General features: G+C 33.5%; 3 protein-coding genes and 1 long non-coding RNA gene across 5 annotated transcripts; 1 reads left to right on the plus strand and 3 right to left on the minus strand.

Moving 5' to 3' along the window:
- Window positions 1-11,271: 11,271 nt before the first annotated feature.
- LOC124447772 (intraflagellar transport protein 56-like) lies at window positions 11,272-93,471 on the minus strand. The gene is made up of 21 exons (XM_046998771.1): window positions 93,317-93,471; window positions 93,062-93,199; window positions 91,511-91,603; window positions 72,029-72,143; window positions 71,539-71,588; window positions 70,097-70,159; window positions 69,898-69,980; window positions 68,934-69,041; window positions 57,735-57,798; window positions 57,594-57,668; window positions 56,881-56,961; window positions 53,796-53,817; window positions 53,383-53,438; window positions 48,077-48,130; window positions 47,541-47,604; window positions 45,759-45,847; window positions 40,805-40,888; window positions 40,668-40,737; window positions 12,548-12,654; window positions 12,104-12,237; window positions 11,272-11,680 (listed from the first exon to the last, which is right to left on the minus strand). Exons 1-21 carry the CDS (start codon window positions 93,317-93,319, stop codon window positions 11,566-11,568), a joined length of 1,668 nt encoding a protein of 555 aa, XP_046854727.1. The 5' UTR covers window positions 93,320-93,471; the 3' UTR covers window positions 11,272-11,565.
- LOC124447773 lies at window positions 77,841-79,661 on the plus strand. The gene is made up of 5 exons (XM_046998772.1): window positions 77,841-78,221; window positions 78,387-78,558; window positions 78,671-78,816; window positions 78,945-79,016; window positions 79,221-79,661. Exons 2-5 carry the CDS (start codon window positions 78,407-78,409, stop codon window positions 79,349-79,351), a joined length of 501 nt encoding a protein of 166 aa, XP_046854728.1. The 5' UTR covers window positions 77,841-78,221; window positions 78,387-78,406; the 3' UTR covers window positions 79,352-79,661.
- Window positions 79,187-80,651, minus strand: LOC124447774. Of its 2 annotated transcripts, XR_006948820.1 has the most exons (3): window positions 80,198-80,651; window positions 79,878-80,132; window positions 79,187-79,756 (listed from the first exon to the last, which is right to left on the minus strand). XR_006948820.1 is itself a non-coding variant. In XM_046998773.1 (2 exons), exons 1-2 carry the CDS (start codon window positions 80,473-80,475, stop codon window positions 79,940-79,942), a joined length of 471 nt encoding a protein of 156 aa, XP_046854729.1. In that variant the 5' UTR covers window positions 80,476-80,651; the 3' UTR covers window positions 79,829-79,939. The 2 variants fall into 2 exon arrangements, 1 of the variants encoding a protein (XP_046854729.1); XM_046998773.1 differs by lacking the exon at window positions 79,187-79,756 and having other exon boundaries at window positions 79,829-80,132.
- On the minus strand, window positions 82,118-84,021 carry LOC124447775. The gene is made up of 3 exons (XR_006948821.1): window positions 83,833-84,021; window positions 83,323-83,448; window positions 82,118-82,586 (listed from the first exon to the last, which is right to left on the minus strand). It is a non-coding gene; the product is annotated as an uncharacterized LOC124447775 (long non-coding RNA).
- Window positions 93,472-109,783: the final 16,312 nt, after the last annotated feature.

Raw genomic sequence — 109,783 nt, forward strand, 5'->3', positions numbered from 1 at the left:
CAGCAAAAAGGTTAAAAACATGGCTAAGATCATTAATGACTCAAACACGCTTCAACAGCCTTGCTTTTCTTAATATACACGAAGAGAGAGCGGATTGTCTTAATCTTGTAAAAGTTTGCAATGAATTCCTTGAACAAAACGACATCAGAAGATGCGTTTTGTTCAAGAAGATGCATAAAAATAAAGATGCTTAATGTTTAATATTATTTCTTTTAAACTTTTCACTTATGTTTCACTTTCATTTTTAATCGACGTTAGATTGATATATAACAAACTTCACAAGCGAAATCAAACAAATTTGGTATATTGAATGATTACTTATGAAATATTTAAAAACAAATTTGCAATATTGCATGGGAACAGTATCGGATTCCGCAACCTCTTTTTGCCCCCTCACTTTTCAAAACCCTCCGCGGCCCCTGTAAAAACAAAACAACAATTCATGATACAACTGACGTGATCTACATGATACCATGTAAAGACTGCTCAAAACAATACATAGGACAAACATCAAAGAAAATCAAAACAAGACTAAGAGAACACAAAAACGTCTTAAAACGACGAGATGCAAACTCACTAATGGCAAACCACACATTCGACTGGACAGAAACACATACACAAAATGCTTCAGTTTTCATGATATGTATTACTTGAACTTTTATGTTGTGTTTAATTGTAATGAATAACTCTCCTGAAATTCTCTTTTTGTAATTTTGATACCTACAAGCAGACCTTACCACTTTCTTTCTCCAACCAGACTTTTTCCCGAACTGTGTGCCGAACTTTATTTCTCATTTTGCAATTGTCTTTAACCTTCCTGCATTCTATCATAAGCATCAATTATCTCATATCTTTAGGATCTTGTAACTCTTGGTGCTTGGATCTAAAAGCTGGTCGAGTTTCTTTGAAGTTGCATCACCCTGTTTAATGCATGTGTTGTGCAATATCATGCATGCCAAGATTACTACAGTAACTCTCTATCACTCTAATTTTTCAGAAAAAGAGCCTGTCATCTTGCTTTAAGCTGTCCTATGCCACTTTAGTTACTATGCGTGCTCTGCTTAACCAATATTTGAAGTATTTCTACTGTGATGACAGTGTTGTATCTGTATAAGGCTTAATAAAACAACTATGTAGAGCAAAAGCAGAATCAGCCACTATCAAGGGTGTACCATTACGTCACAATCCATTTTCCCAATATCTAGAATGCAACTGTCATTTATCTCTTGCCACAAATTTGAATTTGTGGTACTCCTTTAAAGATTCCTGTCTACCTGCTGGGCATTTAATTGGAATGTGACATCGGTCTAGTGCTCCCCAGCACCAAGGAAATTGCCAATGTGCTTCCATCTCTAAAATCTTTTCTTCAAATTCCCCTTCAGATTTCGGCATATGTCTAGACATAGGACATGCCCAAAGTTTTCAACCAGTGCTTTGCCGACTTCTTGTATGATTGTACATACAGTTGAAACCCCATCCTAGCCATTTCAGCAATCGTGTAGTAATAGTCCCTTCTACCCAGTCTGTAAAGGCAGAAGGCAAATCGCATTTCGAGCGGTATGGGGTCTTCTGGTTTGTTTACCTTTCATGGTTTTCACGTATTCAACCTGGCTTAAGATTACGTTCTCCATACTGTTGTCCACCATCCCGAGTTTTGCCCAAGACGATGGCATGTACGAGGTCCTCGCAAGGGCCGCGGAAGTATCTCAAAAGCGGGAGGGCACTGACCGAAAAGGGCATGTGAGTTTGCAGCTTACTGTTTTAGTATATTACACATATGCATTGTTTCATGAATCATGATTAAGTTTCAAAGTCTGCAAAATATTGGTTGACACTCTTAGAATGCTATGCGTATTCTCTACTGCTCGGCGTGCGTGCTAACATATTGAACTAAGATGACTACATGAACAATTTTATTAAGTAATGCGATCTCATTAAAATTTCCCAAAAAATCTAACCCTACGTTCGTTTTTCAGAACAAAGTGCTTAGCTATTAAACGTAAGTCCAGTTCGTCAGTTCTGGCCTTGTTTACATGCATAACAATACGATTTTTGTAGCGTGCTGCCGTCATTGTGCTCCTGAGATGTGTCTTGACAAGCCGCTGGCATGAAAAAGATCGTTTTCCAGAGGCTGCGCTCATTGGAGCAAGAAGGTAAATCTGCAAGAGTCGGCATTGAGTAGGCATTGCCATGACAATCGGGGATGAGTTATTTTCTTCGGTTGAGAATATTGATGCTATGGTGTCAATTGATGTCACCTTCTTTACTTCTGGAAGTCGCTGAGAGATAATTCCTTCAAGAAGCTTTAACTCCGCCTTCAGCTGGTCAAAGTCGATGTCATTTTCGTAAAGGTGTTCAACCTCATCATTCAACTCAAACTTACACCCATTTGCTGCATTAATAAGCACGGTTTCAATGTTCATCAATGCAGAATATGTTTTTTGATCGAAGCGCTCCTGTAGTGAAGCCAAGCACGCATCAATTGCTTCAACATACTGGGCACGGTGGGCGTCTATCACAGTTTGGAAATGATGTTGCTCGCCATCTCCGTGTTGAAGTTGGTTGTGTTGGATCGCCTGCAAAGTTGATAGCCTTGCTTGAAGCAACTACTTGGTCGTAAAACAAAAAGAAGTTGCCTCGTTGACGCTGCAAGTTTGTCTTCAAGGCATTTATGCAAGTACCAGCTGTTTATGCCGTTATTGAAGGCTTCTGCAAGGTAGTTGCTACTTGTTCACACACGCTGAAGATATTCTGCGCAAACTTAAACCAAAGTACGAGGAAAACTTCTTCAATTGGCTAGCCATACTTGATGCTGTGTCACGAACGGTGGACTTGCAAGATTCTTTGGCAATGCTAAGTAATGCAGAGTAGAGGGTCTCGTAATTGTGCAAGACAGCCGAGATGGCTTTGGTTCTTACTGTCCATCGAGTTGGACACAGCAAATGCGGATTCTCAACTTGCGTGCCGCTGTCTTGAATGTCTTTGGCAATATGCTGGTATTGCGTCATTCGTGTTGGTGAAGATCGAATAAACACGGCCAACTCTTGCACCTCCTTCAACGTATCGCTGATAATCCAGTTCTCCTTTACACAACCACGCAAAGCCAAGCCAAGACTGTGGTTACCGCAATGAATGTACAGGGCGTGAGGATTCTCAGAAGATATTCGGGCAGCAACCCCACTTCTGCCTCCAGCCATATTTGCTGCTCCATCATATGTTTGCCATCGACAGTCGTCTAACTTCAAACCGCATCGCAACAAAATGTCCTTCAGCGAAGTGGTGATTGTTTCAGCATCGGTTTTCTCTAGCACGTACATTCTGAGGAAATCGTCGTGGACGGACAAGTCGGTTCTAGATATCCAGCGCAAAACACATGTTAGTTGTTCCTTGTTGCTTATGTCTCTAGACTCGTCTGCAATTAGGCTAAAAAATTGTGATTACTTACGGATGTCTGCCACTATAGATCTCAGGACTGCATTGCCCATCATATTAATCAACTCGTTTATGATGTCGTGACTGAGATATCTTCCGTTGCCAATCCACTCCAACAAATCAGGTACATCCTCTGCTCTTAATTATAGCAACTGTTGCAAGTTACTCTCAAGTTCAGTTTTACCTTGCAAACTTTGGGCTTGTCGTGCCAAATACCTTATACTACTTAGTTGTTTTAGCAACATTCTTCTTCGAGTTTCCTGGGTTTTCTTCAATTCACTGACCAATATCGCTCCAATATCTCTTCTCGAATCATCAGATAATAAAACTTTCTCAGTCGCCTCTGCGTGAAATTAGACTGAGAGTGTTTTTTAAGTTTTTCTCGGCACTTCTTCCAGTCGCTGAATTGTCCTAGGAGAAAAGCCTTTTCACCATTATGACTGAAAGTAATAAGGTCTTGACGGATCGCTCTTTTACAGAAGTAACAGGCAATGGTGCCTTTTGTCATTCAGTATGTGACCCATGTATATTTCAAAAATATAGAAGACGGACAAGTTCGTACATTCGACGATCCTCCTGTACTGGACGTGTGCTTTATTTCTTCTAGGGTAGGATGGTAAGGCTGTCGGCCTGTACATCACAAACGCTTACAATCGAGTCCTAGCAAACATTCCGTTGACTCAATTTGCATAGGTCCTACCAATAGGGCGGTAGTCGTGGAACTTGGCAAAGACGCATACGTTAGGTTTTGAGAAGGTGTGTGAACTGGTTCGGTCGGCGGCGCGACTAGTATCTCTGAAGACGATGTAGAGTCAGATTCGCCGAATTTTGGTTTGAAATGAGAATCAGGAGATAAACACGTTGATGGAGTTACTGTAGCTAACGGAAGTGTCAAATTAGACCGATGTTTTGGTCAACAACGTTCTCTGCTGGAGCACTACTAAAAGAACTCGTCAGTTTTCGCATCCTTTTAGCTGTTTCTACAAGCTCTTTTTCCTTTTCTCGTTTTCGCCTAGCAGCTCTAGGCATGACGATTTTGATTAGAAATGATTTAAACCGCAAAATTTTCAATTATTATGATTATGAATTGTCAACAGTTTTGTAGGACCAATGGCCTGAAAGACAAAACGACGGAAGCAATGCGTTGCCGTAGAATTTATAGTCTCATATGGATCATAAATTGCGACTTCTCAAGTTACTGGGCGGACGTCTGCGAAGACAACCCCAATCGACAAACGCGATTTTTGATCCATCTGGGTAATCAAGATCAAAAACTGAGCTATAGCTGATTTCGCATGATGCCGACAGACTTTGTTCTACCCTTGGGGCTACTTGTATCTAAGAAAAACTTCTTCAGTCCAATTTTACCTAAAACAAGGGCATTTCTACACCATGAAAAAGGGCACTTTCATTTCAGAAAAAGGGCACATTTTTCCCTTTTGCAAAAAGTGGGTGGGGGGGGCACTTGCCCCCAATGTCCGCCCGGTTCCGCGGTCTCTGGGTCCTCGTATGATTGAAGAACTATTCCTTATTGCAAATTTTCTCGCAATAAGTGATGACGTATAAAAGAGATGCTGTTAATGACAAGTTAAGTCGCTCAATAGAAACTTAATTAACTGTCGTTTTCTTCTGGTTTCTCTTAATAAATACAATATCATTTTTTCGCATTGTTTAGCACCCGCCATTTTGAATTTTTCTGCTACACATGAAAATTGCTAACACAACTAATTTCACAATTATATTCCACTGAATAAATTTCGAGGTCTGAATCAAGAATCAAACTTAATAATTTGGTCCGACCCTAATTCATATTTTATAGGTAACATAAAAAACTGACGTTTGAACCAGGCCGTTGCAAACCAATGCAAAACATTTTACAATAAACACCTGACAAAACCACTGGATAATACAAAATAAAACAAATTCCGAAGAGGGACATCTTTTTTTCTTGATATTCAAGATATTACAAGAGTTTGAAACAAAAGATGGTGTAATATTTCGTCTTTATTCCAAAGACATCATCAGACTTATAGTTAACAATGCAGGCTTCAAAACGTTTATATATTTCAATATAAAAATATATTGAATTTGTTTTATTTTGTATTTTTTGAAATTGTCTGTTTGTCCTGGTTATAAACCACTGGATTATACTCATATGTCTTCTCCATGATGGATGATTCTACAAGAATGGATTGCAATCAGGGGTGGATCTAGAATTTTTCAAACATCAGCCATGGAAGGCCGGAGGCGTTCCCACCTTGGATTAGGTCCGGGGGGGCATGCTCTCCCGAAAAATTTTGAATTTCAAATGCTTGGAAATGCCATTTTTAACATTTTAGAGCGATACAAAATGTTTTTTGTGGGCATCGTTTTTGCATTAAAACATTACCTTTTGCTTACTTTTTTTTCAACAAAAATAACTGTGAAGTGAAACATACTTGAATGTTTTGCCAAATGTTAAGGCTCATTAGCATGCTTAGGAACATAAAATATACTTTATAATAATGCTATTCCAAAACAGATATAGTCTTTAAAATTTCTACCAAGCTGTCAGGCATGGACCCCCTAGAGACCCCTATTCACACCTCTATGTAATGAGTTAAGTTAGAATTGAGGTACTACAAGGGACAGTTCATACATTTAAAAAAGCTCAGACTTCAAACCATGCAATTTTTTGTAACCCTTAACCCATTTCCACTTACAGTGCTAGGAAATTCACCTTTTGAGAAAAAATTCAAAATTCGTTGCAGCCATGCTATATAGTGATGAATTTCACATTCATCAATAACTTCAAAAATCCCACATCGCTTTTTCTAACTCAAAATCACATCTGAAGACAGCAACACTTTATCCGAAGTTTCATCATCATCCTTTATGAATACTCAATTTTACTGCGCCAATCTGCCTTTATTACCAGCAAGAAATGATGTTTATGCAATTAGCTCTAAAATATCACCCAGACTTCAAAGTTGATACATAATACGTACTATATCTTTATTTATATATACATATCATATGGTTACTATTATATTTTTTTCAATCATATTTTTATAAACCGCGTTTATTAAATCCAATTGTGTGAAGTGTATATTATTTTTTTTCATCATGATAATAAAAATATTCACCCATTTTTTCTATAAATATGTCAATACTATCTTTTTCGCGATCATCCCTTCATCGCATAATTTGAAATTAAATTTTCTTTTATCTTCAGTTTCTGTATTAAAATAATCATTCCACCATTATGAATGAAATTAGATATATACTCTGATTTCAAAATAATTCGAATCTTTTTCTTCATCAAAATCTTCACCGCGCTCAAATATAAAAGTAATGCTTTGATTTGAAGATTTTCCCATCATCAATTAGACACCAAAACATCCAAAAGTACATCTAAATATTTTATTGAAGATTTCAACATTATCAATGGCCAAAAGAAAAATTACCGTGATTATAAAAAATACTTTCCTGTTTGGCCAAATTTCAAGGCTTATCTGCATACCTAGGAAGACATCTTTACATTATGGAAAATGTTTTTCCTTCATTAACATCCCTTAGGAATTCTCAATATAAATATTAGAGCTCAACAAATAATTTTAAACATAGTCATAAACAATTTAGTTTTATGAAATTTATTAAAAGAGTGACGTTTCGACTTCACTCGAGACATCTTGAGACTAATTAGGAAGTTAACAAGAATATGGATATATATAGAGCTATCTATATAGTTTGAGGTATCAGATTACTGTGAATGTGTAAGTGTGATGTGATGTATTGTGTGATGTGAGTGTGATTTAAGTGTGATGTATTGTTAGGGTGAGGTGCTGAGATTAGAAAAGCTTAAGGGGATGGATGCCTTGAGTGTTAAGTGAAGGTTTTAGTTTGGAGATGAGGAGGCTTTCATGGATCATGAGGTCGAATGTGTCGGAGCAAGAAGGGATGATTTTAAAATCGTCTGGCGAAGCAGGGTGGTTGGAGGAGTTACTATGAGAAAGAATACTTTACATTAATTGGTTAGTAAAGCGTTGTCCAGTCAAGGGAGTGATCCCCAAGTGTTCCGAGATTCTGGTGTGTAAGTGGCAGATCTCAGAGACTTGGGAATTTATCCTTAAAGGGAAAAAATGAAGAGATTCGTGTGGGGGTACGAAAAACGAATCTGACATTGAGATGAGGGAAAGCAGCGTTATAGAGCCGATTGATTTGTGTGAGGATTTGTAACGAGTGACAGCGGTGAATGGGAGACAGAAATACACTATTTTCTTTGGGACACTAAGGACAGGTGGTTTCAGTTCGAGTTTTGTGTCAAGGAAACGACGGACAATGTGGTCGAACATATTAGTTGGATAGTAATTGAGTTTGTGTAGTTTTCTAGTGGTTTCAATTTGGGCATGAAAAGTCTCATAACTAGAGCAGAGTTTGAAAAAGTGGTGTAATAGGCCAGAGATTAAGTTGCGTTTGTGAGAAAGTGGGATAAAGCTGTGAAAGTTAGTGAAAAGACCGGTGAATGTGGGTTTACGATATACAGAGGTGGTGAATTTGTCGTTTGAGCGTTAAATGTCAACGTCTAAAAACGGTAGTCATCCATTATTTTTTTCTGTCTCAGAGGTAAAAGCGATGTTGGGGTGTTGATCATTGATGTATTCTAAAAAGATATATTTATTCTACAATAAAAAATAAAGGGTATTGACCTGCATGATAAACTACTTTCCTATTATACTTTTGAAATAAGCACTAGGTGATGGTTTTAAAGCAATTTCAGGCAAAATATTTGTCGAAAATGAACATCTATTTAACATAAGAAGAACCAAGTCAAGTCATTTCCATAGAGCAAACAGTCCAAAACCAGACAAAGGCAAAGTCCATGGCAGTAATGTCTCATGTGCAAAAGAAAAGGCATTCAAAGATAAAGCAGCTCAGCCATAGTAGTAGGACTTTTAAACATTCGTTATGTGGTGCATTCTATTTTTTATTTGTATCATCTAAGGTCAAGTGTTTTGAGTTCACATGTTAACCTGATTTGTTGTAAAATTTCTATAAGATCTGTTTCCAAAAATATGTCTATAATGTATGTATTAACAAAAAAATATTGTAACTAAAGACTTAAGAAAAAAGACTTAGACAGGTGGGAGAAACACCAAAGTATTAAAATGAAAATATGAAACCATGAAGTTTCGTTTCAAGAAAATATGTTAACGTTTAACAAGCCCATTAAACAAGTTTTCCTTTAAAAAAACAACGACTTTGCATGTTTGCGTAACACTTTTAATTTCTACTTTTACACTTTTCGGAGACAATGTCCATCCGTAGAGAAAGCTTAGTGTTCTATCAATTTAAACAAATGATCGCTGAGACAGTCGTGAAGATATGGATGAAGTTGACACCCAAAACGCGCGATGACGATGAAAATACCTTCGTAATCACGAGGGACAAATCTTACCTACAAGAAACTATGCGGTGTTTAACAGCAGCTACCGAATTCTGATGAGATTTTAGAATGTGTGTACAAATTCACGATGAGATAACACCATGTGGGGAAAAACGCAGAAGTTCATCAGTAACGTCATCAGAAAGATAAGAAAATCTTTCTCTTTCTGCTGCGCCCACACTTTTTTTCTTGTGGTTGAAACAGGTTGAACACACTTCAACAGTGCGGGAGACTGCAGTGTCTGTGTCTACAGGAACGAGCTGCGTGTTTCATTGATTATCTTTGATTTCATGTCACAAGACAGTGCGACACTAAATATAAACGAACGACCTTAGCGATTAATCTGCATTATAGCTGCAATCACTAATCAACCTCCATGCAAATTTTATACGGATGAACATTGTTATCAAAAAAAGGTACAAGTAAAAAATAAACGTGTTACGAAAACATGCAAAGATGTTGTTTCTTCTAGGAAAACGTGTTTAATAGGCTTGTCAAACATTAACATATTTTCTTAAAAGGTGCAAATTCCACGTCTAAAACATGCAGTAAACGACAAGGAAACGTCAAGTTTCAGACACGGCTTCAACGTTCACCGTGCTTACGTTTCCAGTATATTTACATATCAATGAGCTGAAGTGGCTAAGTAGACTGGGAATTGACGCCAAAAAATGGCGGTTAAAGGACCTCTTTCACCTGAAATGATCGCTTTGGCAGAAAAATCATATTCTCGAGCTCGCACTGATGTCTATATTTAATCATAAAGCATTTTTAAAAACCAACACGAAATCGTTTTTTGTTATTTCTTTTATAATGCCAGCACTTTAATTCTTCCATTGTTGGATATTGTGGTGTCCACAAAAGGAGCATGTCATTTTCACAGGTGAGATATTTGTTTAGTTTTGTCATCAAAAAATGAAAAGCAATTAAACTTAAAAAGCCATAAAATCCGACTGATGTTTTTCTGTTTTTTGGTTTGAAAACTCAACATACTTTTCCACTTATTTGTTGATCTAAGAAAACGTCATAGGCGTCAATCTTTCGTTAATTGGGAAGGACCATATTCATGTAATCTGTTATGCCAGGCTGATTTCTTTTTAAAGTAAAACTGTGTTGAAAAGAAATTAGCCAGGCATAACAGAATATATGAATATGATCCCCTCCCCAATTAACAGAGGATTGACGCCAATGGAAGCCGTAAATTTACCAATCTATTTGCAAAATAGTGTCCCTGAGGCAAAAAACATCCTGCTCTTTTCACTCTGATGATAGATACTATGAAGAAACCGTCACACCAGAGAGTACCCATTTATCACATATTAAATGACTCCAATTAACATTGCAGATTTTGCCAGTGTCTTTAGTTAATATAGTCATATCACTGCGTCTTCATTGCATTTATACGAGACAAACCCAGCAAAAGTTAACGGCTCTAATGTGCTTTAGTATAACTGTCCTTTGAAGTGTAGAAGAAGTATGAATGAATACGAAACAATCAGTTTATACATAGAAGCGTAACTAGAACATTAGTTGGGAGGAGGAGGGGTGTGTATACTCATATATTTAGTTGTGCACTACTGATTTCTTTTAAAAATGAATTACCTTTCAAAAGAAATCAATCGGACCTAACTGAATATATAAATACACCACCCCGTCCCCCAATTAACGTTCTAGTTACACCTGTTTATACATCAATACATTTGATTTATTGAAAATTCAAATAGATAAATATATGAGTAAAAGGATGAAATAAGACGACAAACCTTTTGGATCTAGTGTTAATTAACATTCAGATAATATGTCGATCTGTCTAATAACTAATTCTGCTGAATATTTGTTAATGTTTCATGGAATGTGTCAGGATTAAATCTTTACTTTCAACAAATATTGAATTTAAATATACTTAATTCGACAATACAACGCTTTTCTAATTAAAATATACTTTGCCTCTGCGATAAACACGATGGAAGACACAGTTCCTAGCATTTAGTTTTTTTTCAATTCTTAAAGACCATTATATATCCTCCCTGTTTGAAGTGCGTATGACCCAATTTTTTTATTTCATTATATGACTGTAGAAACAACAAATAAAAACATTCAGTGACGTTTTTTGAGTACTTATTTTTTATAAGAAGGAATTCTGCACTAGAAATCTGTCCTTAAACGAGATTTTTACATTGAAAGTGCAAATAAAGACAGCTGATTTTGAGGAAGTCTCAATTCTGGATGATTCGGAATATAATTATTATCTTGCTTAATATATTATTATTGAAACTAAAACAAAGCAGACTGCGAATAATGATGGTGAAAGTGCTTAGACAAACGTTGAACTCGGGAGTAAAGGGCCTTAGCTGACAAAGAATGGCAAAAAAACTCATAAAAAACGCAAGAAGAAAACTAATGACGACTGCAAATTTAAAGGACAACGTGTTAGGAAATGAAAGCCTTAAATCACAAAATAATGGCAATAAATTGACGAATGACGCTCAAATGAGATAGAAAGGGCTTATCTTATGACGCTTTTTAAAAGTAAAAACGTATCACTTGCCCTTACCAGCCGCATCTGTCAATTGAATATGAGAAAAATGCCAATCATGTTCAACTTATTTAAATGTATATATTATTCAACGCAATGTTTTGTTAACCATGACATATCCACTACCCTGTTTATACTTAACAAAACACAAATATATAAACAACCATCTACATCATGAAACGGGAACCCTATTTTCTTTAGCCCACTTCTTCATAGTGCGGACGATATATTCCACTTGAGGGTTACCAGTACTACGTAACAGCTGTAACACATCGCGTAATGTTTCCCTGATAAAAATGAAAAAGTATGATATGTGTTTTGCAATGAAAATAAATGGGAAGTTGAACAATGCATGAAAAACATGCTCCAACAAAACGCCATCTTATAAATGGCACTTAGCAAAGTCCTACATCTTAAATTATGCCATCACATGACTGGAAAACAGCAGATAAGTTAACACGTAAGTGGTACATCCATTATATCTTTAGGGCTTTCTATCTCAGAGACACATAGATACACAACTACTACTTCACATTTCTGACGTGAACTGCTCAGTCGTATCAAATATCGATAATAATATTGGACGTCATTTGGTCCACGAATATAAAATTCACCATCAAACAATAGTGACATATTCGTAAAAAAGTGACATGAAAAGTATAGCGACAAAATGGGCAACGGGAAGCTATATATCAATGAAGTTTATTCACCTTGGCTCGTGCCCAGCAATAATTTGTTGAAATATACCCACGCACGCGCCACGTTTGCCTTCCCAGTATTCAGGATTGGGATCTAACCTTTCGAGAACGTCAAAGGCCTTTGCAGCATAATAAAAATGACCCATCTAAAAGATTGTTGAAGGAAATATGTATGTGCAAAAGAATTCATCGTCAGTCCAAAGCTACGGAAACGCGACTTAATTAGTCTCGCTATCAAAATTGTTAAGCAAAATTAAAGCTGCTCCGTGAAATAATGAATTAAAAAAGTTGGACTAACGTCAAGAAGCAACTTTAACCTAACACTTTCGGGCAAAAACTTTCTCAATGTAATAATTTCATTTTAAGAGCCTTTCAAACAGATAAACTACGTACACTACAGGGCTTAATAGTTGGCCAGTCTCCAAAATTTGTTTTGCATTCATCGTTTATTTTTACCTTGTAACAGTCGTTGGCAATCAGTTGGAGGAGGCTAAATGATTCACCAGAAGTCTCCATTTTCAGGTACAATTCCCAAGCTAATCTTGCTTTTTGGTTCATAATGTCTGTTGTAAATGATAAAAAATTACAGACGATTTACAAAAATTCGCTTATAGTTGGAGTAGTAATACACATGGGGGTACGAATCCATAAAAAGTTTACTTTTTATGTATTCGAATCCCCCATGTGTATTATTACTACAACCGTGGGTATAAAGTCATTGTTTCAAAGGGGGGGTAAAAAACTCGAGTTTACAATCTATCGTTTAAAATATGGAATCTATATGTTTTTAAAAATATTCTTTAATAATCAAGTGTTAATAATCAAGTGTTAATAAAGCATCTTTTTAAATCGTTGTGTCGGGCGATAAATTTCAGGCAACTAAGCCTGAAATTTTGAGCGCAACAATGTCATAGATGCTCTTTACAAAATATGGAATCTATATGTTTTTTTAATTTGTCTGTCAAGCGAGTGTCATATAATTTTTGTTAAAATTGTTTTTAATAAACAGTTATGTGATATGTAGTCAAACATGAGGAGCAGGTATGTATGATTTTACTCTAACAGAGGCCCACGCTACATGCTTACTACACATTATAACTGTATATTAAAATAAGTTTTAATTATCATTTAAATAATGACCATAAGCTCTAGTAGTTATACCATCATCTAATATATACCGTTTATCATCAAAACAGCTAAGTGATACTTTATTAATTTCATAACTACTAAGTTGATGGTTTACACTTCTAATAGTTTTCATTGTATGATGTATTTGTTTATTTTCAAATAGTGTTTGTTTATAGTCTTCATGTTTTATTTTGTTTTTAATAATATTTTTCTTAATTCCTTTAGCTTTCTTATCTCCTTTATTATTATCTTTAATATAACTATACATTTTAGATCGAAGTCCAATAAACTCTTTAATTATATTTCCAGAAGCTTCATCTTTCATTTTACCAATAACTTTTTTATTAGTATTATCATAATATTTATGGTATTTATCATAATCACTATTATCAAATTTATCTTTATCAACCCAAAAATCTTGATAGACATCTTCAGTTTCGATTTCATATATTAGACTATCTGTGTCTGTGAAAAGAAGTTTAGCTTTATCACCATATTTATTCTTGATATAATTGTAATGAAAATCGTACATTAATACTTTAGATAAATCTAAGATGCACATACCCACATATGCTGGCCTATTAAGGGTTAGTGTTTCTTTGATTTTATGCACAGCCACAAGATTCTCATTGAATATTTTACTACTTACATAAGTAGGTTTTGAAGCTAATTTTAATAATTTATCTTTATTAGTTACTAGTCTAACATCTACTCTTTTCGTAAGTTTTCCATCGTCTTACCAAAACACTGTTATTCATGAGTTTGAAGAAGTCTTTTCAAAAGAATTTTTGCATTAGTTCTTTTTGAGTATTAAAGTCTATGTATTTTTTCAACCATGGAGATTGATTAAATTCAAGTACTCTATGTACTTTTTAATTTTAACCCGAGATCTAAGTATAGTTGAAGATTTCTATAATGCAGCACATACTTATCTTTATTTTGTAATGTAGGTATTAATTTTGAAACTAAACCTGTTGATATATTGTAATTAGAAGCAATTGTCTTACAATATTTTGATAACATGTCGCTAGTTACCTTAATTTTTTCGGGTGCAACAGGATAATCGTTATGTATATCATGTAGTTCTTCAGTGTATTCTAAATCAACTTCTAAAATTAGACCTTTTTTATTATCTTCTTTATATGTGGCTAAATTTATGTTGTTAATCTGTTTTTCAGTTAACCATTTGAAACCACCAGTAGGTAAGTATTGTGACATAGCCCATCCATATAAATTGTTAGCGTCTAAATACATTAAATACTTCGATGGCTTCTTATTATCAAATGTTTTCATATACTTGTTATTAGCCTTACCATATCGGTTAGAAATATAAGAAACACCTCCTCTCATACCCTTTTCAATGAATTGAAACATATCAATATCTGTCATTAATTCTAATTTAATATCTGTCATCTTTAACATAGCATCCCATGAAAGACCAGGACTAGTGAAATAATGACATGGGTCTAAGTTATAGTATTCAAGACATGTTTTTCGAAAGTTTTCGAATACATCAGCTAATAACAAAACGTCTGATTTTAAATACAAATCGTGGTAATCACCCATGTTTTTAAGATTGAATGTATTCCAAACATTTTGAGCATGCTTATAAGAATCATCTGATATATTCTCATCAGTAAGAATACTATAAAAGTCTTTTTTTGAAGGCAACCCCTCATCAAACTTTTTAAAGCTATCCATATAATCATATGGGTAAATACCTTTTTGTGTCATTAAATTAAGTTTTTCGCCTTTAAACTGATTAGAGGTATATTTAAATGATTCTTTAGGTAAATTACTAACAAGCTTTTCTAAACTAGAGCTCATAAATTGAAAACTATCAAGAAATGTTAAATGGTTTCCTAACATAAAAGCCATATACTTTTCCATATTATTAGGTATAGCATTTATATTCATCTGTGTTTCTTCACCTTTTTTGTTTTTGTATGTATGCTTATTAACAATAGCTCCGATCTCTTGCATTATGAAGTGACTGTCATATCCCCGCAGATTGTGAAATATTACTGGGATCTTTAATTTATTATAGTCTATTCTAAGTTTTAAGTTACAATCTTGATGTGCCGAGCCTCTGTATTTGCCAGTGATATGACAATGGTCTCGAACTCGAATATCTTTGTTAGTATATTTTTTGTTACATATGTGACATTCATCGGCTTTTTTAAAATCTTCTTCATCATCAGAGGTCATTTTTAATGGTTTATTAAAGTGGGTTTTCATAATATTTTTACAATATTTAACTTCTTTCAACATAGCTTCCATAAATTTGTAAACAGCTTTTCACCTCTATATAGTTGAATTTTTTGTAAATTTATCATCATAACAACAAACAACTTTATATCCATAACCACAGTCTATGTGCTTTTGATAGGCTTCGGTGAATGATTTTTTATTATTCTGATTACAACCAGATATCTTTTCTGTAATAGCCTCAAAGTCTGCATATATAACAAATGGTACTGGTTGTTGCTTATGATAGTTGTTGAATTTAAGTATGTTGTTATTTTTATCAGGCATTCTTATTGATTGTATACCATTTATTAATATACAGTTTTCTATATGGTTATTTAATATTTTTTCAGAACTAAAACATTGAAGACAGCGCATACAAAAGTGTTTTCTTTCTTTATGCTTTGTTTGATTGTACATAAATGCATTAAAATTTTTTATTAGAATATAATGTTTGTTTTCATTATCAGTTATTAATAGTAGTTCCATATGGTCTTTAAATTTTTCTTTTGATATATAAATGGGGTATGGTTGCTTATTTTCATAACCGAATACATTAATGTTAATTTTGTTTTGCTTTTCGATTTTATTATATTGTTTAACAGTCACTGGAAATTCAATCCCAGAGTAGTCTAATTTGTTAATATATTCCTTATCAGATTTTTTATTCTATGGGTGTTTATTTTGTGGGTTTAAATAACGAATATGGCACCACCTAAAACATTCATTATCTGTATTTTGATATTAATTAATCCTTTTTTAGAGTTTTTAAGTTCTTGTGGTAAATTAATATATGAAGATCCTTGTAATGGCTTGTATTTAACAACATTAAGATAATGATTATCTATAGATTTAATAACCCATGAACCTTCTTGATTAAATTTACTAATTATATTTAATATATTTTGTTTTGAAATTTGTAATGATTCATTAATATTTTCATTATTTATAATTGTTAAAGCTTGACTGTTAAAATAAGCAGTTTCTATCATATGATCAACATCACCACTATTTTAATTTTAATTTTTCAAATGTAATCTTAAGCGTTTCAACAAATTTTCATTACTTCTAATATTTGTTTAATATAATATGTAAGATATTTCTAGTGTTTTGTGTATTAATGGATTTTATTGTTAATAATCTAATTATATGATTTAGTAAATCCTTTAAGAGCATTGTTTGTTTCTTTTATTTTAACTCTTTTTGTTGGTATTGGTTTTTTATTTTTATCTGATAGCATCTGTGTATTATTCTCATACTCTTTAACCATATCTTTTACACTCTTTCTTGGTTTTGGGACTGGTGTTAATACTTTGATTAATTCGTTTTTTCTAAGTTTATAATAACCTTTAACCTTTTTTTCTTTAGCAATAACTTTTAACTGTTGCACAGTCATTTGTTTGATATTGGATTGTGATAGTACTTTTTGTACTGGTTTGGAAATTGAAGTATTATTACCAACCACGGCTTTGATTTAATATTAAATTAATTAAATCGTCTTTAGTCAACTTTTGAAGTTCATCTTTTTTCATATTAGGCATACTATATAAAATACTCATGTCTTTAAGTACTTTATTCATATTAGGCATATTATATAATATAGGTTTGTCTTTAAGTACCTTTCGATTTAAATAATCTCTATTCATATATATACTATATATTTTATTTTATTTTTTTAAACGCACTAATTTTAATTATAGAAATAAATCTATATTTAAAACTTTTTATAAAATAATTAAATTAATCTATTTAACTTTTGAGTGTTTTTAAATATTTTGTAAATATTCTCTTAATTTAGCTTTAGTTTTATTGTGTTGGGTAACATTCCTGGTTCAAGACCGAAATACCATGGTATGAAACCCTTCTCATGTATCCAGATCACTTTGTTTAATTTTTCTCTAATAATTTTATTATCAAGAGCTTCTTGTACTGTTGTATTATTATAATAGTAGTGAAGTTCTTGTTTATGATCATTAGTTTTAAATATTAATAACCTTAAATGTTTATGATGTTCAACTAATTTTAATTGATGTTTATTTGCTTTTGTAATTAGTGTATGTATAAATGTTGGGAGATCTTTACATTTTTCATATCCTGTAGAATCAGGTGGATAATGTAATAATTTTGTTGGTAAAGCATCTATGTATATAAAAACTAAATTTAGAATATAAATCTTTATCAACCATTCGAAAATCCCAGCCGGCTCCGAAATAGGCGACGCTTAGAATTTCATTATTATTTTTTCTATTTGCTATCATATATATTATGTATATATATTTCTTTAAGTATATTTAAACGCACCATAAAAGTTCATAAAAACTATATCATTTTGAATTTCTAATATGTTTTTTTGTTCTAAGATGTAAAGTTTTATATGCTAAATTATATGTTTTATGACATGAATCACAATACCATGGTTTTGAGAGCATATATGAAGTTCTATGTTGCTTAATTTGTTCTTTAGTATAAATTCTCGGCCTTCCTCTTATTAGTTTATCTGAACACATATATATATACTAATACTATATATTTTATTTTTTAAGGTGCGTTTAAATTATCTTTTGATTTATACAATTTTTTTTCAAAATCCTTCAAAACACCTTCTATATTAGAACTAGTTTTTTTACAACATAGAATAAAATTTCTAATCTTTTTTAATAGATCTTTAAGATTCATATATAATTATAAAGGTTTTATTTCTTTGACTGGGCCCAGTTGTTATAATAAGTACAGTTAATGTCTTTATCCCACTCAAGGATTTTATATACTTCACCAAACAATCTATTATCAAAAACTATTTTTGTCTTACTATTTTTCATATCTTTAACAGGGTGTTTTAATGCTATACCCCTTCTACTAGCTAAACGTATTATATAATAGTTATACATACTAATATTCTTTTTATTAATTAATTTATGTTTAATCATAGTACTAACAACCTTTATAAAATCACTAGTCAATGTCTCAACATATTGAAAAGTTACACACAATCTAATTTTATTATAAAACCATTTCTTTCTTGAATGAACTGATTTTTGACATTTCCAAATTTCTGGTATCCATTCATTAACAAAATGATTTATGTACATGTGAACAGTACCACAGTGTATACAAACATTCATTTTATTATCTGAAATAATTTCTTGATTTTCACAACATAAGTATGTCTTAACAGAACTATTAATATAATTATCACATATCTTTTTATCACAAAAGCAACAATTTACGTAACCAAAAAACTCTTCTAACTCTTTATGAATCAATTTATTACAATACATATACTAATACTATATACTTTATTTTTTAAGTAATTTTATATAATAAATATCCTGATATAATACCAATAAAAACCATTGTACCAGATTGATAATTTTTCATATTTTTAGATGGTTTGTAAAAGTCATTTAATTGTGGTTCTCTGTGAAATGTTAGACCGTTGTATTGTATCGTTTTTACTTTTCTAAGCGCATCTAAAGCTTTGTTTGTCAATTCTATATCATCATTAGCATATTGAAGTTCTTGTCTTAGCTGTTGTATTTTATCATGCTGCTTGACTTCATTTTCATAGAATGCCTCTTTAGCCTTAGATAGGTCCTCTAGAGCTTTGTTGTGTCTTTTAATTTCTTCAGCATAACCGTTTTTATCAAGTTTATGAAATATCCAGCCTGCTAGACTAAATCCTAGGCCGTTAATAACCGCTCCTATAGAAGTTGTTAATCCACTAGTAATAACACTTGTCATATATATTTATACAGATTTAAATGGATTTTCAGGGACCCATTTTTTGTCTTGAGCATATTTAACTAGCATTGTTGATGTTGTAATAGCAATAGCTAGTTTTGTAAAATCTTTAATATTATCAGTATCTGTTAATTTTTGACCTAGTAGTTTTTTAGACGCCATAGAAAGACCTACAGCAGTTGTTGTCACAAGCACTGCATCAAAAGCTTCATTCATAAATTGTTTCTTATTCATAGTATTACTCATATATAATAGGAAATATTTTATTCAAATGAGTCTAAATTATATTGTTTATTTTTTTGTATCAAAACATGTTTTTCACTAGTTGTTTCTTCTTTTGCTTTATCGTTTGTTAATTTTTCCTGCCTTTTATCATTTTTCCTTGTATAATAGAGACTAGCAATAGCAGTTAATACTCCAACTGCTCCAAATAAGAATCCATAATTAATATTCCAGCTATTATCTTCAATTTTCTTTTTATTTTCTAATTCAATCCTATCTCGCATCTTTTTTTCTTTAGCTTGTTGTGAAATAAGGGATAATTTTTTTCCAGCTTCAACTCTAATAGGGTCTTTCTCTTTCTTAACAGTAGTTATCTTTAGGTTTTCTTCAGACATGTTATATAATACTGTAGATTTTATTCACAAATAACTTATAGATAACTCACAGATAACTCACAGATAATCTTATAGATAACTTACAGATAACTCACAGATCTTTATATTTTTTGTTATATTTACTCATCATACTATCTATAGTAGTGCAATTGTCTATTATAATATCATCGATAACTTTTATGTCTGATAGAAATATCACTTCATCATAAGGTAATCCTCTTAAATATGATCTTATATTCATAAGTATTTTTCATATGATGTATATGCAAATTTACACATTTCTAAGTTATTATTAATCTTACTCTTAACCATATAACCTTGAACTAAAGCACCTAAGCCACTCAGGGTGGCTATAACTATCGGGTTCAGGGTTACTACCAACAATACCACCAGTTGAGACTAGAAAAATACTTCCCATGTTTAATGATAGTCTAATTTTCTTTAATTTATTATACTTCCATTTATAACAGGTATACATTTTGTGATAGTACAAATACAACTTTTTAGCTTTTCAAATTCCTCTTGACTCAACTCACTCGAAATATGATTAAAATCTAGAACTTTCTTCATATTATATTATAAAACATATTTAACTAATATGAATGATGATAGCGTTGATATACCGAGTAAAGCAATCATATCTGTTTGATGGGGATTATTTACTATCATTTTGTATGTTTATGTACTACTGGTTTTTATGAACTTCATCTAGAGTATCTAGGTGTTGTGATGGTGTATTATCTTGATGTACTTTTTAGGTTCTTCCTTTTAACTCCATAATAATTTATTTTAGAATTAATACCGAATTTCATAGTTTTATTAGCTAATGTTAAAATATTATTATACCCATCAATCTTTTTATCTAATATTATCATACGGCTGGGTATTAAAATCATACCAGGGCTTATTGCCATATTTAAAATAACATTCGTGTCTTTTATAGCTTTCCTCATGTTAGATATAAATAAAGTCGTATCATTCTGTACTATAGTATCATTTAGTAATTTCCTAAAAACATTTTGAGTTTGCATGCTCTTAGCTCCATGATTAACTATTGACCATCTTGTATTTGCTTGAGCTCCAAGAACTGTATAAACAAAACTTTCAATGCTCTCTTGCAAAAGAATTTTTCCGATTAATGTAATACCTTTAGAATGATATGCAATGAAGCTCTTATAATCAGTAGTCGAATATTGAAAATTAACATAATAACCATCATTGTTTTTATCAAATTTTAAAATACCTTTATAAGGTATATGCTTTTTCAATTCCGTAAAGTCATATTTATCTAATAACGATGGGTGCTTCATAAATTTTTTAATCTGATAATATAAATGGTATTTAACAAGGCTTTGTATAATTCTGCTTTTATCAAAATTTAAATGATTAAGCCCTACCCCAGATAGAAAAGAAGCCACATAAGCCCCACAAATCATAGCGTAGTATGCTTCTTGTTTATAATTTAAATGATTTTTAATATTGTATCGTATACCAGTCGACTGTTCTTTTTTACTTTTAATTTCACTTGACCACCTGGATGTTATAGGTGGTAAACTACTCATAAAATAATCATTTTCAGTTACATATAATCTGAAGTTACAGATATCGACATTTACCGGCCTTTGAAATGTAGGTTTTACAATAAATTTTGATGACCATCGATGTAACATATGATCGAAATAATCCTGACTATGACCTTCATCTCCATTAACAGCTGCTATTAGATTTGAAAACGAAGGCGTTTTAGTTGTTTCTAAATATATTTTAGGCCATGTTGTATATGATACATGTTTTAAATCATCATCACCTAATTTTATAGAATTTTCTTCGATTTGTTTGTTTGACATATAATATAAGCTATATTATATATGAAAAAGTTCACTGTTTTTATAAACGGAGATAGTACAAAAATTGACTTACAAGAAAGTATATTAACAACTAACTATTCATATTTATATATTAAAAAAGCTTATGTGTATTGGGAATATAAAAATGTGAAATTAAATAATACTTTAGTTTTTACAATAGGCGCAACAAAATATAATATAGATGCTGGTTATTGGACTTTCAAAATGCTTAAAACGTTTCTTAAGTCTGCTAACGTAAAGCTTGAGATGGTAGAAAACAATGGAACTTGTAAAATAACTAATAATAATGACGAGATATTAGTATTATCTGATACTCTTATTAAAATGTTAGGCTTTAATGATACTATAAAAACTATGAAAAAAGGTATCGTACAAAATGGTGTTTCTAAAGTGGATATAAACAGAGGATTAAACTATATTCAAATTTCTTCTAATATTGTAAATTCAAGTTATAATTATAACCCTGAAGGAAAAAAAAGTAATATAGCTTTAACTTTACCAGTAATAACAATTCAGTCGTTATTTGGTACTGTATACGAATACAATGATATTGAATCTAAAGTTACAATTATAAAAGGAGCTTTTAACGAGCTAATATTTAATATATTAGATCAAGATGGTAACCCTGTTAATGTAGGTAATATTCTACTTGAATGTTATCTTGAGTAATTTAAATGGATGAAGACATTAAAATTGAGCAAAGTTTAAGAGATATTTATTATGATCCGAAAACAGGTTATCAATCAGCAGAACGGTTATATCAGAAAGCATTAGAAGAAGGTATAAATATTAATAGAAAACAAGTTAAAGAATGGTTAATATCTCAAGATACATACACTAGATATAAACCTATTATTAGGAGACATAAATTCAGACAAACAAAGGTAAACTATCTTGGTGAACAAATACAAATGGATTTAGTTGATATGGGTTCTTATAAGTATAAAAACAATGGTTATTATTGGATATTAACAGCTATTGAAATATTAAGTAGATATGCATTTGCTATCCCTGTTTATAGGAAAGACACAAATAATATGACAAAAGCTGTTGCAAAACTATGAAGTCAATTTAAAGATAGATTTAATTATTACCCGAAACTAGCTCAATTTGATGATGGTAAAGAATTTTATAATGTAGGTGTCAAATCATTATTAGAGAAACATGGAATTAAGTACTTTTCTACTAAAAATGATAAAAAAGCTGCGATTGTTGAACGATTTAACAGAACGCTTAAAACATCTATGTGGAAATATTTTTACAGTAAAGGAACATATAAATGGATTGATATATTGTATGATTTAGTATATAATTATAACAATACAAAACACAGTACAATCTTGATGAAGCCTAAAGATGTTAATAAAAATAATGAAGATGAAGTATGGAATACATTATACGGTCATGAAGTTGCTTATTTACCATTACCTAAGATTAAAATTGGTGATATGGTTAGAATATCAAAGTATAAATCTATATTTACGAAAGGTTATGAAGCAAATTTTACAGAAGAGCTTTTTAAAGTTACTAAAGTTATTAGAGGAGACCCGAATTTATATGAGATAGAGGATACAGAAGGAGAGCCTATAATCGGTAAATTTTATGAAGAGGAACTGTCAGTTGTGAATAAGAAAGATGATGTTTATAGAGTTGAAAAAATATTAAAACGTAAGAAAGTTAAAGGTAAAAAGATGGTTTTAATTAAATGGCTAGGTTATGATAATAGGCATAACAGTTGGATTCCTGAAAGTAACATACAAAATATAGAGTAATCTATATAATGGCTGAAGGAGGTTTTGATTATATTGAATTAAAAGATAAGAAGCAAGAAGATAATAACTATGATAATAAAGATGATAACGATGATAATGAAGATTATGAAACATCATTTACTGATAATTTTGGTGTAACAATAAGAAAAAAGACAAATAATCTTCCTGATGTTCCTACTTTCACTCCTGATTATACAAATATTAATAGACCTGAAAATGAAGTTTCTTTTGCTGTTGAAAAGTTTATTACAAATAATTATGAAAAAGAGTTTAGATTTAATCATCTAAAAGGTATGGCATATTATGAAGGTATAAATTTTAGATTAAATTTAGGTAAAACTAATATAAATAATATTACTTACAAACCATTAAATACAAGAAATGAGCGAGGTGTTGAAAGAATTGTTTTAAAACGTAATAGTAATGGAGAACTACAATACAATAAAGCAAAAAATCAGAAGAAGCTGTTAAACAATTTAAAAACGAAATTAACAAAATTATTAAATTGCAAGATGAATTTATAAAAACTGAAGAGAGTATGCCTATGATTGATTTAAATAATAAATATACAAAAAATTTCAATCAAATAACTAATCAAGAACTTAGAGAACATATAGGTGTGATGACTCCATCTGGAACAATCGATAAAAGAACACGCCCACAATTTATAGAAGCACAAATAAATCACTTTGCTAAAGAGCTAAACAAAACTCAAGCTAGAATAGATGAAATAAAAAATGAAAATGAAAATGGTATTAACAACAATATTGATGAATTAACTAATTTGCACAAAAGAGCCTCGGAATTAGAAATTATAATTAAAGAAGAAGAAGATCAATTAGAAAAAGAGGATGTACGAGATAAACAGGAAGAAGACATTACTAGATTACAGCGGTTTAAAGAATGGGTTAAGGAAAATATCCCTGGATTATCAGCTTTAGCTATATCTGTGGCTGGTATAATTACAACCATTGTCATAGGAGCTAGAAAAGCAATCCTGCAAGGTGCTCAAGCTACTAGTAAATTTTCTAAGGCTTTAGCAAATATAGGTAAAAAATTATGGCCAGTATTAGGACCATTATTGAATATTATCGCTCAGGCTATATCTTGGGGAGCTAAAGGTTTAGCATGGTTAGCTTCTAATTTATGGATTTTAGCTATTGCTGCTGCTTTGTTAATATATGATCAGTATAAACAAAGAAGAAAATAAAATATGTTTTAATATATATGAACAGATTACAAGAAGAACTTTTACCTAATTTTAAAAGAATTAATATGGCAAAATTAAAGGTACCCGTACTTTTATAGTATAACCTTTAATCCTAATAGTCTTAAACCGAATGAACAAGTTTATGTTAATATGCCTAAATTAAAATCAAATAGTTGTTTAGTTCCTGGTTCCTTAATCTATCGTTTGATCTTAAAATCAGTAATACAAAAGTCACTTTCTAAATAATCTCAGTAGATTTTACAACATAGACTACAAATTAAAGTGGCAGGAGAGACTCTTTACGATTGTTGTGAACATAATATTATAAGTATATACAAAGACCTTGTGGTTGCCTAAAAGTGATCGACAAAGCCTTATTGAATATGGAATAGCTAACGAAAATTTAAGAAAACTTATTTCTAAAGATGATAGTGCTGCAACAAGTGGAAGTTCAGAAAAAGTATCAGATAAATTAATTTATGATATTTATAGTACAAGGCAAAAAATTAATATTGATACTATTCTTAAAGATCATGGTCTCTATTGCCCATTCAATATGAATAATAACTTTCAATACATAATAACATTACCACCAAGTGATCAAGTACTTATTCCTCAAAGTGGTCAAAGTATCGGTGATTATGAATTAGAAAATATTCAGCTAGAATATGAAACTATTGAAAATCAAGAAATTGCAGATGAGATAACAAATCTATATTCTATAGGTAGAAGCCTATTTTACCATCATATAACCCTCTTAAAAAAGGAAAAATGGGATAAATCAAGCACATTACAGAATATTAATGTCAATGTGCCTCGTAAAAGTATGAAAGGCATTGTACTACTATTCACAGAAAATTCAGTTAGTGATAGTGAAAATTTTATATATCCCAATATCGATTCAGTTAAAATCACGATTGAAGGGTCACCAAATTGTATTTTCGCCCAAGGCATGGATAAAAAAGTATTTTATGAAGAAGCAAAACGGTTTTTTGATAAAACTAACCCAATAGATTGCTTCATGACAATTGAAAAATTCTATAAGGATAAATTTGCATTAGTTATCGATCTACGCACCTTTCAACAAAAAAATATTGCTGGTAACGGAAAACGAATCATGAATACGCAAAACGGCATTCTGCTTGAAATTAAAAAAAGAGCATATACAAAAGATTTAAACTGTTACATCTATGTTATCAGTGATGCTCTTGTTCAATTTGTTAATAATGATTTACAAAGTATTCAATACTAAAATAACCAGTAATATATAAATGAATACACCCTTTAATATGATTATTTTAGGTATGACTGCTTGTGGTAAAACCTTCTTTCTTTTAAGAATGTTAGAAGAAAACTTTAATAGACATTTTGATTACATTATTTTATTATGCCCCACGTTATCATATAATAAAACCTACCAAGAATGGAAATATATAAATGATTCTGATTTAATTAAAGTAGAATGTGACCAAGATCAGGTAGATATTTTTTTAAAATATGTGAGTGATATATATAAAGGGACCAATAGTCTTATTATATTAGACGATGTAGCTTGTTCGCATGATGTTAAAAATAGAACATCGGAATTAGTACGATTAGGGTTCAGTGCTCGTCATTATGGGTTTTCTACTATCGTTATAACACAGCAATTGACTAGTATTTCTAAACCTTATCGTGAAAATATAAGTTATTTAGTTACATTTTATAATACAAACCGCAATGATATGAAAGCTATATTTGATGATTATCTTTATGGTGTTGAGAAAGATGATATAGAAGAAATAACCAAAAAATTGAAAAATAATAAGTATGCACATTTAGAAATACAACTTGTATACCCATACCAATGGAAAATTGTTATTCCGCAATAAAACATGTGTTATATATATATGCCAAAGCGTAAAGAACCTGAAACAATTGATGATATAATTAATGAGATTGATTCCGCAAATGATACTATCAAAGATGCTGTATGTGATGATAATATACAAGATAAGACGCAAGAAAGTTTTAATAAAAGAGATCAACTACTTAAATTAGCTGAAGATGGTGATTTAGACAAGTCAGTTGCTTACATTAAAAAGCTAGTCAAAAATTATTGATAAATTATACACTGAATACGAGAAAAACGATTACAAAAAGCTAATGAGTTTTAACTGATTTAGTTATATCAAAATTTTCAGATATATTAAAAGGTTTGATGCTATTGAAGATCCCAAAGAATTAACAAAACAGCTTAAATCAGACGACCTTTTAAAACGAGATGTTTATAGTTTAGTAGAAAAATATCACCCTATTACCTTTTCTAGGTTTTTTATCTGGTGGTATAACAACCGTTAAACATGTTTACGAACATAAAAATAATAAACCGGATATAAAATCTGAGGAATAATATAAATGAGCTTATTTTATGGACATGATAAAACAGATATTAATGTAAATATACAAGGATCTGTAGATAAAACACATCTATCAGATAATTATTATACTAAAACTCAATCTGATGGTAAATTTAATAACTACTATACTAAAATACAATCTGATGGTAAGTATGCTTTGACTTCTAATTTCCTAAAATATTATACTAAAATACAAGCTGATAATAAATATGTTTTTGTTTCAAGATTAGCCAACTATTATACAAAAAATGAAACAAATGGTAAGTATGTTTTAAGTTCTAATTTAAACAAATATTACACAAAGATTGAAACAGATGGTAAGTATGCTTTAAATTCTAATTTAACTAACTACTATACTAAAACACAAGCTGATGGTAAGTATGCTTTGACTTCTAATTTAAATAACTATTATACTAAAACACAATCTGATGGTAAATTTAATGACTACTATACTAAAACACAAGCTGATGGTAAGTATGCTTTGACTTCTAATTTAACTAACTATTATACTAAAACACAAGCTGATGGTAAATTTAATGATTACTATAATAAAACTCAAGTTGATAATAAATTTAATGACCACTATTATACTAAAGTACAAACTGATGGTAAATTTAATAACTACTATACTAAAACACAATCTGATGGTAAGTATGCTTTGACTTATAATTTAAATCAATATTATACTAAAACACAAGCTGATGGTAAGTATGCTTTGACTTCTAATTTAACTAACTATTATACAAAGACTGAAACAGATGGTAAGTATGCTTTAAATTTAAGATTAGCTAACTACTACACAAAAAATGAAATAGATGATATAGTAAATAGTAAAGTAGTATATCAAAGTAACCAATTAAATTATACCACAACTGTTGATAGCCAACGAAATATTATCAGAATTGTTTTTAATAATATTAAATTTATTGAATTTACACTTTTATTAATAAATCCATCTGATAACTCTAAAACAGTTAAATTAGATATTATGGTAGATAAGATTAACAAAAAATTTATCATTGAAATAACAAATGATAATGAAAAAAAGATAGCTAATGCATTACTAGATTTATATTACGTATACTGTGTTGATGATGATTTAAACTATATTTATATTATTATTGAACCAAAAAAATCTGCAGCTTCACTAGGTTATAACGAATGGAAAAGAAAATGGCTGACAGCATTTAATGGATTAACCAAAATTCAAGTTTATTCACACCATCAATCTACATTATCTATGAGATATAATGGTTATTCATCAAATTTTGCGGCTACTATAGAAGATAATATTCTAGCAACTAAAAAATATGTAAATGATGAAATCGAAAAATTAAAAAAATTTATTAAAGATAACTATCAAGCTAAGCCTAAAGATGAAGGTGATCATTAGATATCATTAACTACATATCACATAACTGTTTGTAACAAGTAATTAATAAAAACGGTCTACCGCATATATACCTTTTATAATAACTGTTTCTGGAGGTAGTTTATAAAAATTAAATTGTTAACACTTGATTATTATACATGCGCTGATGAAATGTGCTATTACATTAAACAACCATTGTTAGAAACATGCACTAAGACACGCGCTTGACAGACAAATTAAAAAAAACATATAGATTCCATAGTTTTGTAAAGAGCATCTATGACATTGTTGCGCTCAAAATTTCAGACTTAGTTGCCTGAAATTTATCGCCCGACACAACGATTTAAAAAGATGCTTTATTAACACTTGATTATTAACACTTGATTATTAAAGACGGTTTTTTAAAGAGAATCTATGACATTGTTGCGCTCAAAATTTCAGGCTTAGTTGCCTGAAATTTATCGCCCGACACAACGATTTAAAAAGATGCTTTATTAACACTTGATTATTAACACTTGATTATTAAAGAATATTTTTAAAAACATATAGATTCCATATTTTAAACGATAGATTGTAAACTCGAGTTTTTTACCCCCCCTTTGAAACAATGACTTTATACCCACGGTTGAGTAGTAATACACATGGGGGATTCGAATACATAAAAAGTAAACTTTTTATGGATTCGTACCATAATGTAATACTATAGAGAAGAAACTTTCTAGAATACAGGTCTTTCAAGATGGTAGTTTTTAATCAGGAATGAAAAGAGGACTTAAAGTCTGAGTTTGAATTACCAAGTTTTGACAGAATGCAAGCGCGTTAAAAAGACTTCATTCAAATCGAATTTTTAAGATCGGCATCAGGTTAGAAAAAGAAAAACTAATAGTTCGCCAGAATTTGAAATATTCAAAATGCGGTACAAGAATCAAAATTTGCACGATGGTAGCTTATTATATTATGGTCAATATAAAATGAACACCATTGAGATCCCCATAAAAAACCTTTCAGGAGGTTAAGTCTCTTCTAATAGGTTTGAAGCATAAACTTGAGCTTCACAGAAGGTTCTTTCCACAACAATAATCATAATGTTGGAAACTGTCAAGAAATTTGGGGTAAGAACGCATCACACTATATCAGGCATTCTTTGATGCACAAAACAGATCGCTAGACCTGAATACATGGAAACGAGGCTGGTTATGACATACCTTCTAAGCATGTAAATTTGAAAGTGTTTAGACAAATGGACACATTTGCCGTTAACAAAAGAAACAAAACCTTCTACTATTTCGTCATTTAACAAACCTCAAAAAATCTTAACTCAAAAAAATTGCAACGCACAAAATTTCACCGCGTTCATTTAATATTCTTCACAATCCTTCCTCATTGGCAGCTCGCACGTCTCTAAATCTGGCAGTGAATCTTTTTCCATTTTGCTGCATCACATCAAATTCCTTTAGGGTTGTTTGTAAACTGCCCGTTTCGAAAACCATCTGCACTTTTACGTGATAACCGAATTCGAATAAAAATTGATAATGGGAGCTGCATAAGTATAAGCATACTGAATTATAAGGATTAGAGTGCATATGCAACGAATTTTTACCCACTGTTTTTATTTGCTATTTTTAAAGATCTTGCCTCGTAGAGTTCATTTTTGCAATCAGAATTTTGATTCGACAGAAAGAAAGTTTTCTGTGAATCTGAAAGGTGCGGTTTTCAGCAATTTTAGTTCGAACTTTTTGTCCGGTATGTGAATAAGTTGTGACGTAGATTGTTGAACACATATATCAACATGGCGTATTCTACTAGTAATCTTAATAGAAAACGCTGTGTTCCTGGCGGACCTAGACAAGTTATTTGCGCTAACAACTCAAAATTCCAAGGAATATCTATGCGTCTTTTTACTAATAAATAAAAAGATTTACAAAGACGACGAAATTGGATAAACTTCGTGGTAAACATAGACCGGGTTTTAAACCTCAATCTTGTGTCTTTGTTCTGCGCATTTTGAAGAATCACGTTTTGAGGTAAATCTGAGTGTTTCGGTCAAATTAAAACGAGGACTAAATAAAAATGCAGTTTCTACTTTTACAGGTAGAGCGGCAGACTAGTATCCCGAAGGTGCGAGTTCAAATCTCGTCCAAGTCACATGTTTTTCATGTGAATATAAAAACAGTGTTAGTATTTATATTATGTATAATCTCTAATGATGGGTTTAGAATAAAGTCGAAACATGCCATCCAGTAACTGCTATAGTGGTGAGAATCTCTCGCCCATACGTAGTTCTAAAAAGATTTGACTCGTCTCCGAGGTAGAGCGTACTCGTCTCGTCCGACTCGTCTCCGTAGTTTTAAAGAGATTTAACTGGTCTCACAGGTAGAGCGGCAGACTAGTATCCCGAAGGTACGAGTTCAAATCTCGTCCAACTCACATGTTTATCATGTGCATATAAAAACCGTGTTAGGATATATATTATGTATAAGTTCCCACTGTTGATGTGGCTAAATTCGTGGAACCAGTAGAAGACGAGATGACCGATCGAAAACGAAGACAAGTAAGTGTTATACTGACTGGCGTACCCTTGTAGTTGATGTTTGTGATATATAACAACAGCCTTTAACCGTTTTAGATTGCCAGAAGCATTGTTATTAGACCCATCTAGGCACAATTTTATCATCATGTAAATTTGCAATGTACAGCATTGTATCATTAAGAAAAGGTATATGTCCCAACAGCTTTTGTTACATGTTTTTAATGCGATAGTGAAAGTGTTATCGAAAGCTATATCATAACTTCATGGTTTTCTTCTCATAAATCTAGTGTGGAGATAACCACGATTATAGTGATGTTGTATAATATTTTGTGTAATATTTTGTATAATATTTTGTTTATTTATGCTTTTCTTAATTAGTTGTGATGTGTTGGGTTTTTTTTGAGGTTGACGAGAAAGAACCTGAAGAGACTAATGAACAGTACTTAGAAATCAAAATAAAAAAAATGAATACAATATTTGAATTGAGATTTCAAATACACAAATTATTGCATAGCATGATGGGGAAAGGGGAACCAAATGATGAACATATTAATAAGTGAGCTGATGTGGTACACAATTGTATTTCAAAACATGGTAACTTCTTCCAATTTAATGTAATTTATCATGTATCCACATTTAACTATTATAATCGACATTCTACGAGCGCTCCTTTAAAGTCATATATCCTGTTTTGTTGTTTGTTGGATATGTTTTCCTTATGTGATGATAAACACATCCAGGCAACTGTCTGCTGATTTCCAATTCCACTGACCAACATGATTATTTAATTAGGCATCGATATGCAACACCTCTCAAGTATCGAAATTAAATGAAGACATAGCATTTGTTTTAATTAAAATCCAGGCAGTATTAAACAATCACATATGTGATTTAAAAGTAGTTTCACTCACTCGTTTATTGATTGTAATATTCTACGGCGATAGGCATGGCCATTCCACTCACTAAGGGCCCAACAGTTTTAAGAACTGAATGGTGCACCATATTCGCCAAAATCTTCATTCTGGGTAATACACGTGATCTCCTCAATGCTGCCATCATAGCACATCTTTTGCATAGCAGGTCCCATTTCCTTCATGCACCTATACTCTGGTGCCTTCCAGCAACTCTACATGGCAGCATTAACAAGTGCACCTGTAAGTACAAGCAATACAAATGAACCTTGATGTACTAGTAACTCAAAATAGTGCAAGTAATCAAATACAAATTTAAAAAAAGGACATTGTGCAAAACTCACCATTCGGTAAATGGAATAGTGCAATCACTTCTTTATTCTGTGATGGCTGGAAGAAGTCAGTCGAGATCATCTGGGGGTAGAAACATGTTCTTCAGTCTCTGCTAGTGGCTCATCATCATAGGGTAAAGAATTTGCCCTTTCGACGTAACCCAGAGTCCGAAGTACTCAATTCACAATTCGAATCATGTTCCGGCATGGTGACCGAATAGTTCAAATTTTCCGAAAATTGAGGAGACTTTATTCCAAAGCCATCATCAGAGATTATACATAATATAAATCCTAACATGAAAAACATGTGACTTGCACGAGATTTGAACTCGCACCTTCGAGATACTAGTCCACCGCTCTACCTGTGTTTTGCATAATCCTACCATAGGATTATCTTTTTTGAGATACTCTGGGATCTATAAAACTAGGGATCCCAGGATAGTGCAAAGTTTCTTAGAAAAAATGTTCCTAAGCATGGTAGATAAAATTAGTTTCAAGAATGCTTAGTTTCGAACCTTGGCGTTTCAAAAAATGCTAAGCTGAAATTCATTTTGAGAAGCACTTATCAAAGGCTAAACAGTTTGTTTCTTAACGAAAATACTCTGCAACATTCTAAATGCTTTGTAATTGCCAATGGGATTGTATTTACCGAAATAGCTACGATGAAGATGTTTGAAATCTTTATTTCCCTATTAAGTAGGCTACTTAAACTAGGCTTTACAAGTGGTGCAGTGTCCAACATCATATATATTTATATTTATCAGTTTTTGCCACACTTATAGTAGAGAGATTGGTTGAGTTCTGATGTCTTTGTTAGAGATACAATCATTATGATATCATTACATGTTCGTTAAAATGGTGTCAGTTCCCAACTGAATGATAGAAGATTTTTAATGTTAGAAAGACAGCTCACAACTATTAAGTATGGTTCTTAAAAATCCCTTTCTGTTACAAGCGTTGTAACAGGCGAAGAGCTTCATGTTTTCATTTTGCGTGGATTTTGTTACTGTTTTGAAAGGCATTTGTTACTGCAGACGTTGTGCTGTTTCTAAAGAAAATGTTGTTAACCGTTAACTTTAATTTTTTTAAAGACGTTTTTGAAGACGTCTACAAACCATAATAAACCTAAAATATGACAAAATAAGTCTGTTGTCGTCTCTCTGGTCAACGCTGTCGTGTTTTTTTTTGTCTTAACGTAAGCGTAAAAAGTTTTGCCTAAGAAATACCACAACTTCTGCGTGATAAAGTGTGCGTATCATTCGCCAAACAAACGCATGTCAATAACACGAATCCGTGTTCCATTGAAAACTGTAGAATTTCTTGTGGCATTTGATACACGAAAGAGCTACAACTTTCTCCAAGTTTACGTAAATAAATGTTAATTTCTACTGCACACTTACGTAGCGGATGCATAATATGGACAATTGACACGCCACAATCATACATTAGTCATTCATGCATCAAATTCTTTTATTACTAGAAGTTACTATCGCAAGGGGGAGTGCTGCTCCAGCCCCCATTTTCACCCATGGGGAGATTGCTCAGAAGATACGAAGTCCCGCGCTAGGAAAGCTAACGGTAAGCTCAAGCGAGCATAAGTACATCCGACGTGAGTATGGCGTAATCTGTCGTAACATCCGGTTGCTTTACTTCCGCTGCCTTTGCGACGTCGTCTTAGTATTTTTCACGACGTGACTTGCTGTTTTCACGTCGTCTTGAAGACGTCTGTGTTTTCTACTTTTTTTTCGCTTTGAAATGTAAGTCTATGGAAATAAATTACTTTGCGTACTGACAGTTTAGTATTGAAGCAATTCTGCTAAAACTAGTGTGTTTTTGCATTTAAATTTATCAAAATAATAAAATGCATGTTTTGTTCTTCATGTAAACAATCAACAAGATAAATGATTTCGTTTTTAATTCGATTTAGATAAATTTTTCTTTATATTATTTGCAATGTCCACGTTAAATTATAAACCAAACTAAAGAAAGCAGCTTTTAAAAAAGAAGAACTACAATTTATTGAAATGTGGCATGCTTTGTACGCTATTTTTGATGTTTGGTCAATACATTAGACTTGGTCAATACATTATTCATACATCAATATAAACTAATCTAGCTACAAGTCAAATCGTACTATTAAAAATCTTATTAAAATGCGATGAAATAGCAGGACTATGATGAAAAAAATTGAACGTAAGTTAAAAGAAATATGGCATGTTTTTCTATCCGAGCAAAACAACTATTATTCTCAACTAAAGTGTTGTTTTCTTCCTCCATAACCTCTCGAATTATCAGCGACTATAGAAAGAAAGGCTAAATGACTCAGTAAAATCGCATAAACGATGAAATTGTTTTTTCGTAAAAAGTCATCGTCTTTTCATATAATCTAAATCACTCTTCACATGAAAGACGACGGCGTTGTCGACCCAAACCGCCTTGGTCAACTCACGTCGTCTTTGACATCGAGTCCTGAAATCTAAATCTATCTAATAGAGTGATTTCGCAAACACGACGTTTCAACTAAGACGTCGTCAAAATATACACTTTCATCGGGTGAGTTTCCTACCTTTTTAGATGTAGATAGATTCGGGAAATAGGAGAAGTTGCTCTAAAGATTAATGAAATGTAATATTTCGAACGTCGAAGACGGTTGTCTTATTTCACAACTCGAATTTGGGGAATACGACGTGTGCCTTTGCGATAAAAAAGGTTATTATATTGATAAAATGTCAGGATTTGGTTTAAAAAGCTTTTGCGAAAACTTAACACTTGCATACTTCAACGACTTAGCTCATCTAGACGATTTTATTTATTTATATGCGCAAACCAATCAAAATCAATTATCCAAACTAGAAATTTAAAAGTTTGATTTGGAGAACTTAGGCGATGTTGAATGTCGCACAGAATTACGCTTTAGCAAGATGGATATCTCCATCTTGTATAACTGTCTTAACATCCCGGAAAAAGTTGTTTGTTCTCAAAGAACAACATGCTCAAGTTTTGAAGAATTGTGCATTCTTTTAATGGTGAAACCGCCCTTTGTCTGTATGGTGAGCCGGCTTATCCTTTGGGTATTCACCTTCAAGGTCCATTTAGAGACACACAGCACACTCCAGACATGCAAATGCTCAACAAAGCTATGAGCTCGGTTCGTGTGTCGGTGGAATGGATGTTTGGCAGCATTAGCAACTATTTTTCTTTTATTGACATGAAAAAATTGTTTGTATGGAAATATCATATCAAACTATTTTGAACTTGCTCCTCCTAGTCTAGAACAATACTTTTCATAAAGGACAATACTTTTAATATAGAACTGGTTTGTGGTTGTTTTTATTTTTTTTACTATACTACTGTGAAGTTTAAAACAGCAATACTTTATAAATTATTCACAGAGTAAGATACAAGTTTTAAAATTTTTTTTTAAATAAATAATGTTTTCATGCATTGTTTGACATCCTGAAAAATTTGATAGTTAAATCAGTTTTCCTTCATTGGCTGTTGTTCCATCATTTGTACCATACTATGTTGCATGGCTGCAAATTGCTGTGCTTGCTGTTGTTGTCGTTGCTGTAGTTGATGGATTGTATTCAGCAGCTGTTGTTCAGTTACTCTGAAATGAACAATTTGTTGTTGTTGTGTTGCCTCTAGTTGCCTCATGAATGCCTCTTGCATATTTACTTTCTATTGTTTTTTCTCTGCTTTGCCTTGCGCTCTTCCTCATCTATTTGTTGCTTTCTTTCGATTGCTCTCTCTTAAGCAACCATTCCATCAATGCTGGATCTTCTTTTCTTTTTTGCCTTTTCACTTTCGTTTAGTCTTTCTTTTTGTTCCAAATACTTTCCATTGCTCTCTTCCTCATTTCTATGGCCTTTGCTTTATCTGCCTCAATGTACTGCCTTGCTGTGTTCTCATCTGTTTTTCTTTCTTCTGTTTCTTCCTTCATCTTAATCAATTCCTCCAACAACTGTTCCACTTCATTTGGTCCTTCAACCCCACCACCTGTAGATTTTCCTCTTTTCTCATTATGCTTTTATATCTTTTTGACAGGAGCTTGTACCTATCGCAAAGAGACTTCTGCGATACATCGAAATTTGGCACAGAATTCAAATTTTTGACCACCTTTTCCCACGATGCTCCATTTTCCCTGGATTTTGTTTTTTTCTGCATGACACCCTCAGCAGCCATTTCCTTTAACAAGATTTTATATTACCAAATTCCTAATTCCAAATCATTTGTTTCTTATTCAATTTTTATTTCGATCATTCTCAATAGTAAATGAAAAGTCCTTGATTACAGTAACGCATACCGATACTTGTTTTGCGATTTTCATCCATCTCGGCATTTATCTGCATTTATATTCATATTTATTTTGAAGGGAAAATATAAATAAAAACAAAATCATCGGCAAACGGCTTTGTAACTTTAATTGTTATGACTCCGGGGAAACCCAGACCCGCATTATTTAATTCTCTGTTTTTCATGCTCTATGATACATAAATTACACAAATTTTTCTTGAACAAGTATTTGTAGGTTTATTTAATATTTCAAGTTGAAAATATCAAGAATACTCGCCTTCGGTTTGTCAAAAAATGAGTTTGATTCAGCCGTCGTAGATATAACGTCAAATTGTATGTTTTCACGTCGTAGACGTCAACACGACTGCCGTCGTAGATTGAACAGGAAGCAAAACTTGCATGCGACACCATTTTTACGACGTCTTAGACGAAACGTCGTGTTTGCTAAATCACTCTATTTAATATACAAACTGACTGCATCACTAATTTTGGTACCAGAGAACATGTACTTTTGTTACTATTTCCTTAATTTGGTAGGACTCTAATGCTCATTCTTGACGTTTCTGTTCTGATTAATGCTGACCAATGTATGCTTCATTCGTGAACGGAGTGCTAACTTTTTCTTAATCTCATCAACAAAACATACTGAAAACTTGTGGTAAACGATTGTAGAAGTACTGTTAGAAAAGAAAACATTTTATCACACCAGTAAGCCAGATAATTTTGTTTCTCATTCACAATGTTCAGTATTTTTAAACAGCCGATTCTTTTCGAAATAAGAGTATTTCCATCAAGCGAAACTCACTCATCACGTAGGAATTGAATCTCCGTACTCAAGAAATGGATCAAGTAGGAATTATTCAAAATATTTTTCAGAAAACATCAGGTAAAAGTGAAGTTTATTGTTCAGTTAAAATTGAATGCTTTCGAGCATTTCAAGCCTTATACTACTACACTGCACTAATTGTAAAACAGTGAGAATGTAAGCAACAAAGATAGTGGTAGTAATGTTCTGCTTTATGCTACTAGTTTTATAAATGACATTTGGTATTTCTTTAAATGCAGTATGCACGATAAACAGTTTAACATAAAAGAGTTGCTTTCACTGTATGATGGAAAGATTTGCTCATGAGTCATAACTGTGTGTATAAGTTGAGTTTTGCATTGCCTTATCTGACAACAGTCAACACACACTTGTTATTCTTCCAGGTTAACCAGGATTCCCTTGGGATGCATTAGATGCAATGAAATTGACTGCAGTAAAAGCAAAAATCTGTTTGTCTGATAAAGATGACGTGGAAATAAATAAAATGATTAATTGAAATAAATTTGGGATTATAAATTGCAGAGTCCCTTAAACTTATTTTGTATAATTTAGCATTGATTTATTGAATTTATTGATTTTATTTTGTTAAAGAGATGAAAAATTTTATCATGGTAAAAGGTTGGGGATAAATATTTTCCATTCATGTCGAAGAATTGACATACTATTTGTGGTTTAAAAAATATTTCCATGTTGAACAGCAATTGCCTCTCTTTCAATGATCTCACCTCCCTCCCAATTTCTCTTCAAAGTGCTGATGCTCTTTCAGTTGCTAATATTATATCAATTCTTTGTTGTAAATAAAAAATATATATCCTTAACCTTCCACAAATAATATTATTCCAACTTTTCAAGATCATAGAACAATTTTAGACGTAAACTTGGTGCAAGTCTTTGTTAACGTATGCAAACGAGTGGCCCAGTAAAAGTGTCTTTGTTGATTTTTTGTCTCTTCAAACCAACTATTTTGTTCAAATTTGATTCTTACCACATTATACAAAGCCAAAATGCTACATGTAAAGCGCAACATTTATAAAACTTGTTAAATAAATATCTTGATTGACATGCAGTTTTGCTTTCATGCAGCAAGAAGCAATGATATATGTCAGAGAAACCAGTACACTTCAATTAAAACAGTCGAAGTTTTCAATTACAATAATGTAGTTCTGTTCTACAATTCAGCAGTTGATCCAAGGTTGTGCAATATAGTTTAAAATTTTTTAGTAACATCTTGGCTAAAACTATTATGTATTTATAACCAGAAATAGCGTTATATCATAATATTTTGAGTTCTGCTCTTACACCTAAACAAGTTCAAATTGCTGTCTTATCATGTATTCAATACAACTGCCCGAGTTAATATATGACATCTGCCAGTATCTAAGCATAGTTTACTCAAAATTCAATGACAACAAATTTAGCCAAGATTCAACGAGCAGTTGATCAGCCCTAGGACACTTTCTCATGCCTTCACGTCGATTTAATCAATAAAGATAGTAGTAATAAGCTTGAACGCAATATGCCGTGTTATTTTTGATTAAAATTGTCGTGTAACAAGAGAAAGGTTTCTGTAATGTGAATTTTCATACTTACTAATGTATGTGCATTCCATAAAACACTAAAGCATACCTTTCAATCAAAAACGTTACGGATTTATTTCATTATCGGGATGTATTTTGTACTGAATCGAAATCAGGAGGGAGTGGATGATAAAATTAATTCTTCAAGTGGAAGTTTTACAAAATTTCCTTTTGGCATCCACGTTTTTGACAACAGTTCTCAGACCCCTTTGTATATCCAGATAGTTTAATAGAAATTAATGTTCGCACGTGGCAAGTATTTCTTGGCCACCACATTACATGTACGCACATAATTTAAACGAAAATCATTTGTCACGCTCAAACAGTTACTACATGAAACATTGGCTCTAGGACTATAAGGTCACTATCACAGAATAGGAAATGTTTCAAGTTTCCCATGCACAGCGTTTCACCATATTTTATAACTAATGTCTCAGTTGATTCTCACGCATCGACAATAGCCTTTATAAAATTACTTGTTGACAATTACAGCACTAACATTATGTAAGGAAATCCTCAATAACAAATATCAGCTTTATGCTTAAAAGTTAAAACAATCAATTTCATAGAAAGTAACAAATGCAAAACGGCTTTATTCCTTTATAGTAAACTTCTGTGTGTCGACTTTGTTCGTCCGATTTCCAGTGATTTGACACAGTGTAATACCACGTATTTTTAAAGAGTCGGAAAAGCGGATTGTTTTTATTTTAGACGCTTAGAGCGTCTGATTAGATAAGCGGGTGGATTATAATGATTGGATGGTGTGGAATGCGTTGTCATGGGTTTTGTTGTAAACTACAACAACACACTCTAATAATATTAACAGCAATCATTTACACAATACACCAAAACCAATGACACCGCAATTCACACCATCGAAGTAGACGCTCTAAGCGTCTACAAGTAAAAACAATTGTATATAACTTCCTATATCTTTCTGATGAAGGGTCGAAGCACCGAGTCGAAAGCTCAACAAAATAATTTTATAACAATCCGGAGTAACTTCCATTTTTATACATTAAATATGCCTGGATTACCAATCTTGAAAATTATATATATATATATGTAAATTGTTAGTTTAGAATGAAACAAATGAATGTCTTAGTTAATGTGAGTTGAAGTTGGTGTTAAATTCTCTATTAATAATCGCTGAATCACCGATAATAAATCTCTAAAAAATCATTAAACATAAAATGAGCGTTGTTGCTCGACACCCCCCAGAAAGTTTACACTATGACTGACTGACTGACTGACTGTGAATTTTCCCCACTCACAACAATACTATGGAAACTGTGCATTAAAAACTAAACAATTTGAAATGCTAAGTAATTATGAGTTTAGCCAAGCATCTACAAGCTGTGAGTTACAACACAAAATAGCCGAAATTTACGCATCGGCGCGGAAGACGTACTCTTTATCAACTTTCTTAAATTTATTCATTTTGTAAACCAAGACCCAAACTTTCATCCCATGAAATCAAAATTAAATTTCGACACCTTACTCATGCTTGCCCAAGCCTTTCAAAATGCAATCCTGCAAATTACCTTCCCGTTTTTAAATATTTGATTTTCAGTTTATATTTTTAAATTTTACGTTGAACAGAGGATGCCAGAATACCGATACTAGCATAAAATCTGACTTGTTTTGCTAAATTTATAGTCTAACATGCAAGCACTTCAAAACTGTCTGCTGTTTTGATACAAACCATAGAGTACAGAGCAATGAGCAAATACTAATGATGCAAACTTACAGCATCTGGCCAACCAACTTAAGTACGTGTAATCATTCTTGAGTTTCTCTGACTGAATTAGCAAAAAACCCTGAGAGAAAAGAAACAGAAGTGAGCAACTCGTTATTTGATGACACAACAAATTGTTCATATATAACCTCCTCAGCTTCTTTGAAATTACTTGTTGCCGCTTTTGCTTGAGCGTAGTTAAAGTTGAACGCATCATCGTTGTAAAAATAACTCTATAAAAAGCAATCTTGCAGAATGAAAGAAAGAAAAAGGCAAATTATGCACTTGCATGCAGGCAATGCAAGTAGAGTAAACGAAGAGGTGACTGCCTTTGTATTGACAAAATCAGGGTTGTAGGCAAATTTACCGATAGACAAAATAAATGTAAATAGGTATATTGCATACAATATTTCTCTTTCGAGCTAATTGCGCTCTGGAATCACTGTTAAGTCATAAGACTAAGTAATCGTCTTAACCTTTTGTTGTCTAGATTAAATTGCAAAATTGCTTTGCACAATTTCAACTAGCACAATCTGTTTTCCTTTCAACATGTAGTTCATAATGATATTTTTAATAAAATTTTTTAGTATAGAACTGATAAAAAATAGGATTTATAGAATATTATGTTATTATTATTTCATGTATACTTAGTTATCTGAGGTAATTTTCATATATATTGACGTCATTCGTGGAAAGCAGCTGCGGCTGACGTTGCAAGCGTGTTAAAATAAAGTCCCATTGAATCCTTCTATCTAATAACTCATATATCAAAAATTGAATTGTTTATGCTACATATAGTCATATACGTAGCATAAACAATTCAATTTATACAAAACAATGACATGAATGAAAGAAGGTCGGTCGTTCGGAAGGCGTCTATTAAAACTTAGTGCCCACCCCACGTACAGGATACCAACAAAAACAACTAATTCTACAGCTACATAAAGCAGTTTAATTGCTAACATTTTATTTCATCGGAAATAAGAACATGATCATCATGAAGGTACACTCTAAAATTGTCCGGGTAAAAAATTCCGGGTCAATTGAAAATGACCCAAGTTGGGTCAATTTTCCTTGTTTTGACCCGGATAATTAAGTACTTTTATGCTCATTTGTGATCACATTCAAAAATAACAATGGATGACAAAAATTCCGGATCAAGTGAAAAAAATAGCAGCGCACGAATGGAGCAGTAAACAAATCATAAATTTTAGGCCCTGTCTACACGTATTCGGATAAATTTGAAAACGCAAAAATATTTTTAGGGATGTACATTCCGTCCACACGTATCCCGATAAAACGCCCACACAAATCGTAAATTTTTGAGTGGAAATTTTTTGAAAACGGAAAAAATTATTCTCGTGTGGACGGGTGAAACCGTAAAAATATAAAAACGATCATGTATTAACTATGAGCCAATTTACTGCGCGCATTTTGTTAAACATGGCGGAAACACGAAAGGTTGTTGCGATACTGATATCCCTTATTTCAAGCATTATATCATGTTGAATTCTCTTACAGATTATATTCAAAACCATATGAATATTATTCGCCAGCTTTCGTTACTTGCTACGGGAAGGGGAGTTGTGAAGCGGTTAAGCAAGAAGCGCGAAAGGAGGAAAGGAAAATTTTGGTTCGACCTGGACGAACAAATGCTTGGTAGAACGGTTTCATTACTGACGAAGGTTGTATGCAAAAGACTGCCAATGCGTTTGGAATTTCTCGGCAGACCGTGTCAAAAATTGTGAGAAAGGTATGCAAAGCAATGACAACACACCTCGGACGAAAGTATGTAACATTGCCATTTACTGAGGTGAATGTGCAAGAAGAAGTGAACAATTTTCATAGAGCACATGGTTTTCCTTATTGCTTGGGTGCAATTGATGGAACGCACATTCCAATTAAGTAGCCACGACAAAATCCTACTGACCACATTAACCGAAAAGGTACTAACAGCTTGAATGTGCAAGCTGTTTGTGACCATACACATTGTTTTATGGATGTGGTGGTGAAATGGCCTGGAAGTGTGCATGATTCAAGAATTTTTTCAAATTCCAGCTTAAACCACTTTTAAAAGAACGGTAAGATACCACCATGTCATCGCAACATTTTGCTGATGAAGATCCAGTTCCTATTTTCACATTATAAGGCCCCGCATATCCATTAACGCCATACCTAATGAACGAATATTCAAATGGTGGTTCTAATCAGCAGGAACAGTATTACGGTATGACCTTGTGCCCATCCAGGATGGTCATTAAATGTGCTTTTGGTCGACTCAAAGCTCGTTTTGCTGCCTAAAAGCCTTAAAGCAACCCCCTTCCCATTGTCTATTGCCTATTTCTTAAATATCCGTAAGAGAATTTTTCTTGAAAAGAATTTAGTTTTTAACACATTTTTGCGCACGTTGTACACGCTAAACGGTGTCACAACGATGTCATGACAAATAATCTACAACTCGACAAAACTATTTATTTTCCTAAAAATTACTCAAAGAATATTCATTTTGCATACCGCACACTTCATGTAATAATCATAATGATGATTTGTGATTTCCCGCCTCTTTGGTTGTTTTCAGGGACGGATCTAGGGTATGTCAAATCGCTCACGCGACTGATGTTTATAGTTAAAAAATTATTTATCAAATTTAATGATTACAATATTTTTTGATCATTAAATTTCGTTCTGTAATCGTTTGGATTTCATCGTCAAAATTCTGTTTTATGTAAGAAAACCTATACAAATACCACCTTAGTAAACAGATCAGTAGATAAAAACATATCTAGAATTATATTAACTGGCTGATCGATAAGCGGGGTGGCTCGAATGGTTCGACCGATAACGGAGTTCAAGAATGCTTATTTAAGCCATTCCATTGGTCAATAACCAGATCAGTAAACGATCTTGAATAATCTCAAACGATAAGCGGTGTGGACGGACCGATAAGGGAGTCCAATTGCTATAGTGCAATTGGTTCGTTTAAATTTTTGTCTTACTGTGATTGGTTTGACCGATTTCGACTGATAGCTAAATGACCTAACATAGGACTTTTAGCTATGATTTCTTTGGTGCTTGGGGATTCTTGGCCGTAATATGGCAGCGAAATCCTACATTCTTTCAAATGTATTTTATTAGACAAAAAATCTGTAGCCATAAGGTGCCATGCTATTTTTTACCATATTATAAACAAATGTTTGAGGCTTTTCAGTTTATGATCATTGATCATTCAATCATTGGACAGTTATAGTACATATTGTTTAAGATTAGAGAAAACTAACATTGCTTACAAGAGAAGCTTTTTACTATAACCTGTGATTTTCAGTCTTTTCTGATCCATGAAGCTTTTTATTTTGACAATTTGACTGTAAAGGTATTTAACCTGAGTATTTCACATACATGAAATGTTGTCGCATGTCACAAAGTGTCCCCTTTCTAACTGAACACCTCAAGTAGAGATGTCAAGGTGTGTTGATCTACGGCTCATACTAGATTGTTTGCCATAAATTCCAAGGGGCTATTGATGTATGAAAAGCATTTTCTATAAAGTAAAAATGTGTTCCTATATATGCAGATAAACCTTGAAATTTGGCAAAACAGCCAAAGTTTTTTTCATGATCATCAGGTAATTTTTCTGATGATCATTGTAATTTCTAAACTAAATTATTTCAGATTTACATTTAAACGAGCTTTGATCATATGAAAAGATATTTATCATAACCAGTAAGCATGACACATGAACCAATTTTAACATTCATGTAATTATATGATTAAAGGCATGTTGGTTACATTCTGTTTGCATTGGCAAATACAATGCTACTGGTGATTGCTATATAGCACACCTTGCATATACTTTATAGAAGATAATAGTCTAGTGAAATGCCTAATAAATATTAATGGCATTAAGCTGTCCTTAATTGTTAATTTTCTCTCTGATAATTTTTGCTTAATCTTTGGCAGAAAAAAATTTTGAGTTTTTTCTCAAAAGGGGAATTTGCCGGCACTGTATGTGGAGATGTGTAAAGGGTTACAATAAACTTGCATGGTTTGAAGTTTGTAGAAATTTGATACTACAAGGGACAGTTCATAGATGTAGAAAACCTCAAACTTAACTCAATACATAGATGTTTCAATGGGGTCTCTAGGGGGGTCTATGCCTGACAACTTGGTAGAAATTTTTAAAGACAATATCTTTTTTGGAATAGCATTTTTGTAAAATAAATTTTATGTTCCTAGACATGCTAATGAGCCACATATTTGGCATGATAATGAGCATAAATATTTGGAAAAACACTCAAGTATTGTTCACTTCAATTTTTTTTTGAAAAAAACGTAAGCAAAATTTGTTGTTTTTACGCAAAAACGACGCCCACAAAATACATTTTGTATTGCTCTAAAACGCTGAAAAGATCCGCCCCTGGTTGTTTTTGTTTGTGAAGTGTTTTTACAGCAGCGAAGCAAGGTTTAAATACACAGATGTTTAAAACAAAAATCAATGAAAGGAAATGGTAAGCACTTATTTTCGAACAATTTGTATACTCGACGCTCTGCAAAAAAAAACACAACGTTCGCTGTACGTTTAACAAAAAAATTAGGAGGTTTATAGAGTGTATATTTAACTTAACATAAATTAGCCTAATAGTTTGTGCCGCAATTGTCGAGCAATCTTTGTTTCTGAAAAGTTAACAAAGTTTTTAGTTATTTAATAAAACGAGAATGCTAAATGTGCAATGTTACTTCTAGAAGAATTCATCTTTCCTGTAAATAGCTATTAGATAAGATAATTCTTCGGGTAGATATATTCAAATAAAATAAATTACACATAACACAATAGTTACCTATTAAAGTATGGTAAGAAAACTAGATGAAACTTCGCAAAATGTATTTCTTGGAATACAAGTCACTTATATAGTTTTGAGAAGCTTCACCACAAACAAATCTTGCGATTAACATAGTGCAAAAAAACTAGCACAATGAAATTTAAAAGAGTTAAACACACACATCAAAAGTAACTACCCCTTCTGAGTATGACAAAAATTGGCTTGATTGGTAAGCATTTGGATTAACTTATGAATTTTCATTTCAAAGCAAATTACATTTACATACCTTAACCGAGTTCAAATATATTAGGACATCTTCGAATTGCTTCAGTAAAAAGAAACAAGACGCCATGCATTGTCGACCAGGAATGGTGTCTGAAACAATTAAAGACAATTAAATACCTAATTGCTACAATTGATTCTCTGAAACAGGCTTAATCTGCATTTATAAAATAGCTTTTAAAACACGGGAGCTGAATGATTTAATGCTAAAAACTCGTCTTCTAGAGCATGAAACATGAGTAAATTTTCTCGCAGGATGCGTGGTTTGCTCGAGGAAATTTCAACAAAAAGATATAAACAAAAAGTCATTACTAGAATATCTAAAATTCAGTATGTGCTGTCTATGTGAGTGCAAAGTGCGTGAGAGTCACTTGCTTGACAAATTAGCCAATGGTTTAAAATTTTGCAAAAAACACACGAATAGTATTGTTGTTGACCCGAGACTGAAAACTAATGAGAATAGATTACAATATCAGTTCCACGTGCACACAACTTCATTTCCTATGCGATTGTTGTGAAAATAATTATTCAATGAAATAATAATGTGTGGATATAACAAGTGCTCAACCTATCTCATGTGTTTCACAATTTTTTTGCAAACTCATGATATGTTTGTCGATACTTACCATCACCCAAAAGCCGAAAGTCAAGTATCATAAACAATGCATGAAATAAGTCAATCAACACTAATAACGCCCGTTTATTTGAAGAGCGCACTGCATTTTGGGTCCAAGAGCACTGCGTTTTATGTCAATATTTTATCCAAAATGTATTTCGTAAGCTAAAATCTCAAATTTTGCTGTAAGCTTTGTTTGCTGTCTTTCTCGCTAGTTTAATGCTTGCTCGCTGAGTCAACAAAAATCAATAAAATAATCTTTTTAACAAAGTTTTTTAAAGACTATAGAAAAACTATAGAAAGCAAATAGAAAACAATTTACTCGTTCACATAAAGTTGAAGTAACGTGCACTTGTGACGTTTTTGTAAATACTCAAAATGGCTGGGAAAAAAATCGGAGTTGGATCTCGTTTCTCGCAAACCATCTCACATGTTTTCGTAACACTGAAAAAACACGGAGATTGCATTCAATGTCTTAAATATGAAAGGTTTGTACAAGTTTTTCTTCAGTGGATAGCAAACAGCCAAACATTTAAAATGAGAATAAGATGCTCTTACTGGCTGTAAACACTAAACAGGGACACCACTATAAAGCCATGCTATAATTAGTTTTTTTAAATATTAACATAACAACAAATTTATAGTTATGTTAGATTGGATGGAGAGCTTTGTTATTGTTTGTTACTTTGGATGCATTCTAATAAAAATGTTTGATTAATTTTCCAGATTTTAGCATGAGAACTAAATCAGGATAAACGGGTTTTAGGATGGTTTAATCCCTTACAACAGAATTGGATGGATGTGAAAATTAGCACTAGAACTCCTTTTTCCTTATAGCAAAGGAGTGAAGACACGTTTCTTCCACCCTAAATCAATTTGTTCATTTAGGAGTCAAAGGGGTTAAAAAGACTTGGGGTTGATGAGAAAATTGAGCATTTTATTGTCTACGAAATGTCCCATATTGGCCCCATTTCTAACCAAACTCCTTACTTTTAATGGCGAAGGTGTGAAGGCTGGTTTCTGGCACCTTTACCCTTTTTTTTCGGTTTTTTATTCAGAGGGCTCTCAACATCGGAAAACACAAATTTTATCAGATGTCTTTATTATTTATCAACACAAGGGAACGTGTTTTCTTGAAAAAAATAAATATTTGTCTATTTCTTAAATTACCACATTCGCTCGCTGATCCACCAACAAGTTGAAAATATTGTTGAGCTATCTTTAAATGCTCTCTCTGTAAAGAAATGTTTTAGAAGATAAGATAGAGCTAAAGCTATCCTTTTAACATAAATATCTGTTCACAAGACAGGAAACTAAATTCGGATAACTTCATTAGTTAATGAACTGCAGTGTTTTATTTAAAAACGATGTTGCTGCCATCTTAAAAATGGGGATGGGGTATAAAATGAACGATGATTGTGAACATCATACACTAAACATTCTATACAAAACACAAATGGGTTCACGACTGAACCATGATGGTAGTTTTCTTTTTTCTGCAAGTATAATACATGTTTACAATTATCAGCTTATTTCAAAACAAATGTACTGTTAAACAAAATGACTAAAATAATTTGGGAAATTAACAGTGTTTCATACTTAAAGTATTTCAACTATAGTTAATGTTTCAAAAAATTTTCTTTACTACATTTTCTTTACAAAAGTAACCATTATATTAAACAAGTTTTTGACGTATGTTCACTTACAGAGCCTTGATCTTGTCCCAACGCAGCGTTGACCACACCTTTCAAAATGTATTCCTGAGAATCAGTAAAAAATAAATATCAGTTGCTTCGATATGAATAGATTACTGCATGGTTGGTGAGTGCGTACGATTTTAATGCACGAGTTGAGGATGAAAAATTTTCTTTATAATATAAATTTCAATTCGAGTATAATAAGAGATAGCACAATTTCAAACTCTTCAAAACAATCACCTAATTTGCATAAAAAATAAATAACACAAATTTTATGTTCCACTCAAAAATCTTTGTTCTTTAATGAAAGTCAAACGCTACAAAGTTGAAAACTTAATAAAGATTAAACGATTCTTTTCAAACGTATGTTCATACAAAAATAATAATCAAATCATACGAGCAGCTAATAGGTAACATATTAAATAAACGTCAATCAAAGTTGTTTAATTTCACATCCACATAATTAATCTGAATCGGAGATTATTCTTATTCTCTTGTATTTTTTTGCAACACATTTTTTTTCACTGCCACTGGTGACTGATTTAAGCTGTCGAAATGCTTATTTGACCTCCATGTATTACAGCGACACTGAACAAAGCCATTGCTTGCTGTTGTTGGCAGCCGGCGCTGATCTCCCGGTTTGACTCGCGCCCATTTATGCTCGAAGTGGTTTTGACTGTTTGCATAACGACAAATTCGCTAGGGCTCGAGATATTTTCATTTGCTGGTTTTCTGAAATTGTTGAGTAACTCGCAACACTTTGCACGTTTTTATGACCAGATAGTTGAACTATGTCTGTTGGAGGGATATCGGTGTTGGTAAGAGTTTGCATCATCGTTATTCGTCCGCTATGATAGCTAATGTTTCTTGAGCCAATGCCAGCCTTCTCAGCCATTGTTTTCCTCAGCGAGATGAGTTTGTTAATACCAATAGCAGACTTTTTAAACCAATACTTACCAGATGAGCCTTTTTTGCAGTGATTTACGGCAAAGTTAAAGGGTACGTTGTCTGAGTTCATTTCACGCGGACGTTTTTCTGCGTAAAACTTGTAAACAAAGACGGATCGTTTTTCGATAGACTTGTGGAGACTGCATACATTTTTGGTGTTACTTTTCTAACATCTGATGGGTTGCTTCCTGTACGAGTTTTCGTTTGTAATTCAAAATACTCGAGATATTCCACGCCATTAGCATTCTTGCGTAGTTTTATGTCACCCCAACACATGTCTCTATGTTCCTTGCGACCACGAAGGCCAAAGTGAATAGTGTTGTTAAACCACAACGTGTTTATTAAAGCTTCGCTACTGGAAAATCCTAAAAGTTCTTTCTCATAAAACAGTTGACTTCATCTTCGATGAGAGCAACTGAAGCGTTTGGTTTGTTTCCTTTTCCTTTTTTCTTTGGGTCTTTTTGTTTTGATAGCAGAGCTTTTCGGGCACGCTCAAATTCCTTGTCTGTCATGATACTAAATCCGTTCTTTTTCTTTAAGTACCTATCGAAGCTCGCAAACATACATCGTAAGGAAGTTGGTTTGTAATCACTGTTGTCCTCTTTCTTTCTCACAGAGATCGCTTAAGTATTCGCTCGATTTTTTGGCACTCATTTTTTGAAGATAAATATTCTTCAAAAAGTCGTATGTCCTGCAACGTTTTTCTTCTTGTGTTAATATTTTCCTGGCATTCAATAAGCTCGCTAACAGGCAATGTATCCGCAAATCTCGAAGCCATTGATACAGAAACAATCGAAACTGGTTGTTTTTGCTTTGATTTTAATGCTGTCCACAATTGGCGGTAAAACTTGATATGCATTTTGCCTCTAGTGGTAAAAATGATATATCCAATCAGAATGCAGGTACGAAGTTTTTCACTAGTGAACAAAATGATATGTCCGATCAGGTACTCGGAAATTTTAGGCATATGATTTTTATTTCATCGTTTTGTTGCGGATAGATTTCAATACTCGTATGATAAAAAAACTTACACATATTCATTTAGCATGCTGTGCTTCACTAATTTCTGTTGTAATCAATTTTTATTTATAGTTATCTAATAGCTAATTTTTTGCTTTTCATAACTTCTCTTAATTTAGCTTCGTAAAAAAAGACATACACGCAACATGTTTTGGATAGTGTATAAAATGAACGATGTTATTGCTTTTCACAGTTTGCACAGTTGCTATTTTTCATTTCAAAATACGTCTTAAATACTAAGCTTAATATTTGACTGAATAAAGATCAAGTCTCCTCACCTTTCATACCACACTACTTTACAACGATTATCATACATCAGGGTAGGTCTAAATTAACTTGTTTCCAACTTGATGAACCTGCAGTGTTCGAATATTCACCTTTGACAATTTAATAATCTGCCGTATTTTAAGTTGGTTTGAGGTAAATGACTTTTTGTGGGTAGCCTATGAGCATACTGATTTATAACCACAATGTAAACGTAAAAATTCAGTGCGTGGGTTTCACGTCCGCAAAATCCATTGAACTAAACATAACTGGAAGGCTACCTTCTGATGTATCAGTAACACACGAGCTGAAGAAACCTGGACGATCTACATCTACAAACATGTAACGATACTCCCGGGTTCAAACCATTTACTTTATGACGAGCATTATGAAAACCAATCGGATCCGGACGATTGTGATGATTCAGTAAGAACAAGATTGCATATTTAAGGAAGGAGGCTGAAAAGACACGTAAACACGAAATGGAGCTAATTCAGATTATGACAAGTGTGCAGCCCCAAATGCCAACCCATCCCTCATTTCCCTTCCAAACGCTAGCAAACCCTCATATGCCTCAACACCCCCCAAATGGCAACTCAACCTCCAATACATGTCAATACACAGATCCCAGTTCACCCTCTTATGCCAGTTGACCTTCAGACATCATCTGCATTTTTCAGTAGTTGACAATACACATAATATCATTGTCAATAGTTATGTTTAGTTGTTTTAATGAGCATTAAGATTTATATTTTTGGACCTCAGTGGTTAGTGGTCATAACGAAGTCTTCATCATGGCTTGTACATTTATATAGTCAAACTAACATATTTACATTATTTTTGTGTTATATTTTTTGTTTGGAATGCACCCAAATAAAAACATTTAAATACCATGTATGTGTAACAAAGTGACTGGATGGCATATCTTACTACATCAAAATCATGTCATGTATATCAATTTTGAGAAAACCAACTACTTTTCACTGAATTGCAACAGAAGTGATGATCAAATATGGCATTAATTTAATACCCTGAATTGTTTAATTTATTTGTATCTGAAATGATCTACCCAACGTGTTGAATCTACCAGTGCCTTTATAGTTCCAGTTGAATACAAGATTGTCAATAAAGAAGCAGTTTAGCAATATTTCATCAAAAGTTCCATAAACAATTTATCAGTTCAACAATTCATAAACAATATTCAACCAACAATTCCATTGCAGTATGATTGCATTGGTTTATCTATGAATTGAGCAAAATAAGTCAATTGTGTAATTTTTTAGAAGTTTTTACCATTAATAGCAGTACTTAATGCTATATCAAGTAGATGTGCATCTGTCTGATAGTGTTAGTTTCATTCATTTTACTTCTCTCCTTCCAAATGTGTTTAAAAACAGCATTTCTAACAGCCTTTGCTTTGACAGAGGAATCATTGTTCTTGCTGCACTCTGTAATGTGAAGTAATTCTATGATATGTTTCCGCCCCCGTATTAGTGGACGGGTCAAGGGAAGGATCCAAACATCTTAAAATGAAATCTTCTTTTTCAATGCATATATTGTGCAATATTATAAAAGCTAATGCTGCCATTTTAACCTCGGAGGGAGGGACTACTTTCATTTTTTCTTAATGGCACTCTCCATTTTCCTTTCAGCTGCCGAAAAGCTTCCTCTGTTACCATCCTTGCCTGCTGAAACTGTAGTAGAAATACCTTTGACTGGTAGTTACCAAAGCTTGGAGGCTTCAGCAACTAAGGTCTCCGTGGGAAAGCAGAATCTCCTACAACTGATGGAGTGACTTTAGCATTGCAAACATTTGCACTGATATCTAAACTAGCATTATCATCGAGTTCATTCCAAATGTTTGTTGACTGCAATATCACTGCATGATGTGAGTTGCCCGGGTACCCACAACTAGCCCATGCAAATCTATTCTTAGCATCACTATGGCCATCAATACATTAGAAAAAGAATGTTTAGAGTTATAATATTCTTTCGAGCTTCAGTTCACCCAGCTGAACACTTTATCATATGGGAACCATCCACTGCACCCCAGCAAAAAGGAAACTGCCTCATATCATGCATTCCTGTGGTGAAGGATTCATTATTTTTGAGGCATGTAAGCCATAACGTGTTCTTGCCATAGATTTTCAACAAGTATATGACACACCTCGGTAACAATAGTCTGAACAGTAGATGTTCCCACACCAACCATTTCAGCAATGGTATAATAGTAGTCGCCTCTTGCAAGACGATAAAGGCAAATACCTAGTCTGCATTCAGGAGAAAATAGATCTTCGTTAATCATTTTTCGTTCCAAGTATGGGGAATTTTCGTCAGAATAAAATAGAAAGAAGTCTCGATATTCTAAATGCTTTTTTGAAGCGTTCATCAGAGTAAAAGTTCCACACAAGTTCCCATCACTCGATATTCCTAAGTCATCGTCGGCATGATTGCTGAAATGACCGTCGATTTCTTTTCTTCCGAATAGACCAACTAGAAGTAACGTACGTATGCTTATAGATACAGATTAAGAAAGTAAAGCTTGATTCCTTCGCTTTCGAGCTTGATTGGCACGAAATAATAGTGCTAATTTTTGATTGTCCATCCTGACTACAACATTTGTTTTTTTAAGAAATGAAAATATGAAAATTATTTTGAATACCCGCGCGAACGCGCGCTCGACCCAATCTCTTTGTCGTTAAAATGATATTCTATTAAGTTTGCCCTTTGAATCACTGCCACTTTTGTATCGCTCCTGAGTCGCACCGAATATTACTACGTTTGGCGCATGAGAAGTTCACCGTTTGCTAAAGGTCGCTACTAACACAGCTATAGACAAATCAGCGCACGCGTTTTAGTGTTATTTCGTAATACTCGTTGATAATATTCTATGAAATATTGCAGAATGTACTATGCAGTTGAAATGAGTTGAAATACTAATAACTTTCATTAACGTTGCATACTGTTCGACTGTCTAAGCTAAAGTCTATAACGACAACATATTAGCTGATACAATTCACACACACGCAAACTCATAATTTATATATTTGACATATATTGAAATATTAAAAAAGGTTACTTACTGGAGGTACCGAAGGTTCCAAATCTTTTATGAGGTTGTAAGCTTCCAAAATATCATCTGAAATAATAAATTATAACCCTCACATCGAGGACAAAAAATGATGAGGCCTGTGACCCGATAACGTCGATTCAACCAAGTTCACCTTTTTCACGCACAAAAATATTCTTAAGTAAAACATAGCTTATAAATATCTCAATTGACCTCAAAAAAGAATGGCAAAAAAACAAAGATGTACATTTTGAAAGAAGAATGATGTAACACAAACGCAAATATTAAATTTCATAAAAAAACAGCGTGATTTAAGAAACTGATGTAACTGGTAGCACTTTCGTTCCAATAGGTTTTGGAAATTGACATACTACTGTTTATAGCGAACTAGGAAAATGTTTCAATAACGACATGATGACGGCATACCTTGCTTTAGATAGTAAATGACCTAAAATAAAAAGAAAGAGACATATAGTTGCGCTATTATGTATACTAGTATTTTCCAACTTTCAGAAAAAAAGTAAATAAACAAAACACAGTTTCAAAATTTGGAGCAACGATAAAGATGGCGTAGGAGTCGACGTAACTTATTTTGTAAACTGCATCTTGTCGCTCATGTGGTTATTGTACACGTCCATAACGTTCTTCATCTCTTCTTGTGATGTGGTAATTGGTTTATGTTCGACAGGTATGTTAATTGTATGATGTTATAAGATAGCTACATGAAATTGTCGCAGACGAACATGTGATGCAGTGTATTTGTTGTTTTTGGCTTGTTTGTTTCGTATTCATTGTAAGTGCTGTGTTTGCAGAAGTCAGATTTATAGTTCTTGTCATCAAAAACGTGTTTCAACCATGTAAGTGTAGAATTTTTTCCCTAGTTGGTTTTCATTTTGTTTGGTAACAGTAGCAAGTCTGCTACAGCGCCAGATAAATAGTTTTTTTTGTGGTGCACAGCGCAATTAACATAATAAAAATATAACAAACGTGGCTTTGTGTAATGGTCAGGTAGTCGGCTGTGTAGACTAGTTTTCGGTAAACAATGGTAGTCAGCGCCGTAACCAAAAAGTTCCGAGGGCCGAAGGGGTGTATACTTGAGAAAAACGGACTCGTACTCGCGATTTTATTGGCATGTTACTGCCGTTAACGTTTTGTCTGCTACCAATATCCTAAGCCTGGCTTAACTTGGTACAGGCACCTTATTCCTTTTTCAATTTCACCAGCAATTTCAATCATTGCATAAACAAAAAGTAATAATACTTTTCAAATTGTATTTTTAAAAAATGGACCTCATGAATATATGGGGGTGCAAGTGCACCCACCCTGCGTACGTAATGAGTTGTCATGTTTTACGAAACAGTGAAGAAAAGGAAGAGTTCTGTTTTCATCGACGTCATTTGGTAAGTTATACGTGACTAATGTGTTTGGTTATGTTAGTGCGAAAGTCATCAATTTCCTTTAGGTGTAGTTACAGTATGTGATTGTATTGTCTATGTAGCTGAATCAAAAAGGTAGTACGTGTTTGTACGCGACGAGAGCCCATTGCTTCATAGCTTGCATGACAATTACAGCAATTACATTTGCGACAAGTAAGAAATACTGTTCCATGTGAAGGTTCTTATTTTTATACCGCCATTGGAAGTTGTATCACGTGAGGCAAAGCTGCAGTTGTTCTGTGACCTCGTACATAAGAAATGGGAGAACATGCTGTTTATAATAACACTTAACACTTCATTTGAAATTTCTAAAGCATTGTTCCATTAATGCTCCAGAGCAAGAAACAAAGATAATCACAGTAAGCCACCATAATTGTCAGGGAATTTACAATTTGAGAAGAGACATCATAACTATATTGGCCAAAAGAATAGCAAAACACGTTACAAAAAACTTCATAGCCGGACACTTGTATCAAAAGAAACACTTCAATAGCTTCTCACTTCAGAATATGTTTGGGAAAAGCTCGCCATGGAATTATTATATGATTTGCTGCTCATGCTTCCCCTGCAAGCATATAGAGAGATTGAATGACAAATCAAATAAAGTCTTACACTTCTCCTTCATTCCAACAATCTCTTCACCACACCTTCGCCTTATGACTCGTTCTTGGAGGATATCGTTCTCTTTCAATTGTTAACTTGAATTAATCAGTTGTTTTAGTGGTTGTTTAAATTATATTACTTTGTTTTAATGTAGAAACAATGATTCATCTACAATCCTTCCACCATATGAAATTTTCTCACATCGAATCATCGTTCACATAGCTCACAAATCACAATGAACTTCTGAGCAAGATTAATTGCCGAAACTCGTTATTTTTGAAAAACTTCTTAATACATACAACACACAAAAGACGACAGAGTATTATCTTGCCTGGGCTAAATACTATCTGAATTTGAACTTCAAGTTCCTATTCACCCCTCTATGGTGTTGAAACAATTTTAGAAAAATTCTTCTTAATAAAAATCAATTGCAACTTGGCTAATGTGACACACCCCTCCAGATAAGCACGCTTCCTCTGCTATATTACTCAACACTTTACTTTTTAGGGAAGATCCGTTAGAATCTTTAAAAAGAAGATATGTCTGGAAAATGGTTACTTGCATAGTTGCTGATTATCATTAGGAAGTATATCTGGTGGCATTATATTTTGTTCTGGTAATAACATTGCCATGGCTGTGCTTTTGCAGGGAGAAAAACACTTTTTTGACTGCTCGTTGAGGTGACGGAAACTATTTTCCTTTTCTTCAGTGGACATGTGCTTCCGTACATTGGTGATCAGCAATTTATTTTGAAAAAAAAAATAGAATTTTCGCCGTACAAAGCCTTTACAGCATGAGACCGAAGACAAATATTTCTGACTTTCAGCACATGTAGATTTACAACATCGTAAATTTTACTTCGCCATGAGCCGTTGTATTTTTACTTTTTTGTGTTTCTCAAAATAAAAGATCAACGTCAATAGATTGTTGAGGGTTGAAAAATTTCAATTGCATTCCATTGTTTTTTGAACTTCGGCACTTCGTCAAAAAACTGCTTCACTATAATCTTCACTATTTCGTTTGCAATAGTTATATGGTGTAATTGTTAATTTTGAAAACGATCAAATAGATGTCTTAGTTAATGTGAGTAAATGTTTATGTAAATGTGATTCTTTATAATCTGTAAAGCTCTGATAACATACTAACGCTAAAGAATCATGAAACATATAACGAGTGCTGTCGTTAGATACCCCACGGTAACTCCACACTAAGACTATGTCTGACTGAGCGATTAGAGAGGAAATTATCATAACCATGCAAAGTACAAATTGAAACTTTGAACTGATAAAGCACATTTTTACGAAACAGTTGAGACAGTGCATTAGACAGTCTAAAATCTAAAAGTTTTTAGGGCACGTATTGAGGTTGGAGGTCTGTATGTACTTAACAAAGAAAAATAAGATTTTTGTTAAGAAGTAGGAGTAAAAAAAAATTTTTTTCATAACTTTGATCTAGACAACATGCACACTTACAAGATTTAACCTTGCTTCAGGAATGACATCAACTAAAGGAGGAAGAACTTGCAAAGCTCCTTCTCCACCACGAAATACCACCTATACGTGAGAAGTTATCTGATGTTATCTTTTAGTTTTAGCGCACATTTATCAAACGTCGCAGGGCTTATTTTTCATTATAAAAATGTGGCACAGCTAGGTTGCTTGTCACGATAAGAAGATGATTATTCTAGATTGACGGGAGCTTTATGTACACGGGCTGTTTTCCTTTTGGGATACCAAGGCATACCAATTCACATGATTTCATACAGCGATACAGAGTTCAGGTATTAATATGTGGATATACGTCGCCTTTGAGGTAGGATACTAGAATTTTAAAACAAGATTCTCTTTACGTAATACAGGAGGAAAAACGCTCTACTCTCTCATATACACAGAGGGCGAATGTTATAGATATTTCTATATACAGGCGTGATACTGAACATGTTTTGTCAAAGTAAGTATTGTTTTATTAGTCCCGCATCTATTTAAACAATGAAAGAGAGCAAGATATGATGTAGCTAAGAGCATTTTGAATACCTAAGTCATAAAAAGGAGTTGATTATGGTTAATGTGTTGGGTTGAAGTATTAGCCAATTGGACTTCTAACTTACAAGAGGACTTTAATATCGTTGATATTTTACAACACATTCCACAAACTTAGTTAATTTCATGTACTACATTAATCTTACCAAGTTATGCTTCATCAAGTCTTTGGCAAACTCAAACGATGGAGTCGCAAGTTCCTGAAGCGTTTTCAGCTCGGCCTGTAAAACAGAACGCACAAACATAAATATAAAAAGCATAAAGCCTGAGTCACTCTTCAGCAATACCTCAGCAGCTTTTCCATTGTAAAGACGAAAGTGGTTGCAGGCTTTTAGGTTAACAGCAATGGCACTGGAAAGAGTAGAAAAAAGAATTTTAGCTTTTGAAAAGTCATAGAGCGCATGCAATATTTCTAGCTAATTCCTATGAAAACAGGGTGCTATTAGCCATAATAAAAATTCATAATTCAAACACCAGTGAAGTTCTTTTGTACAATCAATCTATTACAGCACCCCCATGGATTTACATCACTTAGTAAGAAAGAGCGAGTTATACCTATATAAAGTGGAAATATTTTTAAGTTGTATTTTGACAATGGGTAAGGTCAACTGATAAGAAGAGTAACAATACTCATAAAATAAAATAATCAAAACGCGTGCTTTGATTGGTCGATGCCCTTGTTTGGATCTGGTCAGGCCATCCAAACACGGAAAGTGAAAGAACTTACGTCAATATACTTAAGATCAATATGCAACTCAGGCGCTTTCGTAACTCTCGCTTAATTCCCGCTTGTTTTGATCAGGCCATCCAAACACAGTAATGGTTTAGTAAATGTTAAATACCGCACGCAAAAGAACTGCAAAAACCACAGACAAGTAAATAGTTAAAAGAAATGAATATTTTGTTCATTCAAAAGCTTTCCCGTCGTGTTTATACATTTAGCTTTCACAAAGTATGTTTTCTTTACTTTAGCTAAATGTTCCTAATACTGCATAAAAATGGACAGGTTGCATTGCCGTCAGAATCACGAATTTCTTCAATTTTAACATTGCCTTTGTTATAGGTATAACCAATTTTCGCGTTTGATCGTACTGCCTGTCAAGATTAAAGCAAATAAAAAATGCACCATACTTCGCTGAAAAACAAATGCAAAATAATAGACTTTTTAAAGACATTTCAATAATGACAATTTGCCTCATTCTTGATAGTCATTCACAGTTGTTGATTACGACGAACAAATCATACTAAAACTAATCATTTTCCTCCTGCACGAAGCACCGAGTCGAAAGCTCAACAAAATACTTTTACAAAACTGCGTAAAAGCACTATTGATATTGCGCATTTAATAAAAACAACAGGCCTTTTTAAAAAAAACATGTTTCAACATCTCACGATGCCATCTTCGGTATTATAAGGAATATTATGTAGGTGATAAATATATATAAGAGTAATATGAAACTGTGATACAATTTATACACTTATGAATAGAATATTATATTACAATGAAATAGTGGTTAGAATTAATAATGAAAGTATTTACAGGATGAACCGTGTTAAAGCGAAAAACTTGAACATTGAGATTAGGGTTAGTTTTGTTAATGTGAAATGCTTCTTTGATTTTGAGTGCGAATGTAGTATCTGCATTGTCGATGATTTTAAAGTAAGCGTACGGAATGCCAGAGCTGTTCTATGCCATGATATTTTACGTCATGTTAATTTATCATTATATGCAGTTTATTCGTCATTATATGCAGTGACCTTTTCATTATATGCGGTCCACCATCATTATTTGCAGTGATACTTTCGTTATATGCAGTCCATCTGTCATTATATGCGGCCATTCCTCATTATATGCAGTGATATTTTTGTTATATGCAGCCCATTTGTCATTATATGTGATGCACTTTTCATTATACCTTAACTTATTGTGAGGTTATTTTGTTATGTAGTAATTTCGCTATGTGGTTATTTCGTTATGTAGTAATTTCGTAATGTGGTTATTTCGTTATGTGGTAATTTCGTTATGTGGTTATATCGTTATGTGGTAATTTCGTTATGTGGTGATTTCGTTAAGTGGTTATTTCGTTATGTGGTAATTTCGTTATGTGGTTATTTCGTTATGTGGTAATTTCGTTATGAGGTTATTTCGTTATGTGGTAATTTTGTTATGTGGTAATTTCGTTATGTGATAATTTCGTTATGTGCTTAATTCATTATGTGGTTATTTTTATTTCTTCGTTATGTGATGTCTAACATGAAGTACCTTCAATTAACTGAAACACAAGCTCAAATTGAACCACATTTGTAATTTGTAACAAACGATTTGTTCAACACGTTGAATAGTCAAATAGTCAATAGGCAATAGTATTTGCGTCGTGCATCATTTTTGCCAGATATAATGGATAAAATATTAGAAAAGGCAGGTATATTAGATTGAGTTTGTTTGAGAGATTTGATGAAGAAAGGATTGAGCCTGACGTAGTTTTAGCTATGAGCGATGCAGAGTTAATCTGACTTGGCGTAACTAAAATAGGAGAGCGTATTCGTATTCGTGCTGTTTGCAGGGATACTACAGCATCAAGTTCTACTTCTGTTTCATCGACTGCCTCAATCGCTGCAGAAAGGGAAAGATTATTTCATCCTCGGCATGCAAGGGGAACGGCAAGAAAGAGAAAAGCGTCTCAGCCCGCTATGCGGCCATGGACTGCCAACATTTTTTGTTTGGCTGATTGACTGCAAAGTAGCATTCCTTCTACGACAACAAAGCAGACTCTTCACAAGGCAGAGCTAGGACTGAAAAAGATCAAATTTCAGCTTACTGACAATAAAGAACAAGTAGCAGAAAAAATTATGTCTACCGGAAAGCTGTCTGATGGAGAGACTGTCGGATTTCCTCAACTTCGGGATGGTGTTGGTTTCGAGCTACTTCAATGCGAATCGAATTGCTCACACATGACCATGATAAATGTCAAGTGGTAGGTCAAACAACTTAAACCAAACATTGGCAGTCAATCTAAGATCTATGTAAGACCAATACAAGAAAGTCTTTCAACAAAACCTCTCAAACCAGAACCTGTGGTTAATGTTAAACAAGTGTGCCACGGATGTAACAAAGACTTTCTCATGAATGAGTTACGGTCTCACTTGTATACTTGTACCGTTGGACTTTCTAGCTCATCTGAATCCGATACAGCAGATACTAGTAGTAATACTGTTTTGGCTAGACAAAGTCAAGAACCGGACATTAGCAACACACATCATCAACCTGATGATGTACAAATGAGTTTAAGTGAACTAAATGCAAGCAATATCATCATGCAAGAGAGAATAGATTTGACTGAGGTTGACTTGAAAGATAGTGACAACGTTTAGCAGCTTGAACAAGAGCAAGCAGATGAAAATACAAATGAACCACTGGTTGCTCAAAACATAAACAGTATTGGGAGTAATGTTTTACAGTATTGTGATGAAAACCAAATTTGCAGCACAAAACAAGTTATATGCTGGTTGAAGTCCAAAGCAGTAATAGGAAGAAGTCTGGAAATTGAAAATGAGTGTTTAGAAGGGGCAACCAATTAAATCTTGGTTGATCGTTTTAACATATTGCAAACTGGAATGGATGAAACTACTGGATTAGAAGACATATTTTTTCTTTAGAAGTCCAATTTCATGAAGAGATAATCCCAAAATTTTTGCAATTCTACAGTTGCTGGGTGCAGTTAATTGATATTGTGGTGATTTATTAGTTTTACTCCATTTTTATATACTTTATATTCTAGCTGGCACAAGATCGAGGAGGTCCAAGAAAAGAATTTTTCCGTTTGATTTTGATAGAAATCAAAGAAAAACACTTTGATAAAGGCTTGCGTCACCTTTTGGCTGACGAGTACATCTGCGTGAGAATAATAATGGGTGAGAACTTAAGTTTATAAAATTGTTTGCATTACATGGTTAGATATCCAAATCATGTTAATAGAGCTGTGAAGGGTATTTCGTCTGTATTGCTACAATTGGTTAGTTTTGACCTACTCTGATTAGACAATGTTACAAAATAGTTTTTCTTTGTTTTTTTACTAAGCAACACAGAAATGTTCTTGATGCACAAAAAACACTATGTTAGTTGATAATTAATGTACCATAATTCATTCATCTAGGTCATAGTGTACTGCAAAAATGGAAAACTTCCCCAGTTTTTATCAGATGATCTGTCGAACGAAATGTTTGAGGTAGAAACTCCAGCCATTCTTATAAAAAATTTGATAAAGGGACTAAAAAGAGTTGGTATATTCCAGGTTAAAATAATTGAGTTGGAAATATCTTTTTAGTTATTTTCTTTTACTGTACTGCTTGCAGTGAATAGAAAAGTTTAATAAGTATTAATTTAACCTCCAATCATGTGATCAATTGCACCATACTCATAAGTAGGTATGTCAACAAATGCCACAAGTAAAAAAGATTTTCCAGCAGAATCTAACATCTGTCCTCACAAATCGAAAAATAAATATATTGATGGTTGCACAATTCAGTCCTGATGGCTTAAACAAAAGAAAACATGAATCAAAATTTACGCATTATATTGCAAGTACTTGAGAGAAGTTGCTGGTGGGTTTGCCTGGTTATAGGACTGTTTATATATTTTTCAGAATTTGAATTCAATGAATACTCTTAAGTACTTTCTTTTATTTAAATGCAGCTGGAAGAAGAGGTGATATGACTCTTGGGACAGTGAGTGAACACAGCAATATTAGCATAGCATGACCAAATAAAAATGCTGGCTATGGCACAGATTATTATAATATATAGCTGTGAAAAAAATATATGTCACTTATATGCTCATTATATTTAATTATAGTATATGTTTTTAATATGCTATAGCTACAACACCATCCTTGACACCAGTTGTTTCTAAACTGAGGAGGTTATCCTTATTAAATGAATCCAATTATTATTATTATCATGTTACTATTATTATTTGTTTTTCTTCTACAATGCCAATACAACTAGTTTTCATTCAAAGATCCTATCCCTGATTCTTGTAAATCTATGGTAGTATACAAATTCGATTGTGCGGGATGTAATTCCCGATACATTGGCGAAACTTCTCGTCACTTATCCATCAGAATCAGAGAACACACCACAACGAACAAAAACTCACATATCTTTCGATACTTTTTAAAATCACCTTCATGCAAAACTTACTATTTACCCCTTGCTTGAAAATCATCGACGCTGTAGATATTACATTCGTACTCAAAATCAAAGAAGCATTTCCCATTAACAAAACAAACCCTATTCTCAAGGTTCAAGTTTTTCGCTTTAACACTATAATCAGCCTGTAAATACTTTATCATTAATCCTAACCACTATTTCATTGTAATATATTAATCTATTCATAAGTGTATAAATTGTATATCATATTACAGTAATTGTAATCACAGTATCATATTACTCTTTTATATATTCATCACTTAATAATATTTCTTGTAATACTGAAGATGGCATCATGAGATGTTAAAACATGTTTATTTTAAAAAAAAACTTGTCGTTTTTATTAAATGCGCAATTTTACAAAAATCCGGAAGAACTTTCATTTTTATAGATTTAATATGTCTGGTAATCCAGGAGACACTTTGTTTTAACAATCTTGTGTTGCTTGTGACAATCAGTCATAAACAACACAAACATCAGACTATGAAAAAGATTTGTCGACGACGTCTTTGCCATAGTCAAGAAAGGCAAAACTGAACAAATCCTACACCTCATAGAGCACGACAAACAACTTACTTTCTACGACATCCTACTGACAAGAACAGATGACGGTCCACTAAACACACAAGTATACCGCAAAACTATACACACAAACCAAATACACGATTTCAACAGCAATCATCCAACACAACACAAAATAAGCTGCATACGAACACTTTTTAACAGAATCAACATCCATTGTAACACCTTAGAAAAACAGGACGCAACTACATATACTCCACATTTATAAAAATCCATTACTTTTAAACGAAACAATAACAGAATACAAAACAAAACACAACCAGAAAAAAGTAACAAGAAACCCGACGAAACATTAAAAATCGTCACATTGCCATAAATAAATCGAACATCAAAAATGACTGCCAGACTTCTTTGACCATTCAATATTAACGTCGCGCACAATAAACACAAAAACTCAAATCATATTTCGCCACACATAAAGACAAAACAACAACCCATGATACAACCGACGCGATGTACATGATACCATGTAAAGATTGCTTAACACAATACATATGACAAACATCAAAGAAAATCGAAACAAGACTCACAGAACACAAAACGCCATAACACGACGAAACCCAAACTCACTACCGGCAAAACATACCCACGCAAATAAGCACAAATTTGACTGGACAGAAACTAAAGTACTCGGACGCGCACAAACAAAACACACACGCGAATTCACACAAGCTTGGTACAATAAAGGCAACGACACAATAAACAGACATATTGACATACCATCATATATTCACAACTAAAGAAAAAGCCACTCAGCGAAATGCCACTCAGCGAAAAATCTCTCCCCTACTTGTACCCAGTTCTTAAGTGCTCATCTTTTGCGTCCGCCATTACTCCAGCTAGATAAACTGGCCGGAATGTATATAGATTAATATTATGGAAGAGTTGTTTTTCGAAAGTTTGACAAATGTAGATTCACTAATGGACAAAATGTTTAATGCCATCCGATAGAATACCAAGCATATGAGGTGAGAAACAGTTTTGTTGTAAAATACGTTTGTCAAATATAATTTTACGGGTTTTATAGTTTCTTGCCTTGAATTTTATGCGAGATCCATGTTTAGAACGTCTCTTATATTGAACGGCAGTTGCCTAAAATTTATAATTTAGGACAAAGATAATAAATATAGTTAGTGTGATTCAATTTCTGTACTTTCTAGTAAAGAGTTTCCTAATAGAATGGTCAATGGATTTGTTAGAAGCGATAAAACGACCTACTTTGCGTAAAGAACGTTCTTTAGATGAAGACGTTATTAGTATAGAATTTGGACTAAACTAATTTATATTTGATGCTTGAATCGGGGCTTTTTATTTGCACTGTAGCTTGTCTGTATAATTGTAATTGAAATTTTCTATTTGTAATTGTATATTGAGTTCCTGTGGCTATCATATCTGTCAAATTTGTATTTACTTACAAATAAAGATGTTTTTTGTTGTCTTACTTTTAATAAACAATATATGAAATTACAATTATTTAAAGAATGAAGTTATTGATAAATTGTTTCAATTAAATTAACAACTTTGTCATTGTGCCAAACATTTGTCAAGCTCCTACAGCTTAGCTCTTCACTTGTGAGTTGTGACCAACAATTGTATGTGAAAAATGATTAGAATTATGTTTGATTCACCACATTGATCAACCAGCAGAGAGAAATTATTGCAACAAAGGGCTCAAACAATTAATTTTTGCTAAAATTCATAAACTTCATTCAATAAATTAAAATTTTTAATGTAAATAATCATGTCACAAACAGATCTTAACGTGACAAAAACCAGTTATAGTTACTCGTAATGTTTACCAAAAAGTGATACACAGATACACCAGAAAACTTTTTTAAAACATTTGACAACAGGGGAAACTGTGCCAAGCCAACACCAATCCAATTCACAAAAGCATTCAGGAAGCTTTTTTATGTTCACTTCTCACATCATCAATAAGCATCTATGTGAAATATATAAATAATCTCCTGATTGAATTTAAAAAGGCAGAAATAACAAAGTTAAGTCATGTGGACCATATGACAGTATATGTTTTACAAATTGCTATTCAAGCACTCTATTGGTGGACCAACATGCTGCTGCTTATGTTCCTACTTGCTCAAAAAGTCATTCAAGCTTCACAAGTCCCAACTGTGGTGAATACATAATATTTTGGCATCAGACAATCTTCATAGTGGCCATACAGCCTGTGACAACTTTGGTCTAACCATCAGTACCAAGAAGACAGAGGTCATGCATCAGCCTTCTCCTCGTACACACTACACTGAGCCTACCATACTGGTGAATGGACAGCGTCTGCAGACAGTTGACAAATTCACATATTTAGGGAGCACTCTTTCCAGAGCCGTGACTATTGATGCAGAGGTGAACAACCGGATCGCCAAAGCCAGCTCCGCATTTGGCAGGTTGCGCACAAACGTTTGGGAGCGTAGAGGGATCACCACTGCAACGAAACTGAAGGTCTACTCTGCCATAGTATTACCAACTCTCCTTTTTGCATGTGAATCCTGGACTGTTTACCAGAGGCATGCGAGACAGCTGAATCACTTCCACACAACCTGTCTCCGTCGGATATTGAGAATCAAGTGGCAAGACAAGGTGCCAGACACAGATGTCCTCTCTCGATCCAACCAGCCATCCATCTACACCTTGCTGATGAGAGCACAGATCCGATGGGCGGGCCACATTGCTCGCATGCCAGATGAGCGGATACCTAAGCAACTGCTATATGGTGAGCTCTCCAACGGCAAAAGATCAGTCGGAGGCCAGAAGAAGCGGTTCAAGGACACATTAAAGACCTCACTGAAGTCCTTTAACATCAACACCGCAACATGGGACAAACTTGCAGGGAACCGATCAACCTGGCGCGATCTCATCTTTAAGGGCTGTCAAGCATCAGAAGAAAGGCGGACTGTGGATGCCAAACAGAAACGTGAGCTGCGGAAATCAAGAGCAGCCAGTGCTTCAACATCAGATGCATCTCTGGTTTGCCCTTCGTGTTCAAGAACATTCCGTGCAAAGATTGGGCTCATTAGCCACCTCAGAACTCACCGTACCCAATCTTCTAGTACTTGAGTTAACTGGTCAAGGTCATCATCGCTTGCGATGGACGAACAACATGCTTATGTTCCTACTTGCTCAAAAAGTCTTTCAAGCTTCACAAGTCCCAACTGTGGTGAATACATAATATTTTGGCATCAGACAACCTTCATAGTGGCCATGCAGCATCGCTTCTGATATTTTAAAACACTAGGGTAGACAATTTTGGTGATTCGAATGTCCTGCCAAACGTTCTTTGCAATATATAAACTAGCTGGAGAATAATTTCATTTGTCACTTGTTTCAGCCACGAGCGAGATTTCAAATGTTAGAACAAACATCTTCAAGATTCTCTGCAGAATTCTTATATGATAAAATTAAAACTGACGACAAACCATATACCGAGTACGCATCTCGTCAGACACATATCTACTTTGAAAATATTCCGAATAAACCCTCATTTATCAAAACGGACGTCGAATTAATGGATAAATTGTTGAAAGCTTGATGTGTTAAGTGTATACACACAAAAAATATTAAAAAAATGGCCAATCTATAGAAATATTTGGGTTTATTTGCCAAAACACCATCCGTAGAACTAAATATTATATTACGATCTGGCTGCACTCATCTGGCTGGAAACATGGCCGCCGTTTCAAATACCCGAAAACAGGGGACACGAACATCAAAGGTTGCGACATCGAGTGGCATTTCTGTTATGTATCTATTCTGTGCTAATAATATTAACACCATCACATTCACAATACACCAAAAGCCATAGCAACGCATTCCACACCATCCAATCATATTAATCCATCCGCTAATAGAATTAGACGCTCTAAACGTCTACAAGCTAAAACAACTGTAAATAGATAATAACTTCCTGATTGTAAAGAAAGCTTGAAGCACCGAGTCGAAAGCTCAATAAAATAATTTTACAAAATCAGGAGAAACTTTCATTTTTATAAATAGCTATATATAATAGCTATATAAAATAGCTATATATTTTTTTACGCTCTGCTCTCGGGCATCGAGCACTGTTTTATACGGAGAATCATCAAATATAAACTTCCTAATAGCTATATATATGTCCGAGCTATTACACGCTAAAATAAAATTAGCTACTCAATATACGATAAGCAAGCAGTGCTTTTCTGAAGTAATATACATATGAAAAAATTTCTAAATTCTAATTACTAATTTTAAGTAGATTTTATTTGGCAACCGAGCGATAGAATTTAAAGACAGTTCCAAAAATACAAGCACTGCTAAATATAGATAGCTTGTTCTGGCTTCATGTTTTGAAGCCATAGGGTTTCAAAAAAAGTATCTGACGGAATTGAAAAACACTACCCGGTGATATTAATTCCTTGCCAGCAAAAATGTAGCTGCCTACGGGCGTTAAAGTTAAAAATCAAAATAATTGACATATTTTTTTGTGTATTTTGAATAACTAATAACATAACTTCTCGTATAATTTAGAAAACAAGCACTAGTGTGTTTTTAAAGACTTCAAATTGCACTCGTCCTTCAGACTTGCGCAATTTTGATATTTGAAAAACTCACTCGAGCATGTTTTTTTCCAAATTGCACTAGAAACCATACTATTAGCTATCTAGAATAATAATATACATGAAAAAATTTCTCAATTCTCAATGGTTTAGAGGAGTGCAATTTATCGTAAATACCTATGCAAAAATAGGAAACACAGTGCAAAAAAAAGGAAATACAATGCAATTTATTTTTGAAAAATGCGCTCCTGGTTGGTTAGTCAAACAGAAATAATCTCAGAGCCGTCAACATAAAATATTTCAAAAGCGGGAAAGTTAAATTATTGTAAACAAAGCAATTAAAACGGCTGACATAATTTACGAAGACGAGATTTACTTTAGCGAAGGATTTTACAGTTCACCGTTTGCAAAGTGTTTCTGGATGAAAATAACAACACTGCTAAAAGTAGATACCTTGTTTTAGCTGCGTGTGCGGAATCAAAGTGTGAAAAGTAATATTATACGGAATTGAAAAATACGAGCCGGCCTATCGATGGTTAAACTCGCCGGATGAAATGTACGTACGATGAAGTTAAAAATCCACAAATTGAGAATTTTTTTCATGTATATTATTAATAAGTAATAGCATTGTTTCTTGTGCGATTTGGGAAACAAGCACTCAGAGCCTTTGACTATGAAGATGACTACCGCTAAGGTTGTCGAAACGTCAGTCGACAACAACAAAAACAGTCCTTCTCAGGATTATACCAACCTGGACGATTTACATTTACAAACATGTAACTTCAAATTTTGATAGTCTTTGAAAAACTCACTCGTGACATGTTTTTCCCAAATTGCACTCGAAACCACGCTACTACCTATAAAAATTCTTTGACATTCTTACAGCGTATCATTGCATTATCAAAAGAGAAATTTATAACCTATATTTCATAACGTCTTAGTAGATCACAAACAAGCAAAACCAAAAATATTTGTAGATGTGAAATAACAGGGGGCCAAAATGACCAGTTAGGTAAAAATGTATTTTGAGCCCTGTTTTTCTAATTGGGCGATCTTATTTAATGTCGTTTCCAGGGCTATTTGCTGTTGCCTTTAAATTGACAGAAAAAAGAAGATTGGGAAAACGGTCATTCTTTCATCACTTACCTGTCTGGATAATGCTGCAGATAAACGGCCAAAACCTCTTGCGATACATCATAATAGTCCAGTTTGTAATAACACAATGCGACGTAACAATTCAAGGCAAAATAATCACTATAAATTTGTTCAATTATGGACATTAACAATTCTCAATAATAAAAGGTGTATAAAAAAAGTAGACTCTTGGAAAAAATGTTCTAAGACAAGACGCACGCAGAATAAGCCAAAATGTTTGGTTTTTTCTATGTACTTTAACGTTCTCTAGCACAGATGGTAAAAAAATTTTTTAAAAAGAAAAAAATCGTTGTTAAATGTCTTCAAAGAGGCCTTGCCCACGAAAAATACTCATCGGAAAAACAAGTCAATCTGTCAAAATATGTGTCAAAACCTGAGTCAAAATATGGACTGTGTATGTTGTACAAGCTTTTAAAATTTCAAACAATTTGGGGCAACCGCTGTCCAACGCAAGAACTTTTAAACTTGGATTTTTTCCATTTATGCCTTTTGAAACCAAGTAATGTTACATAATTTCGAATTAATTATAAACATTTCGGAAATTGGCATAAAGCACAATATAAAATTAGCAATCCAATTCTCAAAGATGTAAATGTACCAAATGTAAATGTACCAATGTGATTTAATGTTGCTGTCCATATTCACACAATTTGTTTTGGTTAATTTCTGCAATTGTCTTGGCAAAGGAAGACGAGAGGAAAAGACAGTATTCATTAAATGACAAATAAAGTTTACAGTTGAGATTGGAGAAACTGAAGTTAGAGGAAGAGCAAAAGTAGTTCATAGTTTGTTGAACATAAAACACGTGCTGATTTTTACAAAGAATATAAAAAAAAATTAACAACCAAATTAAAACCTTCTAGAACATTGTAGTCAACGAAGATGGTGTGTGCCATAATTTGACTCCCAGCTATAATACTACGCGGACACAATCATATTTTCTAAAACTACTTGCCGATTATCCAGCAAAATTCTTTTGTATATATCAATTGCCTCTTGGTAATGGCTACGAAGATAATGAATTGATGCCAAGCTCAACTAAAAATAAAAAGGAAATTTAAATGAATTTTCGTTAACAACACACCAAAAGTCAGGTACAACACATATGCTAATAGTAATTCATATAAAAACAGATTAAAAGTATATCAACCAACCTGGTCTTCAATGATATCTTGTAATTGTTGATGGTAGCTCATCAATCTCTTTTCATCATTAAACTGTACGTCAGATAGCGAAAAATAAAATGATCAAAGCAAGGTTCGCAAATAACTGTGAAGCTTGGCTCTGATTAATTGCAAAACAGCCAAATGTTTAAGAAAACAGTCACCCCAGTAAGAATTTTGACAATGCATTTCCCACTCTCGTAACAAACCCCTTCGCACTAGTTAAATAGATGCGGTGTTCTTGAAGCGTGATGTTCAAATGAAATATCAAACTTCACTTTTTTTATATCTATCAAAACATAATAACAAGCACAATTCGTAGGATTAGTGCCCCAAGGTAATAATTACGTATTTTTATAGATTTGTCATGTTCTCCCTGGCAAGGAAAAAATTTGCATTTAAAACGATGTCATGTAGGACTTTAACAAATTCAAATATTGGTGCATAGGTAACAATTTAATGCATGTATATAAAACCAACGCAAATAATTAGTTTTTGCGTTAAGTTAAATGTGATTGCCGTCTTTATATAATAATGATGATAATAAAAATAATGCTTGTAAATGTAGATCGTCCAGGTTGGTATAGTCCTGAGAAGGACTGTTTTTGTTGTTGTTGACTGACGTTTCGACAACCTTAGTGGTAGTCATTTTTACAGTCAAATGAGGAGTAAACGTCAGGTTAGCCGTATTTGTTATCTGGTTCTTACGTCATTATATTGTGTGTACAGGAAATGTGTATTGCCATTGTAAATTAGTGTGAAGTGAAATGTTTTTAGTTGTGATGTGTGATTTAGGTGTGATGTTTTTGGTTGTAATGTGTGGGTGTCAATTGTGTATTGTCATTGTGAATTAGTGTAATGTTTTTAGTGTGAAGTGTAATGTTTTTAGTGAAGTGTAATGTTTGTCAGTGTAATGTTTGTTTGTATTGTGAATAAGTCGTTTGTAAGGTGCCGGTAATCTCTGTGATCTGTTCAGGGGGGGTTTGTTCCAAGTTGGTATACCAACTTTCTAATGTAAGCCGTTGTCTATAGTCAGTACTGTAAGTAATGCATTCTGCCGAGTCCCAGTCAATGTTGTGCTTTATGATTCGGTGATGTTTGGCAATGTGATTAGTTTTGTCATGTTTTTTAGTAGCTCATTTGTGTTCAGTAAATCTTATGTTTAAGATCCTGCCAGTTTCCCAATATAGGAGGCGTGGCAGTCAAAGCAGTTTATTTTGTAAACTGCACCTTGTCGTTCGTTGGGTTGTTCTTTGTCCTTTATGTTCGTTAGTACTTGTCGTAACGTTGTGATTGGTTTATGTGCGACACGTATGCTGTATGGTCGTAAGATACGCGAGATATAGTCTCAGACGTACCTTTGATGTAAGGTATCGTTGCTGTTGTCACTGAGTTGTTCGTTTCGTTTCCATTTACTTTAATAAAAATAATACCTTGTGTGAGAGATGGAAAAGAAGACGGTTTTGACCACGACTGCTAGGTCCTGTATAGTGAATAAAATATGGTAACAACAAAGGCACAAAAAGTACTTTTGCTCATTGAACAGTTCCACGGAAGGCAATATTTCAAATAAAATATTAGCAAGCTCTCACGTACAACATTGGCATTGTGATTTTATCACCATCACTACTATCTCTTGTAATTCAATGGAAAAACTTAGTTACTAAAACGCTCTTATATAGTGATTATTGCCGAAGATCATCACAGTGCCTATTAAAATATTAGCAAGCTCTCGTGTACAACATCGCATTGTGATTTTATCACCCTCACTACTATCTCTTGTAATTCAATTGAAAAACTTAGTTAGTAAAACGCTCTTATATAGTGATGATTGCCGAAGATCATCACAGTGCGTAGCAAACTGCCACTCATAATGAAAATGAAAGCCATTTTAGTGAATGATAATCAGACTAAATTAAAGACCTTTTAACGCAGCTTCATCTGCTTCTTTGTACATTCCCAAAAAGAAATAACAGCATGCGATATTCATCCAGATATCTGATGGTACTGAATCGCTCTTCGACAATTGTTCGTATTCCTACCACAGAGAATAATTCATATCAAAGCAATAAGTCACGTGCGAGATAGAATCGAGGCGACAAATTACCTATAATGTATTCACCAGTTTATTACCTAGTTTTTTGAGAAACAGTAAACTTGTTTCGGCAAACTTATGCCATCTTTAGTGGGGTATAATGAATAAATATTTGAATGGAGTTAATATATAAAGAAATCTGATACAAGACATGAGTATAGATAAAAGGGATGGAAGCGGAAGTTATTTACAATTATGCAGAGATTAGAGGTGTTAAGATTTAACAAGTTAAAGATAGTATTGACATGCTGAATTTGTTTGTTAAGATTAGGCTGGAGTTTTTTCATGTACAGTGCTTCTTTTAGTTTTAAAGAAGAGTGTGGACACTGTCTAAAATACGAAAGCAGGATTGTGAGTATTTAGATTTGCAGTGAGGTGATGAAAGGAGGTGTTTGAATATGTGAGAGTTTTTATCGGAAGTGGTATGCTCTTCAATCCGTGTGGAGAGGTGGCGGCTGGTTTCGCTAATGTAGCGAGAATTACATCCCGCACAAGAGAGTTCGTAAACCACATTGGATTTTAAGAGGAAATGGATGGGGTCTTTGAAGCGGAAGAAGTTTTTGATTTTAAAAGAAGAGAATACTAGTTTTATGTCTAAGTTTGTGCAGTAACGTCTGACCAAGTTATGTAGTTTTCGTTTCGTGTTTTGTGAGTAGTGGCCAATGTAAAGTAGCTTGAAGTAATGGACTTGGGGTTTGGCTTGTGTGTGGTCTTGTTCATTGTCAGTTGTGTAAGAGTTAGTGTCGTTGTTATATGTTTTTATTACTTGGTTTATGAAATGCAAGGAATATGAGTCACGTTTTAGAATGTCGATAAATTCGTTTAGGTCGCGTTGATAGCTTGTCTGTATGTTGCTGATTTTTTTAATGCGATGAAGAAGAGTTTTTATGAGTCCTGTCTCGTATGTTTGTGGAGTTAATATAAAAAAATTAAACAAAAGTCCGGTGTATGTTTTCTTTTGGAAAATTGATGTAGTTAAGGTTTTGGATTTAGAGTTTTTAGTTATTTTAGTTATAAGTACGTCTAGGAAAGGTAATTTCTTGTCTTGTTCTTTGTCCAAATTAAATTTAATGTTCTTGTGTTGTTGATTCAGGTAATGGAAAAAATATGAGGCATCGTTTTCGTTATTAAAATTACAAAAAATGTCGTCTACGTAGCGTCTGTAAAAAAGTACGTCAGGTCCGTTGTAGTGTTTTATCCAATTCTTCTCATGGTGACCCATGAAAATATTGGCTAGTGATATTGCTAAAGGGCAACTCATTGCAACTCCGTCGATTTGGTCGTTAAAGTTTCCGTTTAGTAGAAAGTGTGTTTGGCTTGTGGCAATAAGAAAAAGATGTTTGAGGTCATGTCTGTTGATGAGGAGGTTAGGTTGATGTAAGTAAGGTCTAATGCAATGTCAATGGTTTCATTTAGTGGAATGTTGGTGAACAGGCTTTGGACGTCAAAAGAAACTATGTAATTGTTGTTAATATCTTGGTTATGAAGTTTGTCAAAAAAAGTAAAGGAGTCTTTAGTTGTGTAGTCGTTAGGTATGATAGGGTTGAGCAGTTTGCCTAAGTACTTAGCAAGGTTGTAGTTATAAGAATTGATGGAAGAAACTATAGGTCGGAGAGGAGTTTTGTTATCTTTATGTTTGTGTAGTTTAGGAAGACTGTAAAAACGGGCAGGTTGTGACCCTTCGGGGAAAATGCTGGAGTATAAGTAGTCTGTTATGGATCCTTGTTTCTTAAGTTTACTAATGAAATGCTGTAATCTACCTTTTCTTAAAAGAGTGGGGTCATTTTTTAGTGTTTTGAACTTAGACTTGTCATTTAATATTTTTATGCAAGACTTGTTCTATACCGTTTTGTCCATGATTACAACTCCGTTGTCTTTATCTGGTTTTAGTATGATGATGTTCTTGTTGTTGTTGATGTTCTTTAGGATGTGATGTTTTTTCAGGTCAGATGGTGAGGGGCTATATGAAGAGGTGTAGCTTTGTGAAATGTAGATTAATTGGTTCCGGATGTGAGTATAATTTTCTTGATTGTTCTGTTTGTTTGCGATGTTGAGATGGTGCGATCAAATGTTGAAAGCATGTCTGCTTCATTGAGCTTCGGTGGTTTGATGGAAAAATAGAGACCATTTATGAGTATATCGAAATCTTCAGGCTTGAGTTTGCGTGATGATAAGTTTCATTATGTGTGAAAGGAAGTGTTTTTGTTTCTGGTGAGGGATTTAAGTTTCTTCCATTGGTTATGGTTATTGGAGTAGGCTGTTTATTTTGTTACCAACATTCCACTAAACGAAACCATTGACATTAGATTAGACCTTATTTACTTACATCAACCTAACCTTCTCATCAACAGGCATGACCTCAAACAGCATTTCCTTATTGCCACAAACCAAACACACTTTCTACTAAACTGAAACGTTTACGATCAAATCGACGCAGTTGCAATGGGTTCTCCATTACCACCATTACTAGACAATATTTTTATGGGTCACCATGAAAGGAATTGGATAAAACACTACAACGGACATGACCTACTTTTTACAGACGCTACGTAGACGACATTTTTTGTAATTTCAATAACGAAAACGATGCCTCATCTGTTTTCAATTACCTGAATCAGCAACACAAGAACATTAAATTTAATTTGGACAAAGAACAAGACAAGAAATTACCTTATATTTAACACCTCTAATCACTGCATAATTGTAAATAACTTCCGCTTCCATCCCTTTTGTCTATACATATGTTTAGTATCAGATTTCTTTACATATTAATTCCATTCAACTATTCATTCATTATACCGCACTGAATATGGCATAAGTTTGCCGAAACATGATTGCAGTAAAAATTTTTAAAAAAGTTGTCGTTTACGTTAAATACATCATTTTATTCGTGCTATTATGAAATTATGGAAACAGTAAACTGTTTGCCACAAGTAGAAATTATTGTGTATCTACCACAAGTATAACGACATAAGCAAAATTTACCATGCACGTGTATGACCAGTGATCACCGCCAAAATTAGAACATGACATTCGGCAATGCGAACATCACACTCTGATGTTGGCTTTGAAATAAAGTCGAAACACGGTGACATCCAATAAACTGTTATAGTGGCGAGAATCTCTCGTCCATACGCAGTTTTAAAAGAGATTTGACTCCTCTCTAATCCCTGTGGGCTTGGTAGCTCAACAGGTAGAGCGGCGGACTAGTATCCCGAAGGTGCGAGTTCAAATCTCGTCCATGTCACATGTTTTTCATGTGCATATTAAAAACCGTGTTAGGATTAATATATTATGTATATACTCTGATGATAACATGACATTCGGCGATGCGAACATGACATTCAACGATGCGAAGAAGAGCCATATGAACACACGGTAACAGCGGATATGCGTAACATGAGTAGTAATGCGAACACAAAGTTCTTTGTATCAGCTGTGATGGAGAAAGAACGATATAATAATACTTCATGTCCTGATTAAGAATAAAAATAAGTTGACAAAAAATTGGAAACTTGGCTTCCAACACTATTGTAATACTTATTTTTTTGAGTTTTTCCGATTGTATTAATATAATGCCGTCGCCATGAGATTGTCGTATTATAACTTGTAGAAAACGTTGGTTGGATTTTCGCTCTTTCTTTGCTTTTTCATAAAATAGTGTCATTTAATTGCTCTAATAGTTAGAATTGGAAACTCGAAAGCCGTTTTATGAAATGGTAAGTTTGTACTTGTTAAATGAACATTTAAAAACAATACAAGCGATTAATACCTTATTTATGTAACTTTTCATCTTTTACAGTGTTTTGTTCGAACTAAAATTTTATGTTTCTATGGAACAGGAAGATACTAGAAAGATAGTCATTAATCATATACAACAGTCTAGGAAAAAAATTGACCACATCTTAGGAAAAAATTCTGAAGAGCCCCCGGACTATGATTGCTTATCGCTTGGTTGATCATTTTCAACATGTTTTAGTTTGTTCTGATACAATAAGTATACCTGCTCAAGTTCATCAGTTGTTAAGCATGGTTTTTGAAATATTGAAATCATTTGAAGATGATGAGAATGGTGAATATGTTGCACCAACTGTGAAAACTGGTGGGCGTGGACGCATACTATATCACAAAGGACCATCTTCATTTTTTGGTCTCATCAGGATTCAATGTACCACAGATTGTGTCATTACTAAATGTTGCAAAACGAACTATAGAAAGAAGGCTTCACGAGTTCAACATTTCTTTGAACACTACATTTTCATAAATAAGTAATGATGATTTAGACGCTGTTGTTAGAGATATTCTGAATGAATTTCCAAATGTGGGTAGCATACGACTTCAAGGTTTCATAAGAGAAAGAGGATATAATATCCAGCAGCACCGTGTTAGAGAAGCACGGCCATGAGTAGATCCTGAAGGTGTTTCATTACGAGCTATCGAAGTAAATGTCATTAAAAGGAAACCGTATAATGTGAAGTCTCCTTTATCACTGTGGCACATCGATGGTTATCAAAAACTGATCAGGTAAGGAATTTTCTTTACTATTAGTTATTAACACTCATAAATTTAAGCATGTGATACTTTTAATGGTTTCTTTTAGGTGGAGGTTTGTGATTCGTGGAGGCATTGATGGTTTTTCGAGAAAAATCGTTTACCTGGAATGCCATACGAATATTTACGCAAACACAATTTTGAACGCATTTCTTTCTGATGTCCTTCATAATAGACTTCCTTCGCGCGTTAGATCTGATAAAGAAGGAGAGAATGTAGCTGTTGCTTAATATTTACTGGAACATCCTGAACGAGGAAGTGGAAGGGGGAGTATGATCACTGGCAAGAGTGTGCACAACCGGAGAATAGAACGTCTTTGGAGAGATCTCTTTTCTGGTTGTGTTCATACGTATTATAATCTGTTTTATAGGCTAGAAAAGTCTGGTATACTAAATTCTGATGACGACATCAATTTGTTTTGCTTACACTATGTATAGTTGCCAAGAATAGCGCAGTCTCTCAAAACCTTTACTGAAGGATGGAATATTCATCCCATAAGTACAGAAAGTAATCTTACTCCAAATCAGCTATGGATAAGTGGTTTTCTTTAAATAGCTAACAGTAGTAACAGAATTGCTCGAGATCTTTGGAAAACAGATGTACGTATTTTGTGATTATGACAAGCTGAATATTATGTTAGTACAATATTCTCAGTTTCACACATAACGAGCCAATTTTCGATTTAGGTTAGCATATCCCCCTCTAGGCATACGGTGCGCGTTCAAAAATTTTTCTTGCACCAAGGGTGGGGAATTTGATCATATAAAAACGGAATGAGGCACGCCCAGAGGGATGTTACAGATACGTTGCATGGGGCATAACTAATGAGTATTAACCACAGTCCACTTGCATTTAAAGTGCACATACAGTTATTTTTAGTTTTTTATTCTCAAATAGATTTTGGATAAATAATACAAATGCCGTTTACAGAATTGGAATAACTTTTTTCGTTTTTGAGTTATCTTTCGGCAAAGATGCGAATAAAACCTAAATTTCAACGTTGTGTAAAAAATGTCGAGAGCTCTAATCCGTGGCATGGGACTTACTTGTGACGTCATTTAAGGAACACAGACTGACTTCCAATACAACTTACACTGTTTATGCATGTGAACAAAAATGCCAGATCGATGTGTAGTTTTTGGTTGTTCTAACGTAGCCAGTTTGGAGAAAGGCATTTCACTTCATCGCATACCATTTTTTAACGACGAAAGAAGCGAAGCTAAGCGTAGGAGAAAGCGATGGGTCAACTTTGTGAAAGCTACTCGCGATAAGTGGGTCCCCACAAAGAATTCCGCAGTTTGCTCGGAACACTTCACAAAAGATTCGTTTTCTCGGCAATTCGGCTCGCTTTCTGAATCAGAAAGTAATTTTGCACCTCGACTCATTCGAGATGAATTCGGAATCGTTGCTTACCCGAGCATTTATCCTCGAAAAGATGACAATGAACTTACAACAAGAGATCGCAGAATGGTGAGTACGTTAAAATTATACATATGCATATCTACATTTTACCTGGAATCTGTGTGAGAGTATATTTCATAAATACATGCCATTTTAAATCTAAAAAAATTCTTGTTGCTATTAAAAAGAAATATTATGTGTTTAATAATCTCTTATTCATTGCCTTGTCTTTAGATTCTATATCATACAATAAGATGTATGCAACTTTAACTAAACCAAGGTTGATTGCTGGAATCGTTAAAGCTTCTCCAATGTCTCAAACAAGTGCATTGGAGGGATTTCACTCAGTTCTTAACCAGTTTGCACCCAAAATGATAAGCTACTCTTTTCCTGGGATGTTCTGCAGGTATTCTATGAAACATGTGTGATGAAACACCAATGTGTCATTACAGTTTTTATTCCCTTGTGCCAATTTAAACTTTTTCAAGAAATTGAATGCAATTTTATATTTCATGAAGGCATATCCTTGCTGTAACTCACTTCAACGGCAATTTGGACAGGGATAATCAAGAGGTTAATGGAGTTCTCCAGGTTAAAGTGCATTATCCAAAATTTAAAAATGGTGAAGCTGTTGTAAGAAATGTAAAAGTTGCTCAGGATTTTGGTAAAGTTATTTAATACATTTCTCCTACTGCCAGATATCATGTGTTTAATGCCATAATAATGAAAGCCTTAATAAGAAATGATTACCATAAAATGAAATTTTGAATAATTTGCACATTGCTCCTCCAGGGTATGTTGAAGATAATTATCAAGTGTTGTGCTCTGCACTCATTGATGAGGAAACATTGAGAAAAGCCAAAGGTGATCTTTTACAAATGACTCCATTGCCAATGAATTCCATGTTGGACAAGCAATCAAAAAGTGAAGCTATCTCAAAAAAAGCAAGAAGAAAAAGCATGCCAGCTGTACATTTCCCCAACTAAGCCAGGTTTTACAAAGGCATTACTTGCTTTGAGTTAATTTGAATCTTATTTTGGAACTGACTCACTTTATTGTTTGATATAGCTGAAGTATCACCTGTCCAAGAAATAATCACTAATCAGAGAAATGAGAGAGCAGCACCTCGATGCACTGTGTACAAGAATTGGATGAAAGGCCATAAAAATATAATGAACTGTCCAAAAAACCGAAAGTAACCAGTTTTTTAGGACCTGGTGGTATGAGCCCAGTTAGTTGGGATTCAGTGAAGTGTGAATTGACTGCATGGACAGAATAAAGAGAAAGGAATTGTAATTTTGTATGTTTTGTATAACAAGTATAAGTGTGAATTGAAGATGCAATAAATCAAGAGTGGCTTAAATCATTCCACACTTCACTGAATCCCTACTAGCTGGGCTCATGCAAACAACACCTAAAATAATATATAATGTTATGTTATTTTACAAATTGTCCTCTTCATACCCTGCAAAGTGTTCATTTTTTTTAAATTAAAAGTTTTTCAAATAACATGGTAAGCACAAGCTGGAAGTGGAATTCTTTTGTCTCGAAGAATGCCATGTACCATTCTTGTAAATTGTCTATATGCAACAACTCGAAAAAACCTGAAAAGGCATAATACACAAGGTCCAATAAAACAGGTAGGAGTCCATAAAATACAAATTTTGCAAGTGTGCATTCATAGATAACCCAGACAGAAACATTTAACTAATAATTCTAACAAACCTTTGCTCCAAGAATCCTTTATGATATCTAACTCCATCTTGTCTTTGGTAAAGATTGGCAGCTCAATTTAATGCCCATCGATTGAGGCAAATGGCATCAAATCCTGGATGCTCTGTTATGCATTTTGGCTGCCTTCCTAATTCGGATACCACCATATGATCTTGCATTTCAATCATGCAATTGGCAATTTCGTGGCAGCATCTACATTCTTTTGGATTAACCAAGAGAGGAACACGGCAGTTACCACAATGGCACCTACGAAAGTTATCTGTCAAAAGCTTCGGCAACAATAAATAAACAAATTTTCCAACTTTTCTTACCAAGAATCAAGAGGAACTTCATTTTGCATTCTGCGTTCGAGCTCTTCTGTTTGGCGTCTTTCTTCTTCTGTTTCTCTAATATACTTTTCTAACCACTCTTCATCTGCAAGTGGTTCGTTTTCATACGCTTCAGCTTGGCCATACTCAAAATCGCCATCGGTGTTTCGGAGCGCATTTGATGACGATTGATCTTCGTCTTCTAAATCGAATTCCCGACTGTTCAATTCAATATTTTCCACTGTTGTTGCTGTACTCGACTCAGAATCAGATGTCGACATGTTTCGTAAAATTTTTATATTAATTTCAAAGCAATATATAAAGAATTGTTATTTCACACTATGTTGTGTTGTATGCAGCGCATTCATACGTTCCTTAAATGACGTCACAAACCTCTCGTTTTAAGTCCCCTAAGCGGCGCGGAAATTTCTCAAAAGCAAGGTAATTCAAACCGCAAAAAAACTTTGTTTTTTCTTTTTTTACGAAATTTTTTTCGAAATCATATTTTCCACAGTCTAAACTTTAAAATTTCAACGAATTTGGAAATAACTGTATGTGCACTTTAACATAGATTCGAAGGTGATTCCAGTTTGTTTACTCCTATGGAATAGAAAGCTTTACGTTCTTGTTGTATAGGAATTTTATGGAGTCGACTGGAATGGCCTAATCTCAAGTAACTCAGATAATGTCATAGTTGATGTTCCTCAAGCAATGAACCCGTTAACTGATGTGGAGTTCAGTAATTTGAAGAATGTGGTTGATCCTCTTCATCCGAGTAGTACTCTTGGAGCAGATGTCTTTATGCAGTGAAAGCAGTATGTTCATGACAGATCTTTTGCCAACTGATGTCAAACATTGCATGATGTTAACCGTTTCTATAACAAAACTATGAAGGAAAAATACGCTATGCAACACAATTTGTTGTCGAGAAAAGTGTACTTTTTGGCGTTTTTTCCATTTTTTATATACATATTTACGCTCTGCTCATTCTGCACTGTGACACAGAATGAAAACAAACTTCCTTTACATATCATGATGTTAAATGCGTGATGCAGAGTTTTTTGGCGAAGCAAGAGGGGGTACAGTAAGGTTGGATGTGCAAAACTTAAGAAGATTAAGAACAGGGATGTCGCCACCTAGAACAGGAATACGCTCTATAACAAAAGTACGGATGTTAATTCAACAAAAGTGCATTTAACAAATCACTTTCGAGAATATAAATGTAGAGAAATGTTTTATAAATTTCTTTTTTATTTTTCTTACCAGTAAGACATTCTGACTCCTTCACAAATCGAATCAAGTGTAAGCACGCTTGCCTTTCTTTGTCATCCTTTTGATTTGATGTTAGGAATGATACAAACTTATGTGCTGTTAACTGTGAATTTGCTACTTCATTCACAAAAAACAGTCTCCAACCGTCAAGATTCTTTTGAAGAAACCGCAACAATCCAAAGTGGTCGAGTCCTTCTCGAAATATTTGAAGGGCAGGCAATCGCTTGTCAAAGAGCTCTTCGATAAGAATGCGACTGACAAATTCGAATAGGCATTTCATGTTGATTAAGGATTCCATCGGCCATCCTGAACGATCTATAATAGAAGAAAACCTTGCGTCGTTATACAGAACTGAAATCTCCTCATCATTTATGCAACTCTCAATCTAAAAAATGCATAATGCTATCTCACTGTACAGTATGCTATCTCGATTATATAATGTACACGCGATCGCACTGCTTTTTTGCGGTATTTGGAACAGAGAGAAATTATATTATTAGACTTATCGCGGTGCTTTTACGACGTATGAACAAAAGAATACGGCAGACTTGGTACGCCCTTCACACTGTTGTCTACAAAACACAAGTACATTCTCACCCAGCAACCTACCATTTTGATGAATTCGGTTAAATCAGAATTTTTTGTGGTATTAGGAAGATCTTTAGATGTTATCGCTGCCAATGACTTTTCTTTGTCACCACTAACAATGAACTTGTATACATATTAGGCTAGAGTTGGCATATCCGGGCCTTCTTGCAGGATTGAATGTCCAATCACGAGCCCTGCCATTTGTAGCAAGTATATCTTGTCCCGGCTGTGTATGGGAATGCGGTTTCTAGGTTTTCCTTCAAATAGCAAGTTATCTATGGTTCTGATTAAGTCACTAAAGAACTCAATCCTTATACCACCAGCATCTATAGCATCTTCATACCCTTCAAAAGATATGCTTAAAAGACGAAATAAGTCTTCATCAGAGATGGTCTTGTAAAAACAAACGATCGTTGCCAAATATACTCTAGGTCAAGAAACAGGATTTTCATGTTTTCTTCATCAACTTTTTTTGTGTAATTAAACAAGTCATGATCAATTGTTGTGTCATCTGATGCTGTTGACAATGTATCTGAATAATTAAAAAAAGTATCAAAGTGGTTACGAAACTCGATATGAAAATTACAAACTTTTTTTAACATAAATACGTTTCGTATTTGACAGCAGTTAACATACTTAAAATTAGTTATCTTCAGCATGAATGAGCTAAATATTTACAGTTTTGAATATATATCAGGATATGTTATTCATATGAATTAATAATTTGTAAAAAGAATGAAGTGTTAGAAAAGGCGTCTGACTAAGCGATATTTACATGGCATACACTAAGAGTATGATAAAAACAAATTAAAATAATTACAATGAGAAAATGGTGTTGAAATGTTGAATTTGTTTGCTGAGATCAGTTTGTAAATTTTTTTTCCTTTTACTAATTAATAATTCATGTGTATCATATCCTACTAATCTTCATGATTCATTTACCTAACCGGTACTATTGAGATGATAGGGAAATATTATTATAATTATAATATTTATGTATAAAAATTGTTTATATTACAGCATTGCTATCAGTGACGGACCAATAAAACCAACAAAATTGTCAGAATGGGCATACAGTACAATTTAACTATTGGACTATCTGGGAACAATTCACAATTAGCAATAATATTGTAACTGCGCCTTTTCGTTAACAGTTCTTACAAATAATAAAATAGCAATAGATGCATACATTTGAGTAAAAATCTACATTTGCTACAATTCAACAGAGCAGACTTGAAAACCATTTAGTTTCTATTTAAACATCTAACCTTCATCATTTGAGCCCAGAAGTTTGGAAATTGCATCTTCATAGGAATAATTATTCGTTCTAAGAGTTTCAAGGAGCTGTTTTTCTTCCACATTAGGAAACATTTCTTTTAATTGCTTTGTACCATCTGAGAAAAAGTAACAGATTCATGAATTTGCACAACAATATTGGTGAAAAAGTACTCTTCAACAGCTTGACAGTATAATATTTTGGAACATAACATTATTTTAAAAAATGAAATGAAAGCAAAACTAATGTAAACAAGGTATCATCACAATCCAACTTGTTTTCTTGTATATCAGGTTCATCTTTGATAATAACAAGTTCTTTTTCTTTGATTTTCATCTCACTAGCTCTAAGTTATACCATTAAATGGGAAATTAATCATAGCATGGCTACAGGGCTATGTGGCAACTATTAAATTATACATGATTTTAACAATTAAAGTTGCATTTTCTTGCACTATACATTACTGAACTGATATTGAGTATGCCCAGTGGATATTCCATACTTTCTCATTTCTTGCCAGTATAATATTTTGGAACATGAAAACGCTGTTGTTTTACATTCGATTCTTCATCAATGCTTATATCCATATTGCATGTCAAGCAAAGAACAGTGGGGATGTTGGCCACAGAATACTTATTTACCTTTTATAAGCAAATACAATTTATTAATAAAAAAAAGTAGGTAGCATAGATCTCAATTTACAACCACACAAATATCAGGGGCATGTGTGAATGGGTGCAGTACATAAATATATAGTGTACTAACCTCATCTTCAACATCAGGTAAATCAATGCCTCATCAGAGGCATCATCACGTAAATAAGGAATTAAATACCCATTCTGTCCAGGAGGAATGACTTGAAGCCGCTGATTTCCAGTCGTTCTACAAATAAGATACCTCCCAGCTTGATTTAACAATGGGTATTGACTTTCAAAAACTTGAGTGAGAAACTGATGACTCCTTTTCTTCTTTTTAAAAGTTAATTTTTTCTCTCCAAGCACGCTAGTTTTCAACTTTCCTTTTTCATAAACAGTCGGAGCAACAGATGCGTTTTTGTTGATTAAAGGTTTTTTGTGATTAAAGGTTTTTATTATTCATCTTCAGATTAAAAAGTACGATGAATTTACATTGATTTTCTATATATTAATCATAGTATACTAAGAATTACATGTTAACTTTATTATATATATATTTACAAGATCTAGCAATAAAAGATTGTTTATGACGTTTGGTCCGAGATAAAATACTATAAGTTTTGCTTTTACGCAACTCGTGCGAATTTTCTTTAGGATAAGGTACTAAAAATTGGCATGGATGATCAGGTTTCTCTATAATCCTTTTGATCTCTTGGGTAGTTGCTAGTTCACGTCTGCTTTTCAAGGAGGGCAAGTAGTTTTTATCTAGTTGTAAAATTTTTAAACTTCTTCTTTGTACACGTTCAATTTCTTGCTGTAAAAAATGTGGAAGTCCTGCCCAGACTGCCGATGCATACTCTAATACTGGTCTTATTTTTGATGTATATGTTAATAATCCAACATCTGAAGGTAATTGAGACTTCCTACAAAGTCGAAGATGATATAGTCTTTTATTTGCCTTGCTTGTAATTTGGTGTACATGTTCATTCCATTTAAGATCATTTTGACATGTTACGCCAAGAAGTTTGAAATTAGTAACTCTTTCTATTTCTTCTTCTCCAATAAATAGGGAGGGTGGTTCTTGTATTGAGTTCGTAAAGCATATCCACATATCCTTTGTTTTTTTCGGATTCAGAGCCATTCTGTTATTATCAGCCCATTTCCGTAATTCGTCGATTACTTTTTGCATGGAACTGCATTCACCTCTTTCGACAATCTGGTTCTGAGTGCAATCATCCGCATATTTACATGTATTAGCATCTATTTCTTTAGGAATATTGTCCTCTAAATCATTTATATATACATTAAAGAGCACTGGTGATATGACAGCGCCTTGTGGCACGCCCAAAGGGCAAGGTTGGATGGATGACATGGCTCCTTGTAGGTTGACTTGTTGCGTTCTTCCTGTCAAAAAACTTCGAATCCATTGCCAGAAAGATTTATTAATTTCCATAGATGCTAATTTTTGTAGTAATATATTGTGATTCACCATGTCAAACGCCTTTCGAAAATCTATAAATAATACGTGAACTCCCTTTCTACCTAATTGAGAATTATCTGTTGCATTATACCAATTTTGTGTCATAGATATAAGAGCAGATACAGTAGATCGGCCATGAGTAAAGGCATGTTGGTTAGTCTTTATTTTGAAATCTGATTTATTCAAATGGAGTTGAAGTTTGTCTATTACTTTAGCCATTTGAGGAAGGACAGATATAGGTCTGAAGTCATTTTCAACATTGCTTGGATTATTAACTTTAGCAACTGGAGTTATTAGTGCATGTTTATATTGGCTGGGGTACTTGCATTGTTTTATACTTGTGGTGACTATATTGTGTACGACTGGTGCAAGATTTTCGCAAAAACGTTTAAGTATCCATGCCGGAATTTTGTCATCACCTGTTGCTTTTCTAGGATTTAGGTGCTGTAGACAGCTCTTGACCTGTCCAATAGATGGTAAAGGAGGTTTAATATCCTTAAGCGTTTGGTTGATCAAGTTATCTTCAATTTCGTAGTTGGGTAATTGGTTTAACCAAGGTTTTGTAAAGACTTGTTGTAATTTTTCAGCTAGTTCCAGTACATTTTCATCATAAACATTTCTTTTACATTATTCCGTTATTAATTCCCAACATTAAGAAGATTGATTTATACCATTTTGAGGGTTAGTCGTACGAAAGTCTTTTGCTTTTCGTTTGTAATATGAAATTTTGGCGTTGTTTATAAGTTTTGAGACATCAGAACATAGTTTTCATAACGTGCTTGATTATTACATGAGAAAGCACGTTGTCTGGCTTTGATCTTTGATTTTATAAAGCTTGTCATCCAAGGTTTATCTGAAGTATGCATTCGTACTGTTTTTTCAGGAATAGTTTCATCCATAATACTAAGCATCATTGAGGTAAAAGCATTTACTTTTCATCTACATCTTGTACATTAAAGACCTCCGACCAATCTTCAAGAATAAGTTTTCTGCATAAGACATTTACTTTTCCAGGTGTTAAGAGTCTTACCTTTCTGGGAATTGTTGGTGCTTTTTCTTTCTGTTTTGGCACTAATAGAAGGCAATTGTGATCAGAACGTCCCAATGGTGGTAGATGCTGTGTTGGTTTATACATATCTCGCATATTTGTCAAGACTTGATCCAAAACGTTTTTTCCTCTGGTTGGGTATAGGATAGATTTTTTTAAATTGAAGCAATTACATAGATTAGTCAAGTTTAATTTATTGAAGTCTCCAGCAACTATAATTGCAGAGGATGGACGTTCACATAGCAACTGATCTAAATTTTTGATGAGATATTCAATCATATCATGTTCTTTTTCGGCACTTTGTCCAGGTGGATAATAAATAACGACGATAATAATTGCACTAAATGGGCGAGGCGTTCTTTTAGGTTTAAGCACTAACCATAGCACCTCTTTATCATTGTCTTCATCAAATAACTTACGACTAACAGGTATACTTTGATGTACATAAGTAAGAACTCCTCCGCCAAGGGTGGGTCTGTCTTTGCGAAATATTTTGTATTCATCATTAATCGATATTGCTGTGTCTGGTATATTTGGAGAAAGCCAGGATTCTGTAATCAGTACAACTTCAGGACCATTATTCATGACGACTCCATGTAGTTCATCAATTTTATTAGTTATATGACATGCATTTGTGAGCAAGATTGTTGGGAGAAATGTTTTGACTGGATCATTACTATTAGTTATAATTTCTATACAGTTGCATTTGCCATAATTCGTATTGTATCCCTTATTTATTTTAATATGTTTGATTGGTTTTCTCTGGGTCATACGAACGTCAATGGAGAAGATGTTATCATTGGTTGTGTAATCTGATGCAACTAAGCCACGATGCATTCGATCCATTTTCCTCCCCAGCTTAGCCCCGAAACCAGTCCTATACTGAGAACAAACGTCAACATGCGGTTCAACAGTAGTTATTTTTCGTTCAGTGTTTGATGAACAAAGTGTAGGTATGTTAACCATTCTTTTGCTTTGTTCTTCCTTTTGCAAGATGTCTGACAATCGTAATTCAAAAAAGCTTGTTTGCGAAGATCTTGGTGATGTGAGTGTGTTGGGGGATGATGGTAATACCGAAAAGGGGTACTCTTATCATAAAAAATTGTTTTTCTTTGTACTTTTAGAAGGTGTTTGAGATGGTGGATATTTAATGGCGTTAAATTTGACTTGATAATTACCATCCTTGGTGTTGTTTTGCTTTGAGTTTTGGAAAACAGTAGTAGGACTCGGCAGTTGCTCGATGTTAATTGCTGTAAGCGATGTTAAATTTTGTTTTTGATCAGAAAGGACTTCATGAGTTGTATCAACTGGGTTTGATGACTTCTGTTCCAGATGGATAGTAGCAGCAGAGTTGTTTATCTGGAGTTGTTCCATGCCAGCATGATTTGCAGTATACTTGACATGTTGTTTTTCACGATATTTATTCATTTGCATTGAAAACTTGTCATTGAAATTTTGTTTGTTATTAATTGTAGTATAATTTTGTAGGGTAACGGAACAGTTTTTCGCCTTGGTGTAATTATTTTTGTGTTTGGCACGATATATTTCTAGTTGATCATCAAGAGAGTTAAGCGATTGTAATGGAACAAAATTATTGCAAATTTTAAATTCATGTCTATTGTTTCTAGTTTCAATAGCTCGGTCAGTCTTTTTGTTTTCAAATCTGTTTTTTAACATTAATACATCCGTTCTAAGCTCTTTAATTTCCAATTCAAGTTTGATATTTTTATCCTTTTGTACTTGCAACTCTGTTTGCAATGCCCTTATATCATCTATGAGAATTTGAGCCTTTGCTTCGGAGGGAAAAGATTGGGTATTTTCCAAAGTTTGAAGTGCATCGACTCGGCTTTGAAGAATTTCGATATCAAGTTTAATATCTTCGACACACTCTTTAATGTTAACATTCGACGATTTAGGTGTCATTTCACCTGAGGCTTGGGAAGGAATACGTTGTAAACATCTACAACATACCTTTGTATTAGCTTTAAATTCCTCCAAAGTTGTAGATACACTCATTTGAATTAGACAATATCTTAGTTGATTACCGCTTTCTCCTTGAAACATCAATGTATTCTGTCTACCACAGTACCAACTACAAACCAGATCATTGCTTGAACCGACAAACTTTTTTGAACTACCTCCCGGTGATGACCATTTACCTCGTTGATCAAGGGTATTTTCGAAAAAATCCTGCAGTGTTTTTAAACAATTTTGCCATTTTAATCGTTTTCCATCATAAGCAATACATTTAGAAGCTTTAAAACTATAAATTCTTTCTATATCACAATTAAGATTACATTTATCGCGAGACAATAAAACACAACCTTCCGCCATGTTTGAAAGCGTTCTGGCTTGTTAGCTAGAAGACAAAAGCGGTGGGTCCACGTGGTAGACAGGCAGAACATAGGGGTCCCCGTGCGTTGACGTTTTGCTTTTTGAACAGTTTGACCATAGATTTTACCTTACAGAAGAGTACGGTGCGAAAAGTTTTTGCAATTCTGCGGTGGTAGAAGTTTTCTTTGCCTTTTCTTCTCCACATTCTGAGTCCTCTAACAGTTTCGCTGCTTCTCTTATTAGCCTAGCGGCCTCTTGTCGCATATTAGTTTCGTCCGCTATTGATAAATATTTATGTAGTTATTACAATGGTTATCACACAAAGCTCATGGCGAAATAATAATAACCGCTGTACATAACTATCGCATGTTGCATTACTGTTACGCATATCCGCTGTACATTATCACGGTGTGTTCATATGACTTATGTTCACATCGCCGAATGTCATGTTCGCACGGCCGAATGTCATGTTGGCATTGCCAAATGTCATGTTCGCATCGCCGAATGTCATGTTCGCATCGCCGAATGTCATGTTCAAATTGCCGAATGTCATGTTCGCATCGCCGAATGTCATGTTCAAATTGCCGAATGTCATGTTCATATTGCCGAATGTCATGCTCACATTGCCGAATGTCATGTTTTAATTTTGGCGTGATCAGCCGTCATACACGTGTACTGATACATGGAACGCCGTAACTGGCTCAATATTTAATACGCGCTGCTAGGACGATCACGCTTGGTACACGTGCAATAACTGCTTTACGTAGTTGTTGTGCTATGAACGCTATCCACGGTTTTTTAGGCATTATACGCAGGGCCTTTACATTGTGTTAATGAGCGCGTATTTTTTAGCAGCGGTTAATACATAAAATGATATTTACGGTGGAGTTAGCTATTTTCCGCAAAGTACATACGTAAAACTGGATTAGTTTACAGAGAAATTTGACAGTAAGAGAATAACACCATATTTTATAAGAAAAGATCTCCATAAATTATTTTAAAAAGATGAGCAAGCAAAAGCGAATAAACCACCCAGAGATAAAACAATGAAGAGTCCCAGTGTTTGAAATTCCGCATTCCGTTTTCGAGTGTCGCCTAGAACAAACCCTCACCGTGTAGAAAATGTCAAATAATTCAACCAGTTTTAAAGAACACAGTTCATCATCGAAAATGAGACAAAATGGTCGGAGTAATACGGAATTTTCAAGTGCTGCAACAGACGAAATAGATCAAGTTGCCAACACTAAAGATTTCCTAGCTCTGCTGGCGAGAGAGTTAAGCAGATGATTCTCGGACAAAAAATCAATGTTCAGCGATTGTATAAGAGATGGAGGTTGGAGACATCAAACCAGACCAAACAATATATGGCATGTATAGACTGTAAGCACATCATAACTTTTAATCGGACGAATTTATGGATTCAGTAACAAGACAGACTCTGTTTTTCATATTTTGTGGATGCTGTCAATGAATTTGTCCGCAGTGAAAAAGTGGATACAACTGAATTCATAATTAAAAACGTGGGAACAAATTGTCGACGTGTCATAGCTGGTAAAACCCTCCACAATTACAGAATTTGAGCGCCAATGTTGACATGCACTTAAAAGTATCTTCAGCTTTTTCTTCCAACTTTTGTGCTTCACAGGTAAAACGAACGCTCGACAAACTAAACGAGTCGCATTAATGACGTAATAAGGTCATAATGACAATCAAAATTAAATGTATCAAACTATGCGCGGGAAACACAATTAAGTATCTGCAATCGATAAAACGTTATATTGGACTACATCACTTGGAAAGATTGTCTATTCTAAATGTTATTAAAAAAAATTAGGAGCAAATAACACTGCCCATTGGCCCAAAATAGTTATAAACTTATATTAATGTCGTATGCGTAAATTATTGAAAGTTATAATGCGTAAGTTCATGTTAATTTATCGGTTTAGAGAACGTCATCTCATGCACGTCCAAAAGCTGCCTTGAAAACACGTTGTTCACGATATAATTTTTCAACTAAAATTGTTTTCAATGCATACAATGAATTTAATGTTAATATTTACAAGAAATGTTAAGGACAACTTAGTCAGGAGAAACATTCAAAGTACGCAAGGGCATTGGACAAATACAGAAAGGGTTTGACACTTGACAGTTCATAGTTATTTCAGTGAATAGTAAGCATAAAGCACATTTCTAAATCTCGAACATATTTGATGTGAATACTATCATATTTTTTAAATAAAAGCAGGCGTAAAATCATGCATTCCAACAAGCATGACTAGACTAGCACATAGAAATTCAACTGACATTTACATATGATACAAACTTGAAACAAAAAACTATGCTCCAGGTTCGCTGACATTTCTAAATTCGATGCCTTTCTTATCCTTGTGAAAATCTTATCAATATTCTAATCATATCACACTGCCATTATAGATAACTTACAAACAATTGAAACTTCCCACTAAATGTAAAGATTTTAAATTTTTTCTTTCCAGCTACATTAGGTTATTTCTGGTTTAGCAACTACTTTACATTCCAGACAAAACATACTTGGGAATATAATAAATTTAGTGTGGTGATTGAAGAGAAGTAACTTTATTATCGAGGTAACACAGTGCATGGGCATAGTAGTGTATATCATAATATGTATATTATCAAGACAAATGACAGATAGAAAATATACCTGCAAGGCAGCTTTGTAGTCTCCCAAATGAAAAGCACAATAAGCACTCCAAAGACCATTTCTTTCATCCGCTTTACCAGAATTTCTTGCAAACTAAAGAGATATTCATCATTTTATAACAATGGAATTATCTAATATTTGATGATATGAATTTGTTTCTTAAAGTTGATGGAGTAATCTCATAATCGACCTTGCCTCTTAAGTTCTTATATATTTCAGTCTAGGTCTTCATTAAAAGTAATTGGTTTAGCCTCAACACAAATTCTAAATCTAAATCTGAGAGGTTTAGCCTCAACACAATTATGTCTTATTTCATCATCGACAAAGTCAGATATTTCATGAAAAAATCTATAATATTTTGAAATGTAAATACTACATCCAAAAATAAGATGAAGGATGCTATGTACTGAATATACCGAAGAGCCATTCCATGAAATTTTTTGGTAGCACACATATCTTATTACACATGTGATTACTACAGAGGCAGCCAGTAAGTTGCAGTTTTGGATAATAGGAATGATGTAATGGCTAAGTACAGCCAGTAATCTAATTAAATGTACAGCAGCCTCTTGCACACAAAGTGGATTACTGAGTATTCCCGATACTGTGGCAGTAGTGCATTTTGGGTTGAATTTAGGTCAGAATCAATAGAATTACCAGCCCACAAGTTTGCTCATTTTATGTCGATATTTTGGTGTTTACTCAGAGTAAAAACAATAAATTTCTAAGGAAATGAACAATGCTCAAGATGAAAATTTTACACGGCGCCACTTGTTGGAATACTTTTTAGTTGCTCATTCTAAATTCAAACCATAACACTGTTGGTTAGAAGTTTCTGATGAATATTTCAGGACAAAAATTCTACCAACATATTACATTAGTATTTTTTGGAAATATATCAACACCAATATATTCTGACCGGCTTAGAATCTGCAATTGGCACAATGATGCACAAAATTTAGTGCTTAGGATAAACCTTGTTGCCACATTTAAACAAGACTAAACAAGCTTGATGGGTTATTTGTGTGTAAATCAGATTGTAGCAATCAAACTTTTTTCCTTTTTATGAAGCCATGATCAATTATAAGAATCTTGCCTAAGATCATTTGGTTTCTATCAAGTATAATTATGGCAATGCTTATCTGGAAAGAATTCTTTTCAATGAAATAAAAATGAAATGCAATTTAGCTGATACATTTCTGTAAACAACAAATAAATTCAATCTGTAAAGCATGGCTTGAGTCTCTAAAAAACAGTTTCTATTTAAAAGCATAACACCGAAATGAAACACATAACAAATTCAGGTTGAAAAATTAAATATTTGTTCAAGAAACACCATCTGGCATTGGCAAAATGCTCAATTATTTTTTCTACCAGTAATCATAACTATGACATGAACTTGTACTACATTACAGCTTGAAACTAAATTATCAGCTCATTACACACATCAAAGTAATGTGAAATGCATTTATAATCATACAGGTTTTTGTTTGTAAGACAAAAGTTTTTTGCATTGTTGCTTTTAGAAAACATGATAAACATCATATATACCTCCAGTAAAGTTCGCGCACCAGTGAAATCGCGGTTCTGCAAAAATTCTTCAAGCTCTGGCATCTTTTTCTTTGATTTGCTTTCTCGAGTTGCACCACTAGAACCAGGGCCCATGGCCGGCTTTGTCCTTGATAAGATCTTAACGTACACAAGTGACAAGAGGAGAATTACGTTTCTCAATTCTCCATTTTACGAACACAGTATACGCAAAAGCTGATTTAAAACTTAAAATATAATATATTGCACAAAACTTACCATTCTCTTACGATTAAAAACGTTTTAACTGTTGAAGACCAAAATTGAAATTCGGCTCCCTATTTGCTCTGTCCATTGAGTTTTATAATAACTATTATGGAACTCAATAGCTCTATCGAAGTGGCTTTATCAGTCGCCATGACAAAAAATGTACACACAAACAGTGAACTGTAGTATCAACTGGAGCGATAAGCGGTGAACTCTATAAATAACTGGATCAATAACTCATTGAGTTCTATACATTGAGTTCTATACATTAAGTTCTATAATAACTGGAGCGGCTATCCCAAGCGCGGCCTTACATATCTGATGACGCCAAAAAAATGGCAGATTCATGATGATTCCCTGAAGCAACAGAAGTTTTGGTCTACAAGGCTGTTGCTCTAGATTCAACTTGGAAAGTACCAGTTGGCTACTTCTTGGTTGATGGCCTCACTGCAGAAGTAAAAACCAATATAACCAAGGAGTGCAGTTGCCTGATGTTGGTTTTAAAGGTGCACGTTTTACGTGTGATGGTCCATCCGCTCACCTTACCATGATGAAGTTGTTTGGAGTGAAACTTTCACTTAATGATTTCCAAGCATAATTTTTGCATCCATCTGATTCAATGTTAAAAATTCATGCATTTTTAAATCTTTGACATATGATCAAGCTTGTCAGAGGAGTAATTGATGTATGGGGAACTCTAAAGGATGACAAGGATGGTTTGGTAAGGTGGTAATAATTAGTTGAACTTGAGAAACTGCAGTCTTCAAAAGGCTTGCGACTTGCCAACAAACTAAAGAAAGCTCACATAAACTGGAAGCCATAGAAAATGAAGGTAAATTTAGCAGTGCAAGCACTCAGCTCGAGTGTTGCAGATGCTATAGAATTCTGTGAAGGTAAACTCAAACTTCCAAAGTTTAAAGGGTGTGAACTCTTTTAGTCAAGTTAATTCGAGTATTTGATCGCTTGTTTGACGTTTTGAATGCCAAGAATCCATTTGCTAAAAATTACAAAGCACCAATAAGGTAAGCGAATTATAAGTTGATAAAAACCTTCTTGGATAAAGTAAAGAAGTACATTTTAAATGTAAAAAGTGCTGTCGGAAAGTCGATCTTTTCCCACAAGAGGAAAACAGGATTCCTGGAGTTTCTGTTGTGCATTAAAGCAGTGCAGGAGCTTGCTGAGGATCTTGTTATAAATGAAAATTCTCGCCTTAAATATTTGCTTACTTATAAAAAAGCCAAGATCATTTGGAATTGTTTTTTTCAGCTGTACGAGCGTCAGGTGGTTGGAACAACAACCCAACATCTCAACAGCTTAAACCAGCGTACAAGCAGCTGTTGGTGCAACATAACATTAAAGGAAATCGTGGAAATTGTGTTGCTTCGAATTGGAACCGAAATTCTTAGTAGACTAGAAGATCGGTGTGAGAGTGAACAAATGTCAGCAGATATTTTGATGTAAATACTGCAAAGAAGATATGATCTCGAACTGCGTGTACCAGAACAAACCGATGACGATTACTCCGACACCTTTGTTAGAACTTATGTAAATAAATATTAAATTAATTCGACACTATGAACTTATGGAATACAGGGATAGGAGCTTATGAAAAACCTTTATTAGTTGACTCATGTTAAAAGTCAGTCTTCTTCCGTCGCTGGCTGTGAATGTAAAAGCTTGAAATGTTTATTTGTGATGTAGAATAGTCATATTGGAATAGCAATAAGTAAACTTAAAAATTGTGTGTCGACTGTGCATGCGAATTAGAGAGCATACAGTCCCAAAAACGAATCAGCAGATGCATAACAGCTTTTTGCTAACGCGTTAAAAGAGGAAATTGCTACAACCTCAAACTACATTCAGCTTTCATCTTTCAGAGTACAAGGAAGAAGCAATATCGTATATCGCTGGCTATGTTGCAATAATGGTGGCAGGGAAGATCCATTGTGACGATTGCCTTAATGCTCTGACGTCACCGAAGAGAGAGCACCAGAACTATTTGTGGCATGGAAGAACAAAAGTGGTTTAAAAATACCAACTGACGATCTTCTGAAAATTCTTGAGTAATAATGTTTAGTAAAAAAACATGACCAGCCGACAATTTAAAGAAGTATAATATAAATAAATATTTTATTCATATTTTGCAATCTCAAGATGTCTTGTTTCTTCGGAATTTGTTTTATATTATAATGTTTAGTAACGTTTAAATTTTAGTAGTAACGCTTGAATTTTTGAAAATTAACTTTTGCCTGACAAAATTGCAAACTTTTAGTTTTGAAGGCACACCAACCTACGTCACCCGACAACTTACGCACCGGCATGAATGTTATTGATACTATAATTTACGAACGAAGTGTAATGCATGCATTTACTTATGTATTATCTTTAGTATCATCTCTTACAAATTATAAAACAATGCATGGTTGAAGCATTAAAGATTCAATGTTCTATTTAGTTCTTATTAGTTTTATGAAATGTAATAAAATGTGCTAAAACTGTGCTACTTTTTGAGGTGGTTCCACTTCAGAAAAAACAGAAAAAGCCCGAAGGTAAACACTGATTTGCATGCAAAATTGTTTCCCATTTATACACAATATATACCAACCATCTCCCTCATGACAAATTAACTTTTTCTCATTCATACACACTACATACCAACCCTTTCACTCGTTACAAATTCAACAGCTACCAACTTACAAACTATTTATTTATAAAAAGAAAACAAAGAGGAACCAAGACACATGTACTATTTTAAAGGTCAGGAATGCATGTGCAAAACTATATTTTTATGAGACACGCAAATTATATTTGATGGGACTTTTAACAGCTTTTTTGTTTCTATTGGATGTAGGAAGATGCTATAATTATGGAAAGCCAGGGTACAGTAGCTTTGAGTGCCGGAAAAGTAATAAGAATGAAGGATATAACATTTCTTTCCTCAACATCGAAATAAACTTTTTTTTGTATAGAGTTTAATCGAGCAAGAAAGGTAAGTTTGAGTGATAATATTATTATAATATTAAGTATGCAGCATGCACTTTCTTCGTTTAGAAATATGCGATTTATCTGCAAATTTGAAACTGCAATAAACATAAATCTTTTTTTGTAAATTTAACGGGAAGATGTTGCTACATCTGCCATTAGAATGGCCATGTTGTTAAATATTGTTTAAAAAAAGAAAAGTTGTCGCAGAAAAATGGACTCAAAAAGCGAAACAATCGCACTATAAATTTAACGACAAACTAATTTTTTTAATATATTTCAGTTCTTTCTTCGTCTATCTAATAATCTGAATTGTTTTGTGAGTTTTTTTTCTTAATTTTCATTCAAATAAATTCTGATTTTAAATGTGTAGTTAGACTGAGACATTGAATTACAACAACTCTAGAGATTGCACTAAAGGCAGTATCACATTGGTTAAAATACCTTTGATCTTACCTTGTAAAGAGAACACTCACAACATGTTTAGCACGACTGCAAGAGAGACGATATTTCACAAACATTCATACAAAGCCAACATAGATTACGGTAGTCGTTGTAGTTAAAGGCTTCCTACAAGGGAAACAATAAACTGGGAAATACAGTTCAACTCGCTGATTTCATCGTAGGTTTTACCTTGATTTTCATCAAAAAATTGCTTGCCAAATTCCAAATATACACAGAAATATTCCTCGCTCTTTATTCAGGGGGGAGTGAAAAATTGTAAAATTTTCGGAAAAGCAGTATTTTTCGGTAAATCTCAGCGAACAAATCCTCCATTTTCTTGGCTTCATTCAATACCTAAAGCCGCGCTTGAGATAGCCGCTCCAGTTATTATAGAGCTCGATGCGGTAACTACAACAGATCTGTGAAGCCAAGCAGGATGTTTTTTGAAGGTATGATCCACTGATCTCAACATAAGACTGGATCCAGCATCTAGCACAAAAGTTGAAGACAAACAATAAGAAGCGCCTCCATTACTAAGGGACCAACTTTTGAAAATAAGGAGCAAATATATTGCGGATTTATACAAGAATAATCAAGAATTTTCAACATGTAACTACATGAACATAACTAAAAGATAAATCAGTTTATAGAAGAGCTAAAAATACGATGAATTATAATAAAATAAGATTAAAAAGCAGCGATGTTTGTCATCGGTAACTCTCTGTGGTATGGAAAAACTATGGAAAATAGCCCACAACTGCATGGAAATACCTAGAGTTGTTGGAATCGTAGTTCAGAAGGACAAACTGATTAAATAATCGCATTTACGGTCATAAACTAATCAATCCTTTAAAATTACAAGCCTTTTATACAAGTGAGTTGGACTGAAACCTTGTATGCGTTTTGTATTATACGGCCGATTATTGTTTCCATTATGTTTTCCGTAGTTTTGTAAAAAAATCTTTCGATGGGTGCCTTAGTAACGGCGGCTGTGGCTTCAAAATTTGTTTACTACAAATATACAGTTGCTTGATCCAATCTTTTTTTGAGATTAGTGGTATGATCAGAGCATTGAACTAAAATACATGAAACGCTACCTGTAATACAAAACCCTAATAATTTTTTGAAGCCAAATTTTACTTCCAGACACCCAAGAGTACACCCAGACACGCGTGTGTAATCAATCTTTTTTCAGAATTGAAAAATCTAAACACGCTTGTTTGCATGTAATCTCGTGTGTCTGGGTGTAAGATTTAGCTTCAATTATTTGCTTAAAGTAACGCTCCATGTAATTTAGTTCAATAGATCAGAGCCACTGACCTGTATACTAATAACCAGGACAAGAAATCCACATCCAAATTATTGTATTTTATTAATGAGTTGCTGGGTATCAAAAACATGGATGCCGTCATACCAAATATGGCAAATTTGGGGAAAACGTCATCAGAATGAAAAACAAAAAATTTTCAGCCCACCCACATTTTCACCCAACACTTGTACAATGATTACATAATATAATAGAGAATTCTATATTTCAAGCTGTTTTTGTTGACTGACGTTTTGACAAACTTAGCGGTAGTCATCTTCAGAGTCAAATGAGAAGTAAACGTCAGGTTAGCCGAATTTGTTATCTGGTTCTTACGTCATTGTATCGTGTGTACAGGAAATGTGTATATTCATTGTGAATTAGTGATAAGTAAAATATTTTTAGTTGTGAAGTGTGATTTAGGTGTGTTGTTTTTGATTGTAATGTGTGGGTGTCAATTGTGTATTGTCATTGTGAATTAGTGTAATGTTTTTAGTGTGAAGTGTAATGTTTTTAGTGTGAAGTGTAATGCGGAACCAAAAAGGTAGTGCATGTTTGTAAGTCGTGAGAGCCCGTTCCTCTATATATTACATTACAATTTCATCAACTACAACAGAAACGGGTGAGCCCATTGCTGTCCCACGTAATTGTTTGTAGTGTGTACCTTTGTACTGGAATTAAGTCGAGTGGGGCAGAGCTCCAGTAGCTCCATAATGTCTTCTGTCGGTAATGGCAGTACGTACGGGGTGTTTGTAATGAGGGTTTGTGTACAAGTAAGTGCCAGATTAAGTGAAATACTGGTGAACAGTGATTATGCATCAAAAGACACTAGTATATAGTTGTCCGGTATTTGTATAGTGTTCAGTTTTTTAATGAAAGTTTCAGTGGATTGTAGCTTGTGTTTTGATTTGTTTGTAAGTGGTTGCAGTATGTCAGTCAAGTACTTTGAGAGTTCGTAAGTAGGCGAACCACAGAATGATACAATTGGTCGCATGGGTATTTGGGGTTTGTGAAGTTTTGGTAGTCCGTATAGTCTGGGTGGTCGTGGTACTGAACATCTGAGTCGATAGTTAATACTTTCAGATATAATGTTACAATTTTTCATAGAGAATACCTCGCTCATAAGTCCACATTTTACCAGAAGACAAAGGACGCGTGACTCTGGTCATGGACAGGAATGATTACTTCAACAAAATGGACACCATTGTTAACGACAGACAAACGTACGAACAACTCAAACGAGACCCAACACCATCACTAGTACGCAAACTTAACAGCACAAACAACATTACAAACACCACGGACGTACTTGCATTAACGACAGAAGACTTTATGGAGCTACTGGAGCTCTGCCTCACATCGACATACTTCCAGTACAAAGGTGCACACTACAAACAAATACATGGAACAGCAATGGGCTCACACGTTTCTGTTGTAGTTGCTGAAATTGTAATGAAATCTATAGAGAAAAGGGGCCTCACGACTTAGAAACATGCACTACAAAATAAAATATTTATTGAAACAGCTGGGTGATATGCATTACTTGGAAGGAAATATAAATTGCTAACTGTACTTAAAACCAGAGCAAGTTCAATTCTTGAGTTGCCATTTAGAGGTCACAATGAGTCCGAAGGTAGCTTGAACAAAGGTAATTATAGAGAGTTGCTCGAATGTTTTGCTAAGTTTGATTCTGTATTTGAGCGTCGACTGCACAGTAGACTAGCAGAATCTGATATAGTTGGTGACAGAAGATTTACTGGAGTCTCCCCAGAAATTCAAAATGGTCTTATCAGCTGTCTTGATTCAATTATTGAAGATGAAATCAGAAAGGAAATAAATGATTGCACGTTTATGAGTATTCGGGTTGATGAAGCATCTGATGTCTCCACCAAAGAGCAGCTAAGTGTTATTGCTCGGTTTGACAAATCAAGTGAAATTATGGAGAGGCAATTAGGATTTGTGGATGTAAGTATGAACAGAAATGCCACAGCAATATCACAAGTTGTCAAAGATAAACTTGGTGAGTATTCTAATATAAAAGAAAAACTGGTTTTACAAACATATGATGGTGCTTCTGTCATGTCTGGCCATATCAATGGTGTTCAAGCATTGGTTCGACAAGAGTATCCTTTTGCTCATTTTGTTCATTGTGCAGCTCATAGATTGAACCTGGTCCTATGCCAGTCAGCCTCATCAATTTCTCCTGTTAAAATCTTTTTATTAATATAGCTACATTCAGCACATTTACAAGCAATGCCCCAAAAAGAAAAGCTTTTCTCACATCTAACAACCTTGAGTTTCCTGCCCCTGGTGAAACAAGATGGTATTATCGCTCTAGATTAATCAATGTATTGCACAAAAACTATGAAAAACTTTTAAATATTTTTGAGGGGGTACTTGAACAACCAGCTGGGTGGGATGATGAGTCATTAAGTAAAATAAGTGGCTTACTGCATTATCTTGATAGCTTTCTCTTTTGTTTTCTAGTGTGTGTTTTTTACAGGATTTTAGAACAGTCCACAATTTTGTATTCCATTCTTCAAAATAGGGAAACCCATTTGAACTATGGCATAAGCAAGATTGACAACTTCAAGCAGTTTATTGTGTCACTTCGCACAGATCAAGCTTTCACCGAGTTTTACCAAACTGCACTAGAAAAAGTAGGCCCACCAGCAACCAGAGCAGATAGTAGATACAATTACAAACAGCTTTATTTTGAGATTATTGATTCCATTAAAGGCATGTTAAGTGAACGATTTCAAGATATTAATCAGTTCGAGTTTTTAGACCTTGTAAATCCTAAACTATTTACTACATGGAAGGGCATAGTTCCACAGGAGAAGATCAATCTTCTCAAAGATAAGTATAGTCCTCTTTTGACATCCAAACTTTGGAGAGTCAACTTTCCTTCATTTACAACGACAAGGACTTTCACAAAGAGTGCAGTAATGAGGTTCTTAAATACATCTTCAAATTTAATCTCCAGTCGAGTTTAGGTCAAGTGGTAAATTTGTTAAAATTGAATGGTGTGTTGGCAGTGGCAAGTGCTTCAGTAGAGAGGTCGTTTTCTTGCTTAAAAGGGTAAAAGCTATTTAAGAAATAGAATGGGTCAAGGTCGGCTTAGCTCTTTGTGTAGAATATCTATTCACAAAGATATCATTGAAAAGAAAGAGGAATCAGAGGTGTTGCATAACGAGGTGGTTGAAAAATTTGTAGAAAACCCAGGAGGCTGGCCTTTCTTTATAAATGATGAGTATAGTATGTGTTTTGATATTTGTTCGTATAATACATGGTACTTCATTGAGAAAATTAAGCATAACTTTAAAGAATAAAGCCATCCCTGTCTACTTGCCCCAATCTAAACAAGTTTAAACTAACAAGTAGAATGCTAAGAAAAATCTCTCTCTATGCACTTTAGAAGTGTCGTATACTATATTATTTTTGTGCTAATACAAATTTCTTCTGTTTATGCAGGGCAGTGATGAGTAAATTATGTTTTAGGGGACAATTGTCTCCTGCGTAACGTTTCTCTGAGCCACCTTTAGTACCTTTTAACTAGTTGCAGTTTCAACGATTGCCACATTAAGAATGCAGCTAACAAAAATGGGTTTTATAAATTATTGTACAACAAATAATTCGCCCTCGAAATCGCAGGAAATGCTGTTTCCAAGGCTCTGGATTTCAAAATTTTCCGGGGGAGCATGCCCCGGACCCCCCTACTGGGGTCGCGCCTCCGGCGCGAGACAGATTGGCGGGAGTGACTATTTTTCCTAGCTACGCCACTGGATACCAGTAAGAAAAATAGTGTTGCTTATCAATTATCAGTGTCGACAGTCGTCATTCATAATTTAAAGGGCTCATTTTCATATGTTTTATTGTACTTGAAGTGAGATGACACATATTTTGTTGTTTTGTTACTACTAAGTTTTAGTTTAAAGGATGTTGTTCAATCATTTTTGTTGTTTATTTAATTCTTGTCAGCCGCTGGTCATGCTGCCAAGATGCCAAATTTGAAATTTGTGTGTGGGCAGGCTGCAGGCATGAAGATATCCTGCATCAAATGAAAACCCCTTATAATGAATTAAAAGCGTTTACCGCCAAGAGGTAGAGTAGGACTTGTCCATACTGAGGGAAGGTTTGCTTGATACTACTACTCTTATAAATGCTTAACAGTGATTCTCTAAATGAAGTATGCAATGTACAGTAAACTAGTTTATTTATACATCAAAACCTACATAAAAGAACTGCTTTGTACAATATGGAATTAAGCCTTTCTCGTAAGATACTACTTTTTATTCAAATAAAGCTTATAACTATGCACATGTCAAAGTCTAGATTATTCCACATTGATTTTTTGAAAGTATCATGCTGGGAAGTCACGCATGCGTAGTGAAAAAATACGTCACGATTTTAGTTGAGTGGGCCTTCAGTTAGATGTCTATTCTGTCTTATGGTGATAGCTGGAAGGGCACATTGTTATACACTTTGTATATATATATATTTTTAGGAAGACCAAAATTCACAAAACTACAATTTCATCCCGACAAGCCTGTTTCGTGGTTTTCACTCTTCCAGGGATAATATAAAATTAATACAAAGCATGTGTTTAACTATATATACAAGTAGTTTGGGTAAAAATTAAGATAGAATTACATAATAAGGTAGGTGCCCTATGACAAATTAGATAAAAGTGCCTCGTATCTATAGTGACAAGAGGGGACAAGTTCGTTAGGTTTATAAGTGATGATAGTTGTGGTTGGTAGGTAATGAAGAATTTCTCTTTTAGGCATAGGTTGCATCTTTTGTTGGCGCTGTTTTACAGTTTTCTCTGAGTAATGATGTTCAATGGGATATCGTGAGCGATGTTTTTGCCCTTGAGTTTCTATATGTGTTTACCGAGTTCCGTCGAGTTTCTTGGTTTTTTGTGGCGGAAAGAGGCAGCTCTTGTGTCCAGTCTTAAATTTGTTTTTCTGCAAGTCCAATGTAGGTCTCAGTTGTGTTAGCGTCCAAACGTTTAACAGTTGCTGTCACGACTCACTCTAAAGGGAGAGGAAACTTCAGCAATCTAAAAGCTTCTTTCCTTAAGAGTGCTTTGCTCCAAAAGAAAATAATCGAATTGACGATGCTATTAGTAAAAGAAACATAAATCATCCAGGATGAAAGAAGTTGAAGTTCAGGTCCACCGTATTCCAAAACGCTTGAAAATGCAAAGATTGTAACCATGGGTAATATCATAAAAACCAGAAAACAGCCTACAGCAAAGAAGCAAGATCTTGCTAGCTTAATCTGTTGCAAAAACAACTTTGATCGAGGTATACTTCCCTCGGATGAATCAACAGAGTTCGTTCGACGAGAAATTTTTCTGATTACGATATATATACGCGTGTATGTATACAAGAAAAGCGTAAAAAATATCATCAACTTTGTTATGCGAATATATAAAAAGTACATTTGAGAAAAAACAAACAGTGTTGCACTGGTTGGTAGGTCTAACAGGTACGCAAAGCCTAACGATATCATCAATTTTCGTTTTGTAACTTTTGTGGTGTAAGAATATGGTTGTAAAATGGCAATGTATCTTTCCCATGTAAGGGCTACGTAGCATATCAGAGATAATTCATACGATGAAATGAGCATTATATAAGCCAATGTGGTGACAAAGCAATTGGGAGTTTCTATAAACGAGTCCACAATAAAAACCAAAGACAACGGCATTGCTATCACACCAGAGGAAAAATCTATGCAGGATTGCACAAATATTACAAAGTAACACGGTTTGTTGTAAAACTGACGTGATTTCATAATGGTCACCATCGCAACACCGTTCAGAAGAAGAGTAAAAAGAATAACAACACAAATGAAAATCCCCATTGCAATGTAATGTATTAACCCATTAATGTCCGAAGTAATTTCTTTAATGTAATATGATTCGATGTTCCATAAGTTGCATCTCAGCATTACATTCTCTTCAGTCATTGAAGAATTTACTACGACCATCTTCTAATCGAGCAAATTTTAAGAACAAACACAATCTCCAAATATTAGTATCTGAAATCAAATACAGAATATGAGATAATTTCAGCCAAACTCTAGCATATTGTGCTGAAAAGAGAGTATAAGCACATGAACATATGTCAATGAAACACAAAAGTCGTTTACATATAGAGAAAGATGGACATGCTGTTAGCCTAAAACATTTTGCTATTTAAAAATCAATATTTGTAAATTGCCAAGAGAAAGTTTTCAAAAGTCTTTTCTTAAGATATAAAGCTTTTCTGAACTATATATACTTTATGTATATTTTGTTGATCAAACTTAACTAACACACAAGGTTAAAAGCAATATATTTTTTGGTTTAAATGCTTCTACTGAATGATGAACTTTTTGTTTGAGACCTTAATGATTAATAACTCTTTGTAAACAATCTTGGTCTGGTGAGCATAAGGTTTTTTTGACTTAATATTTACAGAGTTTGACCGAAAAGTGATGACAATTTTGGAAATTATTTGACAGAAATCATAGGGCCTCTTGATAATTGAGATATTTAACGTGCTCTACTATGATGTTTTATTTATACCGCAGTGGTAGGTAAATTAGCTCTATAGAAGGCAAAAAAACTAATTTCCTGTTGATCGCCATCCAAAATAAAATTTTACTTTGAATGATTTGTTTTTATTTCAAAGCAAAGTAGAAATGATTAGTGAAGTACTATCCTATAATATACTGTTGTAATAACGGTGCTATAATGGCAAGCAATTTAAAGATTTTTTAAAATAAAGTTATTGAGATTAACATTAGTTAAAGGCAAGTAAACATAAGGCAAATTAATCTTTTTAAACAGTTTATACTTACTTTGTCGTAGTTTGTTCGATGATATCTTTAGACAAACAACCCGCACGTGTTTAATATCCAAATATATGTTGATTCCTCAATTTAGAATGACATTAATGAAATCAACAACATCTCAATTGATTTTAAGCCTGAAAGAATCCGAAACCACTTTACTTCGTACTAATTTTTTCTTCTATTGACAATATATTGCTATCCAATTGATGTAATTTAATTTTTTCTGGCATTTGTTAAAAAGACGAGAATTTTGAATACATTTCGTCAGTTGCAGCTGCTTTGCTCTTCGTATCAGGGTTTTTTCTGCGATCAAGCCAAAACCACGTCCCTTTTAAAGAAAAAGGTCAAGACTTGGAAATAATATTCCATGTGCTTTATAGCTATGTTGCTAGCATTTCCTGCTATAACTACAAATTTAACAGCTATCGCTTGTTGTTAGAATTTTTTCCAGGTATTTTCATCGCATGGAAAAAGTTTATCGGTGCACTTGTGTTAGCTCAATTAAAGCAAGGTTGACATAATGTTTATTGATCGATAGATCAACTGATGTATCGATTAGTTTTGTGTATCTCATTTACGTCATTCAACTTTTATCTGTGTTTTGATTCCCTACTTTCAATAAGAAAGAAAATATATAATCTATAATTCCTGAAAGATTGTGAAAATGAAAAACGTTAATTCGTGTTTCTGAAACTAGTACTCTACATTTTGCATTCATTAACTTTTGTGATGCTAAGCACGAATGCACTTAATTTTGCTTGACATAAATTTTCTTGTACAATATTCAAATGATTTACTACATTTAGGCGTCTTTTATCTCATTGGCCATTAAAAATGTTGATTGCTTGCATAGTTAATGAGCAAACTCGATAAGATTTCATTTGTTAACATGAATTTCCTAAACACAATGGAAATAGACATAATTTTCAATCATTTGAAAGATCTGATGATATAAATCATTTCCATTTCATAGCTGCAGTTCAAAGTACCTATAAAGAACAAAAAAATTGTATAACAAAAGTTATTTGAATTAGCTACTATGCCAATATATATGAAAATAAGTCTTTTTTACATTTTTCATTCGGTTTGGAGCAAATAACTTCTTGTTATGCTCTCAAAATGTGTAACTATTTTTTGATAAAAATTTATAAGTTCTTATATGGTAGTTTTATAAGGCTGTTGTTGCTATACGAATCTTCTTAAAATCAGAACAAATTATTCAGTGTGTCCCAGAAAAGAAACGGAGGCCACATAAACAAATATAAATAACTGCATAATGATGCACAATAGTATCACTGCCATTCAAAACAGTTGATAGTTCTGTACTTTGGGATTTCATAGAGTTTTAAAGTCTATAAAGCCTAACAAGTTAATAGTACTTTGTAGTATGTACACTGATTTTTAACTCAAATTTATTACGCAAAACAAAGATAAAAGCGACCATGGACGTCGCTACTGGGGAGGTTTGGGGTATGTAACGCCACCCCAATTGCAAATTGAAACAAAAAAAGGTTAGAAACAAACGAAAATTGGGTGCTAAACTATTGCAATACTCGCATAAACATAATATTTGTCGCTAAGACCAGTCAACCTAGATAATTTGATATTAGAAAAATGTGCTGTATGATAACGAGGAGGACTTTTTCTCGCTTTCCCCTAAATCAGATTATCATACGATGTATGTTTATAGAGTGATCAGTAATCCCAAAGGTAAAAATAAGAAAACGTATTATTATACGCAACTTTAAACTGCTGCAATTGTTGCCATTCTTAAATTTGTGGCATGTAACAGGTATGTCAAAGCACATTTTTGATGCTAGTTAAAAATCATCCTGCAAAATTTACCTTTAATAGTAGAATAGGCAAAAAAAACAATAGTTACGGTTCAACACTGACAGTGATATGCTATACTTTGCACTATGCTTACTCATCATAAAATACATAAACAGTTGTAGAAAGAACGAGAAAAAATACGAAAAAACGAAACAATTGTTTTGTTTACTTTGTAGAAAGTAGACACAAAGTAAACAAAACATTCAATCATTTCTACGTTTTGACTTTTGACTACCTCTCCTAAGTTATCTTCAATGATAAAAGTAAATATTTCTTTGCAGAATGTTTATTTTTTATGGGAGTATCTATCACTGTTATATGTCATGCTTCTATTTTTGGTGAATGCAGGAGTAGCACAAAGAATTTCCCAGCGTAGGAGCTTAAAGGATATCAGTAAAACATATTTGGTTTGGGAAACAGTAGTTTACATCTATAAAAATCAACATGGTGCACATTAAGTAATAGACTACTGATAGCACGTTAGACGTACATGATGGGAGTAAGGGTGTGCAACGGTCCCTTAAACTTTAAAAACTTTGCAAAACCTGGGCAAAATATTCGATGAATTAAGGAAAATTGTGCATAAAGTCATGTATTTCTTCATAAAAGTAAATATGGCGTATAGACACATACAACTACAAAATGTTTTATCGAATGCCAATTTGTCTTTTAACTTAACTTACAAGTCGTTGAATATTGGTTTACACGACCAATTGATAATACAAAAATCTGCATGGGATTAAAAATTACTACAATGGCTTTTAGATCCGTTTTAAATTTGGGCAAGTAAACCACTATCCCTAAAAACTTAAAGCTCCCGTACGCCGGTTGTTGAGGCCGTAATCATTATTACCATTTTTACGACAGAAATGTCACTTGTTAAATTGTTGAGTGGCATATAGTGCTGCATAAACTAAAAATTATGATGGAATTAAAACTGATCACATTTTTCAAAGTTGAAAATTTTGAAGTCATTAATTTTTCCCAAATTTGGCTAAATGTATATCAGGAGAACAACAAAATTTCAGGTAATTTTATAAAAATCTTCAGGTAAATATTTGCTTCACACCTCCCCTTAAATTGAAGGTCTTTGTGAAGTTCCTGAAAGCAAGATTAACTGAGTTATAACGCCTACAAAAACATAATTATATATATCATACGTTTCTATAAGAACATGGACAAGAGTTTAACTGAATTAACCAGGCGGAACAAATAGCTATTGCAGACTCCATTAACTTATGCTGATTATATTTAATGCATACATAATCAATTGCGAGGGTTTTGTGTTATTGGGGCCCCCTGTAAATATCACATCGTATTATTTCAAGCATTTTTTGTAAAAACTTTTAGTTTTGATTAACCTGTTTTTTTTCGTATGTTTCAGATTATGCAGCTACAGAATCATGGCCTGTTTGAAAACAATTGTTAATCAGTTTATTAATTGTCTTATCCTAAGGAAGTTGTATATTCGGAATTGATGTACCAAGCAGTAATATTAATTTTTGTATTCTTCATTTTTTAAAAAATCATTTCAATATACAAACTATCTCTCAACCTGCTGCGTAGCCTGTTAATTTTTCTCATATTTACAACCGTAAATATCCACATGTAAAATAACATCTTTTAATTATGTTGTATGCTCTTAGTGATTGTTTCCTGTTGTTATATTCAATAAAAACATTTTTAAGTTAAAAAAAACTAATAATTATTAAAATAACATATTCTTATTTTGAACAGCTGGTGTGTTTATTATGCTGGGCAGTTATAAATTCATACTAAAGGTAAAGACCAATATTTCATTTTTATACTCCATTATTACGCTAAAAAATTTTTGTAGTTTGATAAAATAGCAGACAGCTTACTTTTTCTCCCGATACTGATCTGAAATTACTCTCCATAGTTATCTAGACTGTATGATGACGCCTTATTTGCGATAAATTAGGAACATGCTAATTTCAAAAAGTAGTAGAAAATAAAATAATGCTTCATGTATTTAGCAAAGTAGTGTAATATTGTATGACGTATTATGATAAAGGCAAGACAAAGGTTTTTAACAAACTGAATCCTAAACAATTACATGTTTGTTAGACTAAATGACCGAATTAATATTTTTCGCCCTTCAAAAGTTTCAAAATTCTAATTTTGTATATTTATACTAAAAATGTCATTATCTTAGTCATCTCTTATTTATAATTGCTATCGTAAATCTATTAAAACACATTATAAATACAAATAAATCTCTAACATTCGACTCAAATAGTTGAACAAACAGTTTCGTTATGGAAATATTGCCATCTGATGGTGTGATAATATCTGATGGATAAAAAAGCTTTGTCCCCACCATATAAAGCGAAACAGAAAAGAAAAAATGAATTTTTCTAAGCCATAGATGAAAAAACGTTCCTGCGATGAAAAAAAGAGCAGTGGTAATTGGTAGGTATAACTAAGACACGCAACTTAACCTTATCATGAGTTTTCTCTTGTGACTTCGGTGATGTAAGCATAAGGTTTTAAAATGACGACATATCTTTCCCAAGTCGAAACTGCATATAAAATTTTATATATTTTGTAGGAAATAAATTATACATTATTGAGATTAAGCATACAATGACTTCTTTTGTGTTCGCTTGAAATTTAAACGTTTCTTTTTGAAATTAAAGCTCCTTGGGTACATGTTCAAAACACAATGACGAAATCGAGATTTGTATAATTTACAACTATCTTGCAACTCTTGCATACTTTATGATAATACACGTCAAAGTTTAATCAACGACTTTTTTTAATTGACAAATTGAGCTCCTTTTAATAAGAACGATTAATAAAGTGGTAGATGTATACAGATAAATCATTTCTAATTTATTGATGTTTTAAATTAGAGCTTATTTTGACAATTTTGAAAAAGAAATGTTTTGGGCTCTTTCGAATAAGGTAGGTGTTAATGAAATATTTCCAATTACATTTGCACGAAATCGTAAGATTTGTATTTTTATAAGCATACCATTTTTTTTGTCTTATTTAACATTTTAAGTAACCTCTTTTCTCTATGTACAGTTGTTTTTAGGGTGTGT

The sequence above is a fragment of the Xenia sp. Carnegie-2017 genome, unplaced genomic scaffold (assembly GCF_021976095.1).
Source record: "Xenia sp. Carnegie-2017 unplaced genomic scaffold, XeniaSp_v1 HiC_scaffold_23, whole genome shotgun sequence".
Taxonomy (NCBI): domain Eukaryota; kingdom Metazoa; phylum Cnidaria; class Anthozoa; order Malacalcyonacea; family Xeniidae; genus Xenia; species Xenia sp. Carnegie-2017.

Coding starts and splice junctions, on each gene's coding strand:
- LOC124447774 (XM_046998773.1), bottom strand. CDS start 80,475: ATGTCGACATCTGATTCTGAGTCGAGTACAGCAACAACAGTGGAAAAT. Junction 80,133..80,197: donor GAAGTTCCTCTTGATTCTTG/GTAAGAAAAGTT, acceptor TAACTTTCGTAG/GTGCCATTGTGGTAACTGCC.
- LOC124447773 (XM_046998772.1), top strand. CDS start 78,407: ATGTATGCAACTTTAACTAAACCAAGGTTGATTGCTGGAATCGTTAAA. Junction 78,559..78,670: donor TTTCCTGGGATGTTCTGCAG/GTATTCTATGAA, acceptor TATTTCATGAAG/GCATATCCTTGCTGTAACTC. Junction 78,817..78,944: donor AAAAGTTGCTCAGGATTTTG/GTAAAGTTATTT, acceptor TTGCTCCTCCAG/GGTATGTTGAAGATAATTAT.
- LOC124447772 (XM_046998771.1), bottom strand. Junction 70,160..71,538: donor TTTTCCATCTCTCACACAAG/GTATTATTTTTA, acceptor TCTGACGTACAG/TTTAATGATGAAAAGAGATT. Junction 40,889..45,758: donor TATATTTGAACTCGGTTAAG/GTATGTAAATGT, acceptor TGCTTTTTATAG/AGTTATTTTTACAACGATGA.